At 38.6% G+C, this 143,813-nt stretch overlaps 4 protein-coding genes across 9 annotated transcripts; 2 read left to right on the forward strand and 2 right to left on the reverse strand.

The window, feature by feature from the left end:
* Nucleotides 1–1,155: 1,155 nt before the first annotated feature.
* ATP5MJ (ATP synthase membrane subunit j) lies at nucleotides 1,156–5,699 on the reverse strand. Of its 2 annotated transcripts, none has more exons than XM_005520088.3 (4): nucleotides 5,620–5,699; nucleotides 3,849–3,972; nucleotides 2,207–2,227; nucleotides 1,156–1,346 (listed from the first exon to the last, which is right to left on the reverse strand). In XM_005520088.3, exons 2-4 carry the CDS (start codon nucleotides 3,970–3,972, stop codon nucleotides 1,321–1,323), a joined length of 171 nt encoding a protein of 56 aa, XP_005520145.2. In that variant the 5' UTR covers nucleotides 5,620–5,699; the 3' UTR covers nucleotides 1,156–1,320. The 2 variants fall into 2 exon arrangements, with proteins under 2 accessions (XP_005520145.2, XP_014105557.2); XM_014250082.2 differs by lacking the exon at nucleotides 5,620–5,699 and adding an exon at nucleotides 5,131–5,531.
* Nucleotides 5,700–7,611: 1,912 nt separating this feature from the next.
* TDRD9 (tudor domain containing 9) lies at nucleotides 7,612–74,557 on the forward strand. Its single transcript, XM_014249678.2, has 36 exons — nucleotides 7,612–7,763; nucleotides 23,440–23,546; nucleotides 30,067–30,164; nucleotides 30,604–30,825; nucleotides 32,823–32,945; nucleotides 35,252–35,332; nucleotides 38,159–38,323; nucleotides 42,574–42,677; nucleotides 43,452–43,510; nucleotides 46,545–46,596; nucleotides 46,750–46,834; nucleotides 47,550–47,607; nucleotides 48,156–48,260; nucleotides 49,959–50,056; nucleotides 50,415–50,546; nucleotides 51,152–51,314; nucleotides 51,398–51,461; nucleotides 51,924–51,987; nucleotides 53,510–53,554; nucleotides 54,806–54,859; nucleotides 56,368–56,484; nucleotides 57,291–57,398; nucleotides 59,352–59,452; nucleotides 60,095–60,268; nucleotides 61,566–61,677; nucleotides 63,021–63,233; nucleotides 64,173–64,262; nucleotides 65,499–65,759; nucleotides 66,194–66,343; nucleotides 67,400–67,470; nucleotides 67,821–67,930; nucleotides 68,082–68,175; nucleotides 68,812–68,950; nucleotides 70,055–70,164; nucleotides 72,484–72,556; nucleotides 73,770–74,557. Exons 1-36 carry the CDS (start codon nucleotides 7,612–7,614, stop codon nucleotides 73,863–73,865), a joined length of 4,050 nt encoding a protein of 1,349 aa, XP_014105153.2. The 3' UTR covers nucleotides 73,866–74,557.
* RD3L (RD3 like) lies at nucleotides 11,123–15,067 on the reverse strand. Of its 5 annotated transcripts, none has more exons than XM_005520087.3 (4): nucleotides 14,908–15,067; nucleotides 13,910–13,998; nucleotides 12,938–13,243; nucleotides 11,123–12,099 (listed from the first exon to the last, which is right to left on the reverse strand). In XM_005520087.3, exons 3-4 carry the CDS (start codon nucleotides 13,234–13,236, stop codon nucleotides 11,802–11,804), a joined length of 597 nt encoding a protein of 198 aa, XP_005520144.3. In that variant the 5' UTR covers nucleotides 13,237–13,243; nucleotides 13,910–13,998; nucleotides 14,908–15,067; the 3' UTR covers nucleotides 11,123–11,801. The 5 variants fall into 5 exon arrangements, with proteins under 5 accessions (XP_005520144.3, XP_087914128.1, XP_087914127.1 ...); XM_088058002.1 differs by having other exon boundaries at nucleotides 13,910–14,001; XM_088058001.1 differs by lacking the exon at nucleotides 14,908–15,067 and adding an exon at nucleotides 14,227–14,335 and having other exon boundaries at nucleotides 13,910–14,001.
* Nucleotides 74,558–89,570: 15,013 nt separating the features above from the next.
* ASPG (asparaginase) lies at nucleotides 89,571–133,934 on the forward strand. Its single transcript, XM_005520086.3, has 16 exons — nucleotides 89,571–89,738; nucleotides 94,511–94,640; nucleotides 97,215–97,326; nucleotides 100,051–100,176; nucleotides 101,636–101,719; nucleotides 102,766–102,892; nucleotides 109,025–109,137; nucleotides 110,603–110,788; nucleotides 113,737–113,850; nucleotides 116,857–116,976; nucleotides 118,063–118,158; nucleotides 119,021–119,184; nucleotides 125,538–125,624; nucleotides 131,473–131,572; nucleotides 131,862–131,920; nucleotides 133,513–133,934. Exons 1-15 carry the CDS (start codon nucleotides 89,576–89,578, stop codon nucleotides 131,913–131,915), a joined length of 1,776 nt encoding a protein of 591 aa, XP_005520143.1. The 5' UTR covers nucleotides 89,571–89,575; the 3' UTR covers nucleotides 131,916–131,920; nucleotides 133,513–133,934.
* The last annotated feature ends 9,879 nt before the right edge of the window (nucleotides 133,935–143,813 follow it).

Below are 143,813 nucleotides of genomic sequence, written 5' to 3' on the forward strand. Positions count from 1 at the left end.
ACTCTACTCAATAGGTACAAGTATTAAGCATAAGTATAAATTTAGAAGAAATTAAAGACAACAGTGTTTGAAACATTTACCATCAGCAGGTGAGGTTATCAAGTTCCTGAGTGCTCAAATACAAAACATTTAAGCTATGGCCATATACTGCAGTCAGGAGATTGAAAAGCAAAACTTTAATCAAGCTGAAAGATTTAAGATGTTTCAGCGAAGTAGTTAAAAAGATGTACGTAAGCATTAAGTCATTAAAATGACTTAAGCCTCTTAATCTTCTCAAAGGCAGATTAGGCTAAATTTAAACAAAACATGACATGAAGTCTAGTTTTGGTTTTACACATATGTATCCTTAGTACAGAATTCAATATGTGCAGTTCTGGACACTGATTTTCATAAGATAGTAGATCTACAGTCTCCAAAATACACTTGCTATGGAGTTCTAAGAGCTATCTACAAAAACCACTAATGACCCATCCTAATAATACAAATATTACTTCTACACTTTCAGGAAAAAGGAAAACTCTTTGAAGCCGGTTAAATGTTTGTGCTCATACCAACTGCTGCCAGTGCCTGATGTCACTATTCCCTTTAAATTCTGAGGTTTTCGTAAGCTCCAATGGCAAATGAAAGCCCATGTCATAACAATTTTCCTATACAATATAGGCATGTTATTACCTACTCCTTTGCAAACCTTGGGACTAAAGGAAAAGCCTTTCAGAATAATTCCTTAGCTCTACTGAATATGAAGAACAAAAAATAGTTGTGAATTATGCACTTTTAAAAAAATCTGTAAATGTTTTGCATGGTGTTTTCATAACTGTAACTTCTGCTTTTATAAACCTTGCAGAACTAAGAACTCTTTAAAAATGTAAGGTTTAAAATATAATTTTTGGTACCCTTGATTACTGCACCACAAGATAACAAAAAGCTGGGGATTAAGACCTCATACTTGGCATCCCGTATTTTAAAAATGACATTTTTAAAGTAAATAGCCAAAAAAGCTATTATTACGGGGAGGAGGGAAGGAATCTAATTCTATTAATAAGTTTAGTTATAAAGATTTGGTCCCTTTTAAAGTACTGTAGAAAAAGTTTAACATGGTACTTAGAACTGTAGAAGCTTATTCTAAAAATTAGATTAGCACTGCACTCCAGCATATATTGTCCAACATCTTTAATTACTTCTTGCTCAATGGATTTATTCTTTTTCCAATTACAGCAGATGGACCAGGTAGGGTTCTAGCATTCATTTCCCTATGGTTGTAACTTGCTTCATTTGCAGTAGAGATGATGAACCCCAAATTCATATTCCAAGAAGAGATCTTTAATGAGGGCCAGAACCAGAGGACTCTGAAACAAAGACATGATTTAGGCTGTTCAAACAGTAAAGGAAATCAATTCAGGAATGTAGTGCAGGTCCTAGAACTGACATCTGTACTTATATCTGAGCACGAGAATTGGCTATTTAAATGAAACAATACCCTCAGAACATGTACATAAGTAAACACAGCAATTATTAAAAATTCTCTTTTGCAAGTTTTAAAGCCCTATTACAGTCAAACACCTATCCTTCCTTGGTTTTGTTACAGTTCTTCCAGAACTGAAGTTTATTCTATTATTCTAAGTCTACTAGGCAGTATTTTCTCTAATTGCACATTGCAAAATATAAATAATGTTTGCATGTACAAATTCAACTGGGAGTGAATCGTTTCTCTCTCATGGTCCAGAAAGTGAAGAGCAGAGATACAGCAGGCCATAAAAATATAATTTCCAGTGTGATGTCAGAAGAAACTGTCCATAAATATCTAAACACTACTTTATACACATACAAATTCAAAATACAAAGTTTATACTTTCTAATTTCTTGACAGCTAAAATAGCAGGTACTCTTGAAATCATGCTGGTTTAAATAATCCCATTAAATGGCTGGTACTATTATTTGAAAAAATTCCTCGCCCACACAGTCAAGTTACAGAGTTTCTATTTTTCTCCTAAAACCTACACAAAAGATTATTTACGTGCAGATCCACAGATGTTTCTAGGTTATGAAATTATCAATACAATCAAAATTACTTATTTTAAAGCAGTCTTTAAACATTAGCTAAATCTGTAACTTAAGCCCCAAATTTATCTAATGTACAATATTCTGAACTGATTTTTACTGCACTTATTTAAAAATTACATCAAGGTATTAAATATTGAATACTTACTATTTCCCGATGATTTTTTGCCTGGGGAAAAAAAAAATAAGCTGAACAATGACAGTTAAAAATATATTTCCAATTTACTTTTTACAGATAAATTTTAATTATCTTATTATTAGCTTAAACAAAAATTGCAAGTGTACAACATGTACTTTCCATGGTACGTTTCTGTAAACTTTACACTGATTTTCAAAAGTTGTTTGGTTTTAATTAACCAAGACTCCATGCATTTAGAAATTACAGTCATAAAGATTGCTACTATAATTCTAAAGAAATCTTTATGGAATATTACTATTTTACATAATATATGGATATATATATATACACACAAGATATCGATGTAAACGAAACTGTTTGCTTTAAAATTTTCATTTGTATTTTACATTCCCATTGTAATTGTTCTCCTAAAATACTGGGTCACAGTGATAAAAAAAAAAATTCTTTGCAAGAAAGACAGTTATAAGAGATTGTACAATCTCCATCCTTGGAAATACTCAAATTATGAATAAGGTTATAAGCAACCTGAGCTAACTGTGATCTAAAGCATCAAGCACAGGTTTGGACCAGGTGAGCTCAAGAGGTCCCTTCCAATCTGAATTATCCTGCAACATACTCTTCTATAATTCTGTGTATTATTTGCAAAATTTTTCTCCAAAATGCAGAAAGGCCTACAGCTATTAAAAACTATTTTCAAATAAAGCTTAGCATACAGTTGCCATTTATCCAGGTGTTTTGGCCCTCGAAACTCTACACCAGGTAATCTAAGTCACAAATTAATGTAGCATGAAGACAAGTTTGAAACAGTCTGTCCATTTTGAACTCTCCTTGAAATAAAAGGTTAAAGCAAAAGTTAAACTTTTTTTTTTCTTCCTGTCTACCTCAACTACTCATATTTACTTAATAGTCATTAAGTACTCATTAAGATCAACTGCTGATATTTACTTAAACTTCTAAGTGCAGTGTATCAGTTTGGAATGCTACACATTATTTGGACAAAGCTAGATAAAAACTGAGGTAATATCTCTCAGCTGTTCCCACAGCAAGGGGTTCCTTTCTTCGTGAACTTTGTGTACAACGTACAACACTTCATTGTTCACTACAGCCAGTAAAGTGTCTGACTTGGGATTTTCTTCAGCATAGCCTAAATTGACAAACAGAACCTTTTAAGACACCATAATTTCTTGTACCCTTCTGCTTATCTGGCCCATTCAAATTTATTATTTTTACATTACATATTCTTTCTCTGAGAAAGTCATCCAGTGTCACCAAGTAACACACATTCTCATGTTCAGTGATGTAGCTCTCATTTTGAGGTGCCATCAGCCCAAAATACACTTTCACAAGTTCATGTGAGAAAACCTTTTAAAAACTATTTCTTTTCAAAATCTTGAGGGAGTAAATTAGATCTGTACTTTAAAAATCAATTCCTACATTACCTAATCTTCATAATGTAAGCACAGTTACATTGACATTTCAGTATTTTTGTTAGTGGAACCTTCTACAATCAGCATTTAAAACATCTAAATTTGTATAGCAAAGACCTGGCCCCAAGGAAGAATATTAATTTCTAATTTGCTGGCTATCTTCAATGACTGATTCCTCTTGTGGGTATTCTCTTCTATTAAAAAAACTGTAATGTGTGACTTACCCCCATATGAAATCTTGTAGTAGGCATAAGCTGTTAATGCTACACCAACCCATATTTCTTGATACACAGTAGAGAAGTAGAATTTCATGGGTCTCAATGCCTTTGGAATCATGCTCTGCACCATCTGAAATTTTAAGAAATGTTGTCATTTTAACTTTTGCAGCTGTATTCTTACTTGCTAGATTTTTAACATACATACATACATACAGACACACACACACAAATACTCTATTTTTATGTAGACACACACACATACTCCTGATGCATATCAGCAGCAGTTTACAAGTTAAAAAACAAAATCCCCAACCATACAAAAGAACTTATTCCAAAGCAAAGAAATAAAAATTCAGAGTTAAGGTTACAATTCATGGGCTAACACAAAAAAAATAATTAAAATTACAGTTGATGAAAGGGTTCAAAGATGAGTCAACAGAACATTTACAGAGCAGCAATGGCTAGACTTCTCTCTGCCTATCAGTGACAGCTTTTTCCTAATGCTTCCAGATTCCCTCAGGAGGAAATCTCATTCCAGACAAGCCAGAGAGGCTCCTTCCTTGCCCTACCAATTTAGTTTCTCTCTCTCGCAGCTGTCTATTCCAGCATGGTAATTTCTACTCAAAATAGCAACATAAATGATGTTAAGCTAATGAATTCATGCTTTATCATGACTATTTGACTTTCAAAATATGCCCCAAGAGCAAGAAGCCTGTCAGTGTTAGTGTTTTTTTTCCTTTCCTTGCAGCTTTTTAAGACAAAGAGAAAATTGTAGGAGGTTTTAAAATAAAGCTTATCCTAACTCACATAAATGTTAGTTCACTTTTGCACCACACTGCACTGAGATGTCCCATGTTCTACTGACTTACACACAGCAGTTCACCCAATAGTCACTATTCATGCTTATCACAACCCAATAAAGTCAGCTATACACACATGTAGACAGCATATGGTAAACCAGAGACCCAGGAAAGAAAAGCAGAATTTAACTTCTCTGAGGTAATGCTCACTTATCTGCCATTACTAAATGCAAAGCATCTTTTGGCAACCCTCTAAGAGGAGAGGGTACAAGGGCAGCCAGTGTCAAAATAATTGGAAAAATATAGGTGTTTTTTAAAGAATGAAAGCAACTTTGAGGCAATTCGTATATACTTAAAAAAAACCCCACATTTGCATCTGTTTATGTACAGTCAATTCAATAATTTATTTTTGTAGCCAAAGTTTCTGTAACACCTTTGTGCTTTCAGCAACACTATTTACAACACACTGCATTAAGGACACTGCTTACCTAAATTTCCAGTGTTTGTAGTTTGAGATGAACAGTGGAATACAGTCACAGAATATCATGACATACTAACAGACAAGGAGACTGAACAGAACAGGAGGGAAAGATTTCCCAACCGCTACAAAACAGGGAATAAGCAGTGCTGTTTCCACTTAACACCGCTCTAAAGCGCGCCAGAGACCTTTCCCCAGGGCCTGCGCGGACGCGATATCGTCCTGAGCATTTTTTTTTTTCTGAAATCTACCCGGAACAACGCTGTATTTGCTGTCTGCTTGACCTCCCCGCCACAACCCGCCGCTGCCCGGGGCACCTGCGGCCCGCCCCAGGCCCGACCCGACGGCGGTGGGAGGGTAACGGCAAATTCCAGCGCCGCGGGCCGCACTCCCCTTCTCCCTTCTTCCCTTCCCAGGCTGAACCAGCGCTGCCCCCACCGAGGCACCCCCGACTGGAGCCCGCCAGGACCCAGCCGGGCCTCGCCCGGCTCGGACCCACCGTGCCAAGGGAGCGGCGAAGGTCACACTCGGGAACGGGGACGGGTCCAGTGCCACCGCAGGGCGCGCCGGGAAGGGACGCGCGGCGGGCGGGGACAGCAGCGCCCCCTACGGCCGCGGAGGACCAGAGTGGCCTCGCACCGCGGCGGTGCCAGCCCCGCTTCCCTCGGCATCACGGAATGGGTCAGGCGGGAAAGGGACCGCAGTGAGACACCTGGAATAACCTCCCCGCTCAAGCAGGGTCATCCCAGAGCACGTGGCGCAGGATTGTGTCCAGACCGTTCTTTAATATCTCCAGTGAGGGAAACTCCGCACCTTCTCCGGGCAATCTATTTCCAGTGCATGATCACCGCACAGTAAAGTTCTTCGCTGATGTTCGGGTGGAACTTCCTGTGCATCACTTTCTGCCCGTTGCTTCTTGTCCTATCGCTCGGCATCACCGAGAAGAGCCTGGCTCCATCTTCTTGGCACCCTCCCTTCAGATATTTATACACACTGACGAGGTTCCCTCTCAATCATCTCTTCTCGAGGCTGGACAGGCCCAATTCCTTCAGCCTTTTCTCATAAGAGAGATTCTCGAGTCCCCCCATCATTCTCTGTTGTCTCCCACTGGACCTGCTCCAGGAGCTCCACATCCCTCTCATACGGAGGAACACAGAACTGGACACAAAACTCCACATTCACCTCCCCTAGGCTGAGCAGAGGGGCAGGATCACCTCCCTCGATCTGCTGGCAGTGCTCTTCTAACACAGATCTCACCTCAGTCCTGCTTGCCAAGAACACGCACATCAGGTGTCCCGTGCCAGGACAAAGCCAGGAAGGGGCTGTCACAGTTTGTGTAGCGTGTCCCTTAGGGAACAGCTTGTCCTGGAGGAGTGGGAGGCACCCGCTGGGCCGTATTTGTGAGGTCTGAAGCACCTACGTGCTTTTCAGGCTGTTTCCTCCAGGTGCGGGAAGGACACGGTGACTGGAATTCCAGAGCTGCGCTCGGGCATTGTTCTGAGAGGTGAGGGGGGAATGACCGCCCAGGCCTCCCGTGGCTGTGAAAGGAAAGCAGAGCTCAGATCTTTACTGTGTGTGTTAAAATGCTTTAGTGGGATCACAGACTGCATTTACTTTCCCAGTGAGTGATTTACCTAATCTGCAGATGTATAGATTTGCTACATACGAGCTTTGTCATACAGGGCAAACCAGACTTCATGGGTGTTACATGGGTGTTTTTTGCATTTAATATAGGAGCGTAGCTTTTGTCGAAATACTGCATGTATGTCACCTCCTTCATTTAATCTTGAGATTTTAGTGAGGAAAATCTCCTTCTTTCTTTAATTTAGGATTTTGAGGCTGATACATTAAGCAACCAGAGGTTGTGGTATCCTTATCTCTCAACATATACCCCAGATTTGTATTCACCTATTTGACAGTAAGAGGTCTAATGCAGCTAAATGCCTGCACTGTATCAGGTACTCAGTGTGGAGATGATAAATCCTATTGGAGAAAGTAAGGTTCTATCCTGTGTTTGTATTGGTTTTCATTATTTATCTGATTTAATAAATTACACACAGATGTATGCCGTTATTTCAGAAGAGAAGATGACAGGGTGAAAGGGAAGTTTAAGTGACGTGTTTATCTTAGTTCCTATTCTTCTTTCGAAATTTATCCAGTAGGCATGACAGGCCTTAGTGTTCGACCTTCCCGTACACTTCTGCTCTGCGTGTGTATGTCCTGCCTTTCTAAGGAAGGCTTTAATAAATTTGGGGGGTCGGTTTAAAGAATTCAGCCCGCAGCGCCAGGTGAATTGCCTGGGAAGGAAGGGCCGATCCCAGCCGGGGGCGGGCCGGGCCGGGCGGCGGGGCGGGAAAGTGCACACGTGCCGGGAAGCGGGGGATCGCGTGCGGCCGCCGCCATCCGCCGCCATCCGCCGCCATCCGCCGCCATCCGCCGCCATCCGCCGCCATCCGCCGCCATCCGCCGCCATCCGCCGCCATCCGCCGCCATGCTGCGGAAACTCAGCGAGGAGCAGAGCCGGGACTGGTTCACCATCGGCGGGGCCGTCACCGCCGTCGAGCTCCTGGGCGAGGAGGCGCGGGTCGGTCGCCGTGGCGCTTCGCCCCACAGCCCCGCACAGGAACCACTGGCGGCTGCGGGGTGAGTGCGGGGCGGCGGGCCGCTGCTCTTGATGGCGTCCCTCTCTGCTGTGTGCCCCTGGGCCTGAGTGTGCTGGGCATTCCCCAGTCAAGGCACCTCCTCTGGTGGGCCCAGGGTGTGCAGTTGTTGCATTCCAGCCTAACACCCCCGGTAGCATCTGTGGCTGATGCGTTTTTGTGCATTTAATACTTAATGTTATTTTCTGATTTGCTGCTTGGGTCTGTTGTCTCCATCATCCTGAGATGAGTTGTGTCTAGGGTTTGCTTTCTGTGAAGTGCATTAGCATTCACATGCACCTGTACCTAGTCCTGTTGAAAAACTGTAGAACTGGACTAGAAAAGACCTGTTTATTCTGATTTGGGTGCATTAATTTAAAATTTTATCAGTGGTAAGTGATAAATGAGATTCACGAGTTCATTGTTGTCATGACCTAAGGGAAGCATTTAAGAGAAAAGCAAGTTAGAGGTGTATTGACATACTGTTCCTCACACGTTATTCTCATGGCAGTGTTTACAGGCAGCGGAAGTATATGTGTGTTTGCATAGCAGCCAGGTACATTTGATTTTCACTGGAGTCTGGATATTGAAATCCAAATACTTTCCCCTGGATGGTGCCTGGACTGTGGCAGTGCATACTAATCTCGGTATTTAGACCAGGTGTGGCAGTGAATCTGTGGTTGCCATAGAAAAGTGTTTTGTATGCACTTCCATGTAGTATTTTTCAAGATGAGCTGAGCATATGCTCCAGAGTGAGTGTTTCTGGTTTGATTTTTCCTTGTGTGATGGACAGCAGTACAGGCTGCTGTACTTCAGGAAGGTGTATTTCTTGTAAAAGGTGTATGTTAGCATCTGAAAAAGAATTAACTTTTTACATAACATCTTGCTATCAGGTTGTCTGATTTCAGCAGAGACAGTTCAGGCTGTCAGTGTTTCTGTCTTGGCTTCAAGTGAAGGACAAAACTGGCACCTCAAAATACCCATTCCTTCTCTTTCAGTGTAAAGGTGCTGCCATTACCAAGCTCTGAATCACTGACCACGACCTACTGGGTTTTGTGCAAGTAGTTAAAATTTTCCAGAAGTGACCAGACAAAATGTTACAGTTCTTTTAAGTTATTTCTGTGAATGTAATGCCTCAACCCAGTATGAACAAGATGTTTGTGGTTTCTCGGTCTTTATTTAGGTGATAGCAGCGTTTCTGTAGTATTTATGAAGTGTTTGAGGAGAGATTCTTGAACCCAACTGAATACTAAGCCACAAAATCTATTTTGTGTGTTTCCTATAGACAGGAAAAAAAAGATTCATCAAGCCTTGTGTGACTAGGCAGAGGCAAATCTTTATTTTTGGTTGGACAGAAAGCTCTTTAAACTCACAAGTCTTAGCAGATAACTGTGAGTTTGACAGCTGAGTTAATAGGGAAAAATAATTTTTTACAGATTTGGTTGTTTTAATTCTTTTCCCCCATGTTCAAGAGAGACACAGGCAATATGCATCCTAAACGACCATTTGTGTAAGTGTGGACAGAATTTCTTAGCAATAGCTCCATGCTTTCTCTTTCTCCTTTCCCCCCAAAATGTGGTCACTAGAACTGGATGCAGTAGTCTGATTAAAACATGCATATAAAAGTAGGCGAACCTTTTTGTGCATTTCCCTGGCATTGTAAAGAGATTTAACATCAAATTGGCTATGATGGCTATCTATATTTTTAAATTATTATGCAGCAACTGCCTTTTAGAATATGGCATAGTTGATGATCCTTGTTTCTGAACTTGGAAAAATGCATTTGCTCATGTTAAAATGAAATTGAAGTGAAGTTTACAAACCGTGGGCAAGTTGTATCTGGGTTTATCTTGTTGTTTTTGTTTGTTTTCCCTACCCAGTTTTGGTGATTGTTAAGGTAAGTGGATCTTCCATGTAGTTACAAATGGCTTTCCATTTTCCATAAACTAAAATTTGGAAACTGCATTTTTAGAGGTTTTTTTAACCTATTTTTCAGATAGAAAGCTGTGAAGACCATTTTTAAGAAACTAACCTACATGAATTGCCATTGCAGGAATCCTGCACGTTTCAAAGCTATCTGAAACCAGCATAATGGATATTAATTCTGAGAGTAATATTAATCCTGCCAGTGCCTCTTAAATACTCAGTACCTGTTACCCTCCTTGCTGTAGGAAAGACACTTGATATTTAGGAAATTTCCTATAGGAAAGTACTTGACATTTAATACTGGTGAGAGTTTTATCACTGTGGAAAAACCTTTCTTTGAATCTCTTTCTGCCTTCACGCAGTGATTAGATTAGAACTGTAGGAGAAAAATCTCCAACTTCTTGTGCTGCATCAATAGGGGAGAGTAAATTTAGAATGGCATTTTTGTTATTAATCCTGACAAACTGACAACTGATAAGAATAAGGCAAAGAGTTTGTAGCTGTTCTGAGTGCAGATACAAGAAGTTTGCTTGTCCTTATGAAGCTTTGTATATTTAGTTTATGGGAAGTAGAGGGTCTAGTTACTTTTGGTATTGAGTTACAGCTTTTATTATTTTAAATCTGTTGGAATTTTTTTGCTCTACTACTCCAGTGCTTTGTCCTTTAGGTGGATGTAGGAGTTCTTACTGTTTTATGTTCTATGTATATTACGTTTTACTTTATTTCATGAAATGTTCTCTGTATTGTAAGCTTTACAAAGGCATTTTTAAAACAATTCTTAAAAGATTTAAAAGTGTTTAGTAAATGATTGTGCCATTTCTTCATCCAATTTATGTTGCATTATTAGTAAATTCTTTCTGGAAGGGGGGATACGGCTGTGGAGCATAAGATGCCTTGAAGTTGTGTTACCACCTTAATGAAATCTGAATGTTTTCTTCAGTATGTTTGAAGAAAATACCAGAGGAAGCAGTTTTGTTTATGAAATCGTGTATTCTGTGAATTGGGCCATGTGAATCTTGCCCATTTTTTTTCTGATCTGGCAGACAGATCAAAATGAAATAAAGAGAAGAGGTTATATAAAACATGTAAAAACTTGTTATGGTGATAGGAGCACAATTGGAAATGTAGCCAACTGAGTTCTGGCATATGTTTTCATTGATTTTCTGCTCTAATTGCCTGCTGTGACCGTGACTGCTACGTATGTGATTAATCTCGTAAAACTTTGTGAACCCACAGTGATAGATGATGATGGCTGAGAAACAAGAAATTTTGTTATGTGTTAATTCAGAGTGAACACCTTGTATGTTGGAAATGATCTGTTGACTCCTTGGCTGTTCTAGAAAGTATCACCTAATTTGGTCAAAATGTTGAAAGTTGAACGTAGAATTTGGGTTTCAGAACAGCTTTCAGTAAGTCAAATGAGAAATGGCTATTTAAAATGAAAAAATTCAATAATTTTTTTAAAGAACAGAAAGATAGTTGTTAAATGCTACTAAGTATTTAGTGGTTTTGTTTAGCTGTCCACCTTCACGTACTTCAGCATGTGCAGAGTATAGTTTAGAAAAAAATATAGGAATAGTGCATGCAGCATAAGTTCTGTCAGTGTTTTCATGTAACTTACTCTTGAAGTTAAGAAATAATTATTCAGCTCCAAAAAGTATTTACTAGTTTATTTAACTGGTGTTATATTAAACCGTTTCTTTTACACAGTATAAAGTTCCCATAGAGCCTAAAAGCTACATGACAATCACAGGATTTTTTGTCTAACACTCTGTGGATGCTGTTTCAAAATACGCAAAGCAGTCTTTTTTTTGTTGTTGAAATACTTCTAGCTATATATGGCTAAAAATTAAAATGCTTCAGAGTTTTTTTCAGAAACGCCTACATTTTTTTAATAAAAGATGGCTTCAAACACAACAGTTCTAAGAAACTATAAAGATAAAAGGTGAGTTGATACTTAAGTTACTGCATACTAGCTATTAGAAAGGATTTTAATGTCTGAACTTAGAATAAAAAGGGGAGCATGTCACATTTCTTACTCCTATGTGTCTGGATGGCAGTTACAAGAAAGGAATGTAGATGGCTGCTTAACTTTTTGAAAGCAAAACAGACCAGCTTAACTTGATGGGTAGTAATAGGGTAGATTCCAGATTCTGTGAGAGAAGGTGGGAAACATGCTTTGTGTGTTTTTGTCGACATAACTTGAAACCGTGGGGATTTCATCTTTGTCCGACTTGTTGGAGCTGTCGCCACGTGGACTAAAATGTTCAGAGCAATTTGTATTCCATGCATCTACCAGCTGCTCTGCTTGGTTTTCTCTCTCAATGGTGGTAAGAAAATCTTTTAAAACTTGCTTGAATATGTAGACTATTTCCCAGGGTAAAACATCATTTTCTGCCAAAACTTCCCGAAATCTAGAAACAAACAGAAATTGAAATCTAATCATAGGCGCTGAAAATATTTCTCTTTCCTCTCTGGACATTTGGGGGTGGGGGAGGAGGAAATGACTTGAGTTCTGGTGTCATTTTTTCCTTGCTGCCACATTTCCCCACTCGCCTTCCCCAGAAGACTGTAAGAGGAAAAGAGCTCTTAACAATGCGCTGGATGTGCTCCAGCTATTGTCGATTGAAAGCGGTTACGATTGGGTAGGCTTTTTTTTTCTTTGGCCTGTCTGGGTAACTTGATTTAAACTGACTTTGCCCTTAGGTATATTCTGGGCTTTAAAAACAAATGGACTTGTTCTGTCGTTTCTGGGTCCCTAGAAAATGTACTTAAAATGCAGGCAGAGGAGAATTTTTCTTCATAAAATGCGTGGAGGGATTTATTTATTTAGTTATTTAGTTATTTATTTAATTTACACTGATTTCCAACTTTTTAGGAGCTTTCTAGTATTGTAGACAGTAAGGCTGGATTTCTGCATAGTAGTGCATTGCATTAGTCCTTTTATTCGATTTTTAGTTACTGGGTTGCTGCTTAATAAATAGTAAGGATAGGTAACAGTAAGAATGGGAAGTATCGAAAGGTCATACGAGATTTCCTTTGTTTGGATTAGACCAGGAAAATCCTGATTTAAAACTTCCTTCTAGTGCAGTATATTAAAGTGAATATATAATTTCTAAAACAGCTGTAAAAATGTGCTCCTGTTGCTGGTCATTGCTACTTTGGAAGAACAGAGCCAAATACAAACTTTGATTAGGTAGAGAAACATCTTACTTGTGATAGAGAACTCAGAGGGAAATACGAAACAATTACCTGCTGAGAACAGTTCCTGTTTGGCAAGGCTGAATTTGTGAGCACAGAACTTCAAGCTGCCGTTGCTCAGTAGCTGGAATTGTTGCTTGTGGGTTTTGGTAGTTCTTGAGCCAGTTGTAATCCGTGCCAGTTTTCTGGACTTTTTGTTCATTTTCAATCTCTTGCACTAATCTTTCACGCTCTTTCAGGTGCCATTTCAACTCCCTCAGCAGGGTTTTTGTAACTACTTCTGATCCAGGACATCTTGTGGATTTGTAGGAATCAGTTTTTGACCATTTCATCCAGCCAAAAAGTGGCATTTTTAAGCTGGGGAGAAGAAAAAAAAAATGAAGTTTTTCTTGTGTCTGTTCAACCGATTAGTTCTTTTTACCTGTAGACTTCCTTCATAGGAACTGAATGTTTGAATGAAACTTTGTTAATGATTCTGTAATAGTATGCTGTACAAAATCACCAGGCCATAATGTAATATGACAAGCCTTTGCACCTCATATTTCCTTTCTCTTTTATGAGTTAGCATACTCTGTGAAATTTGCGGCATTTGAAAGTACGTATCTGTCATCTTGGAAATATTCCATATTTTATCCATATTTTATCCATATTTTATCCATGATTTAAAAAAACAGGTAAGAAACCCCTAAAGCCCATCACAGAAGCTAACAAAAAAACCCTCAAACCCCACAAAAAAACCCAGCTAAGTAAGAACACTCTCTCCCAACAAAACACAAAACCCCCAAACCTCCAAAATTTGACCTTACACATATATTTAGAAATGAAATTAATTAATTAGTAGTTAAGTGCTGGAACTCTGCTTGATCTGGTTTTGCAACTAATGTATCAATTTTTATTTTAAATATTTTAATTACTGTTCACATAATCTGTAAACAGAAATCTGGTAGAACAGACTTCTAAATTGCAGTTTGTAACAAATCATGCACACACAACCATGCAAATTGGAGTAAAATAACAAATTACCTTTGCAGTTGTCTGTGAACAGTGTTGTTTCAGGTAAGTTTGCTTGGAGGTCTCTTATTTTAGCATACCCCGTTTGCAGGTTGTTAGTACTGCTGGAAGAAAACAAGGGTTTTTGTCTCTTTCTCGTATTTTCTTTTTTTTTTTTCATATACTCAAACTGTGCCCAGAAAAAATGACTTTCTGAACTGAATATGACAGTTTAAGTTTTTCTGCTTTTAAGGTTCTTTTTCATCCTCTGTACTGGAGAGAAGCAGTAATCCATTTAACCTAACGTGGTCTCTCAAATACTTTCTACCAAGTCCATTAAGATCTCCTACCTTTGAATTGAGTTCTGCCGATGGCAGCAATTTGAGAAAAGATGGTAACAATTTCAAATGCTTGTTGCTAGATCCATCCAAATGTATTGTTGGTAGTGAGATGAATAATGATAGTCTGAAGCAACTACAGACGTGCTTGTAGCTAAAGTTAAGGCTGTCGTGTGATGTGATGCTTGGCTGTGCATAGCTGTAGGTCACAGTTTAGAGCTGTATTTTTATGCCCATAGAGTGCTAAAAATAACTATGTTGCTTTTATCATCAAACTAAACTTTCAGGCCATTGAGATGCTGGAAGACTTATCTCCCATTAGAGGGGGATCAGGCTGTTCTGCTGTCATTTTTAAACAGCTAAGAATAGTTTTTCTCTAGTAAAGATCATCTAAAGCTTTTGTTAAGTGAGTGTTGACAGAAAAGAGGTATTTGACAGTTGCATAGGATTTTGTCGCTACATTAAATGCTTCTTCCAGATGAATTTCATCAATCTCACGGTTCTATACATTTTCATTACTGTGCATAGCTGTTAGCATTTTTAATTAACATTTCAGATGTGTTTAAAGAAGCCAGGCTGTAACACCTACAGTGTGCCATGAAAGACACGTTAATCTAATTAAAGGAATAGGATGATAAGGAGATGCAAATTGAGGTCAAACTGATCTAAAAAGCTCAGAATTGTAAGTCTTACCAGAGCCACTGCTTCTCTCTCAACTGGCTGTCAGCTGCCTGCTCCCTGTTTCCTTGATGAATATTTTGAGCATATCCATTTTTAAGGTTCATTCGCGGGGATGGCACTGTGCACACTAAAGGTCGCTGAAGGAGCCATTTTCCATTCCAGTTATCCGGTCTCTTCCTATTAATCTAAACAGTAGCCATGGTATAAGAAACACCGTCTTTCTTCTTGCCCTTGTTCTAATGACTGTCTTTGCTCCTCTTAAGTATTTTTCATTCCTACTTTTCTCTTTCTGCTTGTGTGTTGAACGATTGGGAGAACAAAGGTTCTCTAAATTTGTTCTAGATGTCATACAACATAAAGGATGACGTGTATGGCTGTTATTAAAGCTGATTCTACTTATACATTGGAAAAATTCAAATGTCATTATTAATCCTCTTCAAATGGAAGGTTTTCACATTGCATTGTATGTGGTACTATGAAAAAGGAAGGGAGCTAGGTTTATGATGACAGAACTGTCCTGACAGATTTTCAGATGAAATTAAAATGCTCCTTGCCATCTCCTTTACAGCACAGTTAACATGTCACCATTTTTTTCCACTATATCAATCTGCAAGTAAACTGCTGTACAGTGTAAAACCATTATAGTGTCTTTGCAAATTAGAGATGCATACTGGAAGGTGTGCTGAGTAATTAAATGAGAAACCTACAACTTTTATTTTTCAGCCAAATACTTGGTTGCTTCATTGAAGATTCAAGGCAGGATCCTGAGTATCATGTTTATCTTTCCATTGGTAGGGGAGCATTGAAGCTGAAATTTTGTATTGCTTTTATTTTTGTACGCAGTTCAGGTGTGTGAAGAGATAGGTGCCTGCTTGTATGGGGCTTGCACTGGAAACTGGACCTCAAAAGTAGAGCTGTAGTTTATGCCCCCATGGTTAATCCTGGAAGCTTTGCTACGAGTCAAAATTCTACCCAGCTATCTCTAAACGAACTCATGGATCTGAAATGCTGTGTCAGGGTGGAAATTTTGGCTTGACTTAGGCTGGTAGTGGGTCTGTTCCTGAAGTCACTTTGACATTTGTTGTTATTAGTAACTGAGTTGTGTCTTAGTGGTCAGCTCTACATCCCCAGTCACAAACGAGTGTTCTCTGATGTGTGTGGCAGAACAGCTCCTGTAGTAATGTTCTGGGTTTATTCTGTTACTTTATTTTACCCTGAATATAAATTATGCACAGTTCTATTTACTTCTTGATTTTCCAAAGATTATTTAGGGAGTTCTTATTTGTCTGGGGTGAAAGGATTGTCAGTGTGGGCTTAGTACCTGTCATGTTAAAATAATTCCTTATAAGGTAACATTTGCACCCGTGGATCATTGTGTTCTGTGTATAGTTTGTACTCAAGAGCTGCAACCAAACCCAGCATTCTTGGGAGAACCTTCATTTTTGGAGTGGTTTTGTTCTGCCATGGGAGTGGCTTGGTGTGAAGGAGTGGAAGTATGGTTCATGGCTCTAACTATTAACCTGAAGATATCTGGTACTCTAAATCTTACCTGTTTGGGGAATTAATCTTTTGTCTCCTCCTGTTGGATATCACAAATGTGGGGGGGAACTTGACAATTAAGACACATAAGACTTACGACTTGACAATTAAGATGTAACTTAGAAGTACTGTTTTTAATTTTTCTTTTTTTTTTTTTTTTGACAAAGCCAGTTTGAGAAGAAGTTGGTGCTGAGCAGCAGTTTGTTCAAAATCCAGGCATGATAAATGGTGAGAATGGTTGGAGGAGAAGCTTCTTACTCTTTTCTTTGGAAAATTTTATGGTATCTGTACCATCTGAGATGCTGTTGACTCCTGTGATTGGAAGGGGCAAGAAGTACAGGTCTCTTTATGAATGAGACTCAAGGTGACATTGAGAAATTATTACCCTAATTCCTGCTTGACCAAAAGTGCTGATAGATCATACCTAGCTAATGTTTCAACACATTGGTTTAGTGTTGCATGTTCCATAATTCTTTCTCAGGATCTGTTGCTAATAATCATATACTGTGACTTGCTGCCATAGATGTTGTGTGAAGGGCTGGTGATTGTTGTCGGTTAAGCCCAGTAGACACCTAAGCAACACACAGACCTTTGCTTACTCACTATTCCCCCTGAGTGGAATAGGGAATGAGGAATGGAACAGAAAAAACAAAACAAAACAAAAACTTGGGTTCAAAATAAAAGCTGTTTTAAGAAGTGGAACAAGAGAGAAGAAAACTAAGTGATGCAGAAGCAGCCCCACGTTACCTCTCATGGGCAGACCAATGCCCAGCCAAGTTCTGAACAACAGGTGGCAAACTGAACTGAAACCCCACTCTTTTTAGTTGCTGAGCATGAAACTAAATGGCATCTCTCTGGTCTGTGTTGCCTTCCTGATGCTGCCCCTCCCAAACCCTTGTGCATCCACCAGCCTATTTATAGGGAGCAAGGATGGATGTAGTATGAGAAGCAGAAAGGTCCTGGGTGCTGTGCAAATGCTGTTCAGGAGTAACTAAAACATTTATTTTCAGAAGTACTGATTTGGTCACAATTTCAAAACAGCATCATAGCATTGCTATGAAGAAAATAACCCTATCCCGGCCAGGTCCAGAACAGTTACAATGAAAGGTTGACAGTGCTCCCATCATCTGAGCAGAGAGAGATTTCATAAAATAATTAATCCACAGCTAGCAGGTTGGATGGTCTCCTTTCATTTATAAATGCAGTGCCACTCTGGGTTTAATCAGCTTCGTAGTGTATTTTTCTTTTGATTTGACAGAACAGCTCTGGCTGTTTTGGGCAGCAGACAGATGGTGAATCTACCTCTTCTGATCACTTCAGACAGCATTTGACTACTGCTTTTGATTTTCTAACAATTACGAGCAAAATCTGCTGTGAGCCTACACAAGAGGTCTTTTGGTAAGACTCCTTGTTTGGTCTTTTGCTGTGACAGTGAACAGCAGACTGATTTTCTTTTAGCAGTGTTAAATGACAGAAGTTTGTGTAAACTATCGTTGCATCTTGGTGGTGAGATGAATAAAAAACAGGACGTGTTTGAAGCTGATTTCTTCCACTTGGACTGTCTGTAGCATTCATATCTCTGGTGCTGGTGACACTTCACTAATAGGCAGGGGAGTTACAGGCATCAATTTGAAATTGAGGCAATCCTTTTTTAATACTAATCTTCATGAGCATTCTTCTAAATTCAGAGCAGTCTCTTGCATTTTATTTTTCTCAGAGATTTATTTAATCTGGATTTTACCAAGCTGGTAACCAAATGCAGGAAGAGAAGCTCATCAGCAGCTCATCTCCTAGAAGAGTCCAGTTCTTTGAAGCCCAGTAGCTCATCCCACAGACATAAAATCCCAGAGCAGAAGACAGTAAATTGGAGGATTTGGACTGTTTTATCCTGGCTTTTGAGCTTGTCATGTTTCTTGGATTTTAACTGTGGATAAGGTGCAGAGCTATTAGTTTGACATACATGAAATATTTCTGAGTTGTTGAGTTTCCATAGTCTATCCAAATGCAAATATTAGCATTTGAGTTTTTCAGGATTTCAGAAAGATGTTTTAGTGCTCTCCCTCCTTCTTTCTCCCTTCCTCCCCAGCTAGTTAAGGTTTTAAAACAGGCTGTCTGAGTTACACTGAGGAAGAACAGTGCAAGCCTTTTAAAATGCTTAAATATGAAGATTATCACTAAATCTAGCAAATTACATTTTGGATCAGCTGTTACTGGAAGAAAAGCACGTACCTAACCGATTCTTAGATTCTTGCAATAGTATGTAGTGACTTTGGAAATCTGTATTTTAGTTTTTCATGTGATACATTTATTATGAATTCTGTTAGTAGTCTGTTTTTGCAGCTGAAATGTGGCTTTTGAATGACAGTACATGATTTCATTGAAGTTAGTGTATTTCTGCAGGTAGGACCAATCTTCTGTATAGAAAGCCAGCTTCCAGTTAAAAGGAAAGTAATTTTTAGTATGTCCTTCAGTAAACCCAGTGGAAGGTTATTTACTGTCATGGCAAATGTTCAGTTATGTAAAGTGTCACATTACTTCAGTTTCAGAAGAGAAGCTTTGAAACAGTCTGCTGTATATATCTTACTAAAATTGTGCAGCAAAATACCGCTCTGTATGTTATGGGGCTAAGTGTTTTTTTCAAGTGATTTCCCCACTCCCTAGAGATCTGTAAATAGGTGAACAGTTAGTGTGCGTGACAGAAGCCGTGACTTGGGGCAGTCCTTCTCTTGTGATCTGTGAAATGGGTGACACTAGTTTTATGTTCAACTTCTAGTCCCATGTGCACAGGATTTTTTGTGTTAAACGAGGCAGAACATAAATAAGCAGAAAGTACTTATATAGAAGTACTTATATAGAAAAATCTATAAGAATTTTCAAAAACACAGTCTGAGGAGCCTTTGATGTTTCAGTTTTGTCTCTAAGATGGACATGTTCTAGAAGTTACATGGCCTTGAATAGAAGCTTCTACCCCAAAATTAAGTGGTTAATAGAATTTTTTTTGAAGTTGGATAAGCAAGCATCTTAGTCCTTGGAATTTTATTGCATGCCTGGATATTTTCTTTATACTGTCAGGTATGCTGCATAAGCAACTTTTAAAAGTTTTTTTTCAGGGTATATAACTGCATGTATCTGTTAGTTTAATAAAACGTTTTTTAAACATTTCTTGTAGAAGCATTAACTATGTTCAGTGTAGGCATTGGCATTTTAGTTATGAAAGTTTTGAAAGGGCCAAACAAATTACCTGTCATAGCTATGGTTGAGATTGGGCAATTGATTCTATTTTTGGCAGCTAAGTGTATGCAAAAATCCTTTGGTTATTATTTCTAGTGCTCAAATACAAATATTTACTCAGTATATTCTGTTATGATGCCTTGTTGACTTATTAGAGGTCATTCTATAGCTTGCGGAAAAGAAAGACATTTCTCTAGCTCAATTTGTTTTAAGAAAGGCACTCCCAGTGTATTTGAAATCATTTACAATTGAATGTGTCAACAATTTCTGGTGTTAAACTGTGTTTCCCTTCTAGTAATTCCCCTGAAGTGGCAGCTGTATTTAATTTTATGTTTAAAAAAATACCTTGTTTTAATCTATTGCTCAAAATTAGTTTGACTGGGCTTACGTACCAAAACTGCTCACATTTCAGAAAAACTTACAGTAGTTAAACTACATAATATGGAATGGAGGAAGAACCCAGTTGCCTCATAAGACAGTGCTAATTCTTTTCCAAGAAGAGGCATATAGCTCTTTGCCTTGATGGAAGGGGTCCTGCTGCCCACTGCTCATCCTGTCTGCTGCTTCTGGGAGTGTTTCTGAATGTAAGTAGGTCTTGAAATGTACACACCTATGCGGGTTGATGTCAGGATGTAGCAAGGGTTACTTGCGGAGTGAAGTCACTGATTGATTGGGGTGTACAGAATGTCACATATTTGCAGGTTCAGCCATAGAAATATTTTAAAGATTTTGAAGATGAAATATACCCTTGATATGAATAAGATCAAGTTCACCTACTTTTTAGAATGAGGGGTAAGGAAGAAAACCCAGAATATTTAAAACCTTCTACGTTTCCTTCAGTTGGTGACTTCAAATTTTAGTGATTGTGTTAGTCAAAAAAAAATGCTTTTTACTGCTTCTTAATTTGGTAGAATTTTGTCTGTTTTGGATGTGCAGTTGAAAAGGCTGGAATCTGGAAAGGCAAAGGAATGTATACTGTAACATGGCAGGTGTACTGAAGGTGGGTTTTGACTGTCAGGAGGAATAGAAATGGGGAAGAAATAACTGGTGTATGGGACAGACGTGATTCATAAGTAGAATCCAGAAAAGTCCCTTCATTTGCTTTCATTCATATTCTTTTCTAGCCCAGAATGGATTTGAATTTCTGAATCTTGTTATTCTTCTGCTGTCAGCAAATTTTGTTGAAAATCATGAGATTTTCATCCAAGGGATATTTCTTTTTGTTTTTCCAGGTAGATAGGATGATACCTCCCACTGATGGCATATTAATGATTACATGGAAGGATTGTATCATTCTGATGATTTAGGAGAGCTCCAGCGGGGTTTATAGTAATTTATTTTCAATTTTGCTTAAAACCCCCCATTATTCTGTAAGCTTTTAATTTTATTAATGCAGAAAAGTACAGCATTAAAATGTCAATAAATGACAGCGAAGCTTATTTGTTCATTTCATATTCCCATATGTAATTTTCCAGTTGCATATGATTTTCCTCAAGACTGGAGCCTGATTTGGTACATCAAGTGCATAATGTTTATTCCTAATGACTGGCTACTAAATATTTTGTTTATTCATTGTGTCGCCTGGGGTTCATTTACTGCGTGCTGTTTTCTGAAGACAGAAAACCTAATTCTTGAAATAAAATATTCAGCTGTCCGAACAAAAAATTAATCTGTTCTCGCAAATGACTGAGGTCATGCTGTCCTCATTTTTCTCAAGCAGTACAGGCAAAGATTGAAAGCACACAGAGATATATGTATGTATGTATATATACAAATACACTTCTGGAAGCTTGTTTTGAAATGCTTAAGACTTTTAAAATGCCAAGAGATATAATAAATTAGTAAGTTTATTGATTTAGTTATTACTATTCCTTATCTGTAACTTAACTGATTTCAGCTACTGCTTAAATACTGATGCATCTGCAGGGTCTTACTGCAAGAAAGGTGCACAGTCCTGCCTTTCCCAGCCTTAGCTCCTCAGTGGGAGTTTTCTGTTTGTGATTTGCTTGCTGTTTCTCTGGGCTCTGACAGTCAAGCAATACCTGCAACTCTGTGACAGCACTGGCTGCTTACCCTTGCTTTTCTCCCCATGGAGAACCTAAGGACAAGTTCTATTTACTGCATAACCAGGTTTTATTTTCAGAATATGTGTGTCCAGTGTACTCAGTGAGGCTGAAGGTTTATGGAAGTGAAAAAATAATTGGTTATATCAGTAAAAATCTGTATAGAATGTGCATACAATGCTGCCCAAGTGAGTTTGTGCAGTCAAGCTTCATTATGGTATTTTCAGATACCAAATGCTTGACCTTTTGAATTTTGTTTTGACTCATTGAATTTTTGGGTTTTATTTGTGTTTAATATGCATTCAGTGGAATAACCAACTTTGCAAGCAGTTGGACATCCTGTGTGTGAATTTTTCTACATATTTTCACAGATCCAGACTTCTTGAGAAGTGTTTTAGAAGGGCTTGAGTGATGGAAGTTGGACATAGGCAGCTGTTGCTCATGTAGCCATTGCGCAGATGCGTGCAATCCTGCTGAACCTTGCATTAAGAAATACTTGAGGTCTGGGGGAAATTGCTGTAGCTCTACACCTAAAATTTTGTTAAAATTAAATAGAAGCTATTTCCTAGTTTGATGGTAGCAGTAGGTGATAAATACTTGGTGTTCTGTTCTGAACTGGGCTGAGTGAATTGTCTGTAGCAGAGCCAAGCTGGCACAGAGTTTGCCTTGGCAGAGAAGGTGAGTGCTCTGTGGCATCAAAATCTTGGGAACTTCCCTCTGTTGAGGGCTGTGTGGTGTAGTGCCATGTTGAAAATCCCATGCAGTTTTCAGCATTAATGTTTTTGGAGTCAGTGTTGCCTATTTTTTGGGTCAAGAAATAAACACTTCCACAGCACTATCCTTTCATAAAACACAGAAACAGTTTTGCTGTGCTTTAGTGAATTACTGCATAGGTAAGGCTTGCATAGGGCCCACAGTTGAAGTTAATGTGCAAAACTGTAGTTTCTACCTCTAGTCTGTATTTTGTTAAAAAAAAAATCATTTGATGTTTTCGAAACTCTTCTATGTTTAAGTTCACCTGTGATTTAATAACAATTTAATTTTACAATTTGTTAATTTAACAATTTAATACAATCATTGTTTACATGCTACTTTAGTCTCTAGTGAATTTCATGTGGTTTTCTTCACACTGTTCATGTAGAAGAGACTTAAAAAAATTACATTTCATTTATATCATGAATAACATTTCTGTGTGTGACAGATTTCCATAAAATTCAGTGATCAGGTGATTGTGTTAATCTTTTTTCCTGACCACCATCATTTCTTGGCTTACAGTCAAAATTTTTTTCTTAAAAGTGTTGAGTTGATTGTGTTTCCTCCTGTCCACTTCCCCTGTCTCCAGAGAATCATGCAAGATTTGCTTTCATTTTCCTAATTGTATGTGTCAAGAATTGAAGAAAAAGGGCTATTTCATCTTTGTTCAGAAGATATTGTAGTCTCTCATTAGAAGAGAAATTCTTAGGTATTGAAGCCTTGAAGGATGGTATTTTGGGAGCTCAGTCTTCTTGGGTCCAAACAAAAAGATAAAATGTGGCATTTTCCTCATTCTGGTATCTAAGTGCATAGGCTATTTTTTTTTTCTGAAGTTTGTTCATTGAAGTAGTTCCTGCATGACATGGAGAGCTTCCTGTATAATGCTGTTATTTCCAGAGATCCCAAAGAGTTGGACTAGGAGGCATTTCTTGATTTATTATTTCTTTTTCCTCTTCAGGCTGCCTATCTCAGCGAATGTTGGAATTGGATATGCTAAAAAATACAGACAAGCAGAGGAACAAGAGCTGAATGTAGCTGGAAATGATCAACTTGTCTATAAAACAGGTAAAAAAAGAAATAAAATTATTTCATTCCTATTACAAACTCAGATATACCTGTCCTTTTTCTCTCTGTTATCTTTACGTTATCTTCCTCTCTAAATTGAATGTACTTGTTTAGTTATTGATAGTTGTGTTTAGTTTGTTATATTTAAAGTGTGATATTAAAAAGTAAACTCCTTATTTTCTGAAATCCACAATGTACAATGCTGGTGCATAGATAAAGATGCATACATGTAGCTTGTTGTATTGATAAATGCAGAAATGTGATTAAAATAAATCTGCAAGGAAAATATAACACTCATTAGATTCATGCCTTTATTCTGTTTTCCCATTTTCTATTCATACTTCTCTGTGTACTTGATTGTTGCTTTGAGCTGCCTTTAGAGAGAAATTGGATTGCGCTTCTTTCCTAGGAGCTCTGGTAAAAGCACTGTGAGGCTGACTCACTTGTCAGGACAGCTCAGCTTCAAGCTCTTACTGTGCCTCTTAATTTCCAGATTTGTTAATGTAGCTGATTTCCTGAGAAAAGGACATTTATGTTTTATCTGTTCTGTCATTCTCTTAATATTTTCTGTATACCTTTCCTGGCATATCAAAATGTGACAAATTGAGATATTTTCTAGAAATTATTGTCCTTCATTGCATCTGCAAATTCTCTGGCCTCTGGAATTCAGGCTGATGAAGCCACTTGAGGGATTTGTCATCAACTGAGATGCGGTAGTGGCATTTGGCACTTGCACCTCGTCTTCTGTCCTAACCGCAAAATTCTATCTCTACTTCCCTTGACACTGTATAAAATTTGAGGGAGAGAAAGTATTAAAAGGTGGAAATGGGTGAATAAAGAGACTGGAATGAGCTTCTAGTGTTGTCATTCAGGAATGACATTTTCCTAGTTCTTCATGTGCTTTCCTAACAAAGGAGCAACGTGTTAAGTAAGATTAAGTTCTGTAGATGTTTCTTTAATAATATAGTGGTACTGATTACTTCAGGGAAATACCATAGCTCATTCAGTATCTTTTACCTATTAAGTCAGAATCTTGTATAAAATAGAGTAGCAACTTTAGCAGCACTAAACTAACAGTGGCCTGCACGACTTGAATAGGAGTGATGCTAGCAGTTTTCCTTCTGTAAAAGAAACAGGATTATAACTTAGGCTTTTTATGAAATACTTCTGTGTAGTCATCCTGGTACTTTATTTTATAAGTACCTATTTTCTCTTGGTCTACACTAAAATATTTGTCCTTGAAAATTTACCTTGTAATATTTACTCTTGCTTTCCAGTTGTAACTTACTGAAACAGCATCTAGTTAGCAAACAACCATAAATAATTACTAAAGTGTTGACATATTACATAATCTCTTATTATTAATCCATTGCATATTTTCCTCAGTTCCTTTCCCCCCCTTCCCCCTGTTCTGTTCTTTGTCTGTCTCATTGTCTGGAGTCTCAGTTGCTTCAGGAGCTGTTCTGTGCAGTGTTGATGCCTGCCTGCTCGCATCAGTGCTCTGCTCCCAGCGGTGTGTGATCTAGTGACAGAGTCCAAGCAAACTGGATAGTGACAGGACTCAAACATTCCTACGGCATTCTGAGACTGAGCTGCCAAATCCCACCTAGATGTAAATAAGATAAAAGCTTCAGAAAATCCTTGTTCTTACTGCTCTTAGCTTCGAGTTATAGACAGAAATACTGTGTTGGGACAGTAGAATAAAAAAGCTCAGTAAGTCAGCATAAGAATTGTATGGTTAATTTTATAGCTTATAAATGTGTATGTTGTTCTACATTTGAGACTGCTTTTCTCTAATACAGTGTGCTTATCATTCAAATTTCAAGAGCTTCAAGATGTATTTGTAACTATCAGCTATATTGATCTGAAAGTGAATGTTTTCCTCAAGAACATGGAAACTGTCATAATTGATCAAGGATTTAGCTAGACTAGGACCTATGAGTTGACCTGTATTGAATACAAATGTAGTCAAGAAATAACCTTCATAACATGGAAATGAGAAAATAATTTTTTCTGGAGGTTCTGAATTGGTACCCCTTCTGTAGCTTCTTTCTCTGAGTTGCTGTTCTAACTTACAGGCAATATTTTCTGTGCAAATTGATAGCCTGTTTTAAATCTTGCAGTTGTTGAAACTGCTTGTGCCTTGTTATTTGATGAAATTCTATTGAGTTTAAGTGCTGTGCTTTCCAATTTATTTGAAACTTTCATACTGAGAGGACAAACAAAAATGCCTGATCTGCTTCTATGTTGGGGAAAGAGATCACCAGGGAACTTCAGAGTTCTGGCTTCTACAGAGCATTGTAGAAATGATACTGCTGTGCAAAGTTGAAGTGATTAAATAAAAGCAGAAGAAAAGTCTTTGTCATAACTGTTAGACAAAATGAGTAGAGCATTAGCAATTCTTCTTGTCTCGCCAGGCTTGTTTCACATTTGGATCTTCCTGGCTTCACACACTTTGGATTCAGTGAGGTCGTGGGGTGTTGTGCAGAGGGAAACCTTCCAGAGCTGTGTGTATGGGACACTTACCTTGTAGAAAATACTTTTTTAAATATTTTTTTTCCAAATTTTGGAATTCTGAACTATACAGACTAGAGCTTTGCGCTTCTAAATTCTAAAGCTTCTAAATTCTAAAATCCTTAGTTCTCTCTTTTTTTTTTTTTTTTTTTTTTCTTTAAAGGACACATAGAATTATTTTCATGAAGCTTTGTGGATGGCAGCTTTTTTTTTTTCCTGTCTTCATGATTTTCATGCCATTAAATGGATATCTTCTGGAGGTCTTCTAGGTCCCACCTGAAGTAACTGCTTTCAGAGAAAAAGAAATTTAAACATTGTTTCTGATATATAAGAAACTGAATTTTTAAGTATCTTACACATTTTGTACTCAGAACAGATGATGCATGCCAGGAAAATTAATCATAGTGCAGATCCTCACCCCAAAACCTTTTGTATATAAGGTATGTACAGGTTGAAGAGGATTGCAGTAGAGAAGTCTCACCAGACAGGTATTTCCTTAGGATTTCTCTGAATTAAGCTCATCAGGGATCAGTCAGCAGCACCTTCATGTACTTGGTGTTTGACTGCTGTAGCACCATGTTCTGGGAAGTCCTGCTTTTTGGCTCAGTGTAGGAGCCAGTTGTTACCTGTGGCTTTTCTGTCCTGTGAGCTTCCATTGAAACTGTAATCACTGTGTAGCTCAGCAGAAGCATGATCAGTGATTTAACAAGCATCTCATTTGATTCATCTAACCAGTACATTGAAGTATATGTTTTTTTAAGCATCTCATTTTAATTGCTTAGTGGCATATAGAAAGATACAGCTGTACAAACTCTTCTTCCAGAACTGGTGAATATAAAAATCTAATCTTATGTTAAAGGATATCTTCAAATTTGATTCAGACATCTGCTGTATGGGCTATTATAACTGAGATACTGGAAAATTGCTCTTTCCATGGGCATTGGGCAGTTTTAGTCATTGACATCTTTAGAGGACTTTCATAATAATCAAAAAGGAGGTTAGCAGGCAAATTCTTCTTTCCCATAACTGAGTTTTCAGTTTCTTTTTTGCACCAATTCTGAAAAGAGAAATTAGTATTATTTATTCTGGACTATTAACTCTTTACTAATGCTTCTTATGCACTGAAATATTTTGCTTGTCCTAAACCAGCATGGGGAGCAGTTGCCTGCTTCCTCAATTTACTATTTTCAGGTTGGAATCATCCTGCGTTTTATGTCAAAATCCAAGGTGCAGCTTAGAGCACAGTGCCTTACCAAGGTGTGCACTGGTTGTGTCAGTTGTCCTGCTCCTAATAGTGTTTTTCAGAAAGTATAAGCAATTGAAAAAGGAAAAAGTTCATACCTTCCTTGCTGATAATTCCATAGATCTGTAGCTGAATTTTTAGATGCGTCTTTATTGGCCGGATTGACAACTTTTCTGAAGACCAGTTCTCATTGGGGGATTTGTTGCATATTAGATAAGAAAAATAGAAAAACCCCAAGCAAACCTAAACATTTAAAGGTAATTACATTGTATGGTATAGAATCCACAGCTGAATGGTTATTTAAATCAGTAGAATAAACTTTCATCAGAGTGTACATTCAAATGTTCTCCTCTGCAGCAGGTCTTCCTGGTTCAACTTTCACGTTTAAAAAATAAAGGTGTAAGTGTTAAGGTCTTTTAAGATGGTTGTTCAAGTTCCCCATCTCAATTTAATTCTGTTTTTTACTAAGGAACATAATAGATTTCAGGTGGTATTTGTCCTGAGTTTGTTAGGGTGAGACATTTTCGTTGCTGTTTGCGTCATGTCAGTGTTATCTCAAGTTGCCAGTTTGCTGAGGTTAGAACTGTTCTGTCTTTGCAGACAGAAGTCTTAGAGCTGTTGTGGTATTAATTCCCCAAGCAAACCCAGTATAATATTTCTCAGTTTAAGTACAGAAGACATGTCTTGAAAAGAAAAAGACCCAATCCATACAGTGTTTAGTACTTGCAGCATCTGCTAAATGGTTGTATGGCTGTCAATTCTTAAACTCTGCATGGTGATTGTGGCTAACATTGGATCACTATTTACTTCTGTTATCATTTTTTTTCCAGACTCCTGTGCTTAGGAGATAGTAAGATGTTGCTGTCTTAGAAATGTTATATAAAAAGCAGTATTAAAAAAATGTTATGTTTCATCAGTGAAAAAAAATGATACATACAAAATTAATTCAATTGTTTTTCAGCAGGTATGTGAATACTGGTGGCTCTTTCTTTGCTTCTGGTTTGTTCCATTGTGTTTTTTAAATAAAATTCTTAATTAAATTTGAGATTAATGATTTCTTACTAGTATACTGAGGTTTGTACTGAATTACAGAGGGTTATTATATGAATCCTACCTTTTGAATTTTGTGTGCATCCCTCCTTATTTATTAAAAAATATTACTATTAAAAAGTTGCTTTCTTCTTGTAACATTTTATCTTTCCAAAATTACAGCTGTTTCTTTGAAAACCTGATAGAGGTGGGAAGGTTATGTTGCTTTAGCAGGAATCTGCTGACACTGGGATCTGTTCCCTAGCAGCTTGAGGTTTCTTCCAGCATTGGTCAAATCACACACAGCTATGGATGTCTCAGTTGTGACATGTTTGTGCCAGAGGGAAGCCACTCAGCCTTCGTGCAGCGTTGCTGTGGCAGAATGCTATATATATGAATTTTTAGGGGCAACATATTTAGAAACTTGACCAAAAGTATTTTAAAAAGGACAATTAATACTTTGAAGGGGTGCTGCTATCAAGTTCTGGTTTTGTGTTTAGCGGTGCTAAGTAGATCCTTGTGCAGTGATCACCTTTCACTATTGCCTTACAAGAGTCCAAGTTAAAGAATTTTTCCTGTTGCAGAATATGGCTTTAGGAGAACTCTTTTAGTGAGCTATCCAGCTATTGAGGCCTTTGTTTTAGTGTTAGAATAACTTAATTTGTATTCCTTGATACTTGGAGACAGTTCAGGGGCAAGGAACACTTAGAGGTATGGCATGGAACTATATGATGCTACTCTGCCTGCTTCTGCTTCACTGCTGTCTGAGATGGTTACAATTTTCCAAAGAAAGGGAGCTGTAACAGCAGTCAAGCATTTAGGCTGTAGCCTTTATTTTAAAGTAATTATTGTCTTCGTAAAAAGAATAATAGAATTCTGTCTCACTACTCTATTTCTTAGACAAATAATGACATAAAAAGAGCTATAGGGTTTTATTACCTCCATGAAAGTATCCATTTCACCATAATACCTGGTGAAACCTATTTGAAATGGAAATAATTTCACTTCTTGATTTTGTTATGCTCTGGGTATTTTAGCGAAATTGTTTAATTGTAACCTGCAGAATTGTTGTTTGCCACAGTCTTGTCCAGGCTTTCCCCTTCTGCACCTTCTCACCTGTTTTTTGTTTTCATGGTCAAAGAGACTGCAGACTTCTGAGCAGAAACTCATGCTTGCACTGAAAGATTTTTGTCCTGTATTACCCAGTAATTATCAGTGTAGTATCACACTGAAAGGTCATTATGGTGCTTAACAGATTTTAATGGCCAAGTGTTAGAAATAGAACGGTTTTCCTGTCAAATTGTGGGTGATTTTGTACCGTGGATCCAGTAGACTTCAGGGAAAAAACACGTGTACAGGAATAAGGCATATTTTTTTCAGTATTGTAAAGTATTCTGGGATATACAGGTAGAATTTGCAGTTGTAATGCAAACTGAAAAAATCCAGTTTTTAAAATTAAGAGAAAAGCATAGGGAGTTGTATACATCTTTCCACTGATGGTGGTTTACACATACAAGCAGTGTTTATTTGGAGTTGCTTCCAGTAAAACAGTAGTTGCATAAACACAGAAAATCTCTTCAATCTACTAATATTAAAAAGTGCTAATTCTATTAATACTTAAAGTATGCAATTCAACTTTTAGAGAAGTTAGGTTTCCAAATACTGTTGTTGCAGTCTCCTGGTGTTTCTGTTTCTGTATTGGAGAAAGTGACTCTTGGTTATTTTTGTGCCTAGGTACTTCATTGTCGCAGTGTGAATCAAGTGATTCAAGTTCTATAGCAATAAGTAAGTGTAAATACTTGGATATGCCTACAGCCAAACACAGGGAAAAGGTAATGTCATTGTACTTTTTCCCATGAACTAAAGCTGAAAATAATGTTTTGTTGTGGCTTTGGGGTGTGTTTTTGTTCATTTGTTTCTGTTGTTGGTTTTTAAGAGGAAATTCTGTTCCTGCTTTAAACACTGTACAAAATTATCAGATTTTTTACAAAACAATTGCGTAAAATTTCTTAAGAGGAAAAGCGTTGGTGTTACACTTTCTGCTTATAGTATTCATGTAAAATATGTACATGAGTGTGTGCCCATATTCTTTTCTGTGATCTTCTAATGCACTTTAGGATTGCATTTATCTCCAGATGCCTACAAGATGATAGAAAAGATGGCACAGTGTTTTGCAGAGCCTTGCTTTATGGCTTGGAAGCTGTTGATATTTGAAATCTGAAACCTGTTTTGTTTTGTAGACTTACGAGTTTTCTTGAAAAATTGTTTCAGATAGTGTCTCTGATACAAAACAATTCAGTTGTGATTGTAGAAGGAGCTACTGGCAGTGGAAAGAGCACACAGATTCCACAATATATTTTGGATTATTGCATGAACCAGTCTGTGCCCTGCAACATTGCTGTTACCCAGCCTCGGAAAATCGGTGCCAGCAGCCTTGCTAGGTGGATTAGCAAGCAACGCTCATGGACACTAGGTGGATTTGTAGGATACCAGGTATGAGAAAACTTCAAACTGTATTTTAAAATGTATTAAAAAGTACTATGTGTTCGTTCTTGATTACTTTTAAGCATACCTAGCATACTGAAGAAACGTTAGAAAATCTTCTTTTAAAGTGGAATTGCTATTTTTTATCTGTCTCCTGCTAAATGTTTGTAATTAAATCAACTTGTAAATTTGAACAACTATGAATCCTAGTGGGACTCCTACAGAAAATATTACTCTGCATCAGATATGTCTACATTATTAATCACTGAAATTTTTGCAGGAGAACTATGTTCTGTCATTTTTTTCTTTAAATTCCATAAGTAACTTATTTTATCTGTTTTGCTTTACTACATTTACTTGTCAGCTCTGTCAAACCTTTAACACATTTATGACCAGGTTCTTTTGTGAACAATCTCGTGTTCCTTTTTAAAATGGGAAAAACTCAAACTACTTTTTCCTCTTAAATCTGTCTCCTCCTTTTGCTTTGTTCAGCTCATCTGCAAGCTCAGTTCTGTCCCTCTGTTAATGAACTAGATGCCACATTTCTTTTTCGACACAGGTCCTAGTACTTTTATGAGCTCCTTGTGTGTACCCACACTAAGCTGCTGTGATATTGGTTTCATTGTGGGTTAGGTCACAGCTATTTCTGGATGAGCTGCTCTGGTTCTTCAGGCCAGTGTTTTCACAATGCTATTGACAATGAGAGGGATGTTCACAGAGAATTGTCTGCTTCTGGAGTCCTTTGCTAGGAGGAATATTTACTGGGTTCTTCTTCCTCTCTGCTTCATTTTATTTCTTGTTCTTTCTTCCTTTCTTTCTTCCACTTAGGGTAATATGTATATGTTTGCTAGAATGCATTTAGAGGTTTCTGTTTCTTCATAGGTCTGCAGCTTCAGGTTACTTCCTAATATATTACATGTGGTGCTGTTTATGTGTGTTAGGTGTTCTTTGTTACCCTTAAATCTGGTTCTGTAAAGTTTTCAGGTCTGGAAGAGTTTGATTTTTGACTCAGAGTAACAGAGTTGTTCATAGCATGGGCTCTTACATGTCAGTCTAATGCTTCATCTGTTACCCACATCTGCTTTCCTTTGTGCCACATCATAAACATGACAGCAATAACTAAAACACCAGTGTTACCAACATTATTCTCATACTAAATCCCAAAACCACAGCACTGTACCAGCTACTAAGAAGAAATGCACTCTGTCCCACCCAAAACCAAAACAGTTGCGTATGTTGTTTGTTTCAAAGTAGGTTATGTATAAAGCCTTTGTTGCTGTTTTTGATACCTTGAATTAATTAGTCATAAAGTTGCTGAATTGATTCATTAGGCTAGTGAGTCTCAAAGACTTAAAATGATACTGTACTTCCAGACTGTCTTCAGGACAGTAGATGTGGATATACTGTGCTTGTTTCACCAGCACCTGTGTGAGCTGAGTAGAAACAGAGGGTAATGATGGAGAGCAGATGTGTCTGCTCTAGGCTGATGGAAAGCTGCACATGAAAAGATGGTCACAGCTCTGCCTGCCTGGGTGGGTTACACCTGAGATAGCTAAAGTTACCACAAGTGTGTTAGAAATCAAAAATCTGTTCGTATGGGGTTGCAGAACTTTTCTCTCAGGAGTAAGTTGCCTGGTCTTGGTGATAACTTGAACATCTTTCCTTTTCCTGTCCTATATGCAAACCACATTTTGGCAAAATCTTTTTCTTGCTCTCTATATCAGTGGAAAGAGTGATGTGTATGTACCTTTAGAAGTCTGAAGAATTCCCAGTTTAAAGTCACAGCAAGGAATTTGCATTTTACATATTTTTGAAATTTCTCCCAAAGTAAAACCAGTTAATTGGTTCTGGTAAGAACACTCCAGTATGGAGACTTGTGCAAGTTTGAGTAAATAATTTTGATGGGTTTACACTGTGTTTGATTTTGGAGTTCTTTCACATGCATGCTTCTTGTAACTACAATCAATCTGTTTTCAGCTAGTATGTCCATTTCTTACTGTTGTTAGTTGAGTTTAGAGAATGTTTGGACAAAGGAGACGAGGTTGCTGTATATGACAACAGGAGTTCTTCTTCAGAAAATAGTTTCTGCCAAGAGCCTAACTCAGTTCACGCACATTTTCATTGATGAAGTAAGTTGCTGGAAGTAAGTTTAATTTTCATATTAATAAAGACTTCTCTTTTGTCTCTTACCACACAAGAAAGGAGAAATGCAGACATCTACTTTTAAAGATGTTTTATATAAGTTATCTAAGGTAACACTTGCTGAAATAGGCTTGTCAGCATTCCTTTGAGCAACAGGTTTAGAACTGAGGGTGTGGGGAGTGCTTTTGGGAGTCCTTAACTTTTAATAGTAGAGGTACCTTGAAATGTTTTTTGGAATCCATCTTGTGGAATTCAAGAACCTGTCCATCTAGGTGTGTCATGGGGAGGCAGCTACTTTTCACTCACTTGAATATTACAAAAACTTTATTCTGCAGGGATGTCCTGAAAAATATCTCTGTGAAAGATCTGTCTCCTGGTTGTGGGTACAGTTCGTTCATGTGGATTCATTATTGCTGCCGTCACTTCACTAAAAAGCTAAAGCAAATACACTTGTAATTTGTGTATTTTTACATGTGTATATGCTTCTTTTATGTGGAAAGCGATATTTGACTTTCAATCAATAGTTAGATGTGAAATTGTGCTGTCACAAACCATGGATATAAATCACATGTAGGATGTATGATATCTTGGGATGTAGTGATACAGAAGAGGATGTAGGGGTTTGGGGGTTTTTTTGGAGAGTGGCTGGTTGGTTTGGGGGGATTTTTTGTGTTTTGTTTTAGCATGTATTTTTTTCTAAGTGCCATTTTTGATTTTTATCCTGTTACTGGTATTGTAGCTGAAAGCTACTTGAATTCTTGGATATTTGAGGATCGGGGAGACAGTACTTAGTGTTCCATTAGACTATTACAGTAACAAGGCTGTCATGACTTCACTTGAAATGGTACAGTGCAAACCTGGAAAAGATTAAGCAGGTAGTTACATTTTTTGTATGAAGAAAATTTAATACTTCATTCAAACAGAAAAAGAACAAAAACCCCCCCAAAGGCTAAGGAATTGTATCAGTGGCCTTCATGGAAAAGATTTGAGCACTCCAGTGTATTAGCAGAGTGTTGGAAGCCTTAACATTTCTTTTAATAAGGAAATGCAGGTGAAATGTAGGTAGAAAAGCTGAATCATATAAGGTGCATACATAGAAAAGTGTTATTGTTCAATTAGTTTTAAGATTTATTCATTACATATGAAAATGAATGAGTGAAGTTTTCTGGCCCCATACATAGGAGAATGGGTTTATGCAGAGGTTTTTCAAACTGTTTCTTGGGTGCTGTAATTTGAACTGTTACTAGCTTGTACCACTTCTTTGAGCAGCACCTATCTGTGTGTTTCACTTCTCCAGCCAGGATTCTGGTCCCTCCTGTTTCCCATATGCCATCTTTTCCCCTATACCTACTACAGAGATTGTGATCTTGAGCCCAGAATCACTGTTTTTAACAACTGAATATTCTCCATAACATTTTTAATTGCATCTTTGCATCTTTCAATTGAATCTCATCGTTCTCAGAGTACTGCAGACATTTAGGAGCACCCTTAAACAAAGTAGGACCAAAAATCTTGACTTCTCCCCGCAAGACTTCACTGTCAGCCTAAAACTACCTTGGCTAAATTTATTTTTGTAGTGGGACCGCATTGAATATATGTCTTATCTTTATATTATATTAGAATATGCTAATTAGCTTCCAGGACATGAATGTTGACTTGTGAAGGCTAAACTCCAGAAAAACCTGCTGCACTTAAAATATTTAAACTGTAATTCAAGAAAGGGATATGGTCATCATGGATAGTAATGGAAAGAAGTATTTGCTGATCTATAAGGAGCAGGCAGAAGGCTCAGGTGCTAGGATATATAAAGAATTGGGTGTAAACTTACGTTTTAGAAAGCAGTTGTGTATTTGGATTGTAGGTGGAAGCCATTGGGAGTGATGCACATCTATTCAATTTGTTTATTTTTCAGACAAACCAAAACAGTCCCTGGATCTTTTGGGATCTTACCAGTACAGTTGATTTATCAGCATCAGTATTATAGACTTCATCTGTTACTGTCAACTCTAGTACAACTGGTAGTTAGAGCTCGAGATTGATTTTTCTAGTCATTATTCTAGATTTGCTTAACTTCAGAGTAACATGATTTTCACAAAGGGTTTTGTAGTCATCTGAAGACTCTTGTTGGGTTTTTAAAGTGTTCTTAACATGCCTAGGCTCAAAAGCTTCCTTCTATGAAAATATATTATTTCAAGTTACAAAAATAAAGCATGAAATTGAATGGGAAAGTAAGAGGCTGTCAAAAAGAAGAGGATAGATTAATGAAAATTAAATAGTGGATAATGTCTTCTAGGTGCACGAACGTACAGAAGAAATTGATTTCTTGCTCTTGGTGACCCGTAAACTGTTGTGTACAAATTCACAGTCTGTAAAGGTAGGTTCAAACTGAATTCTGCTGTTTTTTCTTGCAAGAAAATGTTTGCATGTCTTTCATCTGTGAAGGCCCTATTTTAAAGAATTGACCATGAATTACTATGTTACTGCTTTTTATTAAATATTACTTAGTTTGCCACTCCTCATAAGTAAGCAAGCTAAGGGGCATTCTTTTCCTGGCTGCTGTAATGTGTTCTGAGAGACTTCTTTTTTTTTTCCCCTCACGTTAAAATGCATTAGTTTCTAAAGCCTGCTTAAGGCTAAAAAATGCACGATGGATATTTGACTAGAATTACGTCTTGGGTATTGAGGGCAGTGCTCATCCTTGGTTAAAATGGTAGCATTAACTCCTGGAAATACTGAGCCTTTTTGTTTAAGTGGGATGACGTATTTGAAGAAAATAGCAAAAGACCAGAACTGCTGTACTGTAATTTCTGGGCAGAACTGGTAGTAAAATGTGGCTGAGGTTTTTCTCTGCACGTTAGGCAATTCTGCTTTGTACTGAAGCAGGATTCACAGACATTTAGCATGACGTGTTTAGTCTTTGGGGTCAAAGTAATGAACTCTTGAAATGTTAGAAATTAAATACAGGTGATGGAGTTAAGCTAACAGTATCTTTCAGTGCAGCTATTTGGGACTGCAGATACTTTGTGAGACTGCATGTCTTCTCAGTGCTTCAAGTTAATGGTTTAATGTGAATTTTTCTGTTCAAAATAGAGTCTAGGTTGGCTGTTTGTGTTGCCATTGGAAGGGAATATGTGTTCTTAGATGCAGTACATTACATTGATACGAACTTGGTCTCAGGTCTCCCAAACATGCTGTCACTGAAAGTGCCTTTTCAGTTGGCGTAGGATATGTCTGTGTGCTTCCTATCTTTCACTTTTTATTCCTTTTCATGCTGATCTAGATTTTAAAGAGAACTCTTGTCTTTAAATTCAGACACAGTTATGTGAAACTATTCAGCCTTTTTTAGCACTTGGCTCTGCGTATTGAGGAGAGCAACAATTTGATCAAACTGAGTTTGTGAGAAGTTTGCCCTTTATTCTGATTGTTGGGTTGGTTTCAGTGGCAGGAATCCCTACAGGCCCTATCATCTTTTCTGTTAGAGGTTTCTGACAAATTTTTCATTTTCCCCTGTAGTTCCATTTCAGTCTCTTGAAATTGTCACGGAAAAATGTTATCCCCTTTATATCATTCTCTGGAATTGTTTCTGCAGATGAGAGTTTTTTAATATTGTACAAACCTGAGAGAGACCTTTATTTGAGGAAGTGGAGGGATGAATTGAATTTTTTTATGTTGAAGAAGGGGGAACTCTTGATCTCACTTATTGGCCTTGAGCAGAGTGGAATGGGCTATTCAGTTTGAATTTATATACAAAGCCCAGTGTCTCCTACTTAATCTCTTTTCAGTCCCTTCTGAAATACTGTAAAGGAAGGGAGCTTTGATGTAGCAAATTCATTTAGAAAATGCAAGATTCTTCTCCCATCCTCCCTGCATGCATTCAAAAGGGTGCAAAGATCCCTATTTAAGAGAGGAAACAAAGCATTTTTAACTAGAGTGGCATGAAGTACACGTGAGGTGTTTGTTTCCTAGTTTGGATGTTGGAGACCTCAGAGTAGCAGGTAATTTAACATTGCATCAACTGACAGGAGTTAGTTGAAAGATTCTGATGTTTATTCTGAGGACAAGATCTACCTGCTGAACTATTTAACTGTTAGATTGTGCTGAATTTTCTGGCAGATGGCTGCTGCAGATTATTTTTAGATCGCAGAGCAGATACTGGATTGTTGTGAGGTTGACCTTGCTGGGATTGGGTTGTTCAAAGAAAACCTTGAGACTGAGAATGGCTCTTTTGGATCAAACCAAGCAGTGCAGTTTCCATAGTGACTAGGAACAGTTCTGGGTATCATCTAGTGCATCTTTGGACATACCCATGTAGTACAAGTGGTTTTGGACTGCTTGATCTTGAACTGTCTTCTTTGATTACCCTCTGTTTTGACGTGTTCATCTGCTGTGTTGGTGATATGTGCTGGTTGAATTTTTGCTTTAAGAGTGCATTAAACTCCTGGTTCAGTTATGTGACACTTCAGGCACTCTGTTAAGAATCTGTCATTTTTTTCCACTTTGGAAGGATTCCACACAGATTAGAGTCCAGATTACAAAGATTGTCTAGGAGAAGGGGTCGTTAATATTCCTTGCCTGTAACTTCAGATTGGATTTTGTTTCCATAGCCTTTAGAGAAGGTTGCATTTAGCCTATTGCCCTGGCACAGGTGAGTCATTATCTTTTGAGCCATGAGGCAGTCCATGCTGGAGTGGGACTGATTTCATATATTTGCAGAATTATGTCCTTTCAAATTTCTCCTTTCAGGATCATGTTGGAAAACTTCATGGTTTCACCTGCCCTCTCCATGTGTTCCTTGTGCCTTCACATGGAAAGCTTCAGCTTTGGAGCTGAGCACAGTGGTACAATGCCCCCTTCATTAGTTTGCCTTCCTGTTGTTTTGTAAAGGGGATGCTTTTGTGTTTTGCAGCATTACTGCTTTGGGTGGTGAGATACCAAGAGTACTGTATGTTTTTGGTTGAATTTCCACTGTGCTTTCTGCCCTAGGCATTCTAGCCAGAGCTATTCTCTTACAGAGCCTCTCTGCACGTGCTGGTTAAGGTATCTTAAGCATTTAGCTTGATTGTCTGAAATGTACTTAGGTTACATACCTGTAGTAACCAGAATTAGATCATTTAACATGAAGAGGAAGTGGAGAGTCCCACGTAGCAGGACAATTTTTTAAAATTAATGCTTTACATTTGCTGTACATGTTTTTTAACAGATAATACTGATGTCTGCTTCCATCAACTCCAAAGAATTAGCTGATTACTTTGCGCTTCCAGTTCATAATGGCTTGAATCCAGTCTGTGTATTTAAAGTTGAAGGCAGACCTTTTGCAGTTGAAGAATATTATCTTGATGATTTGAAGGACATTTTTGATTTCCAGGTATTGTAAATATAATTTCATTTTTTGTACTTAATAAGAAATTGAAATAGTCAGTTGAAAACTGTGTAATAGAATGGCATATAGCCACTTTTATATTGCAGTTCTAGGTAAGAATTAATAGATAATGATAAATCAGGACTCTTTGTATGAGCAGACTAGTTTCGGTCATGAAACAGAAGTGTTTCAGTGGTATGAGGCATTTTGTTTGATAGTTGCATTCAAGATGAACAATGTAAAATTGAGTGTGGAAAGTAACATAAATAGATTTAAAGATCTCTTTGAATATAGCTGACAAAATCAGGGAATATTTTGTGGGTTGGTTCATGTTGTTATGTATCAAAGGCAGAAAGTGCTACAATATGAAGAGAAAACAAGCATTTTTGATTAGAACTTTGTTGGCTTCTCTATCAGCTGGGGTTTTCTTGTTTTGCTTTCCTGTTTCCTTTTTAAAATAGTGCCAGAAATGTTATGCAATGGTTTTGAGCCTATTTCTGTTGTATCCGTGTAGGCCACCATAGTAAATGTGATGGCAAATGTAAAATTGTGAGTACTGAGAACATGTTAGAATTACAGATACCTCTCAGATCCCTGGTGGGCTGTGCTGGAGAGCTGCTTCTCTGATGCCTAAGGAGGGAAGGTGCTGGCTGAAGATACCTTTGCTTTATCAATCTAGTTTATAAGCTGCATGGAATGTATTTTGTATATTTTGTTTTTAGACCTCCTGACATTATAGTAAGTATCTCTGTAGACATCAGGTAATGAAGGAATGAATGTAAATATTAATCTGTTTTCTGTGGTTTTATAATAGGAGTTTGTTTTGCATTTGAAAAACAGCTGTGTAGGAATTCACTTGAGTGAACTCTTTCAGTATTATGGTTCAAGGCAAAAAAAACAGGTTAAAGCAGAGTATAACAAATGCACTTAGGCCTATATTATGATACCCAGTCTAAAAATAACTGGGACATGGATGTAGTTATTGGTCAGTTTTGATAATTCAAAACACTATTAAAATGTTATTACAATGAAGAAGATGGGGGATGCACTTAAAAAATAGCAGTGGGGAACACACTGTTATTATTTAGCTTTCATCCATCAATTCTGCAGAAAATAACACAATAAAATAGGAAGCCCAGAAGAAAATAATTGCTTATGCAATTATGCATAGTAATAGTACACAGCTCAGACATTGGTTATGCCTCAACACAGACAAGGTAAAATGAAAGGCTGTCAACCATTGAAGTTCCAGTGCAAACAAAAAAAATAATGCTTATTGCAGTTGGCCCATCAGTATTTATACATTAGTATGGCAGCTCAGACAGATAATATGGAGGAGATTATGTAATAGATGGGGCTTTGTAAAACATTTTTGATGATGACAACAAAAAGATAACCAGGAAATTGAGTAAGAAGTCTACTTCAGTCACATTGGATTTGTCATGGCTGTACTTGGGAGCTGAATGTCAAGTTGCACACCTTTCACCTCAGAGATCACAAACAAAGGAGCTGCTTTCAGTGCTTAGCCCTTTTTAAACTTTATTTTCTCTGTGTTTTTTATTTAATGTTTTCATCCGATTCTTTATCTTGTGTTGTCCTACCTATAGCCATTCTTTTTTTCAGCAAGATGGGGAGGGTATGTTTGTCCAAGAAGCACATAAATGCTCTTTGATTTTCTTTTCTCTATATCTGTATTTAAAAAGGATGAAATTGAATTCTGAAGCACTGATTTTTGGTCTTCATCTTGTTCCTTATGTTGCTGTGTGTGAAGATTTTCTTAGAATACTAGTTGCAATTAAATATTAAAATGTGGAAGATCTAAGATGGTTTGTGTAACATCCTAATAGAATTAAAATGGAATGTATTAAGATAGTTAATGAGTTAACGCTGCCATATGGAGGCTGAGGCACATCTTTCATTATGCTCAAATCTTAATCAGTTAGATAACTGCCTGAGGTACAGGCTTCAGGCTTTAATTCTTGATGTTTTATTTTCACCTATAAAAGCCTGTAAAATTTACACAAAGGGACACAGCAATTAAAAGTAAATGCAGTCATTGCTCTTTAGGTAAACAGAATTTTTCTAAGTTTACTTCAGCTTTTAAAATTAATAACTGTGGAACTACATTACATAAATCTCAATGATTTCTTAAAGCATCTCAGTCAAAATCAGTCTAGTCCTTTGTCTCTCGGATATGAGGTGTGAATCTTTGTCCGTTTTCAAAAAATCTTAAAATAATCGGATGTTACTGTATAAATGTAGAATTCTTTTGTGAATCCTGCAGAGTTGTTGGCTTTAATATATCACTCATTTCTGCATGTGATAATGTTTTAAAACTGTGCTTGAAAATAAAATTTTTAGGGGTGGTTTTGACTTGAATAATTTGTCAGTTCATTGATGTTGTTGTGATTTGGAAGATGAATAAAAGTGCCAGTCATTATTTTTTCTTCTCTTTGACTGTTTGTAGTAAACCCTCTGCTGTGGCTAGACAGACATCTAGCTGAATCAAAGATAAAACTTTCTACTTGAATTACTTCATTTGTAGGAAAGAATAAAAATAAGGGAGAAAAAAGGGAGAAACATGTTTCAATGTAGCACTGGCTTACCCTTGCCCAAATACTGGGTCATTTATAGGTGTACTGCTTAATTTGTGAGCATAGGTTTACAAAAAGTAGTTTATTTTTCTTTTGGCATAATGGGCTTGGTAAACACATTGTCTGGATGTTTAACCAAATCATGATTTTGTTGTACCAGCAACCTCTAAGGCCCAAGGAATCACTGAAACACAGGTTTCATGAAAAATGAGAGGCTCTGTCAATTTTAAAGCTAGTTGTGTAAATTCTTGCCTTTTGTTCTGGATAGTTTTAGTGATATGAAATGCAAATTTAAACAATGAGGTAAAGTCCAAAAATGTGACCCATTTTCTGCTTGCAAAGGTAAAAACTTTGTGTTCATGGAACTAGAGTCAGAGTCCTGATGGAAGGTAGTGAGCTGCTGTCAAAAGCTGTTCTGATTATGTTGTATTATTTCAGTCAGGTCTGACTGGGGTTTGGATTTGCTGTTTGTCACATTGTTACCTTTTATTAGGAGTGATGTGGAAGCCTTGTCCTGTTAAAGAATACTAAACGTACAATCTATAGCAAAATTGAAAAGACAAATTTGACAGTTCTTTAAGCAGGGATAATATAAACCAAAAAAAATCTTACATTTGAGCAGCCCAGAAGAGATAACTTGCTTAGATTTTTTTCACATATATTGGGGCAAAAATCACTTTGAAGAAAACAGTCAAGTATTTTTAATGTTTCTCATGGTCTAATCAAGCTGAGAACTGGGATTGCAGTAGGAAATGCTAATCTAAATCAGTGTTTTCAGATTGGTGCTAGGAGCTATGCTTTTGTGATTGTTATGAGCTTCTTTACAATGGGAAATTGGTAGAAAAATCACTAATTTCATTTTAACAGTTTATATAGTTGTCTGTGATTTTAACTCTCTGAAACACTTGGTTCAGTAAAGAGTTTGCTCTAGAGTGAAGAGAAACTCAGAATGAAAAGTGAGCGGTGATCAAAAGCCAGTTTCCCTAGAAGAGAAAAATGTGTAATGCTTTAGACCTTTTTCTAAGCAGGTTTAGTTCATTAAGCATAAAACTGAAAGGAGATTAAGTTACTGTCTTTGCTCTCAAGACTTGATGGTTTGTGTTCTTAAATACTAAAGCCTTGAGTTTGAACAGGGTGCTGGAAAACAGTGTAGACAGAAACACTGTGGTTCTGTTGAGTACAGCAGAACAGTAATTGTTTTACAGGATGTGACCAAAACCACAAAACCTATTAAATGCAAAAGCATTAATCATAAAAAGAGAGGTACGTGGTTTATGCGCCGGCAGGTAGAGAGAGATGTGTGTAATAGCAGCTGTGAGAAGCACTCTACCTTCCTTACACAAATTCCTCCTTGTCATCCTGTGCCCATGGGATCTGATCAGTCCCATGTGCTTGACACTTCAGGATAAGGATCATGTCCTGCAAATGAATGGAGGCCCTGGTGCGTAGGTAGATAAATACCAGAAGTATTTCTTCAGCATTAAAATAGTAGGATGCTTGAAGAAAAATGTCTGTTTAGAAGGTCATGAATGCATCAGATGAAGTTGCTTCTTCTGCACTGGATCAGTTTTAATTGAAAGCACTTGACAAATTGAAATACGTATGTGAACTACAGTCTTTTAGCCATTATACTGTGTTAACCTCATTACCTTCTCCAAACAGCTTCATCCTCAGAGCATTGGGGAACCAAGGATAGAAAAGAAAATGTATCAAGTGGCAGTATCTCTGATTCAGTCATTTGATGAGTTGGAAAAGAGGAGCTATAGGTAAGACACAGTTCAAGATATGGAATCAGTGGCTCTTGGGGAAATGAGAAGCTAATTAAGCAACAACAGCAGTCCATAGTTATTAGTGGAAACTTTATTTTTACTTGCCTCTCTGCCTTAATTTTACATATTTGTTGGATTTGTACCCAGTGTTCCTAAGGTGCACTTCATGCCCTGGAGCGTGAGTGACTGTTCAAGGCAGCCATGTCATATTGAAAATAATTCTTCGCTGTAGACTAGAGCTGAGGGGTATTTATATCAAGAATGAAACCAGAACTACTATTTTATATTGTAATCTAAAACATATATTATTTCATGGAAAAAAAGGACAAAAACTAGGCATTCATTTCCATTGGCTGTTTAATGCCTTAGTGTCATGTGAATAAGTAAATAACTGGATTTTGCTGCTCTGTGTTCTGTAAATTGATGTTTAGTGTCTGAAAATGTAATAAAGTCGCTTCTACAACTTTGTCTAACTCTGAGTGTGTATTAACCAAATTCTGATTATTTTCATTGCGGAATGAGAATGTTTCTGTTTTGTCAGAGTTCTGAAGAAAAAAAACTGAAGCTAATGCTCTGGTTTCAGTGTTCATATATTGTGTTTTTCAGAAAGTGTAGTTGTAAATAATGGTTGATATTTCATTTCTTCAGGAAGTTTAAATAATGCATGTTACAAAAAGTGTGCGCTTCTGCTTGTTCTTCCAGAATAAAATAACTTGGGGTAATGAAGTAGACTAAGACTGTAAAACTAAGGAAACTGTGTTTTCTTGTTAGGGAGAAAAAGAACTTGAGTGGTACATTGGAACGTGGCAGTGTGCTTGTGTTTTTACCAGGTGAGTATATGTCTTAATAACTTTCTTTTTGTTATTTGACATCTAATGAGCTTTCGTCTGGCACTTCTTCCAGGGATTTATTAAAGACATACTTAAATGAGGTTCATTGGTCTCTTTGGGTATTTTTTTCTTGGAAACTTGTTTAATTGTGGCAATAATTGGAAAGGCTGTGAGTCAAAAATTAAGATGTTATGTATTTTAAAAATAATAAAATTAATTTTTTAGTTAATCTACAGAAATGCAGTTGCTCAATTTTTTAGTGCAATTATTAATTATTGTATGAAGCTCCTAGGATTCTTTTAGAGATGTTTCCTTATCTGCAAATGATGAGGTCTTCATTTAAATTGTTGTAAAATGTCAAACTCACGTTTTTTTTCCACGTGCATTGGTTGGTGTAGTTAGCATGCTCAAAAGCACAGATGATGACACAGTGATTATTGATCAGAAAACTGGCTATAAATGAAGTCTTTTGTGAAGAATAAAACCTAAGCTGTCTTGCACAGAAATTATTGTAGGTTTTTTTTTTGACTGTCATTCTTAATTTAATCGTTAATTTAATAATCGTTAGCTGGATTTTAGAGCCAGTGTAACTAGCCTGCAGAGTAATTCTCCTGAACGTCATAGTCTGTTACCTAGTGGTTTCAAGTATTCTTTTATTAAATGAGTGAGTATCTGTTAGTTGAAAACTTTGAAAAGATTTGGTTATGTTCAAGTGGAGAGTCAGCTTGAAGTCCAGAGCAGCTGTTCCTTGGACACAGTGAAGTCAGTCCCTACCAGGGCTTCCTAACTCTGTAAAATGTTTATGAATGTCATCTCCCTGCTGTGTTGAGCTGAGGAAGAGACATGCCAGGGCTAGGGCTGGAAGCCCAGCATACCAGTTCAAAGATACACTGCACTTGCAGAGCAGCTTTCCTTGGAGAGTGTTCCCCACTAGCTAAAAGGCATTAGAGCTGCCTTAGCTATAAAATTAGGAATTTTATTTATATTAGGAATTACCTTTGCTATAAAATTAGTGGGTAGAAAGAATTACTTCATTGTGTTAATGTAAGGCCCATTCCAGTTTGTGAGTGATGAGGTTGGGAGACCATATCTGTTGCCTCTGGCCTCTGATACTGCTGTTTGTCTGGTGTGTTTTCAGACTAACTCAGCCCCTCTGAGGCTTCATTTCAGTCTGAAACTACTTCTTAGCACTTTCAAATCCTAAATATTTATCTTTCACCTTGCGATTTTTTGTTTTGTTTTGTTTTTTAACTGTGCTGCTATCCCTGATGACTTATAACTGCAAGTAATATACTGATTTGTTTGTTTGTTTGTTTGTTTTAAATACATTTGGTAAATCTGTGGAAACCTGTGCAGTAACGCTTTCTAAATGAGCTGGTACACTTAAGTTTGTGTTTTATTTTTTCAGTGATTGACGTTGTCTGGTTTTAAACTGGATACTCAAGACTGATCCTGAACACCTGATTAGCAAACACCCCTTGAAATTTTCCTCACAAATGTTTTTATACAGAACTGGAGAAAAGTTGAGGCGAGCCATCAGTTTACAAGACTGCAGCTGAGACAGAGCTTTGGGTTATTTTTACCCATTTAACCATCCACATTTAGGATGTTGATTTGAGATGCTTAGATATTTTGAGTGCTAACGATTACATAGCATTTTGAACATCGAAAATAACACTCCCACTGACTTGTCAAGTTGAGTGTGCAGCAGCAGCATCCGGAAAGAGCAGTGCTGTAATGAGGATGCTGTTAAGTGATTTTTGCCCACTGTCTTTGTGGAACTCAGTGATGGGGCAGAATGTATTTCCGAAAGGAGCTGCAGCTGTCTCAAGTAGGATGTCATGTTTTACTTTGTAATTGTAATTACAGGGTTTTTTTTTTTTGTAATCTCGTTCACGGCTTAATTTTTTGGTAATGCTACCAAGTCTGATTCTCTATAGATAAGTATTCTTCAGTTCAGCTCTCCTTTGGTTCCAGAACTTGTCTTTCTTGTAGGTAACAGGTGATACAAAGTGCCATGTTAAACTGTAGAGTCATTTTCTTAACATACGTGCATGAGTACGTTCCCAGTGATCTAATTGTATCTGTTATACTCGTGTTGATCTCATTTTTTGTCTGTTCCATATTTTCTTTTGGACTTCCCTGTGGCCTGCTGTCTTTACTGTCCTTGTATGCTTGCCAAACAGGTTGTGTTACTAGTTCCCTTTTCATTCGGAGACCTTTGTCTCCTGGTGGGATCCTTATGTTCCATAGGTATCATGGTCAATCATCTCTTGTCATTTCTAAAACTGGTCAGCAGATACTGCCTGCTGTGTCTAGTCAGTAATTACTAGACTGATTAATAGTTACCATTAACAGTGATGATGCAGAGTCTGCTTTGCCAAACATGAATCAAACTTCTTTTAGTTGTTTCTGATTGTAAAAACAACTTTCAGGGAAGTCCAGTGTTGGACAGATTTTTGAAAATGGAGCTTTTGGAATTGAAGTCTCAATAAGAAGTAAACTAAGCTCCTCAGAAAGGTTTATGTCTGTGGAGATATTCGGGAAGATGATAAAAATCTCTTAGTCATAAGATTTCCCCTGGCAGACGTGAAATGCATGCCCCAGAAAATGGGCCCTGGAATAGCCAAAGGTGAGATGGTTAAGACAGAAATTGCTGGTTTTTTCTTCTCTTGGCCCTCCTCTTTGGAAGAACTTATTTTGGCTGAAATACCCAATTTTAGCCAAATTTAGCCAATTTAGTATGTGCTGAGCATTGTTAGTTGTACATAACTGAAACAAGGGTTATTAATGGGATGTTGTCAAATGGCCTTTATATCTTTATTAAGTGTAAAATTAATGCCAAATCGTTCTTCAAAAGATCAGCTCACTGGTTTGCAGAGACTTATTACATTTGCTGTTTAATTCTTTTGCCATTTTATTATATGGTGAAAAACAGGTAATAATGATAGGCAATTAATAATTGAAATAGATGTTTTTGAATTGTTCCTGATCACTAAAATGAAAAATAAACTCATGATTACTTTTTCCCTAGGTTTAGGTGAAATAAGATACATGCACTCATGCCTCTCAGATAAATATAAAAGGTAAGTTAGACCACATTTTTTTCAGTTCAGTCAAACCTGAGTATGAGTCTTCCAGCTGTATGAGTTTTAGGTGCTTAATAGGGTTTAGCATAGAAGTGTAATCAACTTTAATATTCTGCATCAGTAAATATTTCACTAATATATTTTCTTTAGGTGGCAAGTGTACCCACTTCATGCATGTGCAACATTGGAGGAACAAAGTAAAGTATTTTCAGCTACAGTTCCTGGCTACAGAAAAGTAAATATTTTTAAATCATGACTTTTTTAAAGAATGTGAAACCTTTTGGTAGAGTAGTAATAGCAAATAATAATGTATTTAACTAATATTAGCTGTTCTAACTCAAACCCTTTTATGAGGAAAAAGCACTTCTGTTTGGCCTGTCTTACCAAGCTGTTGTTTTAACTGGTGTTTAGACCTCAAGAGAAGTGCATTAAACTTAAGGAAGTTACCCTTAAACTATTACTGCTGCTGGTTTTATTCTTCAGAATGGTTTGTGCATGTTTAGTCTTGCACCTGCACAAGGTGAGTGCTGCTGGTGGCACTGAACAGCAAAGTAGTCTCCCAGTGTGGGAGACTCTGACCTACTTTGTCCCCCACATTTTTGCTGCTGTCTTGGTTTTCTTCATCTGCTATTGCTAAGAGAGTATTGCTGCTGATAGTGTGATGTTTCCTCATGGCAAAGGCACAAAGAAATCTTTTATTCTTCCTCTATAGTGTCCTAATGCTATACTACTTTAGTATGCTTTTTGGAGCTCAGAGCAAGAAAATACAAGGGGGTTTGTATTGTCCTTGTGTGTTATTGCTTTTTTTACTATACAGAGCAGAAATGTTGTGTTGCCGTTGCATTTATATTTCTTCATAACAAGTTGGATTTTTCAAGTAGAAACATTAATGAGAGTAAATTTTTTTGTTGTTTATGCATTCATTGCTCATTTTTTGCTTCAAAACTCAGGTTATTCTAGCTACCAACATAGCTGAGAGCTCTGTAACAGTTCCTGATGTTAAGTATGGTAAGTTGTCTAAATCTTGTAATTCTTTATAGACTGTGTAATATTTTCCATACTTGTGCTAGGTTTGGTCTTAAGGATATGTCAGTGTTCAAAGCAATGCTGTTGGAGTGTTGAATTCTTTCTTTCAAACACAGAAATCTGAATATATGAACAAATAGAGCTACTGAGTGGGAGGTTGGTTTAAATCTTCAAAAAGGGTAATTTTAAATGTAGTAACAAGCAGAGTCCTCATGTCACAAGTTAAGATTTTTAATCACATTCTGCATTCTGACTATGTTTTGAAATAATTGCATCAGTTTAAGCAAATGTTGACACTTGGTTTCTAAATGCAGAAATTATTGCTCTTTTTAATGATTGTTATCTACAATGATTTATTTTATTTATGGTAAAATCTGTTAGCAGTTTGATTAGTATTCAGAATATCTATGGGTCTGGTTGTTTGTAAATCTGATGTTCTTTTTATTGCTATTTAAGATATTCAGACTTTACTTTTCTGATTATTGTGTATTTCTTTCCACTGCCATGAGGATTTTCTTTTTTTCTTGCAGTGATAGATTTCTGCTTAACTAAAATTTTGTTTTACGATAAGGAAACTAACTACCAAAGTTTGAGGCTTTGCTGGGCATCTAAGACAAACTGTAATCAAAGAAGAGGTAAGATGACAATAGGTAATGCAAAGGAATTTTAGAAGCTGACCTTCATGAACAATTCTTTGTTGCTTTTTCTTGTATTAATAGTAAAAAGAACAGGCTATTTTGGCCATTAATACTTGAGAAGTCTTTACCATGTTACGGTATAAAAATGGGATTTAGCAACTATGCATGAATTTTTTTTTTTCTCTCAGGTATAGTTGCAGAGGAGTGTTTTATGTCTTAGTGAAAAGTATTAAAATTCATGCACCATGGATTCTTTGTTATTTAATAGCAGTTTTTTTGTCAAGGGCCATTTTTAAAAAGGGGAGATAGGTAGTGCTATGTATTTATGAGCTGCTTGTGAGTTTCAGCAGTAAAAGAAACTTTCATGCGTATATATCAACTATTAACGAGTTGAAATGTCCACAGCAGTGTTTCTAGTTTACACCAATGTTCATAGCACAAGGATAAATGAGATGCCCTATTGGCTCTTCTAGTAAGACAGACATCTTAAATATCAAAATCCTTTTAGTTTCAGTCAAAAAGAATACTAAATAAATCAATAGTGGTGATATCTTCAGATCTAAAAATACTGCAATTTTTAAGTTCTATGAGGTCTTGACAATTACAGCTGGGTGCCAGGTGCCCACCAAAGCTGCTCTGTCACTCCCCTCTCCTCAACTGGATGGGAAGAAAAACGGTGACAGAAGGCTCAGGGTTTGAGATGAAGACAGGGAGATCACTTAGCAATTACCATCACAGGCAAAACAGACTCACCTTGGGGAAATTAGTTTAATTTTATTACCAAACAAATCAGTCCCAGGTAATGAGAAATTAAGCCAAATCTTAAATAGCTTCCCCCTACTCATTCCCAGGCTTGGACTCACTCCCAGTTTCTCTACCTTCTCTTCCCTAGTGGTACGTGGGGATGGAAAACGGGGATTGTGGTCGGTTCATCACACAACCTCTCTGCTGCTGCCTCTTCCTCATGCTCTTGCACTGTCAGATATGGGGGAAGTTTCCAGCAGTTTCTCACAGAAGCCACCACTATAGCCACCCCATTTCAAGACCTCACTGTGAAACCCTGAACCCCAATATACAGATTAATTTCCATTTGGTTCAGGGTCAGCGTAAGTCACAACAACCAGCCAATGTACAACCTGTAGAAGTAGCACTTTGAGTAGAAGAAGACTTGGGCTTGTGCATGTGACTTAAAAATGTGACCTGATTCTCTAGGGGAGTCTCCCACAGAGAGGAATACCCTATAGCTGGTTGTGAATGGTGTTTGGATTTGTGAAGATAGACTTCTGAATCATTGCGTTTTCTGTAAATAGCAGATCACAAAGATGTTCTGCTGTTTATCATTGTATCTTAAAAGTTGTTTATATTGAAGGTTATTTTCTAGCTATAGAGTCAAATAGGAAATGCCTGTTCAACTGAGAAAAATGGCTGTTGATTTGAGGGCAGTTATGCGAGAAAGGTATTTGAGTGAAATACTTATGCAATTCTTTTGTTAGTTTCTGCTCCTATGAAAACAAAATTTTTTTGTCCTACCCTTATGTGTCCGCTGGGCCTGTCTGCTGCAAGAGAGCAGAACGCTGCTCAGCCTGCAGCATCAGCTGTCATGTACTGCTCAGTTGCCCAGAGGGTTTGTAGATGGATGGATTTGGAAGAAACTTGCTCGCTTTACAAATTGGTGATTTATTCTTTTATGTGAAGGTCGTGCTGGACGTGTTTCCAAAGGCTTTTGTTACAGGCTCATACGCAGGGACTTCTGGGCAGACTGTATTCCAGAGAAGTCAGAACCTGAGATGCTGGTAAGGTTTTTGGGTTTAAGATCAGGTTTCCTTTGCTGCAGGTAGTCATATCAGAAAAGCTGTGCTTCGCTTTCTCTGAAGGTGACTGGGATAGTTACTAATAACTAACATCAATGACTAGAATTCAACTTGATAACTCATTGGTAAAGATCATTTCACGTAGTTTCCTTATAGGAGATACATTATAGCCGTAAAATTGATGTGGATTAGAAATAAGCAATCTACTGAAAAGAAAAAAACCCGAGTTGTATGCAATTGATTTCAGATTTTGCGAAATTGTAAACTGACTTTTTCATATAAAACACTTCATCACACTTCCCATGAGGGAAGAGTAACAATAATCTTGTCTTCCCTTCAGCATTGTTCATTGGGAGCTACAGTATTAAAATTAAAGAAGCTTGGTATAGGGGAACCAAAAGCCTTGCTGGCAACAGCTCTTTCTCCACCCAGTGTAGGTGACATTGAACGTACAATAGTTCAGCTGAAAGAGGTAGGCTTCCTTTTAATATTGTTAAAATTAAGGTAATAGGAATGTACTGCAGAAGTGATTTTCTTTGTATTTAATGCAGTAGTAGCCTTAGTTGGAACTTCAAGTAGGAACTGTGTCTAGATTTCACACCTTGGTCTGTTCTTGGGTTACCATCCTTTTGTGCAGAATTTCTGTAGTTACATCTTTAAAACAAGATTGTAATTTCATCAGGGAGTAATGATACTCTTTGAGGACTAGCATCTGTGGTGAGAAAGAACAGAGAAATAGGCAAAAAAATAACTTAAACTCCGAAAGCGACATTGTTGAAGTAATAAATCACACTCTTACACCGTATGATTTATAGAGGTCAGCCTAAAGATACCTTTTTCATTTGTACAAGGAGGATGGTGATTTTGATTTTCAATTATAAAGTTGATATAAGGGAGACTCTTCATTGCATTAAACTTTTTTCTTTTCCAAAGTGCATAAGAAATAATACTTATATCATTTGTAGCTTGCTTTTACTTCCAGTATATGTAGTAGCTTTGGTTTCAAAAGTAGCAGGCTTTAAAACTTGTCTTAGGTTTAGTTAGCTTTTACAAGTGAATACATTTTAATTTCTCTAGCTTGGAGCACTTACAACTTGCACGCAAACCAAAGAAAATCTGCATGATGGTGAGCTGACTTTCTTAGGAATGGTACTGACACAGTTGCCAGTGGAGCTGCATCTTGGAAAATTGATAGTCCTTGGGCATGTCTTCGGTTGCTTAGAGGAATGCCTTATTATAGGTAACTGAAAGCAGAACATGCGAGAACATTTTTCTAAAACTGAATGATTTGCAGATTTTCATTTTGATTTGTTTTTATTGCAGCTGCAGCATTGTCTTCACGGAATTTTTTTGCAGTACCTTTCAAAAAGCATGTTGATGCATACAGGTAGTACCCCAGATTTTTTATAACTTGCTAACTGCATTTGAGGGCAGAGGGCAGAGTTGATTGCTCAATATAATTTTCTGTGTCATGAGTCTGATTTTTTGTTAAAATGCCAAGCAGTGCAAAAAGAAGCTTTTCCAGGTAGCTGATACAGGAATCTGTTTATTTGGGATCATAAATCACAGAGCTAACTCGCCCTTTCCTGAGCACAAGGCCTGATTCTTCAGCTTTGCCTTCCTCATGTGGCAGCGTCTATTAAAATGGTTCTTTAAATAGCAAGGACAATTAGTTACTTTTGTCCTGCTCATGCAGTGCATCTCCTTCAGTGAGGAGATGTGAATAAGAACAGGTAATTACAATATTGCTCATGTTTATTAAAGATGTGGAGGGTGTTACTGAGCTGCATAATACATGCAGTGTTTGATAAAAAATACTGTTGCTAATAGTTTTTGCTCATATTGACAGGAAAAAAATGTTTTTTGCTGGGAATAGTAGGAGTGACTGTATTGCAATTCTGAATGCATTTAGGGTAAGTCTTCTGTTACAGCTTAAATTACAGTGAACTCTGATAGGCCAGGATGGAGATTCTCACCTTTGTAGGATCAGTGCAGCATTTGTGCTTTGCAGTTGTTAAAAACTTCACATTATTGATAGCTACACGTTGATCTTTTTTGCAGTCTGTGTCCAACTGTGTAAAGTTCCAATTATCTCTACTCTAATAGCCAAAAAAAAAAAAAAAAATGCCAGACATGTGATGTTTGTAGATCATTTTTAAGCAAGGACAGTTTGGACTGGTAAATTCTAGTAAAGAATGAGTGTGATGACCTTTCTCCAGCTTCGGAGAATAGTCAGCTATTTAGCTGACTAATTAGTAGCTTGGCTTTGTGATGTTTTTGAGCAAATGCTATTTTTTGGTGCTCTTGTCTGTTCAGTGGCTCAGTACCATGGACAGGGGTCAGTTCCTCCAGGTAGAAGCAGAGCTGGTACAACACAGCAAAGGTTTCTGCTAGAGGAACTTGCTATTCAGATTCCAGCATTTATATTATGCATGCTCTGGTGTGTTTTGTAATCTTCTGGAGAGTCCAAAATCTTCAGCTGCTGATTTAATTTCTTCTTTTTTTTAATGAATGTTGCCCTTCAGTCAAAACTGACTTGTTTTTTTTTTCTACTCTGCTTTTGTGAAGCGCACATGGACATGTATGGCACATGTATCCACTAATCCTGAGGCTCAAAAATAATGTTTTATGAATTCCTCTTATCCTGTTACTTATTTCCCTCGTGTCACTTGGTTATTATCACCTGTTCATCTGAAGATGCTGTTTCTATAAACCAGTATGTTGTCCTGGAGAATAAGCGTGAACATTCAGACAGAGCTTCCAGAGGAGTATCTCTGTGTGTGAGTGGTGTGAAAGCTTTGTTTTGAATGGCTGAATATCAGAAAAGAACAAGTAAGTTCAGGAAAGTTTGTTTCCAAACTCCTTGTTTCAGGTTAGATTCCCTCTTTCCTGTCAAGGTAGGGAAATGCAGACTGGCTGTTCAAACTTGCTTGTAGTCACTGACCCCAGTAAACTGGAATATTGTATTGTGAGATGACTTGCTGTGAAACTATGAATGGATTCTCAAGGCATCTATCATAAGCTCCCTAATAATGTAGTTATTTTCATTAATATGCTGGGTATTTTAATTTCTCTTCCAGCCCTGTTTTCTGGGAGGCATTTGCATCAGGATTTACCTGAATCAGTCAGTTCACTTCCTTTTGTCCCAAAGCAAGGAGCAAGGAGGGAAAAAAAAAAGGTTTTAAAAGTAATCTGCTTTATTACAGCATCAAATTAAAGCATCCAAGTTGTTCTGATAGTTTATGGATGTTTGTATGTGCTTTAATACTCCATTTCCTCTTAAAAAGCCAGGTGGACAGCCTGTTGTTAAAAAATTACCTTCAGTGTTGATACCAAACAAAAAGTTCATAGTTTTAAATTACACATTAATATTTGTAATAATTACTACTAAAGCCCTACATTTTGTGTCTGAATACTACACCATTTTCTTCCTAGGCATGGCAGGCCTGCAAAGAAAAAGGGAAGCTGAGAAATCCCATGGTTAGTTAAAACTTTCTTCTTCTGTATTCAGGGTTGGTGACTTTAGTGCTGGAGTATTTTATTTTCATAGTAAATATGAAAAGTAAGAAGTTTTTGCTAGCAGTGTTTATTTATAATAATTATGACTTTTCGTGCATAAATAGGCTAGGTTTTGAGAGAAAATGAGCATTTGAATCCAGCACAGTTGTTTGAAGACAATCCCTTACATTAGTCCCTTTCACTGATGACTCAACAGTGGCCAGAGGGTTTGAAATCCAACCTAAAAAGGGAAATTGAGCTGTAGTTGAAAGAAATACTTCTGTTGCACATAAGTATCTGTATTTTTTTTAAACACACAGATTCCTATCCCCTCAGAAAACCCTGAAAGATGGAAGATGTTAAGATGCATCAATCACAAAAACCAGTAGTGTGCCCCCAGTAACTGCCTCCAGTCCTTCTTTTGTGTGTACAAGATAAAACCTTTTTTTATTTCCCCTGTTCTTTCAGAGTGTATCATCTTTTATGATCACCAGTGCAAACCATACACTGAGTTACAAGTAGCCAGGATGGCCAGAATCTGTCTGATAAAGATGTGCATTCAGAGAAAGAAGTTCTGAATTTTTTCTCAGTGTTCCCAGATTGCCACGAAGTCCACTGGCATCCTGGCTTCTATCAGCAGTGGTGTGGCCAGCAGGACCATTAACCAGGGCAGTTAATTTTTTTCCCCCTGTACTTGGCACTAGTGAGGCCACACCTCGAGTCCTGTGTAGAAGACATTGAGGTGCTGGATCATGTCCAGAGAAGGGCAGTAGAGCTGGTGAAGGGTCTGGAGCACAAGCCTCCAGGGTGAGGAGCAGTTGGGGGAACTGGGAGCTTTTAGTCAGGAGGAAAGGGGGCTCAGGGGAGACCATATTGTTCTGCAGCTGCCTGAAAAGTGGTTGAGTTGGCCCGTTCTCCCAAGCAATAGAAGCAGGGAAAATGGCCTCAGGTTGCACCAGGAGAGGTTTAAATTGAAATTACGAAAAATTTCTTCACTGAAAACATCACTTTTCAAAGACCTCCAAGATCCTCAAGTCCAGCTATTAACCCAGCACTGCTGTGTCCAGGACTAAACCACATCCCCAAGTGCCACACCCACTCAACTTTGGAACAAATCCACCGGTGGTGACTCCACCACTTCTCTGGGCAGTTGGTTGCAGTGTTTTCAGTGAAGAAACTTTTCCTTAAGTTTGGTAGCAGTAGAAGAAAAAAAATTCTGACTTTCTTTTTCAGGAAGAGCTTGAATGGGGTCATTCTAATTGTGTTCACATAAACAAGATCAAAGAGGTAAGATTAAATAGGTAGTAGTTTTTATAAGCAGAAGGAGTTAACTTTCCTCATTTTCTGTAAATGTTAAGATCTTGGGTAAACCTAGTGTGTTACATATCTATCAATACATATAGATGTATATTTTTTTCAAATGAAGTATGAATTTAGATAAGAGGAGTTTTCCTTTTGTTAGGCTAAACAAAGTGGTTAAATTATTAACCTATGTTCTATGTATTTTTAAGAAACCTGCAGTATAATTTCCTAATTTTGTAGGTTCCTCAGGTCACTGGTTGTGGTGTGACTACTGTCTGTTGTTAAATAACTTCTAAGCAAATACAGTTACATAGTGAGGCCTGGACTTGAGAATTTTTGGGGCTTTGTTGCTAGCATCAGTGCAGCAATTAATGAAAGCTCAGCATCACAATGGACTTCAAGATTAATTTGATATATTGAGGGGAAAATAAGTAAAATTCCTGAGTAATTGAATAGCAGAATGGCCTTGGCCATTATCTCACCAGTTCATACCTTTGGCTTGAGCAAAGCAGGGCCTAGGTTCAAAAACTGCAGGAAATAAAAATGGAATTTGATAGTGAGCAACCATCTGAATAAGAAAGGACAGTAGTTTGATGACTTTGGATATATAATGGCAACAAAAAAAAAGAAAAAAAGAAATTTTATAAAACTGGACAGTGGAATGATCAGTCTCACATGGCAGCCTCTCTTGGCTCAGTTTCAGATAATGCTGGAAGAGGTTGTACATGACATTAAATACATTAAGGAGTTCAGAATGATCACCTTCACTTAACACTTAGTAATATTTAGGGGCTTTTATTTACTGCACCTAAAGATCCTAATTTCATAATCCCTCATGTGGAAGTGAGTTTCCAGAACTGAGTCAGTCTCAGGGGTTCCTTTCTGGCACTGGTTGTTGTCTGGTAGTGTGCTAAAACTGCCAGCAGCAGAAAGGAAAGGGAAATGTGGCTACAAAAATGTTGTGTGGACAGTGTTTTGTACATTTGCTCCAGAATCATTTGTGAGAGTGAAGGCATTCACTGTGTGGTTGGAGGACCAGTGGTTGCTTGTAGGAGCTTCTTGGAAATGCTGAAGATGGAAAGCTTAATATGTTCTGCTGGAGGGCATAAGTTGGATCTCTCTCACAGTAATCACAGTTGTCTGCTAAACTGAGGGTTCAGCACAGCCACTGCTGCACTTGGGTGCGCAATTCCAGGCTGTTAGCAGTATTTTTACCTCCTAAATCACAAACCTAAAATGATTTAAATAGAGAATATAATCTTGTAAAAGGTTGTTACAGTTCTTTTCCTAATTTTGTTCTGTATCATATATGCATGATACATTTTGTGACTACAGAGTTGTTCTTTGTAAGAACATTTTGGGAAAACTAAAAACAGTCAACTGAAACCGGAAGGGAGTTCACCCAATTATTTCAGACTTTAACTGGCAGATTTTATTTCAGTTTGTAGCTGTGTTTGATCCATTTTATGTGTAACTTAGAGATCACATTTTAGGTGGCAGAGTTATTTCACAACTTGAAAAAGAGAGTCAGTGCCTTTAACATGCATGTTAAAGCTCAACCATGTGCTATGGACCAGGAATATGTGTGCAAACAACGCTTCATCTTGCAGGTAATGCTTTACTGTCATAAAGAGATGCTATTTACAAAAATTGCAGCTGATTTCTCATAAATTTTCCTGATTTTCAATTTGTATGAACTACTATTACATTAGTTTTCCAAAATTATGTGTGAGTGTTGAAATTCTGGCTAGGAAAAAAAGCCATTTTTTTGGCAGTGTATTGGCAATGTAAAAGGATGGCTAATGTAAGTTAATTGAAAATTATATTTTCCTTTGTTTGAGGTGTTTCATTTGAATACTGGCTTGGTTAGTTAGTGGGGACAGGGTGCAAGGAATTTTACAGCTTTCAGCTATTTTAACTTTGTCTCATTTCCTGTTAGATTACTTGTCTTATTTGGACTGATTAGCAGTGATTTTATTTTCACAGAACTGTTTATCATTTCAGTGGCAATTGGTTTAACTCTGTAAGCAGTGAGAATCTTGGAGTTGAATTGTTGAACATTTTAAGACTGAAAACTGAATAATTTACCTGTAGCTATTCTGTGTGAATTTGTTTAAATTCAGGCTCTTGGAATCAGAACTAGCAATTACAGTTTTCAATCAATAGAACAGAACAAGTCTGCATACAAAAGCATTAAAATGTTGTTGAATTGTTCCAGAAATTAAACTCTTTTCACAAAAACACGTTGTTAAGAATTTGTGTAAATTTGTGTTTAGTCTCCAGTTCTGGTAATTCCTGAACAGAGACAGGAAAAAATATTCATATGAAGATCTGTTGGTGTCTCTATGTGTTGCCAGTGTATCTCATTTCAAGAAACTGAATATAATATGCTGTGTTTATACTTCCTTGACTTCAGGTGGTAATAGCTGGTGCTTTCTATCCAAACTATTGTACATTTGGAAAATGTCATGAAGAAATTGCCATGAAAGACCTTGCTGGCAAGGATCCAAAAACCACTGTAATGGTATGTTAGGAAGGTGAATGACTTAATTAAGAATCAAGCAACAGAAATGTGAAGTCTTTGGGTGGTATTTTCAAGTTCTGTTCTGACTTGGGCAAGGACAAAAGTAATTTCCTGCTCTGATCTTCGCTTTGGTGAAGTCTGTCCCACCTTCCTTCCTTTCAATGCAGTAAACATCGTGTAGGTGGGCAGTTTTAGAAGAATTCCTTAGAACTGCCTCATGTATTTGATTGCTAGTCTTGCACAGGCAAACAACTTTCATCAAACTAAAAATATCTGAAAAATAGAACAGGACCATCGAGGGTACTTTTACTGAATAGTTCAGTTAATGTAGTGTTGCAACTTCAGTGTTACTTTTGTAATCTTCTGATTGTTAGTGCACGGCAGACCTGCTTGTTGCTTTAAGGTTACTCAGGTGTTGCACTGGGGTTTTTACCATCTAAAATTGCTTTTCAGCTGATTGCGTATGTACAAGTTTAAAATGTCCTTGTTGATTTTGCAATATAGTGCACTCTAAACTAAGAAAACACTTGGTGTATCTGAACTAGATATAACACTGTAAAACAGCCATGACCTGTTCTTAAAGAAACCAGATCTACCTGGTTTGAGGTAACTTGTTGGTACCTTGATTTGAAACAAGCCTCAAAGAACAGACTTTACTGCCACAAGAGAAAATAGATAAAAAGGAAGGAGTGTCAGAAAATCTTGTTGCAAGGGATTTTTTTTGTGCTCCATACTATTTAAGGATACTGAAGCAAAGGATCACACTAGACTCAGTCTTGTGGAATAAAGATTAGTCTTGCCACAGCAGCATTGACTAATACTAAATACGTAGAATTAAAAAGCTACTTATTTTAATGTATTTGACTCTTGATCTGCTCATACATCAACGACTTGTTACTTTGGTGGAAGTAGCTGCTGTGTCTTCATCAGTGTCAACGATCATCTTGGGCACAAATGCTGCAAGTGCTTCACACTCTCACTTGGAGAGATTCTTACAGCCATATGCTGCTCCTAATGGTGTGCTGAAGATAGGAAAGACAATTAAACCTCCCACTGTCTGGTCTCCCTAAGTTATCTTCCCTTGAGGCGGTTTCTGCAGTCTAACCTAGACCATGGTTTTGACCAGCAGCTGATCATAGTGCTGTATCTTCAGGTCATAGGAACAATGTGAAAAAATTATGTTTTCTCCTGTCTAAAGTTGTAGGAGCCAAAGAAAAGAATAGACAGTTGCATAGACTCTGAAGAATAGTTCAAAGTCTCAAAGTTTGAACTCGCTAATTAGGAGGTCATGATTCTGTATTAACTCAAGATCTCCTATGAGATATTCTTAAAGGGAGCAAAATGGATGTGTGACTAGAGTTGCATGTTAATAGTAGTGAAAGCTTACACTGGAGCTACTCCTCTACACAAGGAAGACTGGGAAATTTCTCTTTGGCATCCCTAAGAGGCGTTGTATCCATGTGAGAGAGCTTTCTAGTTGTGCAGGCTGTCCCACCATAGCTCAGTAATTCAATATGTGATAGTTCAGCTAGGTTATGCAGGAGCTGTAGGTCCTTCAGTTTTCCAGGCTGTGCCTGTAGAGGATTGTTGCTAATTGTGGAAAAAGAATCATGGCATTCCAGTGTTTTTCTGTTACAAGCAAAATCAAGAGACGCTACGCTAGACAGCTTTTTGGAAAAAATACCAGATTAATATGTATAATTACAAATCAGTTTGCTTCATTTAAGGTTTATCTTCTGGTTTGAAGCAGTTAGGGCATTATTAACAGCAAAATGGTGTTTTTTACTGTCTTTTGAGATTCTTGTAGTATCTAGCACTTTAGAAATTTGTTGGAGTTCAGATTGTACATAATTATTGCTGCTCAAGTGACGTGGAAAGCTAACTATTTAGGTGAACTTGAAAATGCATTAAAGCAACTGAATGTTTCCAAATTTAACGTCTTTTTCTTAACAGCTGAAGAACATTCCTCCCTTTGGATATATATACCATAAACAGTTGCAGTCACTGCTTAGACAGTGTGGGCAGGTAAAATCTATTTCCTACAATGGATCAAGGTGAGTGTAAAATAAAGTATCCTGCCTTATGTTCTCAGCTACAAAAGCAGTAATCAATTTTTTTTTTCAGTGATGTACTGACAAATTTAGTTAATTTCTTCTCTCTTTGGAATCAGTAACTTGGTTTTAATGTATTGGTTAGAGTTAACAGGTGGATTTGAAGTCTGATGTACATTGGTTGGAATAACATTGGATAAGCTAGCTGAGGTAGAGCCTTCTGGTTTGTCTCTTCTGGTCTTTAACAGTGGGGCTTAATTGCAGCTCATTTGTGTGTATTTATTTCTGTCTGTTAGACTGAATTTAACTCATTTGTACAGTCTGATGGCTTTTTTGTGCTGATAATCTAATTTCAGCCTATGGCTGCCCAAAGTTGAATTCATGCAACTCTTCTTATTTCTTTTCCAACTTTTAATGACTTCCTTATTCACATATATTTTCACATCCTATTTGCATTAAATTTGGCATGTGCTGGTGATGATGTTAGGAAATTTTCTTATCACTATCATGATAATTAAAGTTTTAAGGTACATAAAAGTAGTAGGCAGAGCCTGTGAGGAACCTAACATTTACTGTTTGCTGGCCTGCTAAGATAAACACAGGGAGGAAAAAAATGATTTTTTTTAATTTTTTTTTGGTAAACAGGGCTTTTGTGGAGTTCTCCCGTAATCCAAAGGAGGTCTTTAAGGTGCTTCCTGAAGTGTACCTGGCAGTCAAGATGTCACAGCTAAAGATTCCTTTTGAGCTGTGTGTTCACTATCCAGAGGATATCACAAGACAAGTGCAAGGTGCAGCAGCTGCAGGCTTGGAATTTGTAAGGTAATTGTATTTCTTTAAAGAAATACAGGTAATAAAGGTAATTTCTTTGCAGCAAAATGGGGTTTGCTGGATTTGGTGGGAATTTCTTTGAAAGAGTCACCAAGGAAAAAACATTACATTCAAAAAACAGACGTGAACTTTGTCTAAATGGAATGTTTTTGCAGGGCTAGAAAGAATGTGGTTGTTTTTAAAGATTTCTTTATAGTTAAAGGTATTTTGCTGTTCAAGAGAATTCCAAGTACACAGTCATCTTCCCCCCAACCCCCAAGGTTCTATTCCATTTTCCTTTGGCGCATGAAAGTATGGATGTACACAGTTATTTCTGTTTATGACAGAGACAATATGGGGATTGTGATAACCAAAATAAATAAGGAGTAGCATTTGGGACAAAACAGAAAGGGAGAGAGACAGAGCTTAACAAAAGTAACTGTGGGGAAACATAAGGACATGAGATGTAGCAACATAATAGGAAATAATGCTGAGAAATGTTGTGTTGAGTCTCTTTGGTCTGCTTTGGCTTGGAAGGTCTGGCATGTTTATCTCAGTGTTATGCTGTGATTCTGAGCTTCAGGTCCTACAAGTAACCTGATAAAATGGCATTCTGCCTAGCTCCTGATTAGTCTGCACCCGTTTCAGTATTTTAAAATAAGAAATCTAGAATAGGAGGGCAGAAATTAACTGAGAAGGTTAAAGTATAGGTGAGTATTTTACTTCTGGTTGATTGTACTTAGCTTTTAATAAAATATTTTAGCACCTTCACTCTGCCCAAAACAGCACTTAAAATCTTTGTGAAAATCTATTCATGAGGAACTCAAGTCTCTTAGGCTTGAAAGACTTAATTTCAAAGTTCTTATATTTGGTTAAATAAGAGGAATCTATTTTTATATATATATATATATATATATATAAAAATTTCTCCATTAAAATTTGCTGAATGTATGTTTGTGGTTTTGTATACTCTGTTTTTTAAAAAATAAGCTTAGAAGAAAACGCCACAATGAAAAGCCTCACTATTTAACCTTAATTTCTTCAATTTTTTATAAAGTGATGGCAGAGTTGTGTCCTGGTATGTATCTTTCTGTGTTTGGTTATATTGCAGTTGAAATAGTTACTCTGTAGTAATTTGGTTCTCTGTGGTCATTTTCCATTCTAATCAAATTAATGTATTTCTAAATAGAAGTAATTAAGTACATAAATGTGCCCTAGGGATACTTTGGGGAAGCAGATGAAAGTGAAAATTCATCTTCTTCGGTTTTCCCTGGTGAGTGAACTATTTAGCATCTTCATTCCATTTCAGAGTAAATGTGGACTGTCAGAAGCAGACAGTGGAGCCTGTGGAAATCTCATTTGGTGGTTTACAAATGTCAAAGATGATCCCAAGTCGTTACCTGTCCATCAGGGTAACAGAGGTAGGAATGTTCTATATCTGAACTAGGTCATATCTAATAATTAGTACCTAGATAGCTTAGCAGAGATTAATGTCTGAGAAGCTTATGTTAAATAATTGGGTATTGATAATGTTTTTAGTGCAGAGGTGTTTGGAAGAAGCATGGGGAATATTCTTGGTCTTATTTTTAGTAGTTCTTTGTTAAACAGCAGTCATGTGTTTTCACTTGGCAAAATTTGTGAGATTTGCTGGCAGTAAATATTAGCTGGAAGGAGACAAATGTAAAGAGGATTAATGGAAGAGGTAAAATACTTGTGTAAACTATAAAAATGAAAATCAGAAGGTATTTGGGCCATTTACCTGGTTATTAACTGCCAGTTTTCTTCAGAAAATGTACATATGAGAAATGAGATGAATTAATGGTAGTATATGCTCATTCAGAAAAATATTTTGTGCATAGACATGTATTAGGGGAAAATTCTATGTATATACAAGTATTTCTGAAATCTGAAGCTGAGATTTTTAAATCTTGTGTTAGATATCATCCTCATTAGTTGAGTAATCGCAATATATATGCTGCTGAAATAGAGATAATAAAAACATTCAAACCACTCAGCTAGGGAAAATGATAAGATAAAGTAGTAAACCAGCTCTTGTTAGTAGTGGCATATTTTACAAGTGGAGAAGAGATTTTCCTCCTTTTAGTCAGCTAAATTTCTCGGCTGAAAAATGTTAATGAGTTTGATCAGACCCATTGCAATCACTTGGCTTTCTGTGCTACTTCTGTTTTAATATAAGAGCTTTAATGACTGTAAATAAAGATTGTTTTTTATCACAAGCATTCAATAGAAAGTCTGAAATGGTTGTATGAGTTTAGACGTTTGAGAAGATGACTTACTTTATTTAAATGGCTTTAAATAGTTGTATGTTCTCGCCAGTTTCCTAAAGTATGGCTCCATCATAACAGTGACAGTGCTGATGTGCACACGTAGCTGACTGGTATTCTGTCACTAGTAAAAAAGGTGCACCAAATTTGTGTACCTGTCAACTTTGTCTACCTTGTATTTTCTGTGTGTTATCTTGGTTTAGGTAAATGGAAGCAGTCTTTTCCTAGTTTCCTGTATTCTAGTAATGCTTATATTAGAATCTGGTTATATGAAAAGTGTGTTGCAGTCATGCAGCAAATAAACATTTTCAAAAAATACTGAATTATGAGACAGAAATGCGTCACTGCATTGTTACAGTATGTGTGAACTGTTGTGTCAGGAGTAAGAAGTGTTTTCATCTATTTTGCTCAGATATGGTTTATATTTGATATAGAAGAATAATACAAAATCTGTTACTGTCTAATTTTTATACTCTCAGATAGTAGAAGTTGGACACTTCTGGGGTTACAGGACAGATGAAAAAAATACAGCTGTACTCCAGGCTCTAAGTGCTGAAATTGACTATCAGAACCTGATGGATTTAGCAGTGCCTCCACGTGTAGATGTGCTTTGTCTGGCACCATTCACTTATCTGGGGAAGAGAGGATACTACAGAGCTCATGTTCTGTATATTCATGGGGATCTTGCTGAGGTAATGTGCTGTGTCATATTGAGTTGGTAGCATGTAATTGGGTTAACAATCTTGGAGCTTTGCTGCCTGGTTTTTTTATTTATTTTTTCTATGAATCACTTTGGCCAGAACAGATTGTTTCTTTTCCAGAACACAGGAATTTTTAGTATTAAATTGAGAAGCTCTTGCAGAATGAAGTAAAATAAAGACTTAAAACCTCCAGTGAATCTGAAAAAGTGGCTTTTCTTTGGAATGGTGTTTATGCTGCTGAGTTCTATATCATCAACAAATTCATCTGAATATTTTGGCTCCTTGTGCTGAAATGAGTAATGGAAATCAGTGCCACAGTTCAAGATTGGTATTGATTTCTCAGGCCAATACTTTTCAGCAGTTTAAGGGCAGATTTTTTAAATTTTTTTTAAGACTGGCCTTTGAATTTAATTTATTTCTTAACCTGTCTGGGTGTCACTCTTATAGAGTTAATACTGAATATTGTCATGGTTTAAAGTCATGAAGAACAAGTGAACAGTAGTGCTAATCTCACCACTTTCTTATTTGAATTTATAAACAGGCACTGAATACATGTTCACATTTGCTTAGCTGAAAGCAGTTGTTGGTAGTACTGCTCACTGAAGATGTAAGGTTACACAGATCTGAGTGTGGGGAGGGAATTTAGAGTCTTTCAGAGAAACTTGACTTTTCTAGATTTAGCGGATTATTTGCATTACAAGTGGATATTTAGGCCAAGGGATCAAATAATAGATGTGATACAATTCGACATATTCTTTTTGACATGACGTCATTTGCATGCTTTCTAGTCCTTGAATTTGCTTCCTTGTAACTTGATAAGGTTTTGGTTGTACTGTAATTTTTAAAGTCAAATTGTGACTTTCCTTGCCACTAAAAGTAACACTTTTAGTGTTGTGGAATCTTTGCAAATACTGTTGATTCTTTTTCCAGGTTTTTTTTGTGGATTACGGCAATAGATCAGAAGTGCCTTTAAATAAATTAAAAGAGATTCCAAGCTGTCTTCAGGGGCTTCCTTTTCAGGTAGGGATGATGCTGTTGGCTGCAGCTTACTAGATATTTTTGTATTTGGCATGGCAAACAGGAGTGAACTTCAAGTCAGGATGCTTTTCAGAATAACACTTAAATAATATGTATTTTGCTGGTGGAGGTATCTTCAAATCACCTTCTCTAATAGGCAAATGTTTTCCAGAGGTGTGTGTATTCACAGAGCAGAAATTCATGTGTCTAATTGAACTACATTGTATTTAATTGTAGAGAAACTGAATTTTGTAAAGCTATGGTTTTTATTCATGCTGCTTTGCTGTTCTCTGAACTGCTGGCTTTCCTGGGATCTTTTCAGACAGAATTCTCTTCATGATTAAAGATGAGTATTATAGATCTAGTGAGCTTTTAACACAAATTAGAGGGATTTTATGGCTAGTTTTTCAGAAGAATAGTTCTCTTGACCTATATTTACAAATAAAGTAACTGTACTTTAATTGTAATTCAGTTTCTCAGTGCTCACTCAGATATTTTTAAGCTAATAGAAAGAGCTGTATCATATTAATTGTATTCTCTGAAGCATTTGATGATGAAAATGAGAAATGGACTAGCAGAAATAAGATTAGATCTTGACAGGGCTAATTTTGTTCGGTTTTCTTTAGTAATTGTAAAAAAATAATTTTGGCAAGAAGTGTCCTTTTTTGTATTTTCTACACACATACTGAATGGAAATTTATTTTTGCTTTAGGGCTGATCTTTTAATGACCAGTTTTAATGACTAGCTAGATAAAACCCAGGGTTTCTGCTGTAAATTCATTCAAAGACATAATTACAGATGGTGATTGTGGACTTTAGAACTTTGAGTACTCTTGCCTGCCAGCAACAGAAGAGCTGTAGTGGTCTTAACCAAGTTTCCTGTTACCTTAGTTGAAAACAGTTGTAGACTGTAAATTTTTTCCAGAGCAGACATCTCTGTGCTCCTAAGATTTCACTGTGAATAGTGAATTACTACCAAATTATCCTTTATGCGCTGTTTGCTCTGATTCCTTAGCAATTATGTACTACATTGAAGGGATATGAGCTGTCATGTGTTGGCAGTGATGGAGTAGGAATTACTCCAGTAGCTTTACAGCAGCCCTAGGAGTTAACATAAGCCACCACAATAATGATGAAATCATTTAGAGTTATTAATTCAGACAGTTTGTTGAGAAAGTGAAATATTTCCTTGCCGATTCTCTAGTCAGGCAAGCGCTGTTCCCAGTGTTTCTGCTCTAGGCTTTAGAGTTCAAGATCTGCAAGATGAGTCCCTCTGCCAGATCGCTGGTGTGTGGGGAGCGGTGGAGCTGCAGCGCCAGCCAGAGATTTTTCTCGCTGGTCAGCGGCTGCACTCTGCTCGTGGAGGTTTATTCCCTCGTGCACGGGGTCCTGCACGTGGATGTTTTCCGTCATTCGGGCAGCAAAGGCCTGCTGAACATTCGGGATGTGCTCATCGAGGAGTGTCACGCTGAGCTAGCAGAGGAGTCATACGAATCACAAGTATGTACTGACTAAGCTGCTGCTCCTTTTCTTACTCTAATTTATTTCAGTTCTGGCTGTCCTGGGAAGCTGAGCTGCAGCTTGACTAGTGGCAAGGTTAATACTTGAATAGGGCAATGTATTTTTGTTTGTGCATAATGCATATTGAGCTGTTGGCTGAAAGCATTGCTGCTTTGAGAGCCCTTCTGGAAGAGACGTTTTCTGGGAACTGATTTCCTCAATTGAAATGCTCCACTATGATTTGAAGCTCTGAAAAACTGTAACTGCTTTGTAGTTTTAACTCTCTTCCAGTCTGATGTTTTATATAACCTGAAAAGTCATCAGAACATTGCTGTTTGTCTTTGTCTGCTAATATTTCTTTGTGTAGGACATGCTTTATAAAATTTTTGAAGAAGTAATTGTTCAGTAGTTTTAACACTTCCATTGTTGTGTAGCAAAGCCATGATTTGCTCAAGGAATTATTTTCGGATGAAGCAAAGGAAAAAGAGCAAATGCCTGTATCTGCAAGACAGGAAGAAAAGCATCTCATTGAAAGATTGTTGAACTGTTTTTCTGAAAAGAAATCTGATGCACCAACCCATAAGGTAACTTGAGTGGTGGTTTTGGCCTGTCATCATGTGATCCTGCTTCTCACATTGTTAGGATGGAGATGAGGACTGAAAGTACCACGAATAACAAAGCTATGTTTGATAGGACATTCTGCTTTCTGTTGGTAGAAAGCCGTAGTGTGACCACTGTCTCAGATTGATCTGCTGCAGCTTTGAGCAGAGTTTTGAAGTACAGCCTGAGAGCTAAGTGTTCCTGCTCTTCTAATACATCTAAAGCAGCACTTTGAACTCATGCAGAACAGAGATAAAATAGAACAGCTGAATGCAATGTTTCTGTACATGGTAGTCTTCATTATATAAGCCACAGCAAAAAAAGCAAGTTTACAACCCTATCAGTTTTTCAGAAAATCTAAACATGGTTTTTACTATACATAGTATTTAATTCTTTATCAGCTAGTAATAGGTAAGCAGGTGGGATAGGTGAAGCAGTGAACGCTCCAGTTACTGATGGTAATGATGCTTTTCCTCTGCCAGTGCCAAACTCAGAAATGTGTTTTGAGGTATCCAGTCACTACTAAGTTGGAATATAGAACAGGAAAATGTGTGTCCTGTTCTACATTGTGATGACAAGTTAGGCTTCATCTACATTCTGATTATTTTCCCATTTCAGACCTGACAAAATTTCAGGTTTTCAAGCATCTAATCATACTCCATTTGTGCACAGGAGTAATCCTATTTAACTGTCCATTTCATAAATTGAGATATTTTCAGGATTAAAGACTTCATCACATAAATAAAATTACCTGATTTTCTTAAGTGATCTATGAAGTTTGAATTCGAGTTTTTTAAGCCAGAGGAAAGTCATGAATCTGCAGCACCTGTGAAAATTGATAATTTTAGTTAAAATGCCTCAACAAGCAAAGTTCACTTCAGATGAGTGAAATGGAAGTGCCATACTACCAATTTAGCAACTCAGTGTAGCTCACTACATGCTGAAATGTGTTTGGCTTTAATTTATAAAGCATTTAGATTTGAAGACATCCAGGTGCTGGCTAACTAGAATGTCATTTGTCTCTCTCCCTTTTTTTCAAGGTAAAAGTTTTTGGTCCGTTCAGTCCTTACCAGCTGAAATGCTACAGTCTGACCAGAATATCCCAATTCAGGTATGAGCAGACTTATTGTGAAGTATAGTCATGTTCTTATCTTTCATGTTCAACAAATGGGCAAAAAACACCCAATTATTCTTACAGATTTTTTCTGAATTTTTATTCATTGGAAAGACTGAAGGAGGAGTCAAGCCTGAATAGCATTAATACACACACTATTGCTATTTAAAATCTTAGAGTAGTTTTAAGGTGCATTATTGTCTTACTGAGACATTATTTATTAACCGTCATTTAAATCTATTAACAGTAAGCAGCTAGTTGGAGTTTGTGTTGGGAATGTAAATTTTTTACTTACATGTTTTTATGAGTTTTGGAGTTTTATATTGTTGAAAATATTTCTTCCCCAGAAATGTTTTCATAAGTAAGGAGAGCATAAACTCCATTGTTGTCCATGATGGTGTAGAAGATCCCTTTCAGCAGCTCTTGGTCGCCACTGATGTGTCAGTAACTGCAGCTGGTAATGCCTAATAAAAATGTTTGGATGGTTTCTCTAGACTTCTGGTTTTATATGTGTAGTTCAGTGTTACATCTTTTTGAGGTTTCATTTTCATTAAATGCTCCTTGGAGTTGTGTGATTTTTTAAATTTTTTTTTTCCTTTTGGTGCCAGGGTGTCTGATTTTAGGAGAAACATCTTTGATGCCTCCTATTCATGGCCTGCTTGCACTCCTCAGTATGCTCTTTGCTCCTGCAATAGAACTCAGGTATTTGTACATTTTAAAGTGGTGGTTTTCTTATAATTTTCATTAGGATCATCACATATTTTTGTCAGATATTATTTATTTGCTTTTGGCATTTTATATATTCTCTTCCTGGTATTTTTTTATGAGTTTTAGTATAGTATGTGGGTAAAATGTCCATGTACTTGTGAATTGGTGCTGCCGTCTCCTCTCATGATAAGGCATTACAGCTCCTGACAGTGCTGGAAGCCTGGGAAGGTGGAATATAAACTGGGAATATTAAATCTACATGAGGAGAGGAACTTCTGTAATTTTTTGTAAAAGCTGAGCTCTGGCAGTGGCATTAATGTTGTATTTTCTTGAATATCTGGTATTTGTAGACTGTCACTTCAGAATAGTGAAGCTTGCTTTCCTTTATTTTGCTTATGTATGTTTTTTGGTAAGTTTTCTGAGTATATGTTTTTATAGCCAGAACTTCAGTTTTCTTTCATCACTGTATGTTTTAAAAACTAGTATGACTGAGTGTGAATGCCTCTCAGTGGTTTCAGCTTCTTTCAAACATGTGTCTTGCTCTGCATGGCTTAGACAAATTAATTTAAGTCTGTCTTCCTAAGAGTTTCGTTTCTTCTCCTTTTGGTGAGACTATTTTCTTTCATCTAGAGTTGATAAAAGTGGGAAGTATTTTACTGGTGTTCTTTGTGGTTTGGGTTGGAGTCAGACATCTGGGACTCCACTGCTTCCAGCAAATGATATGGAGGTGACATTTGATGTGCATTTCGGAGTGGAAGACATAAGAGAGGTAAGACTTGTGTAAGAATTTTCACTGCAGTAGGAATTCAGTAGAAGTCAGTGCATCTGAGCTTGTTAACTCTTAGTTGACATAGAAAAGCTTGTTTGGACTGTGGGGTTTGAGTTTTTTGTAGTTTTGTTTGTTTGTTGGGGTTTTCTTAGGTTTTGTTTAGGTTTTTTAATGTACTCCCTTTTTATAATCTCGGATTTTTATCAGGAGAAGCAGTTGCCCCCTCCCTACACTTGGAACAAATAAGTTACTATAGAATGTTACACACTTTACAAAACATAATCATCAATTTTGCACTAACCAGAAGTCAAGACTTAGTAGTTTTTTTCTTAGGATTGTTACATTTTTTACTGACAAGCAGAACACTGCTGCTTTACAGGCTGCAGTTTGATTTTACAGCTCTTTTAAGTCATATGTATTGAGCTACATCTCAGAGCAGCTCAGCTAAACAAACAGTAAAGCCCCTGCATTCCTCATTACTGCATTTTGCTGCTCAGAGAGTGAGGTCTGTCAGAGTGAAGCATGTACATAACGTGTGCAGGACAGTGGCTGCATTTGAGATGTGCCTGGGACAGTGAAGGACATGCCCTGGTTAGGTGTGTGTGCGAAGCAGGTGCTTGGGGTGCTTCCTGGAGGTGTTCCAAGGATGCAGTGGAAATGCTGGTGTTCATATCTGTGAGCTGTTATTTTCTGAAAGCACAGACGTGGCGTGATGGCTGTGTTCGTGATGCCTTAGCCAGAATGGTAACAGCAAGCTGTTGTACATGTGAAAAATTAGGGACAGAGAGAGAAAATGCTTGAAACTTTCACAGAAGGAATTGTGTGTTGGAAAAAGTCCAGGCAAGTGGTAGCCTGTATGTTTTATGGCATTTCTGAGCAACCTTAAAAACTCTGATATCAGGAGACTGAAATACTAACATCACTGACCACCAGAGGTGCAACTGCAGGAAGAAGCATTTTTGAAGCTTCAGATGTTTTTACTTACGCAAATAATATTCTATTTGAAGTTCAGTGACGTGGATGCCACCACCACCATGTCAGTATAATTCGATACAGACCTTGTGCTGGTTTAGTGTTTTATGTTCTGTAACTGGTGTTTTACAGATAAACAGTCTGAGGACAGCCATGAATAAGCTGCTCTGTGAGCAAGCAGTGTATTCTGGACAAGAGCAAGTGGCACAGCTGCAGGAGAATATTCGTCAGAAGCTTCTATGGTAATAATTTTGTAGAAATAAGATCTTCTATTTCACAGTCACAGCAGAAATGAGTGATTGCTTGAAGCATAGCTCAGATTAGGCTTTGGAAAAATAATATATGCTCTCATTTAATAATGTATTTAATTTACTTTGTTTATTTATGAAACAGTATACTAAACAACCTTAGACTTCTTGTGGAAGCACTGGTTCTTCAGGGAAGCCAAATCACTTAGGAGTCATAAAACCTAGACTGTAAAACCTGTTGTACAGGATATCAGCTCTTATGTATTCTTGTTTTTTTCACCCAAGACAGAGCTAATGGAGTCCTAAGGTATAACAGTGCAGAAAGATTTAGAATTCTTTCTTCCTGTACATTAAATTTGAATCATGTGTACTGCCTTTCCTCACTCAGTAGACCTGTGCAGAATAGGTGCTGGCTAAGTGAATTTAAGTCCCAGGCAAATTCAGGAACTGAAGTAAGGCTACACCTGCCTTGTTTTCCCAGCAAGCCTCCCTCCTTCTGAGTGAAGCAGTGCTTCTGAAAAGACCATCGTGATTCAGTGCAGCCAACCTGGAGAATTTTTCAGCTTGTAGTTTGGGAGGAGTGCAGTGAGCTAGCCCAGGAACAGCTCCTTCTGTCTGTCCCTGCTGAGCATAATGTGAAAAATCTTCACTTGTTTGTACACTCAGCATGAATTTTAGTGCTGTCTGTGTCATCAGGAGAATTTTCTCATCCTGACCTGGACCTCTACTAAACTGTCCTTAAAAGAGCTCTAGTCCAGAGTCCATAACATACTTTTACCAGCCTCATCTCTAAGAAATATGACCCTTTTTTTGCCAGTTGAGCTTTGCTGAAGTAACTGCATGATGTCAGAGTTAGGCACTTCATTGTGCTGACAAAGATCAGAACCCTGCTCTTACCGAGGGTTATCAGAATGATTATCAGAGCAGCTGTTCATGCTGATTTTAAAAGTGTTCCTTGGTTTTGAAAGTACCTGCTCTCTTATCTGTGGGGAAAAAAACCTATTCAATTGCCTTAAGTTAAAAGCAAGCATCCTTAGTTCATATTTCCAAAACTCCAAATAAAATTTGGGTGTGTTCCATAGTAAATTAGCAAGTCAGCCTTACCTTTCAAGGTGCTAGAAATGAAATTAGAAGAGCACAAGCAAGGGAGAAGTCGAGGAGTGTGGATAGGCAGAAAGAGGCAAAGCCACAACCCCTGTCTGGAGGTGACTGTAACAGTAACAGTTAATGCTGGGACATCAACACGTACATGCTAAATTGAGGAGTCACTGCTATTTGTTCAGACATGTGAATACTTGCTACAATTTCAGTACCGATTTTGGGCTGATTGTTCAGACATCTCCAGCCAGCTGGAGGGGAAGGGTCAGACCTTGGCACAGGTCCTGGGCACTGACGTGTTCCCAGCTCAGTCAGCTCAGACAACCTGACTCGGTCACTCTCATCAGCCCCGGGCTTTTTTGTCTTCAGGATTTTATACCTTTCTGTGGTAGCCTTTTCTCCCCTGGATTTTGCTGTACATTTATTGGTTGTCTTCCAGTCATCCCACAGAGATTTTTATTTAAATTTTTAGTTTATATTATTTTTGTATGTTTTTATTTGAAGGAATAAACAGTCTGATTATTGTAATGATTTCTTCTTTTCCCTTGTGTAAAATCTTACTTGGTTTTGAATATTTTTTCCCAGTTGTACTTCCTGTGTTTTGGAAAAACCATTTATTAATTCAAGTACATAGGTAAAAATTTAGCCTGAACAGTCTTTCATAACTGTTTTCCATTTTTCAAAAGCTAATTGTATTTACAACATGTCACCACTACTTAAGACTAAAATCAGTTTTTGAAAAACACATCTAGACAGAATTAATTAATGTCTACTACTGTTGTACTTTGCACAGCTTGAGGAAATAACTGGAGCAGACAGACAATCTATAGTAATTGAGTTGTCATGCAAAACAAAATACCCTAAAAATAGCTATATTATACATTCTAGTGAGTAAGCATACATAAAATGTAAGGAATAAATTACAGTTGCAAATTCTAGTGCTTTGTAAAAAAAGAATCTCATTATTTTCTTTAGAAGAAACTACATTCTGATACATGATACATCCTTGTGAAAAATTGTGTTTTGACTTATTCCACTGGACAGGCAAAGTACAGAGAAGTGAACAAATCAGACTAGATTAAGAGAGAAATTTAAGATTCCTTTCAGCACAGACACCTTGTAAATACCTGGTTGTATCTCATGTAAAAAATCCTTTGTCTTTATAATTAACCAAATACAAGTATATTTCTTCAGGCTGTATTTATATAATTTCAGTTTAATCTGCAAATCAAAGCCTCGAAGCATAATTGATCCTACCTGGTATGAGAAGCCATATGCATGGAATCAGGTAAGGCTATACATTTTAAAGGTTTTTTTTTTGTTTTGGTTTTTTATTTTTTTTGAGGAGTTTGAGTACTCCAGGGCAGTTAATTAAGAGTGTTGAAAGTGAGAACTTCTGTGATTATTGAATTAGAAAATACCAAAAGCACTGCAGGGTTAAATTTAAAGCACAAGAACTTTTATTTATGTAATCACTTACGACTGTTCATACTCTGTTTTTGTAGAGTCTGTTTAGTTGTTGGATGGCTTGTTTTTAATTTTGTGTATATAAATATTTAATGTTTTTAAGCAGAACTCTCCATGGTTTAGGCTGAGAGAGATTGTAAAGGCAACTTCACATTTGTTGTTAAAGTTTTCTGTTTCTGTCAAGCAGCTGTAGCTACATTTTTCTGAATGCAGCACATTTTAGTTTTGTTTCGGGATGCTGTGGTTTGAGGTGGATTTTCCTTTCTAGGCAGACAGAAATGTGGCTTATTTTGGAACAGATGGGGTGGGGTCAGGCAGGAGGGCAGTTTTTCCAAGACCCAGGAGGGTTTCATAGGAAAACTCTCCTAGCTTCCTATTCTGTTAGAAATCTTACCTTTCTTTCTGTAAGGGCCTCTGCAGGCCACTGGATTTCCTGAAGAACAAGTAGGGTTCCTTAATTAAAAAGGGGGTGAGGAATTAGTGGGTGCAGGAGTAAAAGTGCTACACACACCCTCCCTGTGCCTCTCCCACCAGCAGCCCATAAAGGAGGGGTTTGGGTCACCCTTGAAAAGAGGGACAACAAAGAACACCAAGGGCACTTACTTTTAAAAGGCATTTTTTAGAGTGTGTTGTGATACACTGCCTTAAACCAAAGTGTTTCTATTTCTGTATTTCAAATTCAGTTGTCCTTGGATTTAGGAAGATAATATACTCATTGCTGCTGGTGTTTACACTAATGTGTAGGCCTTGAATCAGGATTTTTCCCACTGCATCTGAAAAATCACAGGACATCTTAGATCATAAAATACTGCCTGTAATGCTTTGGAATTGCTTGTGGAACAGTGTTCTGAAATCATGGCAAACCACGAGATAAAGCATTTTGTAGCCCTGACTCTTTTGTTGCAGTATGTGGCAGGGAACTGAAATTCCTGTATGATTTAAAACTCAGAACTCCTCAAGACTTTTTCTCAGCTGTGTTATATAGGAAAACATTAGGAATGCATTCTGACTTTCATCTTGCTTCTTTTGACTAGGTGAATTCTCAGCGTATTATTGACGAGTCTGAAAAGCAGCATGAAGGAGGAAATTTTGTTTATCAGCTCCACAAGCTTGTTTTGTTGAATGATTAAGTATTTCTAGAAATGTTTCAGAGGATGAGGTATTATTAGTCTAAAAATTACTTCTGCCTTGTATGCATGTTTTGCAAGACTGTTCCTTAAGATGAGTACAAGTGTACTGAAATACAGTTTGGGAAATGTTTCTGTGTTTCTGAAAAAGTTGATGTTTGCTGGCTTAGAGCAGACAAGTTTAGTCATAAAAGAAACTGATGTAAATCAGGATGCAATTTTCATTTTAGTAATACTTCTGAACAGGTTTATCACAAAGTACATGAAAGATGAAGCAAATCCAGGCTGTTGTTCATTTTCTGTCTGAAATCTCATAAATTAAGGGGCATGACTTCTTTTGTCTGTAATTGCAAGTTGCATTTTCCTGTTTTCTTTTTTACTAGTTTAAAAATATATGCAGCAAAGGGGGTTGGGGTTTTCCTTAACCAATAAATAAAAGTCAGAAGAAACTGATGATCTAAATGATGTTCTGCTCCAAGCTGTATCTTCATATACTGGACACAATTTTTTTGTACAGCAAAACATAACATGATTTATTTTCTTGTATGACAGAAGAATGCTTTTGAATTACTGATTCATGGCACTTTGTTTCATCCTTTTGTCTTATTTTTACCTGGGAGATCTTTAGCCCTAAGAATGAGGTCAGTGGTTTCAGACTACAATGCAGAAATTAAATAAAATGGTTTTGTCTCTTCCCTTGTGTGGTCATGCTTAATAAAAGCTAAATTTAGTCATTAATGATATGTGATTGCATTCATGAAGTACATGAATTCAGTATACAGAAGAGACGTGTACCGAATCTGCACTGTTCAGTCAGTGATTTGAAGGTCATGTAATATCCAGTCATCCTCTGGAGGACAGAGAATCAGTGGTCACCATAAAGAAGTGGCAGATCTTTGGAAAGTAAGGAGGTGCTTAAAATAAGTAATTATTTTAAGGTGTAATTAAACAGAGGGATGACTGTGTAACTGGCAGTTTCAGTGGTTTATTACAGCATTACCTTCTTAGGGCCATTTTACTAATTCTTGGAAATTAGAATAGTTCGTGAGAGAGGTCTAACAGAAAAATTGCATCTCAAGTGGCTTAGACAAGAGTATTTCTCAGCCAAGTGTTGTACACCAATTAAGTGTTCCTGTTAAACACCTTCAGGGGCAAGTGGAACAGACAGGATTTCAAATCTTGCTTTGTCTATTTATGATGGGAGTTTCCATAGGAAAAGGAAATCTGGCCATGCACAAAGGCACGAGAAAAAGGAATTAATCCACATAAGCAACAAGCAATTTTTTTTTTTTTCATTTTTTTATTTTTTAAAATTGTTAAACTCTGTTTCTCCCAAGTGTGGTTCTGTTTGTGTGACTGTGCTGCCACCAGGTGGGGGCTGCTGTGATACGGGATAGAACAGGCCTGAAGGAAACTCAGCATCCTTCAAGTCAGCCTTGCCTGGATGATGTTTATTTGCCGATGAAAATATACAGTGTAACATTTCAGAAGGAGCTGTTGTATTTTATTGTTTGATTTAGGCTTCAACAGCATTGCAAAATAACTTGAACTAGGTTAAGCTAAATAGATTCAGGATTTCCCTGTTCAGAGAGTAATTGTGTATCACACTGGAGAAAGAAGTATTGTAAAGTAGCAGTGTCTGTGTGGCTGTGAACCTGATCCCACTCAATTTTGTGGCTTTTGGGGGCTAATTCCATAAGAAAAAAAGGCCATGACTACTTGTCAATACTCACTTCATCTCCAGATGTTCATCAACACTGAGCAGAATGAGACTTCACTTGTCATAATTAATAAATGATTTATGTAATTCTTCATTGAGCTCAACGTGAAAGTATTTCAATCTGTAAATGGTCAGATTAATACTCTTGCATGTCTTCAGTAATAATGATAAAGTGACAAACTCATCTGATAGGTGCTTCTAGAATCTTAAACAATGTGCATTGACTATTATTCGTAATTTGTCCCACAGCTACAGTGACACCTGATAGCAGTTTTAAATCAAAATGAGATTTTTTTTTTGCCATTCCATGTAATTAATTTTGGAATTTACTGCCATGGGCTCTGATGGAAATCAAATATATAAAGAAATAGAAAAATAAACTGGAACTCCAGGGAAGGCAGATCCTTCAATAACTGTTAAAATTTGAGGAACTGAACTCCCTACCATCCTGAATTCCAGAACCTCAGAAAATGTACTGAAAGCATGTCTATTTTTATCCTTGCCTCAGTGTTTCCTTATGACAGGTATATAGGTGGAAAAAAGTTGGTTACAAATCCTTTTACAGAGAAGTCACCTGTGGTTCCTCAACTGATTGTTGGTAGTGCTGCAGAGCACTTGCTCTGTTTTTTCAGGAGAATCATTGTCAGGATGAGCAGCGAAAGGGAAAAGGATGTAACACAGTTGGGAATTTCCTAATTCCTTCCCCCAAAAAGGATGTGTGTAGGGATTTAGGGGGCTTTGAATGAGCCCAGCTGAGTCCTGCTGCAGACACAATTGCACCATGACACCATGGCAGGTGCTGTGTAGTAACTCCAGCTGCTGGAGTACACTGTGTTTGTTGACACATCCACAACTAAATTTTCTATGTAAACAAACATTATGCATCTGCTGGAAGGAAATACTTTTTTCAAAAGAATTTAAAAATTGCATCTAATTCCTGTTGTGTATCAAAGAAATGCATTCCACTTCATATATTTCTTGCACAGATCTCAAAGCATCTTTATTCATTGTACTCATTTCACTGTACTACTCAGAGTCAAAAAAAGTAATCAAGATCACATGAAATGAATGTGATGATGACTTTTAAACTCTACAGAAAGTTCATTTTAGGTTCCTCCAGAAAGAACAAAACTGAAGTTCCATTTGAGCAGGATTACTAGCATTGGTCAGAAATTCAACACTCTCTTTCACAGAATAAGCAGCTTTTGGAAATGTTTCTGGGGAAAAAAAAAAAAAAAGTTATTTTCCTGTTTTTTTAACATTAGTGTTTATTTATTTTGTTTTTTCAATAAAAATATTTTTCATTTTAAAAAATCAAAACTGTGTGCTATTAACTGTGTACACCTGATAATCACTTTGTATATTTGAATACAGAATTCTGAATGGCATCCTTAGATCAGAGAAGTGATCCCAAGTAAATTACACAATGATGTCCAGTAATGACTCATTGCACAAAGAGAAGGGTGAAGGACAGAAGACCAGGTGGTACCACTTCCAGAGAAACCATCAGCAGAATTCATAGGAACACCCTATTCATAGGAACACCCAAATAAGAGATACTGAAATAGAAAAAGAAACACAGTAGAGATGCTCAGAGAGCTGAAGCACATGCATTCCTCTGGAATGATGCAACAGGCAACATATAACCTAAGGGCACAGAACTCAAGCTTAGCACTTGCATTTCCAGGGAAGCACTGATTGCAGCATTTCTAATAGCTCAACAACAGACCCAGGCTGTGCATCTCAGAACATAAGCTTGGAAGCAACAAAAGTGCCTCTGAAAACTTAATGGGCAAAGCTACGTGCAAATAAGTGATTTACTTGGGAGCAGAGAAGAATGATGGCCTTGGGTGACTTAATGGACATGAGTTCTGGACTTGCTGCAATTTTAAAGCAGGCAGTTTTGGAACCAGAATAGCAAAGAGGCATTTAACAGAGGAAGGTGGTATTTAGCATTCTGTACCTCACAGCATCCCACACATGAGAAGGAACATTGATGACACTTGTTAGAAAGAGTTTCTGCCCTCACAGCTGGTGTGTTCAGGTCTCCAACAGCTGGATACCAACCCTACAGTCTGTCAGCGTGACCTTTCTGATGTATTTAACTGGTGTTCATGAGGGCAATAGACTCTCCGTATCTGCTGAATGAGCTTAGGCCTCCTTTGAAGAATTCAGTGTTCTTTTCTGGAACAGTGGAAAGAGAAAGCAGCAGGAAAGTAAAAGAGCAAGCCACAAGAAAACTTACTCCCTCTTTTCCTCTGCCTGCTGCAGGTAGAAGAATTCTGCGTTTAAGCAAGATAAATCCTGCACGTGTATCAAGATGGGAGGGAATATCATCTACCTGGGAGGAGTTTTGGGAGCTGGATGGGTAGATGGTGGCAGAAGATAATGTTTGAAGACAGAGGAGTGTTGAAGACAGGGACAATTGGGAAAAACAAAGCAAGCAGCAAGAAAGTATCACTTTGTTCCTGAGCTGGTGCTTGAAACAGGTGAAAAGCAGAGGAAGGTCAGGATTGGGCAGAGACTGACCAAGGAGCAAAGCTCCGAGGCTCTGCTTAGGACTTTCATCATTAAGGGCCACCCATAAAGTGTTTTGGATGAGGCGGAAAGAGGAGGTGGAGAACAGAAATGAAACTGCTGTGGGTCTCAGGAGAGGGAAACTGTTCCAAGGCAGGTGGTGCCTGGAGTGCCCAGACTCCTTCCCAGCTTCAGTCTCCATCTTTCCTCCTTCTCAAAGTGCCAGTGACCTACACCCTGCATCTGTGAGCTGCGCCAGCCGATACCCCCAGTGCACAGAGGTTGCCAAAAGATGAAGGGAATGTCACCTTTGGTTCCTCGACTGATTCTTGATAGTGCTGCAGAGCACTTGCTCTGTTCTTTCAGGAGAATCATTGTCAGGACGAACAGCAAAAGGGAAAAGGATGTAACACAGTTGGGGAATTTCCTAATTCCTTCCCCCAAAAAGGATGTGTGTAAGGATTAGGGGGCTTTAAATGAACCCAGCTGAGTCCTGCTGAGCCTGTGACCATTTGCACCATGGCAGCTGTGCTCTCTGCAGGGAGGGGGACTGAGAACATCAGGGTGAGAGTGGATGTCAGTGTGAAGTGATCCATTTCCAGAGAAAACAGGACTGTCCTCTTTTAGTTGTATGGAATTTTGGGAGCTACGGGTGAGTGCATGTAGATCCTGGAGAAGCTTTGACCTTTACTAGCACCGTTGTACTGCTGTTGAACTACCTATTCTAAAAGCTTGCCCATGGATTTTACAGTGCAAAGAGAAATTTGAGTTACCAGGAAAAGGAAGGCCAGAGATGGAATTTGAGTAATAAAGGGATGGTGACTTCATAGGGCATAATTTGTGCAGCCTCTATAGGTTAAATTTAATGCCAGTCTTCATGGGAGTGTTAGAAAAAGACATATAAATTATGATTAATTATGGAATAATGGTTTAAACCAGGATACAAGTGTTGGCCTAGACTCCAGAAGTTACACTGACCTTGGAATGTCATTAACATGTTTTTCAGAGACCAGATTAACAGCGGTGTTTGTCTACCTCATAGAAAGGGATAGAACTGAACAGTGAAATAAAAACCCACCATCAGTGTATAGTTCGATGTGGAGTTCCTTTCTGTAGAAGAAGCTTGAGAAAAGCAGATGAACCTCCAAAGAGGTTAATAAATGAAAGAAACCTGAGGCAAAGATGGTATTATGTTTGAGGTATATATTAATCCTCTGAAGGAGTGTTGAGGGAAGAGGCAAGCTCTGAGCTGATCTGGTGAATCCGTAGGAAGATAGATTGCTCTTTTCTTAGTCACTGCGCTGCATGGGTAGGTGTATTTGTCATCCCTGTGTGATGCTCCTGTATTTAGCTTTCACTCAGGCTCTAGGAGTGTTTAATCTGCCAGATCTATGACTTAAATTCCTTGGGGAAACAGAGGTGGCTGCTCCCTCTGCTGAGAGAGCTCTTCCATCCTGCAAGACAAGGACAGGACCTTCCCAGAGGTCCCCCCCTTCAAGGGAGGGTATTCCCCCGCTTTGCATTGCTGTGAGTGATGGGGAAATCCTGGCAGTTGTTTCTTGGCACAGGGATGAGTTTGTGGATGTTTCTCGATCCCAGGGCAAGGACCCAGAGGGCTGAGCTTGGGTGCTGGAGCTCAGTGAGGGGTACTGATGCTCACTGCTGATTTTGCCATTAGACTGGTGAGAGGGCAGTGGGTTGAGGCGAGTTGGGCAGGGTGAGCTGCACACACCATGAACCTTCCTGAGGGGTCATGGCCTTCACTCCTTCACCCCAGCAATTCCCTCCCTCCCAGGGAGCCACCCTGGGGAAAGAGAGAAGTGGGTTTGCCATGTGATTCAGGAGAAAGAGAGTGGTGAAGAGTGGGGCTGAAATGCTGGCACTCATTTCCTCCTTCTGTGCTCCAAAAACTGCAGAGGCTGCTTTTTGCTCTGAAAAACTGCAATCAAAACTTACTCACTCATGGTGAGATGAGTTGACGACTTTTTCATGTTATGCTTTTGAAATTTGTCTTCTCTCTGCATAAGTCAGAGTGATGAGCCTCAGGTACTCCACAAACACACCAGTGTGAGGGTTTTCTTTTCCCCTCTTGTATTTGTTCATGCTGTGTGGAGAAGCATGGAGGAGTTTTAAATATTTCCCTTCTTTCATTTTGTTTTCTTCCTAAACAGAGCATACAACACCCAGGGGTACCTTTCTCCATGTGCTTGAAGAACAAAGTGTACAGGAGAACAAAGTGTTGGCAGTATTTCAGCGTTCATGAAGCTCTTAGTTCTCTTTTTGGTGTGTTAATAACAAAAAATCTAGAGTGCATAATCAAGAAATGACCAGTGCAGAGGATGCATATGTATCTCTGGGGTTTTCTTTGTCTTTAATAAGGGCAAAAAGGCCACATTTAAAAGATAGGAAAGTAGGAAAGATTTTTATTAAAATTCGTAATACAGACTGTATCTTCCACAGCACATATTTCAAGAGATCACAGAACACTGCTGCAGGGAGTTCCTCTCTAGTTGAAGATGTTAGCTCTGTCTTGAACTAGTTTTACTTGGTCTTGACAGCAGCTGTGCAAACACTTTCCTCCTACCCAACTGCCAGGTAAGATGGGAACTGAACAGGCACACTTTGCATCTGATTATTTTACATGTTCTCTAAGGAATAAATACTGCTTGAATTTTATTTATAAAGGAGAAGGAGGTAGGAAATGTGCTGGGAAGAACACAAAGTGATTGCTGCTGATAGCAGTTTCTAAAATTAGGATAGTTTCTGAAGCTAATACATTTGTAGTGATGCTCCGTAGGATGTCAGTGCTGCAGGATGAGGAATCTACACAGGGAAACACAGTCCATGATAACTTGAGAGCTTCCAGAGGATATATGAGTGCTTCTGGAATGAACATTTCACACCTCCCAAATGGATGTTTTCAGCTGAAGGACAGGAACAACAGCAGAATGATGCAGCTAGAGATGGATGTAGGGTAACAATGTTGTAAAGCATCATACCACAGACTGGAATCAGAATGGAGAGGACTTCTTTCTTGTATACTTTCTCTGTGTTATGTGTGAGAAAGCATTCCCTGATGTTATTATCTTTGTTTTCATATTAAAATGCAAATTTTTGTCTTAATTTTACTGCGGTCAGTTTTCAAGTTACTCTTTTTCAATTTATTTGAATTGAGACAGTTCTTAATTTTTTCCCTCTGTTTTTCTGCTATAACAATAGTCTCATGTAATGTTTGACAACTATAAATCCACTCACATTTAATTGAGATTTAGAGCAGTTTCACACAACTGTATTTATCTTATGCTAAGTATTGACCTACAGTCAACTTGAGTTGGCTCCCTTTTGATAAAAGCTTTCCCAGGTCAGGATTGTTTCAATAACTAGTGTTAATATAATCTGAACTAGTTTTTGTCTGAAGTAAATGAAAAAGCTATCACAAATTTTTCTGAAACATAGGGAGATAATGATTTAGGGTCACATAATCTGCTCCACAAAGCAGTTAAATGTCTATAAGAGTTAGCAGTAAAATATTTCTATTATATAATTTTTTCCTTACAGTGTCTCTAAACATAAGAAGGATTATCTGTGCAATCCCAGTACAAGCATTACTGCTTGATGCATGTGATGTGATAGTAGACGACTTGGCCAGAATAGTCAAGTATTTGAGGTATTGGACATGGTCTTCAGTTCTCTTGTTCTTTTTGTACATAGTGCTGGAGATTAAAAGGAGATACGTTGTGATATGTTAGTTTTTCTGGATTAGTAATTTATGGGATTGGAATAAAAAGGAATCTTTGGGCTGGAGGGGCTGTTGGCACTAGCAGGCATTTACAGAAAAATTACCTTTGACTTGTTTAGTTTTCTCACAGATATTTAAAGAATGTTAGAGGCTGAGGGAAATTTGTCTAGAACCACACTACAAAGGTGGCTGCCATGTGATTTTCTACCATTTAGTGTCAGGAAAAATTGATTCAAGGTAGGAGAGAACTTGAAATTAGCAATTCTTCTTTCATTGCGGTTCAGAGGAAGGATATTATTCCCTTGGATACATTTGACAATGGACCCCTTCTGTTTCAGAGAATTCTGAGATACAAGATGGTTGAAAAATTACTTGTTAAACAAGATCTTAGAGCAGCAAAGCAACTTTTGTCTCCCTGCCCACTCCCAGTTCTTACCAACTTGGTGTGATTGCTGTCATACTGTTCTAACAATTGTTATTGTAACTTAAGCTCAGCCAATACATTGAGTTATTTAGGTTGGTATTTTGACTGAGTTCAAACAGAATGAGGAATTGATGAGCTAAGAAACTCATGAACCAGCATAGTGAACACCACATAGGGAAAAATAAGAAGTGTGATTAAGACAGCTATTCATAGAAGAAAACACTTCTTCCTAGTCTGTTCCTTGGAAGTGATTTCTCCAGGGTGAGATCACTGTGCCCAAGGGCACAGCAGCCAGGCATTTCTGGAGTTGAGTGAAGCATGAGCTAAGCAGGCTGTAGAACCAGAAGCCAGAGGCTACAGCATTTTTATTTTTGGGGTGAGGGGTGGATAAAAGACAATCCAAATAATTATCTGAGTGGGGTCAGCAGAATTGGACCAGTGATGTAGACTTAAGTGGATGGAAACACTCTCCTATGGAGAGCAGTGTCTTCTCCACCTCAGTGCAGGTTGGCTTGCTAGTGCAGCTTGGCCAACAGACTGCTAGGAAAACTCTTAAGAGATCTGCTGTTCAAAATCTATTAAAAGTTCCATACATCCAGACCTTCCTCTTGTGCTAGAAGTACTGCAGGTGGACTGTTTTGACCTCATCAGTCTGCAGGTTTCTGTCCTCCACTTCCTGCTGATAAGCTGGTGTGGGTCAGAAATCTCGTGTCCTCCCTGAGGCTGATCACAGCATGTGCTTTAGTAACTTAAACTCCTGGCACTTGTTCCCTTTTCCTACTTGTATGTCAGAATGGGTTTTATAAGTTTTGTTTCATTTCCTACAGCCTTAAAAAGCATTCCAAGTTTATCTTGCTTGAAGTCTCTGTGTGGCCTGAGGCTGGTGCTTGTACCTCTTTGCTCATGTACCCTGCCTGCCTTCTTCCAGTGGTATTTTCCCTCTTGATGCCAAATCACTTCTCTTTGCCTAAGGCCATTTTCTGCCTGCCCTTGCCAGTGCCTACAGCTTGGTGCCAGACTGCTCCCGAGCACCAGGTGCAGGATCTGTTGCCAGCTCACACCCCAGAGGTGAAGGAGAGGTAACTGCGGAAATTTCTCCTTGCTGAGTCACCTCACTGCTGCTCTTGGCTTGCCAGGTCTGGAGTGGCACATTTTGTGTCATCTGCAGTAGCATGTTTTGTGTTATGGGTGGTTCTTCTAGGGCTACAATTCCAAGGCTGAGATAGGATCATTTTTTGGTCAAATGGTCACAAGGCCTTCCCAGTGCCTCCCCAGCCAACACGGCCAGCTTTGAGATGTGATTTCTCTGCTCCCAGAATGGTCTTCAGGGCTGCACAGAGCCCAGCCCTCAGTTTTCTGGCAGAACTAAAAAAAGGCAAGGATTAACAATCTGAATCATGAAGAAAATTAGGGGTGGCCAGCCTCTCTTGCAAAGTGGTCCATCTCTTCATTCTGATACCACCTAATGTCCTGTCAGGATTTGTCTCAGCATTTGCACTGGTGTTTTAATGATTGAGTGTTTCTGTGAGACTTGACACCTATGTCAGAAATGCAATTCCAGTGGATTCTCCACCTTTTGACACAGAGGTGCCATTGTCATCTCATTGGGCCCTCAGCTGGACAGAAAAGTTTTGGTCCCATTTACCCCTCAAAGAAAGGGGAGTTAAACTTGTGCAGCCCAGTGTAAAAGTTTAACAGCATCTGCTTCCCATCCTCGTGTCCCTTGTTACTGTAATGCTTGAGTCATGGGGCTGCAGGCTGAGAACTTACGGCACAGCATGGACCTTGACCTGGATATTCTCTGTCAGCAGATCAACACAGGAGAACCAAAAAAAACAAAATTAAACAAAAACCTAAGTATGTTTTCAGCTCACGGTCAACTATTAATGCTGGATGTGCCTCTCAGAAAACTCTGTTACTATATTATTATTAACAACTAATTACTAAACTAAATTGTTGCAACTAGATGCCTGTCTTCTAGATAACTGAATTCAGTAAAAATATTAATCTTTCCTCTGAGATACATTGACATATAACTGTCAAAAAAAAAAAAAAATTACAAATTAGTGATTTAGTTGAGTATTTCAAGTAGAATGCTGCTTGGGTATTTTTCCAGTCCAAAGACTTAATATCTTGATTAGATATTAACACTGCTCTCTCCTCACCACCGAGCCAGGTGCGTAGTCAGAGAAGGCTGTCAGGTTGATCAAGTGTGGTAAATCTGTGGTGACTACTCCTGACTGCCTGTGTGACCTTCCTATGTCTGGAAATAGCTTCCAGATCAATTTGTTCCACCACTTCCAGGGACTAAGGTAAGGCTGACCAGCCTCTACTTTTCCATCTCCTCTTCCTTCTCATTCTTGAAGTGACATTTGCTTGCTTCCTCTCTTCAAGAACCTTCCCCTGATTGCCATGACCTTTCGAAGATCATCAAGTGTCCTCAAATTCCATCAACCAGTTCCCTCAGCTCTTGTGAGTGCAACCCATCAGGTTTCAGGGAACTTGTCAGAGTCTGATTTATTTAGATATTCTGTAACCTGATCCTCCAGTGACAGGCAGTCATCCTTGCCCTGCATCTTAGGATGGCCTCAAGTGCCTGGGATTCCTAAAGGCAAATACAACATGTCAAGACTGAGACAAAGGTGGCATTGTCAGCTTTCCCATGTTCTTTGTCACCAAGTATCCTGCCTTGGGCCCATCTTTTCCCTAGTCATCCTTTGGATTCTTATTTACCTTAGAAACCTTTCTTGTTGAATCTTCATATCCCTTTGTAAATTCGATTTCAGGTGGACCTTGCCATTCATAACAACATACCTCTATGTTCTGATAGTATCTCTAAATTCCTCCTGGAACACCTGTCCCATATTCCACCTCTTGAACACTTTTCATGCTTAATTCTTACCTGGAGTTCCTTGTTCATCCATGCAGACCTGCTTTTACCTCTGCTTGATCTCTTCCTTGTTGGAAGGGACAGTTCTTGAGATCAGAGAAGATGATCCTCAAAAATGGGTCAAATATATGGAGGTTTCTTAAAAGATTCATTATTTTTGATGGGTGATCTAGCTAGGCAGTCAGCTTGGCTGTTGTGAAGCAACATAAATAAAGGTTCACCAGAGCTTCCAGAATGCCTGCAGGAAGACTATGTGCTGGACTTGATTTTGAGACAGCAGTTAGTTGAGAGAGATCTCAGAGTTGGTCTGGAGATCAAGACAACAGTGTTTTCCTTTCTCAAGATCAAACAAGTTCCACAAATATTGGTTTTAGAGAAGAGGATCTTGCCTTTTGTTAGCAAGCTGCAGCTTTGCTGTAGTTTCTCCAAGACAGTTCTGTTCACAAAGGCCATCGTCTGTGTGACTCTTTAACAGCTCTTTGTCTCACACAGTTCTCACTCTGGATGTGTCAGAGTTCTGCAGCAGGAGGTGGTCAGTGTAAATAAACCTGGGACACTGGTCCAGTAAGGCAGAGTCTGTTGGAACTGCACTCACTATGGCCTGTAAAGCCACCATCCCTTCATTACTCAAATTCCATCTCTGGCCTTCCTTTTCCTGGTAACTCAAATTTCTCTTTGCACTGTAAACAAAAGCTCTTGTAAAATCCATAGACAAGCTTCTGGAATCAATGCCAACAGCAGCACAATGGTGCTAGTAAAGGTCAAAGCTTCTCCAGGATCTACATGCACTCACCTGTAGCTCCCAAAATTCCATACAGCTAAAAGAGGACAGTCCTGTTTTCTCTGGAAATGGATCACTTCACACTGACATCCACTCTCACCCTGATGTTCTCAGTCCCCCTCCCTGCAGAGAGCACAGCTGCCATGGTGCAAATGGTCACAGGCTCAGCAGGACTCAGCTGGGTTCATTTAAAGCCCCCTAATCCTTACACACCCTTTGGGGGAAGGAATTAGGAAATTCCCCAACTGTGTTACATCCTTTTCCCTTTTGCTGTTCGTCCTGACAATGATTCTCCTGAAAGAACAGAGCAAGTGCTCTGCAGCACTATCAAGAATCAGTCGAGGAACCAAAGGTGACATTCCCTTCATCTTTTGGCAACCTCTGTGCACTGGGGGTATCGGCTGGCGCAGCTCACAGATGCAGGGTGTAGGTCACTGGCACTTTGAGAAGGAGGAAAGATGGAGACTGAAGCTGGGAAGGAGTCTGGGCACTCCAGGCACCACCTGCCTTGGAACAGTTTCCCTCTCCTGAGACCCACAGCAGTTTCATTTCTGTTCTCCACCTCCTCTTTCCGCCTCATCCAAAACACTTTATGGGTGGCCCTTAATGATGAAAGTCCTAAGCAGAGCCTCGGAGCTTTGCTCCTTGGTCAGTCTCTGCCCAATCCTGACCTTCCTCTGCTTTTCACCTGTTTCAAGCACCAGCTCAGGAACAAAGTGATACTTTCTTGCTGCTTGCTTTGTTTTTCCCAATTGTCCCTGTCTTCAACACTCCTCTGTCTTCAAACATTATCTTCTGCCACCATCTACCCATCCAGCTCCCAAAACTCCTCCCAGGTAGATGATATTCCCTCCCATCTTGATACACGTGCAGGATTTATCTTGCTTAAACGCAGAATTCTTCTACCTGCAGCAGGCAGAGGAAAAGAGGGAGTAAGTTTTCTTGTGGCTTGCTCTTTTACTTTCCTGCTGCTTTCTCTTTCCACTGTTCCAGAAAAGAACACTGAATTCTTCAAAGGAGGCCTAAGCTCATTCAGCAGATATGGAGAGTCTATTGCCCTCATGAACACCAGTTAAATACATCAGAAAGGTCACGCTGACAGACTGTAGGGTTGGTATCCAGCTGTTGGAGACCTGAACACACCAGCTGTGAGGGCAGAAACTCTTTCTAACAAGTGTCATCAATGTTCCTTCTCATGTGTGGGATGCTGTGAGGTACAGAATGCTAAATACCACCTTCCTCTGTTAAATGCCTCTTTGCTATTCTGGTTCCAAAACTGCCTGCTTTAAAATTGCAGCAAGTCCAGAACTCATGTCCATTAAGTCACCCAAGGCCATCATTCTTCTCTGCTCCCAAGTAAATCACTTATTTGCACGTAGCTTTGCCCATTAAGTTTTCAGAGGCACTTTTGTTGCTTCCAAGCTTATGTTCTGAGATGCACAGCCTGGGTCTGTTGTTGAGCTATTAGAAATGCTGCAATCAGTGCTTCCCTGGAAATGCAAGTGCTAAGCTTGAGTTCTGTGCCCTTAGGTTATATGTTGCCTGTTGCATCATTCCAGAGGAATGCATGTGCTTCAGCTCTCTGAGCATCTCTACTGTGTTTCTTTTTCTATTTCAGTATCTCTTATTTAGGTGTTCCTATGAATAGGGTGTTCCTATGAATTCTGCTGATGGTTTCTCTGGAAGTGGTACCACCTGGTCTTCTGTCCTTCACCCTTCTCTTTGTGCAATGAGTCATTACTGGACATCATTGTGTAATTTACTTGGGATCACTTCTCTGATCTAAGGATGCCATTCAGAATTCTGTATTCAAATATACAAAGTGATTATCAGGTGTACACAGTTAATAGCACACAGTTTTGATTTTTTAAAATGAAAAATATTTTTATTGAAAAAACAAAATAAATAAACACTAATGTTAAAAAAACAGGAAAATAACTTTTTTTTTTTTTTTCCCCCAGAAACATTTCCAAAAGCTGCTTATTCTGTGAAAGAGAGTGTTGAATTTCTGACCAATGCTAGTAATCCTGCTCAAATGGAACTTCAGTTTTGTTCTTTCTGGAGGAACCTAAAATGAACTTTCTGTAGAGTTTAAAAGTCATCATCACATTCATTTCATGTGATCTTGATTACTTTTTTTGACTCTGAGTAGTACAGTGAAATGAGTACAATGAATAAAGATGCTTTGAGATCTGTGCAAGAAATATATGAAGTGGAATGCATTTCTTTGATACACAACAGGAATTAGATGCAATTTTTAAATTCTTTTGAAAAAAGTATTTCCTTCCAGCAGATGCATAATGTTTGTTTACATAGAAAATTTAGTTGTGGATGTGTCAACAAACACAGTGTACTCCAGCAGCTGGAGTTACTACACAGTTTGTTTCTACCTTCAGACACTGCTGGGTTTTGTTCAATAACCTACAGTATAGATAAAAATGGTATGTAGCAGCTGTGCAAAAAGGCCTTGGGGGTCCTGTGGACAAGTCATGTATGAAGCAGCAAAGGGTCCTTGCAGTGATGAAAGTGAAGGCTCGGCTGCACTAGCAGACAATTACAGCCAGCAGCCATAGGGGAATGATTACTGCCTTCTACTCGGTACTTGTGAGACCACATCTGGAATTCTGTGCCACGTTTTGGGCCACTCAGACTAAGAGAGAGGTTGATAATTTGGGAGGAGAACATAAAATTTATTTCTGTTGGACTGCACAGTTGTGGAAATTGGAAGTGTAAGAAATTGCTTGGACTATTCCACAATCCGTATTTTTACCTTGAAACTGAATTGCATTTCTTTTAGAAGGTGCAGTGCAGGGTATAAATTACGTTCATATGACCAGGAGCCAAAAAAATCCCTACCAGGTTCCTACAGGAAGTGTGTTCTTCCTTTGAGGTACTGAGTAACTGAGGCACTTAAGTGACATGTTTAGCCTCAAGGTACTTGTGCAGCAGCTGCTTCTCAGCTCATGCAGATCATGCTTCTCAGCACTTACTGTCCCCAGTAACTGGCTCACTGGGTTTTGGCCAGTTGCTTTGGTGATTCTGCTGATATTTAGCCAGTAATAACAAACAGACCTAAAGATTTATCAGATTTCATTGAAAAGAACTTTGGCCTTCTCACAGCTGATCTCGTACCCGATCCTCAAAAGAATCCCTCTGGATGGAAGCCGAGGGTGCAAATTAGGACGCTGGAATGGAGGGGACAGCGTGTGTGACAATGGGGTGCTGCCCGTGCCACGCTGCCCGTTTTGTGAGACGCTGAGTAGGCAGGAGTCGCCTCTGAGGCCATGTAAGCAGGTGCAGTTCCCACCTTCTTCCCCATGAAGGAAAAAGGGAACGACGCAGGTGCTCTTACCGGGCTGACCCTGAGCCCTGTGTCCCCTCTCTCCTCCCCGGGCCCAGAACGCGCCGCTGCTCTCGGCTTCTCCTTCAAGCATGAAAGGCTTTGATGTCTGCCCGGGCCGGCGCTGCCCGCAGCGCAAAGTGCGGGGGGCGGTGCCCCTCACGGGCACTGATGGGCGGGCGGGCACGGCGGCTCTCCCCGCCCCCGGGGCAGCGGGAAGGGGCGGCCCCGCCTCCGCCCTCCCGCCCCTACAAATCCCCGTTGTCCGGGCGGCCGGGAGGTAGCGGATACTGAGCTGTGGGATGGAGGCGGCGGTGGGACAGCCGCGCTCCCTGCTCAGAGCCCTGGCCGGGCCCCGGCCCCAGGAGCGCCCCGGCTGCCCCCCGGCCCCCTCCGCCACGGTCGAGGCGCGGGTGCTCGTCATCAACACGGGCGGCACCATCGGCATGGTGCCTGACCCCAAGGGTGAGGGGGCGGCCGCGGGGGTGCCGGGGGTGGCCGCGGGGAGCGGGGCTGGCCGTGAGGCTGGGGCCGGGGCTGCCTTGGCACGGCGCGGTCGCGGGGACCCGGCGCGGTTTGCGGTGCGGCATCGCTCCCTCTAATCCCCTGCTCCCGTGAGCTGGTTCACACGGTAGCTCAGCTGATGGGCATCCTTGTGAGCGTCACAGCGAGCAGCAGCGGCTTTTGGCAGAGGACAACGTATTTCCTGCAGCGTGAGTCCTTTCTGCCCTACCTCGCGCACTGAAAATGAAACCAACGTAATCGCACTAGTCATGCAGACTGTATTTAGCCCTAAATGAGCTCCTGTCAGCGGCCACCCAGAGAGCGTGTGCCTGGCATTCCTGCTGGGAAGAGCGTGGGCCGCTGGAGCTGGTGGCCGTGACAAGGATTTTCCAGTGGTGACCTGGTAGCGGATGCAAATGTGGCAGCTCACGTGTGTCAGGATAAGCGAGATCGGATGCAGTGTCAGTCACCTGCCTTGGGATAGGTTTCTGCTGCTCTCCCACCGGCTCTTGGCTTCCCTCTTGAAATCACTGTAGAGTTCTGCCTTGCTTTGCCTTACCTTACCGAGGGAGGGGGAGATTTTTGATGAAAGGACTAGATATGTCAAACTCTCTCCCAGCAGCTGGAAAATGTTTACATCCAAAACTGAACACTGAGATGTGTCAGTATAATGCCCGCATTTTATCTGAAGCCTTCTTAGGTACCTACAGGTATATGCTGTGTGTTTTTAGGTGCCCCTAAATGTCAGCACATAGGAGCCCAAACTCACCTGACCCCTCCACAGGCCCCCAGTCCAGCAGCTGATTGGAGTGGCACCTAAGCATCCCTCGATCATCACTCAATAGGCACAGATCCCGAGGGATATCAGAAACATCAACCCACTGATGTGTCTGGGAAAAAAACGGATTTCAGTCAGGTCTGACTTGCAGCAGGGCTGTGTGCTTGCCAGTGTTGGATTAAAGGGAAACAAGATATAAAGAGTGGGAGTGAGAGGGAAAGTCCTGTTTTGAAGAATATCTATTTAGTTTCTTCCTTCGTTTACTTGGAAGGCAGTGGAGCATCCCAGGGCTTCCACAGCTTGTGTCTGTCTACAGATTCAAAAGCATAGGTGCTTGTGATCCCTTCTACAGAGTGTTGTGTCCCTGGCTGAAATACTGTCTCTGCTTCTTATTTGTAGGATTAAAACACTGGGGGCTTCACCTTGGAGCTTCCTAGACTTGATTTTTTTCAAATACATGTCCTTTATTCTCAGGAAACAGTGATTGGCTGATCCTTATTATTGTAATAAAGATGCTATAAGGTGTTCTTTGTTTTTTATGTCTGTCATCTTTGTTTTTAATCTGTCAAAGTTGTAAAAAATAAGTCCATATTTTAATGCCGTGTGCTGACTTGCCTTTCTCAGTTTGCATTGTTTATACTAAAACAATTTCCTACTTTTATTGCCTCAGCCTTCTAAATGCCTTTTTCAAGCAAATAAATTATAATCACATGTCCTTTAATGAATGAACTTTATAACCTCTTCTCATCTTGTATGCTTTTCTTTCCCTTTTGCTTAACAAGTGTCAATCATTAAAGCATGTGCAAACACTCTGACAGTTATGATCCAATGATACTGATTTTCTGCATCCTGGGTGGGGCTGACCTGCTTTTCATACCTACATCTAGCTGCAGAGCAGCCAGAGTACCTCTTTCAGAATATTTGGCAGTCTTAGTGTTCAGACAGAAGTTAGTGAAAGGGCATGGGAAAGGCAGCATGCTTCAAGGGAAGATACAATAGATGCTCATTTATTTTGTTTATCAGTGGATGGAAAGTGCCTGTTTACAACCCTTCCTAGAACTACAAGTGTTTTACTTCAAGCATAGTGAAGAGAAGTAATTAATCTGGCAACTCCAGAATGTCTTGGAAATTCTTGTTGGAATTTCTGCACACCTACATTACCTGTGCAGGAGTCATGTTCATGGGATGAATAGTCTGTTTCAGTTTATGTGACTAGGATGACAAACAGACTCAGGTGCAGACTCTCTCAGTATTCATGTTTTTGCTGTCAAGCCACTTCAGTGCAATTTTAAAGTTTCTTACTCCTACTTATTTCCTCCTACATTAGTTTCTTTTGGCTTATCAGTAGCTCATTTCAGAAAGAGAACCTTACAGCACTCCAGAATGAGGTTACTGTGATAGTGATCTTTCCATCAAGTTTGTGCTGGTGCCTTCAGGAAGATCTTTTCCTTGTGCATGTGGGCTAGCTTTTACCTGTCAAAGGTAAAAAACCACAAAAAAATCCAAACAGATCTAAGGTAAATACCCTTAGAAATACTGGAATAGTCTACTTAGGTAGCTTGGTTATTTGTGTGTGGTTTTTAGACATACTAGATTACCGAAGGACTAGCTACCATAGTCCAAACCTTTTTCTGTTTGAAAACTGTGTACTTCACTTCTGAAAGCTCCAAGTAATGTAACTGCTGCAATTATTATATTCTTCCTGTTCTCTGCTGCAGCACAGGTTGTAGGGGTATTTTGTTTGGCATGTAGCTATAAGTGGTTAGTTATCTATAGCACCAGAGTGAAATCAGAGTCCTGGACTATAGGTGAGACAAAACCATGATTGTACTCCTTGGCCACAGGTGCCTGTTTGCCATTCTGCTTTTGTCCACCTGCTCTGTGATGCCAGGGCTGGCCAGCTGACAAGAGACAGGACAGAAGTTGATGAGAGCTATTTGGTCAAGTCACACAGCCTGCCTCTTCTCTGCAGGGGTGAAGTTGCTTCAAATACTTGGTCAATAAGCTTGGCTCACAAAAGCTGTTTTCCATGCATAATAAAGTAGAAGTGTTCTTAAAACCGTTGCACTTGAGTTCCCCCGTGTTTGCTTCTTCAAGCTGTAAAGCAGAAATCACTGCTAGATGTGGATGCATGTGAAGGGCTGTCTAGCTGTTAAGTGGGTCGTCTTGGATACATCTGCAGAATGCCTTAAAAAAAAGGTTTACATTCAGTGCAAGCAATTATGAAAAAATCCTGACAGATTTGTGATTAAGAGATGAAGAACTGCTGTTTATAGAGAAGGGATTAAAGAATATTAACATACATCAGGTTTCCAGTTTCTGTGGCAAATACAAAAAATAAACAGTCTAATCCATTGTCAATATTCAGAACAAGATGAACACTGGACAGAAGAATAATCAGAAAACACCCAGGAAACACTTGAAACTGGGCTGCATTTCTGAGCCAAAATGATTCAATGCCCAAGAACAGCAGAAATGGCCATTTGTGACTAAGCTAGGAACATCCTTAATAGGAAAAGCAGGGATTATAGCTGAATGAATGAAACATCCAAGGCTTGAAAGTTTTAAGTATATTTTGTAAAACAAAGTATTCTGGCAGAAATCCATTCAAATGCTGATGCTGTCCTGTGAGGAAGTTGGCTATGAAGAGGTCTCCCTCTTAATTTAAGGCAAGCCAGGAGGGAGATCAGGGAGTTCTTAAGGAGTTTTCCATCAGCTTGGAAAGTAAATGGGAAAAGCTAGAAATACTATTGAAAATATTCTCTGTGTTTAAATATTTGAAATACACCTTGCAGTTTGAAGGTGAACCAAAAATAATTGGAGGTGCGAACTTGGATGAGAATCATGTTTAAATAAAAAGAACTAGGAAATAGGAGAGAATTCCCTGGCTTCAAATTAGAAATAACTAGAACTAATAGAAGTAGAATAATGAGGTTTAATAGTTTGTTCACCACGTAAACAGGTGATATGAAACTCAGATTAAACTGAACTTGACAGTAAAATCTTGAAGTCCAGAAGGAAGTACCTCTGTTGGAAGTTCCTTGAAAGAAAACTGTCTCAGGGAGTCAGACTTCAGAAAAACAGGGTGGCCTCTGATTCTGGAGGCCGGGACTGTTGCTGTCTTTCCTGAAATAGGGTACTGGAGGGTGAGTTGCAGGTTAGGTTCCCAGGTGAACTCAGTTCTGTGATGCTGAGGACCGTAACATCACAACGTTAGGTGCCTTTCTTGCTAGCAGCGAACAACATGCGGATTCCCACTGTAATCCTGGATACAACCAGGACACCTACAGGTCCACCAAAAACTAAATGTGTTCTTAGGCTAGGTTTAACAGCAGCTGTTTTAGGGTCCCTGCCACAGACAGACCCCATCATGGGCAGGAAGAGGGAGAGCAGAGTTTGAGATGCATCCCCACTTTTAACTTTTTTCTTTTCACAGGTTTATGTACCTTTTTACCTTTTGTTAGTTCAGAGGTTTAGTTCTAAACCTGCAAGTGGAAAGTACCTAGTATGTACCACAACTTGATAGTACAGAACAATGCTGGGTGCTTTTTAAGTCTTCTACTACTAACTACTGGTAGTAGTAATAGCTATGGAAAATGTGAAAGAGAATGGTAGGTTTCTGCTACAGTTACAAAAATTGGCTTCCTGTCCTTGCTTCTGATAAGTATTTGCAGACAAGCAACAATGAAAAACAGGTAAAAGCATAACTGTTTACTGTGTAGGAGATTTGAAACATCATTTCTCTTAAATAAAGGATTTATCTATTTCCAGTCAATAAAAGAATAACTGCATGAGTATTTATTAATGTTCATTTTTCATGGTTTTAAACTGGCAATAGACTGTTTAATTTGGAAAGATGGGAAAACTGCTGTGTGACTTGTCTTCTTCCCTCCTTACCGTGCCACTCCTTCCATCCCTGCTCCTTTATTTACAGCCTTTATTCTTCGCTTTTAAGGGCTTGCTCCTGAGGCCAATAAATTAGTAAACAGCTTGAAAACAATGCCGATGCTGCACGATGAGGCGTATGCCCGGGAAAGAAAACTGGACAGCTCTCATGAATTCCCAGAGAATACGTTGGTGCTCCCGTAAGTTCAACTTCATTGGGCAGAGGAAGGGTTAGGATGTATCTTGTTATTTTTCAGGTAATTACCTCTCTAGACATGAAGAATCTATAATGAGGTTAGCAAAAATGCTTATATTAGTTTAAAAGAAAAAAGTCCACCATATTTGATGTGATAGAAAATATGTGTTTGGATAGATTTGCAATGAAGTGCCTAGAACTGCCTGAGAAATAACTTGAATTAGGCAACAAGTAACCATTCTGGGAAGTCTATTCCTGTTTTTTTTTTCTTTTTTGTATATTAATTTGCTGCTGTGCAAACATACAAGTATTCTACATAAACTAAGCAAACTGTATATACAGCTCCATGTGAATTATCTTCAGCATATGTCTGAAAAAGCGGCATGTAATTAATACATCTGTGAGTAGGCCTCATGCTATAATTCTGCAGGCCTTCTGTTTTTAAAAGCCTTAAAAGCTGATTGTTTTTCCCAAATTTATACAACATTATGATAATAAGCAATGGGTTTATAATTAATCTGCAGTGATTCTTAACTGTTGGGCAATGATTAATAAGCTTACAGGTTTTATTTAGAGGGCAGTATGCTAATTTGAAATATTCCCTAGCTGTGATGAATGACTGTGCCCCTGTAAAAGTGCTAACTTTGCACGAAGGATGATTTTACACAGTTTCTCAAAAATAAATGGGATCATAGCTGGTTTTCTATAAGAGTAAAAATGGATATTCAGTAATCTTTAAGGAGAAAACCAGGATATTCAAAGAAAATAAAAGGTTTATGAATTTTTTCTACTTTGTATTAAGGTCTCACTATAAAGCTAAAAGTAACCACTTAAAACGCAGATAGCAGGAAAAGGAGTAAAGGAAAAAAACTAATGGACACCTGGTGCAGTAGTATTTATATGAATATGCAGTTTGTGTTAAAGATGATGCTTACACTAAGAAAAATGGAGCTCTATTATGACACTGTGTCTGAATAACTTTTAAATACTTAAGGGATTAGAAACATAGCAAAACTACACTAATATACCCATATGAGTCCTAAATATACTTCTCCTGGCACATCTTTTCCTAAAAACCAGAAAAACTTAAAACAATCATTCATATAAAAACCCCCGAGGTTTAAAAACTAATCTTGTCTTGTTTTTCTGGCACTGCTGAGTGCTGTTTCTGGAGGCTAGTTATGGCAATTTGCCATGTTGTCTTTTATGCTAACCAAGTGATATTTTAACTAGGTGGTTGAGAAATATTGTGAGTTCCTGAGGGGAGAAGATTTTGTTAACTTTGTATATCAGTATGTAACATTAATATAAGAGGAATGAAATTATCTTTTTAGAGAGAGGTATCAGAAGTTGAAGACAGGGCTGGTTTCTGGTATCAGGATGTCATGTTTTATTTAAACAGCATATTCTCAGGAGAGCTTTCTTGTCACTGATTTTCAGGAACAGACTTCCGAAGTTACTCTTAGCATGTGTAAATATGATATCCTGCAAGGCAGTTTTTCATGTGAAGTCTGACTTCTTAGGTACAGGATGTCAGTTTAAACAAATTGTTTAAATGCTCTCTCTGCTGTATGCAACAGTCTTACAGGCTTCATAGGGGGAATGAGTCTGCAGATTTTATTGGAAGTCTCAGGTGACTCAAAAAAGGGAAATACTGTACCCAACTCCAAAAAGGATAGAAAGGAAGATCATGGAACCCACTGACCTGTCAGCCTCCCCTCTGTGCCTGGGAAAGTCATGAAACAGATCTTTTTAAAAGCTCTTCTAATGCACATGGAGGACAGGAAGGAGATTTTAGCTATCACAGCTTTACCTGGACTTCTGTAAAACCTTTGATATGGTCCCCTACAACATTCTTTTCTCTAAATTGGAGAGAGATGGATTTGATGGGTGGACTGTTCAGCAGATGAGGAATTGATTGGATGGTTACAGCCAGAAAGTGGTGGTGAATGACTCAGAGTCATGGTGGACATCAGTGACAAGTGGTATTTCTCATTGTGACCAGTGTTATTTAATATCTCCATTAATGACATGGATGGAGGGATTGAGGGCAGCCTCAGCAAACTTGTAGATGACACCAAGCTGAGTGGTGCTGTTGACACACCTGAAGGGTGGGATGCCATCCAGACAGACCTGAACAAGCTCAAGAACTGGACCCATGTGAATATAATGAGATTTAACAAGACCAAGTGCTGGTGCTGCACCTGGGCCAGGGCAACCCTGGTATCCATCCAGGCTGGGAACGAACAGATTGAGAGCAGCCCTGCCCAGAAGGACTTTGGTGGTGGATGAGAGGTTGGATATGACCCAACAATGTGCACTCACAGCCCAGAAACCACCTGCATCTGCCTCCCAAGTTGTATTTATTATTAAATTAAATTTAGGTATTTATGCTTTAAACTACATCAAGCCATGAACTTCTAAACTTGGAATTAAATTTCCAGATTTAAGACATTTTTCACCTAGACTGGGAGATGGGGAGGAAAAGTGTGAAAACTGCTGATTTAAATAAAAAATCAGAAGTGATGAGATGATATTAATGCTAAGATATTTTTTTCCCAATTCTCTTTCTTCATAGTGTCTCTAAGCAAAACAAGAGAATTTTTTACACAATCCTTGAGCTCTCGCCACTGCTTGATTCTTCCAACATGACACCAGATGACTGGGCCAAAATTGCAAAGAAACTTGAGGTACAGTGATGTGGGATAAGAATTCATTTTTCACTTAAAAAAAACCCAGCAGTATATTTAGTATATTTAGGAAGATAAAACACTTCAGTAGTGCTATACGTATATATTTGTTTCTTTAAATGTAAAGTACCTTAATTAGTGACCTGCAAAGTAAGAAGTACTGTGCTTGCAAAGTTTGCAGAATTTTTATTTCATTTGAAAATGTTGTAAACTCCTTAAAGTTATATCATTCTTCCAAGGATGAGCCATGCCATAATTCCAAACAATAAAATAAAAAGAAAAATTGCAGCTGTGATTGAATAAGGTATGTAATACATAGGTCAATGTGTCCTAAAATATTTACTTGAATTCACTGTCCAAAAATGTTGAATAAAATCCTGTTGTGTGGGTAAATTAGCTGAAGGTTATGTAGTTACACATCATTTGAGTTTTCAAGTAACTTAATAGTTGGCTATTTACATAGAAAATAATTTAATGTCTTTATGCCTTTCTTGCTCTGGGTACACATAGACTAGACTAGCTTTGGCTTTACAACCAGTAGAAAAAATTGCTACTATGGTTAGGTTTTCCACAGTGGAAAATGTTTAAAGCCCTAGGTACTTCTGCATATATAGATGAACTCATTACATCCTTCTCTAGAATAAAAAAAAAAAAAATCAGCATTTCTGTGTTCCTGTCCCTTGTTTAAACTTAGCTGTGTGCTTTTAACAAATGCAAAACTTCAAAACACTTCAAATGCTTCACACTAGGAATTCATACATAGCTGACAGAAATAAATAACTGTGGGGCTAGGAAGATACTGCTCTTCCCCTCTGTGACAGTGGGCTTTATAGTGTAAATTCTCTTCTTCTACCACGCTGTAGTGATGCATGTGAACAGTTCAATAATGCAGGGAATGATGCTGAAGATTCCAGGTCTTTCACCTTCAGGCTCTCTCATCCTGAAACCACCAAACTTGGGAGGTTGCTTGTCCTATCAAATGCATCTTGCCCAGGCAAAGCAGAGATGGAGCTGGTATGTACATGGAAAGTCTCTAGGATGGAGCAGGGGTGCAGCTGGGAAAAGCCCAGGGCCAAGAGAAGGCAGCAATCCATGCTGAAGAGGAGAGAATTTATCTTTTTTTCTTACTGGCATATTAGTTTCTATTATAGAAGAAAGTGGGTTTTTTTTGTTTCTTGTACACAGGTTCTCTGTATGTCCAGTTTGTGTAATCCAAGTGAGTGGAGAAAGCAAGAGAGTGCTGAGAAGGCAAAAAAAAGAAACCTTTTCAATTCTCCAGGTTGTGTACAGACGCTGCCACTTTGTGTTCATCTTGGACATGTGTCTGCCACAAGTGTAACATGCTGATGATTTTCTAGACTTAAACATTCTAAGATGTCTCTGTGGAATATCTCCTTAATTGACACCCTGATCTTTTCCCTTATCAAGCTTAAACTAGTTCTGTTATTTTCTTTTGCATCTAATAAGGCTGAAAGTACTTGTGAATGTGCTAATTTAGAGAGGATAGGTGGTTATTTCTATGATCTGGGCCCTTCTTGAAACCTCCTTACCTTGTTGGTGCCTTGGTGAATGGCTGTGGTATGGTTTTTGCATCACATAGTAGTTTGGCCTGTAGAAAGACCTTGCAACACTGGCAGATGTTGTGTTGGCTCAGTTAATTAGAGATAAGCAGAAACCCTCTGAAACTTCCAGTAGATAGCATCAGGTAGACAGACATAAGTGAACAAATAGCATAAGGACAAGCAGGAACCTACAAATGAGTTTGGAGGTGACCTTATTATCATTAGGTGCCAAGTGCGTGTGCCTAGTGTAACATGAGGAGTCTAATTAAAAAGAAATGTTGTTTAAACCTCTTTTTCCTCCCCATGCTGGCACTTCATATATCAGTTTAGAGTTCTGTGTAATCCTTTCCATGTTACCAAGTTACATCAGAGACATCAGTGAGATGAACCCTGCAGTGTTTGCTATATCCATTGTTCTTAAAGTAGCTGAACCAATTCCTTTTTCTTCCAGAAGCCAGCAGATAACTATTCTCACAGGATGAGCAGTATGATTCATGCCTTTGCATTAAAAAAAAAAACCTCACCTCTTGTGTGGAATTGTATGCAGATTAAAAGTTTTCTAAAATTAGTTTTGTTAGTGTATGTGTCTGATAAAGGGCCTTCTCAAAAACCAGCAGGTGAATCTCCATTAATAAACAAGAAGCCTCTCCCCCAGGTTCTGCTATGGAAAGGATGGCTTTTCATCAGAAGAGGGCACTCTGACACTGGTAGTTTGTCTGTCTGCCGTGGATTAAATGGACTGTTTTTTCCCCTATATTATGAGAGCCCTGGTTTGCCTAATCTGCTCCTGTAAATGGTGTAATCCCTAAAGTAAAAGCGGCAACAAGAAATCAGACTATACGACTAATTTGCATATGTTAACATTCCTGTTTAAAGCCATTGCTAAGCTTTTCTTAATTAGGAGTCTTCTGGTTTAAAAACGCTGCATTAATATGTATACACAGAAGAATCTCTTTGACTGTTCCGTAATCAGAATTACTGGCTCTAGTGCTTAGTGTCCGATTAACCCTTATTTGTATTTAAACTGGAAACAGGGCAAGTTTAGGAGGAGTTGTGTGTGCAGTACCCTATAAGGCATTGTGCTGTTACCTGCATCAGTGGAAGTAATGCCTTGTGTACCTCACTTGCTTTAACAGTGTGAAAATTGTCTCTCCACCTCTAGGAGCACTACGAGAAATACGATGGTTTTGTGATCCTGCATGGTACTGATACTATGGCCTACACAGCTTCAGCCCTGTCCTTCATGTGTGAAAACTTGGGAAAAACTATTGTTCTGACAGGATCTCAGGTAATGGAATTATTTTGAAGTTGAAGCAGGAATCCTCACTTTTGGTTCTTTTATGCAGAACTTGCCTGTATCATGATTATCACTGTTCAGCTTAGCAGTACAGGCCAGGCCCCTGGCCAGGGTGAATGGTCATAGTGCTGACAGAAATGAGTGAGAAATGATGGGCAGCTGAGGATCTGCCCGATAATTTTATCATTAATGACTTCACAACTCTGTACCAAATCAGTCCAGGGGTTCATTATGGCTGGGGCCAGATGCTTCAGAGAAAGACATAAGAGCCTGTCATTGGCCATTGTGTATTAATCGGTTTATGTGAGAAGCATTTTTCCAGCCTCAGGTGGCCACTGGTTGTCATCTGTCTTTTCTTTAAAAGCCCTGAAGCTTAGTATTTTTTACTTCATCAGCTGTTATCTCAACTTATGTTACTAATTGTTGCATTCTTTATAATTTTAAAAAATAAACTTAAAGCATTAGATGCATTTTTGATCATTTCTGTTCCACAGAGCATCTAATATGGTCTGTTTCCTTTCCTCTAAAGACTACATTTATTAATTTTTATTCTCTTAGCTGGAGATCACCCCTTGGCATAGTGTTTGAGGGGGAGGGGTTGTCTTACTAGAATAGCTTGCTTGAGTGTAAAATACTGCTCTAATCACAAAGGAAAGATGAAACATCACATTGTAAAATTCCCCTCCCCAATCTCATAACTTCCCTTTCACATGTGGTCTATTTGAAGTCAAAATACAAGTCTAGGAAGGAGTAGGCTCCCGCTTGCTGTCTTGACATGGAGCAACCTAGTCATGATACATCTGTCAAGGTTTTGCTTTCTTTTTGGTTTTATTGCTTGGAGATCTAGCTGACTTATTATCCAGCAAGGAAGCATGTGATTTTCTTTTTTAATAATTGCTGAAAGAAGCACTCTCTTTTAGTAAAGAGGCAGTCTGAAAATGCATGGAAATCATCACTCAGCAGACTAAATTTCTGTTTTTAATCTTGCCCTTTTCTGTCAGTAATAACCTGCTGGCTCAGTTTTACTATGCTATGAGGAAAGATGGTGCAAGAGAGCTGTTGTGAAGTCCATAATCACAGTTCTGTGTGTTCTGGGGGTGTTGCTTTTTCTCTCTATCATCACTTCTCCTATGCTCAGTCACTTTTAACTTTGCCTACTTGTTAGTTTTGATATTTTTCTTGAAGCAGTGTTAATATTCTTAATCACATTAGAAAAATCTCTGTATTAGTTATTAAGTACTTAAATTACAAAATTATGTTAAACAGAGAGAGAAGTCTTGCCATCTGCTGCAGTCTAAAATAGTTTGGGTGAAGAAGGAAAACTTTTTTTGTCATAAGTCATTGTTACATAAATTATTCATGTATTTGTATTGCATAAGTTGGACTAATTTTTTATGCTGTGTAGGCTTTACATAAGGGCCAGGGTGTAATTCCAGTCTCTGCTCTTCAGGTGCCCATTTATGAGCTGCAGAATGACGGCCGAGACAACCTTCTGGGGGCACTGCTGATGGCTGGGCAATTTGTGATTCCTGAGGTCTGTTTACCTGGGAAGACCATCTAAGAAGCTGTATTTCTCCCTCTAGCCAGGACACAAATACTCACTAAATATCCAGTAGATAGTAAGGAATTGCATTTAAGCAGGAAGATAAACAGATTCCAACTGAGGTAGTTGCATGGCAAAGCACTTGCTGTTCTCACATTGGTCATATTCCATTTGCCCATACACAATCTAGAAAGACTCTCAAGTCTGAAATGTATGATGCAGAAGACTTGAAACTAGAGGTTCTCTTGCAAATGTGTGGGATCTGAAACACTTGTAAGTCAGTTTTTTAACTGAATGTTACTTTGACGTTCTGTAGTCGCTGTAGAATGGTAGGAATGTCTTCTTGCTCTGTTCCTGAAGACTGAAGTGTTGAGGGTGATACACCTGATGAACATGGAGGTACCTCCATAGTCTCAGCACCTTGCTGTTTGCGCTGCGCAGACCAAAACACAGAGAGAAAATGGGTCAGGTTATACCTTATTTTACTTCTGCCATGCTCCCAAAGCCAGTTCTTGTAAGACAATAGCAACAGCTGACTGGCCAAGATCTTAATAACTGATAACAGCTTTGAGGTATCTCTTTTCCTTCAAGTTGACAAACTTTAATAGACTTGAGAAGGAACATACTTATTTATGTGGGGTAACTCTAGGAAGTTATCCTCTTTTTCACCAGGCCTTTTGTTATGTTTTGGATTCTGAATTTATACATAACTGATGAATTTATTAAAAAGTTCACACGGTTTCTTTCCTCAGTCTCTGAAATGGACTCAGGCAAATTTGCTGTCTCCTAGAGTAAGCCTCATGAGAGGATTATGAAACTAGTTAGCTCTTAACTTGTTTTGTTCTTAAATTCTTAAACCAATGTGTGACAGATGTGCCAACACTTTTTGAGCGGGTTAGACTTGTAAACATCTACTAGCCTCTGAGTTGCTTTAAATATTTAGAAAACACTTTATAAAGGACAGACTACAGTATTTATCTACTGCATCTTTTAATTACTGGCTTATTCATAGACCTGTTTCTTTACTTGTCTTGCAGGTGTGCCTGTATTTTTATAATAAACTGTACAGGGGAAATAGGGTGACTAAGGTGGATGCTGGGAGTTTCAATGCCTTTTCCTCACCTAACCTGCCTCCACTTGCAAATGCTGAGGTTGATATTACAAGTAAGCAACATCATCTCTTAAGCTGTGTAATTTATGCCGCATGCAATAGAACTGTAGCTGAAAAGAACCTGTGCTTATGTAGTTGAAATGCCATTTTTAAAGTCAAATATCTTTGAAAGTCCTGTAGTTTGACTTCACTTCCTCTGCTCTGAATCTGTTTAAATATTAGTAAGGCTAAGGCTTTGTGACTCAACTGCATTTATCTATTTATCCATTATATATGGATGTAAGCTAGACTGACTGACTAAAGATCCAGACTAACCAGAGGGAATGTTGCCCCTGTGTCAGGAAAACACTTGGTCTAAAGATAAAATGAGGGAGTTAGGACTGAAAGAGCAAAGAGTTTCATCTCATTAATGACCATGCTGGGCTCTGAAATCAGGGGAAAAAGTCATTGCAGCTTCAACAGATTCTCTGTTGAATGTCATTGTGTAAGATGTTTTACTGGATATTTAGGACCTGCCTGAACTGCAAAGACACTGACAACAGCAGACCTAAAATATGTGAAGTTTTTTTCCCCCGAACTTACTCAGACTCCCTGTAATTTTTCTGTGGCTGTTTCTTAAGGATGGCAAAAACTACCTGAAGGTTTCAGTACCCATTTACAAAGTCATTAGATGATTGTTCATGGATAAATGGCACCCTTTCTTTGGAGAGGGGAGAAGAGAGACACATTTGGAATCTAGCCAAATGAGGAGTTTCCAGAAAACATACTAAAGGGCAGTTTTAAAATGGTGAGCTGCTTTTGTATAGACTAGGTTTTAAAAAGGAGTAGGACTTGGTGACAGATTCCATTATTGGAAAAAAAAAATGGGAACAGGAGGTGTGTTCTGAATTCTTCAGTTAAATGCCATTAGTGGCAGTAGGAGACCTAGCACTGTGCCATGCAACATGCCATTCTGAATAGATTCTACTGCTACAGAAAGATATTCTGCAATCTGGAAAAATAAACTTCTCCCACCTTTTGAGTGGGAGTCACTTAACAAAGTTTCAGGATCAAAGTTGGTAGCAGCCAGATACAAACTGAGGAAGCCCATGAAATACTGTAGCTGTAAGACATCTCTCAGGTAGAGCCTCTGCCACTGTTGAGCTGTGTCAAATAGGACGTCTATGAAATCAGCGGAAATGCTCACAGCTGATTGTTGTAGTAAATTGGGGAGAATCTTCCTTCTCGGGGTTTTATGAACTGCATCAAACAGGGTATGAATAAATTCCGTTTACTGGCTTATCAATAATGAAATCAAGCTGCAAATTGCATGCTATTCCTCTCTTGGATTTGAATGAACTGTTTTGTGATTCCTTGCCTAGAGTAGAAAAATGAGAAAGTTATTAAGCACTTCCCTTGGCCCATATTGGGACCCATTATCTTTTCAGTAAATGCCTCATTGGGATCAGTGGGGATTTCTGATTTTAAAACTGATGGTGTGATAGGCTCAATTTTTATTTGCTTCAGTTGATTACCCAGTTTGGGTAGCATCATTTATCCAAGATGACGGTGTCACTATTGAAGGATTGTTTCATTTTGAAAGAACATAGTTTATAGTAAGGGCAATCTACTGGTGCTGCTTTATTTTGTCCAAAGTAATTGTTTGAAAAATTGCTGTCTCCCTTGAGTTCGCTTGTACAGGCCTTGTATGAAGCTTTCATGGAGACAAGGAGCCACTTGGGCTTTTAAAAACAAACCAAACAAATCTAGCATCTTTTAACTTTATTTTTTTCAAATGACTTTATATAATATGTCTTAATCCTCCCGTAGACAGGGCTGACTCTGGCTGTTTCAGCATTATGAAGAGCAGCCTGAGGATGCCGGGAGGAGTAGGCCATGTGCAGATACTCTTCCTGTGGTTCTTTGGTTCTAATAAGGCTGGGAATGAAAATGCTTCCAGGGAAGCAGAAGGGGAGAGGTGGCAGGATGGAGGAAGTGGGAAACATAGTGGGATCACAGGTTGGTGCACAGGAATGCAGACTTGCTGTTCATGGCTCAGCAGAGCATATAAAGGCAACAGTCTTACTTCTGAGCTAGTGGGGAGAAGGAGAAGCTTAGTCCTGTTTCCTCCCTTACCCTTTCAGCTCTCTTCTTCATTTATGATACCCATTTCTTATCCTGTTCCCTTTTTAGATGAGGCTCCCAGTGGATTTCTAATCATGTAACTGGCTGTGTTCTCAGCCAGATCCTTAGCTGTGTTAGCAATGCCTAGGAGTTGTGTTACCCAGTTCTAGATGAGTAAGTGTATCAACTTCCTCAGGCTCTTCAGCTTAGCACATGAAAATCAAGAAATGAAAAAATTCTAGCCCAGTCCTGAGCTAAGAAACCCAGTGCTGATGGGAGATACTTTTGCAGCAGAACCAGAAATTTCTGTATGAAATGGACAGTGTAGGAATAATAAAAAATATTTCTAAAATCTCAAAGCTTATCAGATAAAACACATTACTTGATTTCTGCCATATTTTGAAAACAGGAGAGACAGGGAAGACTATGTCTCTTAAAATCTGTAAAAATTCTCAATACAATTTGTAATTGATTGCTTTATTCTTGATTGTTCTGGTGAAGCACACATGGAACTTACTTTGTTACTGTGGCTGGACTTTCTTCATCACACATGCATGTAACCTCTGGGAATGGTGCACAGGTACAGGACCATATGATGAGAGACAGCCTGTTCAGGGGCCAGAGCCTGTGTGATTGTGCGTGCAGATGTGGCACAGCAGCAGACAGTTAGAAGGCCCTTATGGGCTCATCTACCCATAAATCTTATTAGAGAGAAGCTATTAGTCACTGGCCAAGTGTGCATCTTGGTTGGTTATTTATATAGAAAGCCCAGGTCATTTATGTATGAAGGCATATACCAGCTCTCTTCACTGGGGTGCTTTTGGTCCTCATCCCTGCTCCCTTCTAAGCAGGAATCTTGGTTGTTGCAATGACACCAGTCAGTTTAAATAGTCATTCCCAAAGATGTAAGTTGATTGTTTTATAAAAAACTGCCAAGAAAGGGGGTCTGTGCTCGTTTGCCTCCTGCAGGAGTTTGCAGCCATAGGTTGGCCCGTGCTCCCCACCCCTCGGCTGCTGCCGTGAATCGCAATGAACGCTGGGGCAGTTTATATAATGGTAGGGCTCGCCCGTAACCCTGCAGAGAAAGATGAGAAGAGAGCACTGCTGTTTGTATGCAGCTCTGCAATCAAGAAAAGCTGTATTTCTTGTTTGATTTCATAACTTGGAATTCAGTCACCACTCCTAAGGGAGGTGTCGTTCTGAGTTGCTACTCTCCTGTTATAAGTTGAAACCTGCACTGTGGCATATGCTCTGTTTAACAGCAGGGGGGTTTGCTGCTTTCTGGTCTGTGTAGAGTTACTTTTATTTTAAGTCAGGTTTGGGTTTTTTTGCACTAACCCATCACCATATTTTGTGTATGTGTGTGAATAAAGCTGCATAAGATAAGAATGTAATTTTTTGACAGTAATTTTAGAGGCTATAGTGTTTGATATGGAGGAGGAGATTGGAAATATCAGACTATTGTTTATGTGATGTTTTGGTTTGGAAGAATAAACTGAAGGCCTTAATATCTTGAATGCAGTCTCCTTAAATAAAGCAATCTTTCCCAAGCCATTATGAGTATAGAATGTAAAGAGCCATTACTTCTTTATTTTATGTACACTGCTTTAGAAACGTTCCTTCTTCTGTGCCACACCAGTATCTAGCTTGTGTTTGTTCCTCACTTCTGTATCCACATTTATATGATGCATTGTGTTGTATCAATTAAACTCTTCACAAGCACAGGCCGCCCAAATCAGACCAGGTTACCATTTCCTGTGCTGTGCTAAAACTGAATATCCCTAATTAATCACTCTTATCCATAAGATAAAAAAGAGTTGGGAACACCAAGAGATGCAGTTTTTTGTACTTCATTTGCTTATATATGGGTTTCTTACTTAAGAACTGTTAGTTATTCTTATGTTCTTGGGTTTTTTAACTTAACAAAAATGATGATTGCTATGTGCTAAGACACAGCACGACAGCTGGTGTATTCAGTACAATGAAGATGCTTGAACTTACCTATGTGACATAAATACTGTTCCTTTTTGGGGATGTAAAATTTGAGATGGAGGATGCAAAAGGTGTGTTGTAATTTCTTTTTTCCCCTCTATGGTGTCCTGCCTCACAACAGTTTTGAGTAAATCTGAGATTAACTTGGTCTTCTATGTATATTTGTTTGTCTTTGGCTCTTGCACCACATTTGCCTTTTGTTCTGTTGTTTGGCAAATGGAAAATTGACATCTGTGGAGTCTGCAGCACCAAACACGTTATGTAGGCTGATGAGGTTCATGACCAAGCGTATGTTAACTCAGGGGCAGGGCAATCTTTATCTTCTTTTTAATATAATTTGGAATTACATCACCATACTATGTCTGCATGCATTAAATTTATCTTGGAGATGTTATTTGGTAGAGCGTACTCCAAGAGTACAGGTATAGGCCTGGTGTAGGTCTGACTTCTGAACCTGTCCTCTGATCTCTTTCCTTGGTCTTCTGCTTCTGGCAGTGTTTTAGTGCTCCATGCCAAGGCAAGTTTCCTCAGTTCATTCTTCAAGTTGGTTACAGGCATCAGGGATGCTCACAGTTGCCAAACGTAGTAGAATGCATTTGTGAAGTTTTGGCAGGGACTCCTACCTTATGGAGGATAAAAGAAAAGCAAGCTGTGATACAATTTTATTGCCATGCCTTCTTATAGAGGAGGCTGCTTTTAAAGAGTTAACCTATTTTTTAGAAGGCTTAGAGGAATGGATTTATTGCTAAACAGTGCTGCTTATGCATAGTGCTTATGTTGAATGTGGTTAGCCAGCCCCATGAACCTCAGGCAGAACAAATGCACAGGCTCTGCACTTCCCTGGGTTTCTCTTGCAGGTCTCTAAATGGCTCTGGAAAGCTCTTGGAGGCCTTTGAGAGCCACTTGGATAACTACTGAGTCCAGCCAGGTGGTTTCAGAATCATGCTGCATGGCTTATCAGAAAGAAAGAAGCTGCAGAAATGGTCTATATTTCTATTCTCCCACTCCTAGGACAGTAGGAATCCATGTGCTGAAGTGTGACTGGATGGACAAAAAAATGCCAAACCAATTGCTTGTGTCCAGGTTAATGGCATGTGGCAGTGTTTAGAAAGAACAGACACTGTAGTTGCTGACAGGGAAGAAAAATTCATAGTCTTATAGGAGAACACTATTTTTTGTCCTGACTTAATGGATTGTGTATTTTTTAGTATCTCTGGTAATGTGACAATACAGCAGGCTTCAGTGGAGGCTTTTAAATTTATTATAGTTTTTTTTGGTTTTTGGTTTTGTTTTTTTTTTTGCAAGCGGCTGTCTGTTGATTGCAAGAAATTGCAACAGTAATTGGTGTGAGTAACTCTCCTCATGGCTGAGAACAAGTCAGTATTTTGCACACAGATCTTTTATCTGTCTTGCTGCTTGGAAGTTTCTCCAAAATCTCAAAAGTTTAACTCATGAAGGGGAAGCAGGCAGCTTTACAGCATGGTCTATTTTTATGGAGGCACGATGCTCTGAGCTGTTGGTTGCTGTTTGTTAAACCTCTTTCACTGCCCTGTAGGAGCTGTCAGCGTTACCAATGCTGTGCTCCTACACTGAAGTAGTAAAATTTTGAAATCAATAATGCATGACTTGGCTTCTAATAATGCAACACAAACAAACTATTAGTTAAACAGCTGGCTTCTGGCTCTAAATGTATAATTGGAGTTAATTGAATCCTTGCTATTTTATTTAATCGTTAATAACTACCTAATAAACTCTGGAGGTGATTAGCAGCAACAGTAACTGCATTTGTCATCTCTTATATCTGAGAACATCAAGGTCTGTTTTCCAAACATGAATCCAGGCTTATATCAGGCCAACTACATAACAGTGAAGTTCAGGTCAGTGTATGACAAGTCAATATCTCACCTGTGCCAGACCAGCTGCTAATTCTTCTGTCTTATTAAATGAGCCTTCATTTCCACTTTAAAAAGTGCATTGTCTTTCCCCTGCCTAAGAACAATTTTAGAAACAGAGTTGTAAGCATGAAGTAGTACAAGTGTAATCAATAGCATGTCTTAATATTAAATTAAAAAGGCCATTTCTCTTAATAGTAAACTGGGAAACGGTTTGGAGAGCCAATACCAAAAAGAAATTTCAAGTTCACACCAATATGAACAGGAATGTTGGACTTCTGCGGATCTTCCCAGGAATCACTGCTGCTGCTGTAAGTGTCACCACTTCATCTTGGAAATGGGTGAAGTGATGCTCAATACTTGTAGGAAAGCTGCATTGTTTGGAGAGAAGGGGAAGGTTCTGTCTTCTTCTGATAAACATTTTTTTTGAACTGTCAGGGCATTCAAAGACTATTTTCATATGCCATAAACGATTGATAAAAGCTTTTCAAATATCTTTTATATAAACTGCCTGGGCTCTGGAACTTACAATTAATTTTGTATCAGGACTCATAAATAGGTCAAGTGTGGTTTTCTGGACAGGTGCAAGCTGCAGTGACTAGGGAAATATTCTCCTGCTGCATATTGAGGCATATTAATAGATATCTTGTCATAGACAATATGGTGGGTGGAGTGTGATTATTTCTACAACTCATGCTTCTTTTTTAAGGTTCATTTTGTCTCACTCTGATGGTTAACATGACCCTCAGCATTCATACAGAGCTGAAAATGAAAAGTGGGATTTTGCTGCTGAAAATGAGAAGACAGATTTATTTTTGCCTTTAGTAATTATATTTCAGACTGTGATTTTAAGTAAATTAGTCTTTAATTTTTTGTCTAATATTAGTTCCATTAAATTGACAGGTCTTCTGTGGCTCTTGCCTTCTTAAATTGAATCCAGTAGTTTAAACAGCACTCCCCAATTATATCATTATTTTTTTAGGTGAATATGAACAGATGGAAAGACAGAGGGGTGGTATATTTGCAATAAAACTCCAACTGCATAGTTAGCCTCATGGGGGTTTACAGTGTATTGCATTTAGCATATGTGATGAGCAAGGAAATGTCTGGATTGTTGAAAGTACATCTTTCTAGGAAGAGAACTTTACTAGGCATTCTCTTACAGTGAGTGAGGCACAATATCTGCTTCAATATCAAATAGCCCAGAATACATAAGTGCCTCTAAGTTAAATCAATTTGGTTTTGGGTTAAAAAATTTCATGCTTTCGTTAGAATGTTCTTTCCTGAAAGGTGAAACACTCTGTCTCTTGGGCAGACACTGGTTAGTGAAACCCTTTGCTAAAGCTAAAATATCTGGCTGGGGTGTGGAGTTCTAATCTCAGTTAATAATTCAACATTTATTTAATAAGTGTAAATGTACCTTTTTGTTGCACCAAAGAGTGGTGCAACGGTACAGCCTGTTACAGGCACTTGAACAATAGCATCCTTTTTCACATCAGCTAATGACTGTAGAAAACAGTTTATTTTTAAATCTAACCCTCTAGAAATTTTAAAGGAAGCCAGAGAGAGAAAGTCCCATTTTCTTAAAGCTCATTCTACAGCCTCAGTTATTGCAAAAGGGAAGCGCAGAAGGGTGTAAGAGTACTGTAAGGCATGAGACCCTGTAAGACTATAGCAGGAATAGACCACTTTTAAAAATGCTATGCCATGTGTGAAAATTTTAAGGATAACCTAACCATACCTTTTGTCTCTGTTCCCTGTCTTGTTTTTAACCAGGTAAAAGCATTTCTTCAGCCTCCGATTGAGGGCATAGTACTGGAAACTTATGGAAGTGGCAATGCCCCAGACAACAGAAAAGATTTGCTGGAAGAACTGAGGAAAGCAGCTGAACGTCAAGTGGTGATTCTGAACTGCACCCAGTGCTTACGTGGGGCTGTTAAAATAGTCTATGCAACAGGGAAGGTGAGAGGGCACCCACTTCATTCCCCACTGCTGTGTAAAAGAAACATCTCACTGATACAACTTGCGTTAATCTTCCAATAGTCCCAACATATAAAACCAGGCTTATTACCTGTAAAGTTGTTGCTCATAAAAGAACTACATCTGAAAAATCTTAAGTTTAAAGCATTTAAACACATCTCTACAAACAAGATCCTGTTACTCCTGGTCTGAATGGTTGAAACAGGCAGCTCAAATCCCAAATTAGTGATTGCTCACTCCTGTCATGTGCAGCACTCCAGGATGCGCTTTGCATTAGATCCATAGTATCTCTCTCAGAGGGATTTCATTGAACTAAAAGCTATCTTAGGGGTCAGGTGATCAAATAAAGTAATATTTGATAGGATAACAGTTGCTTAGCTACAATGTAAGAGCATGAAGAAAGCCTGTAGATGCAAGCAATATTCCAAATCCCAGTTCTTATTTGACTGGAAGTACTACTGAATTCAGGACGATATTGGAAAGCAGTATCTAAGGAATTGTCTGTATTGAAGAATGGAAATCAATTTAGTTTAACCCATGAGGGTTGGCTTAAAGCAGGTTTTGTGTACATATTATTAATATTCAGGGTATTTTGTAGTGTGTTTCTCAGTTGTGTACCGAAACACAACATCACCGGGACTAATAAGAGCACAAAGCCATATAAGAATATGAGCTGCATGTATTAGCGTGAGGGAAGCTGGTTTAACTGGCCTTTAGAAAAGAACCAGACAATAAATAGCCAAGAAGCACTACCAGAGAGTGACTCATCCCTCTGCCTTGGACACCTGGTTTTGTTGGGAGCAACCCCTGTCTGGCAGAGCCAGCCTCTTCTTTGACTGCATGGCAAACCTAAATAGCCCGGTCTAGTGCTGAAACCTGCCTCTTTTAGCTTTGGTTTTGACACAGCTTTAGGTAATATTTGCATAAAGTCTGTTTTGAGGAGAAAGAAAAGGAGATTGTAAGATTTTCTTTATACCTCCTTATATCCAAACTTGGTATTTTCTGTTATGGGAAATTATTTGGATATTGGTAAAACTTTTGTATAACTTAATGGAGATGTTTTAAAGAATTAGTGACTTTTGCAAAGATCCCATGCTTTGAAGCAAATACTGTAGGAATATGCAGATTATATATAACAGCTCACTCAGAAAGGAAAAAGCAGTTAAGTCAATAAAATACACCAAATTTATACTTGGAAAACAAGATGAAAATGAACCCTTGATTTTGTGTGATCTTCTGCTTGAAATGAACTGCTAAAATGTGTGGAAAGAAGAACAAAACCCCTTTCCTATGCTGTGGTTAAAAGATTCTCCAAGTAGACACCTAAAATGGCTTTTTGCACTCTGATCCAGACTGTTGATATGCTGAATTGAAAGATTCTGCTCAGGTCTTACTGAACCACTTTAAGGTTGTGTGGAAATGTGTTCCCTTCTGGCTTCTATTTTTTATACGGGGGTTTTGTACTATGTTGCTTCAGCATCAGTTGTTGGAGGCTGCCCTGTTTTCTTGGCATCTTTTGAGGAAAACACTGACCAAGGCAAGTCCTGCTAAATTACTTGTTCTTTCAATGCCTTTTCCTTTTCACGAGGAACTGCTCAGTGGAGAAAGTATCATGAGTGAATGCTGTAAAGTTGCTGTTATGTTAATTTTACTTTGATTTTTCTTTAAATGAAATATTTCAAAGGTCTTTGCACATGGCTGGGCCAGTTTTTACTCATTCAAGCTAGTCAGGTAGGTCAGCTGAGTCCCTGGCTTCCCTTGAAGTGTTTGTTTTAATTAACTGGATATCTGGCCTCTGATCCATCCACACAGTAGAAACTTAGAATTGAGGGGACTTTAGGAAGGAAGCTGGGAAATCCCTTCCTCCTCATCTTTCACAAACCCTCTGTAAAAGCCCTAGCTGTTCTTTGGTTAGCTCTGCAGTACAGAAAGTATTTCTCACCTTCTCTGTATACGGTTTCCCATGGGACTTGAAAACAATGTTACTCTGGGTCTCCCAGAGGTGGTTAATGAGCTAATTAAGGCTCTGTATCTTGCTGAAAATATTAGTTAAGCCACAACAAGTTTTGAAGCTGAAGCTTGTATACAAGGTACTTAAAAGTAAAATGCAGTGCAAAGAATCTAGTTCAAGATGCTTTCCTGTGAGGCATCACATTATGGCAAAGAAGGCAATCTGTGATTTGCCCAGGTACAGTTTAATGACAAGAGATTCGAAATCTCCTTTGTCTTTGCTGTCTTGTACACTTAGAAGGCTTGCTGATCATAGCAAAGATCCTTCTTCTTTTTGCTTTTGTTCAGACATTTTATTTTTTTAACTACCAGAAAGATAAGTTAAAAAGGTCATCTTTTTCAGTTGTTCTTGTCAGAACTGTGTAAATTACATATTTTAGTTGTATCTTCTAAATCATACACTGCTCGTGCAGCCTGCAAGGATCTGAAAGCACTCCCGCTGTGAGCACACTGTAGTGCTGGAATTCATCCAAAGCAATGCCCCATAAAAGAATGGTAAATATGTCTGTGTGAGAACAGCCTACTTGGCAATGTTCAAAATGCCACTGGGTTAAAACAGAGTAACTGCAGCTTTTCAATAAAGGGAATCTGACAACTCTGCAGATAGCTGATAAGGACCTGTAACCTTTCCCTTTTAGCATAGTAAGGGACCACGGTAAGCATTTGGTGGAATTCCTCAGTGTTATTGCAGGAAAAGGAATTTAAAGTAAAAGTCATCTTTATTCAGATTGCTCTAGTATTTGCTTGGTATTTGATAACTAAAAGTACAAAAATTACAGTGGCAGTAGGAGGAGCAAGAGAGTGGAGGCCTGGCTGCACATTGTCTTCTGTGTTGCTACTCATCTTCCAAACACTTTTTCTGTATGTGCAGGTATTTCTGAATGCTATGCTAATTAGAATCATTATTCCTTTTTATTCAGATTCTTGCTGATGCTGGAGTAATTCCTGGAGGTGATATGACACCAGAGGCAGCCCTAACTAAACTGTCTTACACACTCAGCAAGAGAAAGCTTAGCTGGGAGGAGAAGAGGCAGGTAAATATTTCAGTGTGACCTTGAAAGACTTTAAGTTTCGCATCTACTGTGCTAACATCTGCTTAGCTTCATGCCTTGAGCTTCTCTCTTGCATTTAAAAGCAGTTGGTTCCAGAACCGTAATGTGAACAGCTCGTGGGTTTTTTTTCTTATGGAAAATACCATTAAGCAAACAAATGTATGAAGATAGGGAGAGAAAAGAATTCTCTGCATAAGTCAGGTGAAGACCATGACTGAGCCATAAAAATGCCATCTTTAAATGGTAGTAGTCTAGCTTGGACACTTCTGTACTGAAAACTCTATGTGGAAATTCTTATGGGAGACAGAATCTCAACCCTATTGAAGTCAGCAAAGATCTTGTCACTGATGCTAGTGTGGTGAAGATTTCATCCCAGACTCATTCACACAAAGCTTCTTCCGAAAATAAATATTGCCTACAGCCTCTTCCTTTACAGCATTACTCATAACAGTATTAGATTTTATTTCTCTAAGAGGAGGAGATACACTTTATAATACATAAAAAGTAGAGGATTATTCTAGAGCCAGTTGTAACTCTTTTTAAAGACAGAGTCCCTTTAACAATGTTCTTACTGTTCATTGGTTGCTTAATCAAGGCTTTTTTCCCTGCAGGTTACATAGCTGTTTATCATGCTCCTTTTATACGAGGAACATATAGCTATGAATTAGATAGGGGAGCAGCAGTCTGCAGGAATGCATGAATTTCTGTGCTTGTATGTAGTGAAATCTCAATCCTGACACTTTGGGAGATGACATCATGATGAGTCACTCTCCAGACTTAACACTGTAGGCACATGTGTATCTCATGTGCTTTTTTTTTTATTAAAACCATAACAAACCTGATCATTATTTAATGCTCCACATTTTCCAACCAGTAGCAGTTCTGGAGACAAACATATTTGGATATCTATGATGCTGAGGGTAGTTGCTGGAAGTATCACTTACTGTGCTTAGACACAGTTTCAGCCTCTAAGCCTGCAGTTGTTTGCTAAAGCTGAGAAACAGGAAGAGGAGGAGCTGTGTGTGTTTTTAGTGAGGATGCCAGAACATGCCTTATGCAAGGACATACCTGGCAGGTGACACGGTGCTGTCCAGGAGCAGGGGTATTAGATGTGTTTGTGCATTTGTACTTCAGAAACCTCAGTGCTTCACTGATATCCCTTTGGCATACTCACTGACCCTGGAACACACACACACACACTAGCTTGTTTTTTTTTTAATGTGGTTTTTAATCTTGCACAGCAGATTATTTGACCTGGGACAGGAGAAATCTTCCCAGCTGGTGCCTTGACTGGGTTTGTGAGTTAAAACTTAATTTGAGATCCAGGTTGCTGAGGTGAGATAGCTGACTTAGGTGAGGATTTGATTATAAGGTGTTTTAGGTACCATGTCCCAAGATAATTCTGCATTTTCATGTGCTGCCTTTTGGATTGTGCTACACAGTTTTTGTGTGGTGGTGTGCTGGACCTCCTTTATATGGTTTGAAAAACAAAATAACTTTTGCAATTTCTTTGAGTTATGCAGGATTGGTTTCCTCATTTGACTCATTGTACAGACCCACAAACAATTGTGCTGGCACAACTAAGGGAACAGCATGCTGCATTGCCTGGGCAGGAAGGAGTTATAGAGACCAGGAGAAGAAGAAAGCCTGGAAATATGTTGTCTGTGGCAATATCTTCAGCTAAACATATCACCAAACAATAGTCTCCCAAGAGACAGAAGCTCTCCTGAAGCTGGCATGGTTATTTTAGGATTCTTTTTCAGCATGAAGAGCAAGGAATTTGCCCCCAGACACATACAAATGTCTGAAGTGCCAGTAGGACTGAATAAGGCACACAGGGTTTTGCACTGGGCGCATTTAACACAGGTGCCAATTGCTAAGGTTACCTGTGTAAAGCAATGATCTCAACCTGTCAAATTCTAAAAGTGTGCCAAAGCAGTTGGTATCCTCTGAGTTACATATATATGGGACTCTTCCAGCAGACAGCTATGGTGTTGTCAGCTCTTGGAGGGTTTTTTTAATAAAGGGCATGCCGAGACATAAGTAAACCTGGGGCATTCCTCCTGCCAACATCACATCTGTTTCTTGCAAACTTTCACAATCCTGCTTTTTAAAATTCTAATTGAAATTACTATGTGCTTTATAGCTGCATCAGCAACCTCTCCTGAAAGAGTGCCAGTGTGTAAAATTGTCAGAATTGAGGAAACTAGTTGCTTTTTCTTGATGACTGGCTTCTTTCTGTGTTCTCCAAGTTTCCCAGAATCTGTCGTTTAGAGTATTTTCATTTCTTTATTGCCCTATTCAAGTACTTTTTACACATTAATTGGCTGACCTTCTTACATTTTGATTTGGTTTTTTTTCCCATTATATTGGAGGCACCCAATAACTGTTACATGCCTGTTTGGATACTGAATGACCGGTGCTACTGTAGATTTTCTGCATTCAAAGCTGGGTCTGTGTCCAAATTTTAACAAAATCAGGGCTAATGGACCTGTTTGAAAACCCATGGAAATACATGACAGTCTACAGGCAGCACTGGTCTTTGTTTTGAGGTCTATATACACAGTCTGTAGGAGTCCTGAGGTTTGTGAATGCTGGCAAGAGGCAGCATTTCAGAATATTCTGGTCTTAAGCCTCACTCTGCTCATTACTCATTATCTTTGTGTTTTTAAGTAGGCTGCAGCTTCCTCCACTAGGGAACTTTTGTCTGCATATTCTAAAATTTGGGGTGTTTTGTTATGTGCTTATTTTGGTTTTCTTTGCTTTGGAAGAAAGTTTTGTTTGCCTGTCTCTCTCCCTCCTTTGTCTTTTTAAACGTGCAGTCTGCATGTGACAGTAACTATTTCTTTAATCTTTTGTCTGCATTCAATTAGTTTCCATAATTCCTCCAAACAATTTTCTAACTTTATTCTAAGTTGTTTTTTTTTTTATTAGACTACCACAATATTTTTCCTCTGCTAACAAAGGGTTTGATTGCTTGCTTTTCAGATGCTGAGTGAGAATCTAAGAGGAGAAATGACTGTTGTACCCACAGGAGCCAAGATCTCTTTGAGAGATAGCAAGTTTATTCAAGTGATTGCCAAATCTCTAAGTATCAGCAGCAAGGAGGTATATACTTAAATATTTAAAATTAATATCATCTAAAGCTGTAAACTGAGTTAAATGAGCATAGATTAAAGATGAACAGCAAAGCTGAAAGGAAATTTGAATATGGAGTTAGGGAGAAAGGACACAATGACAATTCTATAACTAAAATGTTTTTAATTAAAAACATATTAACTTTTCTCCCCCCTCTTTGTAGCCCCATTTTGGGATTATTTTCTTGGCTGGCTGGTTGCAATAACAAGCCTCAGACAGATGCTGTAATTCAGGGTATCAATGATATGAAGAAGTGCTTTATATCTTTGTGGTCAAATGTATTGACAGTTCAGAGCAATCAAAATAATAATGAGTAAAACAGCTTAATTGTACATGCAGTCATAGAAGGCTGATACTAAGGAAGCATTACACAAGTGTAATTTGTGGTGTTTAGTCTGTCCCAATTAGAAGTTATAATATAAACATAAATTAGATAATATAGTAATGGTTGTACAAATACTCACTTTTCTCTTGACTTGGGTTTAGGGAAGATGGGATTTTTATTAACTAATGAATACTGAATGTATTCTTTAGTTCTTCTTTAGTAAGCATGAGAAATGGGAGAATATTCAGGGAGCCTAGGAGGCTTGTCAGTATAGGTTTGAAAGTACAGGTGGAGGTTCTCTCCCAGATTTGCCCTAAACTAGGACAACAGGTTACACATTATCTGAGGAATAACATTAATAAAATTGATCCAGTCTTGAGGATATGTTTTTTCCAACTCCCACCAGCACTGTTTCTCTTACTGTACTGATGTGTAGCTGTGGCAGTACAGAGATGGTAATTAGTGTGTGCACCTTAAATGGTTTGTAAAGCTATCAGGTACTTGTAGTGTTGCCAGGGAGGAATACAAATCGTATGGATGTAAGGCTGACAAAATGTAAAATAAATATGAGACTTCTTTCCTTCCAAGAACTAAATGCTACCATTTCTAAATATCCAGATGACTAATTTAGAAACTTTATATGAAAGTAAAACTTCGGTTTTTACAACTTGGGTGTCAATCACATCAGAGGTGAGGCCGATATTAAATGTTTAATTTTATTTGTTTGTCAGGAGTTAGAAGCCGTACGAGATGCATTAATTCCACCTTTGGCTTGTGCTGCAGCTAAACTGGGTGACATAGATGCACTAAGAGCCATAGCAGAAATGGTAATGTAAAATCAACAGTGTGTACAAAACATTAATTTTTAAATAGAACTGTAATTGATGATATGAAGCCATACTCCTGGAAAGTGGCAACCTAAGTTTTAGACTCAAGGTGCTATGATGGTTACAAGTGGTTTCTAGACTTCTTGGTCTTTGCCTTTCAGAACTGGTATGTTCTTGTCCCTCTCTGGTTTTCAGCTGTTTACATTTTCTTTTGAACAGTGAAAATACAGGTAGATTAAAATGTAAGTTCTTATCTGCCAACTTTGGAACATTTTAAAATGATTTGTGCTGCTTTCTTTTTGCTTAACTTTCTTTATACATATTCATAGTATCCACCTTTTGCATGTAAATCTGTCAAGAATAAAAAAAAGAACTTGAAAATTATATTTAAGCAAAACACAGTGCAGTGTTAATTCAGGATTTCTGGCTCTCCCCAAAACTCTGACTTGGGTTATACCCAAAGAAGAAACAGGCATTTCCCTGTAATCTCTTTTCTTTTTTTCCCTCTTTGCCTTGGTTTACCCTACTATTGAGATTTTGGTAATGGATCTCAAGAAACAATAAATATATCTTGAAAGTAAGAATTAACTAAGACAAGAACAATTAGCAGTCTATGGGCACAAAGCTGCTGTATGGTATGCTGTAATAAAGAATATATCTCAGCAGAAAACATGCAGGAGGTGGAATAAATATCTTTATTGGCACTAAAACAACACTGAAAGATAAACTTTTAAGTGTGACAGGCTTAACAATTTGGCGGCAGAATTAAAAAGCGATGTGTACATCCTACTGTGTGACGCTTGCAACAGCATAATGTGCAGCCATTATCTTTTTGGCATGTGAAGGATATGTCCTTTTGTAGGGTGGAAATCTGAGCTGTGGAGACTACGATGGCCGAACTCCACTTCACATTGCAGCCTCTGAAGGGCATTTGCCCTTAGTCGAGTATTTGTTGATGTCTGGCGCGACTGTTTATGCCAGAGACAGATACGGATCTACCCCACTGATGAATGCGATCAAGTTCAGGTAACAATTTATGTACTGCTCTATATAAAGTTTATAAACCTTTTGCCAGTTTGGATTTCAACTCCATCCATCCTGTGTTCTGGTCTTGTCTGGTCTCAGCAGTCATGTGTAAATGACAGCATTTACAGAAAATATCAGCTTATTTCAAAGGATGTGACTAGCCTAAATGAAAAGATTTAAAAAAATAATATGAAATGAAAGCAAATGATGGTTTGCATTGATACACATGCAGAATTTTAGCATAAGGTAATTATTGCTGTCCTCCTGCCAAGACTTTGTCCATAATTTCAGGGCTCCACTCTTTATTTTGAAGCTTCCTTATCAAACAGAGCCAAACTGATCATTCCTTTTGATTGTCAGAAGTGAGAGTGCAGGACCATGGGCTGTCTGTTCTCTTTCTGCCTTTCCCTTTCTCATCAAGACCAGACTGTTTCAGTTAGCATAAAATAAACTCGTAGGTTGACACGTTTTAATCTTCCCCTTCCACCAGTGCTTTCCTGAGTCTCTTGCTGAATGACTGGTTTTTTGATTTTTCCCTTCCACCCACTCATAATTATATGGGATGGTTGCATGGCTCTGCCTGCTTTGTGGATTTCCTCTTCCTGCTGTTATGAGTGTCAGCAGTTCTTGAATGGTAGTCATGGGCTTGCACTTTACTGGTCTCTTCCATGTTGTATAGTCCTAAGGAATGGCCATATCACAGAATATAAAAGTTACCAGTCATCAGAATTTAATTTTCCAAGATTTAGTTTGTATAGCCTGGGGATTCATAGAGCCATTGGTCTTCCAGCATGTTAGAAGCTGCACACCATCTCTCCTTGTCTTTGATCCACTTTCAGCTCCTTATCTCATATTCACACTGTGCTGTGGCAGGAGAAAAGCCATTTTTTTTTTGTAAAAGAGCTCAGAGTGATTGAATTTTCATGGTCTTCGTGGGTGAATGTCCCCAAACATTCCTACAGCTTTCTAATGCTGACAGGTTCACCTGGTCTGTCAAGCTGTAGTTAGCTCCCTGGGGGGTCTGACAGTCCTGGATTATTACCATGGGCTGCAGGAGTAACTTGAAGGCTTCTTCTGTTTCAAAAAGACCAGATGTAGAAAACTCACCAGGCTCTCTGACTGTGAGATCTGGAGTCCAGTGTGGCTGCGCTGTGCTATTGCCATTCCTCCTGCATGGTCCCAAACAGCTTTGTGGCTGTTGCTTTACCTCATGAATATATAAGCTTTGCAGTCTTAAAGCAAAAACAAGCCCAACAGCAAATCAAACAAATAACCTCGGAGTTGAATAGAGGTGGCTGTAGTCCAATGTGAGAAAATGCTAAAGCATTAGATATTATTAGATGTTCCTGCAAATCAGGCACCTACTTTTTTTACCACACCCATCTACCGCCTGAGGAATTTCACATGAGCTTGTTGTTTGGATTCCTCAGAATTGCCACTCCTATATTAGACTCCTGCTATGACTCTTAAGCTCTTCAAAACTGCACACCCATTTTGATGCAGGGAATTGTAAAAGGAAACTACACCATAACCATTTTCAGTTTCTCTTTTTGTTTCTACTGTTGGAATGAGAGGAAGAATTGACTTAGAACTAACCTCATAAATGTGTATTTATGATCTGCTATGTACTCACACTGCATTTCACACTGGTAAGCATATAAAGGAGAATGCTAAAGAGCAGACAGCTGTATATGTATATAATTAGATACCCACTAAAAAGATTTCTGCTACAGAAGTATTTAAATTCTATTTATTAAACACTTGCAAGCTGAAAGTAGAAAGATTATCCTGATAGAAAGTGGCAGAGAGGAAAGGGGTGTGTGGGGAAAACTGATGATAATGAGTACTCAATGCTTTAAACTGTTTAATATTGTAACTTTCTCAATTTTACTGAACATTGCATCAACTTAATCCCATTTTCTGAGAATTAATATTTGTTTAATTGGCATTTAACTGCAATACAGTATCCACTCATCATAAAAATAGCTTTCTTCTAGTCTTTTATATACCATTTCTCAGTATCTTGCCTTTTAACCAGCATGCAACCTGTATAACGATGACTGATTTCTCTCTTCCCTTTATTAATTTGTAAAGATGATCAGGAGTTATGTCTCTTCTTAAAAGCTTCTTAACATAGCACTGTCAGCTGATAGACCAGTGACTTGATTTATGTCAATGATAGTCTCTTAAATTTTTTGACTTTAAGTGACTCTTCCTTTGTTTCTTTCTAAATAAGAAATAAACTACTGCATTTCCGCTTTTTCATTTGTAACTCTACAATTTGCCTGTTGTCTCACCCACTTTATGCATGAAGCTAAACAGACCACTGTTAATTTAGGCCAGTTGTTTGACATATCAAAATAAGTAGCATTCCTTTAATTTCTTACAGCACCCTCAAGGGGTAATTAATTTTCAAAACAATAGAATAATATTTTTTTAATAACAGAAACTCTCTAAGTAGGAAAACATCTTGAATAAAAATTGTTTATATTTTAAGTAGTAAAAGTGCTTCCATTTACTTGTAGAGCAGTGGTAAAAGGTTGAAAATGGGGAGTTGCTCATACAGTGCTGTGAGAACATCTGATTAGAGGTAGTAAAATTACCTCCCACGTAAATATGAATTTAAATACTTGATATTTTGCAAGGTTACATTTACATTACTTCAGGAAATCTAAGAGAGAAAATCTAACCACCACTGACTCCTAGAAGCACACTGAAGCCTGTCCTTATGAGCACAAAATTCCCAGTGATACTGTGCAGAAAACTGAACAAGTGAAACTAAGCTGATCCTGCCATAACCATTCGGGTTGCTAAGGGAGCAAGCATGAAAAAGAATGAAGCCAGTCAAGTTTGGATATACATTACACCTGCATTTCTTTAATGAGAGTTGGTGGAAGGTGTGCACCCTAAGGCCCCAATCCTGCAAACTCTTACATGTGTGTTAATTTCACATGTATGATTCATCCTTTTTGAAGTTGATTCACTTTTAATAAGTGTCTGCCAGGTGAGGGCCTGGGATGATAGGTACTGTACAGAACCTGGATTCCTGTGAATCCAGAGCACTCATGAACTGGTGAGAGTTTGGATGTCTTTACCTGGAACTCAAACTTTGCTCATAGTGCTGAATGTTGAAGACTGCACTAAATCAGATATTCTGCTATTAAATTATTAAGTATTATATTAATATTTTAAAAAAATAAAATTATATTAATACTAATATTAAAATGTTAGTATACACTCAAGTTTTTATGTCCAGTTATCAACAATGGAACCTAGCAGGTAGGAGACATTAGAAACACCTTTTGTCTATTTTTTTTTTCCTTCAGAGAGGGGTGAATAACTAATACTACTAAAAAGCTATCTCAAGTAACATATGCAGAATGATGTTGTTTCTACAGCCTGTGTCTGACAAAGAGCCATGGTTTGATAGGAAAAGGGAGGGTCAGGAACAGCTCAGAGGTGACAGTGGCTTATCAGGTGGGGCTAAAATGAGCATGGAGCTGTGCAAGCCAAGGCTGACATGGGGCTGTTGCCATCTCTCTGCACCTTGAGCTTTGACTGTCCAGCAGTTCTGCTCTTGGTTTTGTGCTGTCACCTTAGAACAGGAATTACATTTGAACTGCTCCCAAGAAGTTTGTGGCTCATGACATCACCTGAACTTCAGATCAGCCCAACTGTGATGCTTGTTAAGCTTTTGTAAAGTCACAGGAGACCAGCACTTAAAGAAACAGTTTCTAAAGACAAATACCTCTCATGCACCTAAGACATAACAGTATCAGAAAATTCACAGCCAGCCTCTTGAGATATGAATAATGCCCTTGTGGTAGGTACAAGACAGCAGAAGTGGTGCTCTGGAGAGGGCTTAAGTTTGTTCAGAATGTAGATAGTGTTTGGGTGCAAGTAGGAACAAGCTGCAGTGCGCCCTGCCTCCCGCATAGTTTTCATGTTGAGTGGTGGGAATGTCAGAGGTGGTCTGTTTGCTTTCTTGGACCGACCTGCATTTCACAGCCACGGTACTAAATCTGACACTTTTAAACTTTGCATTACTGTTTGTCCCTACTCTTCCTCTCCCTTGCACTGTCTTAAACAAGCAGTAGTGCACAGCACTTCTTCCCACTTTACCAAGAAATTGACTTTGAATGACTCATCAGGACATTGCAGTTGTGTTTAGAAATGCTTTATTGTAAGCAGTCAGTTACAATGCTTACAAATTTAATTTCTTTCAAGACACTTTTTTTCTTTCCTTGTTTAAATTTTCTGTATTAAATGAGTGGGGTAAATGATGCCAAATCTGTCTGTAACAAATATCTACATAGCTTCACTCAGAGCAGTAATGGCTGTGTGGTGTGAATGGGATGTGAAGGGCTTTCTGGAGAGATTCTTCCTACCACTAAGGAATGAATAGTTACAACAGGAAGAGAAAACCTGTCTTTTTGCTGGTATCCAAAGATACAGACCTCATAGGTGGAGCACATTGAGGGGTGATACCACACATTACATGCTTTGCAGCCTTTTATCTTTTAGTGCTGTCCCATAGCAAAGCTTTTGTTTTAAAAAATGCTCATTTCACGCTGAGATTTCCTGTATAAGGTGGGAGGGAAATGAGGAACACTTGGAGAGTAAACAGACACTCCCCATGTTCTGTTCAATAGCCAATGAGAGCCTGAGTGAACAGACATGTCCTACTTTAATCTAGTTCAGGTCAAATTTCATTTCAGATAATTACTATTTGTATTAAGACTAAAAAGTTAAAAATTCATACATGTCGAATTTATGCTTCACCATGGATTGAAAAGTAGGAGACTATATTTGCTGGCTCGAGGAGATGCTTGTGGATGACAAGCCATGTTGCAAGGGTCCCACCTGAGAAAATATTTTAGATAACTGAACAAACTTGAGACATGTGCTGTTCTAGAAATGCTTTGCTATGAAGCAAAGGAAGATTTTTTTTTGTTGTTTTTGTTTGTTGGTTTGGTTTTTGTTTGTGGGGTTTTTTTTTGGGTTTTTTTGGCTTTTTTTTGCTGTCAACTGGAACAAAGTACAATTTAAAAAAAAAATAAATCTGTCTCCTAGAGTTAATAACCTGTGTTTGGAAAAGCAAGATGATTCCTATAGCATATGTACAGTTCTTTAGGTAGTTTAGAAACTAAAGATCTTATATGAAGTATATAAGCATATTGAAGATGGAGTTTCCTAAAAACAGGCAGAGGGATTAGGTAAGTAGTTTAGTCCAATTCAAAAATGGAAAGGCCCATGGCTACGACCAAGTGATTAAGCAGAAAGTGTAGGTCAGCTTATATTTTTAATTACTACAGATGATCTTTAAGGTAATTGGTTGGAAAAACTCACATATTTCCTATTAAATGATAAGCCTACCTCATTATTTTGAAATATTATATTATATTATATTATATTATAACAACTTACTTAAAATAGGAACTATAAAACTATTCCTGGTCTGCTAGGTCATCATACTCTTTCTGGAGAAAAAAAACTGTATTTTGATTTGTAAATTAGGTCAGTTGTTTAACAGAGGAGCATTCTGTCATCTCCTTTTCAAACCTAGTTCTGAACCTTCCATAGGTTAGCTATGAAAAATGTATTTTGCAGATTTTTTACTTGTCATGTTATTTTGTACCCACAATAGTAACTTTAGAGAGCAGTCTTTCCACAGAGTTTCTTAAACATCTACCTAAGGTGTAGGTGTTGGCTGGTAGTGCCATTTTCCCCTTTATATCAAAGGAAAGGACAAGAAAGACCTCCTAAAGTCTCCAGGTAGAAATGAATAATAAAGGTATTGGGAGGAGGAAGTTAGGAAAATACGTGCTTTTGACAGAGGTTCATAAGAATACTTACCATCATTTTGAAGCCCTAAAAATCTGACTACCTTCTCCATTAATGTAAAGATTCATTGCTTATCTGCAAGACACAATGTTTTATTTAAGACTGATATATATGTGCATTGTTTTCTTTAAAATACAGGAATTATGCTATGTGATAAATATTCTCCCTGTTTGCATGTATTTCAGTTACTAATATTTCTACTGTTAAATTAAACTAGTACTAAGACTAAGATATTAAGAATTCTTGGAAGAGAAGGGTACATATCTCTTTTTAGAGCTGAACTTAACACTTTCTTGAGCTTAGTGTGTGAATAAGTTTTTGAGAGGAAAGGAAGCTCTGTTTACTGCATCTGTCACCTTGGAAAACATTCATTGGTTCTATGATTGTGGAAAAGAGAATGCAAGAACTTTCACTGACTGTTTGTGTATATGACAATGTTGGATTCAGGGGGGAAAAAAGCCCCTCCAGGTCCAGTCACTTTCTCATTTATTTTTATTCCTCTCATAAAGGCATATACCAGTGATTAACTTGTTACGAGAAACAGGAGCACACCTTTCAAGCCATGACTTGGAGGATGTTGGAACAATACTCTGCAGGTAAACGTGATATATGAGGTGGTCCTAAAATGGGTGTGAAGTGGGATGTTTTTTTTAGAGGAGACTCAAAAAAGGAGCACTTTCAATAAACAGTTGGGTCCCTGGCACATGAAGGGGCTCTTTCTGTGATAGATGGCAAGAAAACAAGAAAGGCAAGAAGTTGAAGTGATGAAATTAAGAATCAACTGTTTCAAAGCACCAATAACCAAGAGAGTTCCAAAGCAGAGAGAGCTGTGGGGATAAGTGAGCTGGAAGGAAATAAATACCCCATTTCTCCCCAAGGTCTCTTACTGAGGAATGGTGAAAAGAAGCTGTTCAAGGTATGATTTTGTAGCATCTCTCTTAAAAATAAAGCTGCACAAAATGTATCATTTTCATTGTCTTAAAGTCCACTTTTCAGTTATATTGGAATGGCTTCTAACTAGTATGTAGTATTGTTCTTAAAAATAACTAAATCAAATAGACAAATAGGTTTAACCCCAAAACTTGTGAACTGCTGCTCACCATCACTGTATTTAATTTTAAGAGGATATAATTATCTTAGAGATGGCTTTCCATACAGTTACTTTCAATATATAACAAAGTGGATATGTGTTATAAAAAGAAATAGATGTTTGATTTCATTTTTCCAGTACTGGTTGTGAATTACAAATTACTCTGAAAAATGTGAGAAGGTTCCATGTATTTCCAGATATTACTTGTAATTTTTACTTCATTTCCTTTTCTCTTTTCTTCTGAAAAATGAACAAAAAACCCCTGAGCACTGGCCTTAATATCAGAACTTGGCAGGAAATCGTGAGACTTGCAGGGACCAGCCAGTGCTGTATAATGTCTACAAAACAAGGTCAAGGCAAAGCTTATGTGTATTCTGTGTAGAGACTGGACTCTGTCCTTGGAGTAATTCTGGAATTAAGGAACACTGTCTGGAGTGTTTCCATTGTCATAACATGCTCTGAGGAGATTGGTTAATAAGGCTTTTACCATGGAGTAATATGCATTTCCCGGGGCACTGCAGGTGATAGGACAGAACTAAACCCTCGATTTGTGCAGTTTGCCTCTACCAAAAGGTTTAGGGAATGACATTCCTCTGCAAATAAATTGGCCCCTTGCTCAGTCCTGGTGGCACGTGCAGAACCAGTTTGGCTGGCTGACCTGGCAGTAATATGTTCAAAACCAAAAAGCCAAGAAGAGGAAAATGGTTCACACAAAATAACAAAACGGGGTTCTTATGCAGCTTGTTATAGCTTTTTAGGGATCACTGTGCACCTGGATCTGTATGGCCTCTACCAGGAGCAGAGCCAGGCAGTGGTCAGGCTTCAAGGCAGTGCTGAAGCGGCTGCTCCTACCCTCCTCCTCTGCTGTTTTAGAGGGCCTGGCATACTCATTTCTAATAAAGCGGACTGTTTCCACAGAGCATTACTCAGCTACCTATAAGATACTAAATCTGAGGTGCTGGTGTTTGTCCTCTTGCCAAAATTTCTCTGATACTTCTGCAGTGTCCTCAGATGAACTTGCTGATACACTCATTGTTCCAGCATGCTCACTTCTCTGTCCTCTCTCTTGTTTTAAGCCCCCTCTTTGCAGGCACTGGCACCTTCATGGCAGTCAACATGGCCACATGGTCAAGCTGCTTATAGAACAAGCTGTTCATAACATCTCCCCTCTGTCTAATTTGAAGTATTTTCCTACATTTCTTCTATCTTGTAATGTGCCTTAAGCTGCAATTTCTACCAGTCTGAATTTTTCACCAAGGAAATATGTCAAGTTCTTGGGGTTTAGAAAGATAAAGCTGCTTGCTTTCTGATAAGCATTGTGTTTCTGCACTTATCTAACTTAACTTTTTCCCCCATGCACTTCTCTCTGAATTAAACTATAAGCATGTTTTCCTTCTTTGCTACCTACCAATCCTCAGACTGTTATGAAAGACAATAAGTAGTGATTTTAATGTTCTAATAGTCTCTTTGCCTCCTTCTGTTTAGACTAGTGATTTTAGAATAGAATAGAATAGTTCACTTGGAAGATTATGGAGATAAAATAAAAATAAATATGTTCCTTTGACATTGGTGATGTTTGAGAGGGAAAGGAGTACCAGCCAGAACTGAAGGTTGGACAGTATCAGTGGGAACTCTTGTGTAGGAAGTAGAGATGCACATAGTTATTAAATCTTTCATGGTTTCATTTGCTGGTGTCTTTTTTAAAGTGAGAGGTGTTAGTCTGGTTTTAGAATTACTTTGTTGATGTTTGGTATCTGGTTCATGGCTTTGTTTCGAAATGAGATCTCAGTGTTAGTAATCTGTTAAAAATGTCAAGAGTATCTTCTCATATTGCAGTAGTATTGTCATCTGTCTGAAAAACCAAACCATGATGAGATAAATTGGGACACTCAGACTTATTCTAAAAGCTTCTGGACTTCTGGAATTGGTAAACAGTTGATTTGTGTTTGTTTTTTAAAGGAAAACGAGGCTGTATAGAATGGAGGCACTTCAAGTCTGTACTTCACAAAATTAAACAGAGGCATAAAGCCAAATCAGCTTTCTCATATTCTTAGATTTCATAAAATTATATGATATGGTATGATATATACAAGGATGCAGCCTTTCAAAATCACTGCCTTTCAGAATAAGATGCCTCTTCAATTTCACATAAAGAGAGGGTAAGACTGGGGAAGGAGGGTAAATATGCCTCTGCAGGAACAAGGACCAAGCTTCTACTGCTTGCTGTCTTTCAAAAAGTCTGTCTGAGCTGAGAGAGATGTGGAGACACAAGCTAAGAACAGCACTCCCAAATGTGTTCAGGACAGAGCAATCCATGCCTTGTGCTGGACTTCTTTTTTTTCCCCTTTGGATGTTCATCTTAAAAAAAATAAAAATATTTTTTCTCTTCTGTCAAGGTGATGATACACCAGAAAAAAAGAAAGTCTGCCCTCATTACTTTATATAGACACAGAAAAAAGACAATTGCTGATAAAGCACAGTTTTGTGTCCAAGGGAAAGATGAAATCCTAGTACATGAAGAGGCAGGAGGGAACCCCAAGATGTCATTTCACTGTACTTTTTACTTCCCAAATCTTCAACTGCATTGGCCCTTGTCCTTATAAACCTTCTGAGACCTGACAAGCTTTGTCCCCTGGCAATAACAGAGCACCCCTTAAACTGCAGCTTGATGTTGGTGTGATTGGAGGCACAGACAGCACTGCCACTATTCTTGATATCTTAGCTTTGTCATCATCATGGCTACATTAGCCCTGCTGAAACTGTGAACTGGATACATAGTATTTTTTCTGAATGCAAGAGTACTGATAGGCAGGATGCCTGTGATTATCTGCTGTCAAAGGTATCAGTCAGAGTTTAGTGAACTGTGGTAGACAGTTCTTTATCAACAAAGCAGGCTTTAAATATCCAGGTAAGTGTATGTTGAAGATATCTTTATTCCATTTCATTATATAACAGTAATGGACTTGCTGCTTAGAGGTTGCACTTGTAGTAAGAATTGCTGGCATAAATATCTTTGAGACAAATACAGAGCCAGGGTTCCTGTGGTGTAAATTGAGAAGTCCTCTGTATATATTTTAGTATATGAAGTACACTTACTGTGTATAAAGGAAATCCAGCTGTGTATGGCTTGACTGTAGAAATCTGTATTTGGAGAAAATGTTTTGTGGTGCTCCTGATGATAATCAATCTAGTAAATAGTAGATATCTTCTATTTGGACTGGTATATAAATTTTCTCACAAGCTATATCACCTTTTGATCTCATCATGGTCCCTGCAGAATAAAGTTCTCACTGGATCAGTAAATGGCTGCTACAAAATTGAAGATGCTTCTGTGTATTTGGATTGCTCTAATGTCACGGAAGGAGATCACAGTTTTGACCTCTGCAGCGAGGGTTAAAATTGCTCTTTCTGAATAGGTCCTGCTAATGGGCAGTAATTTTCCAGTAAGTGCAGGCATCCTTGTTTGTTGCTTACAGAGATATAGCTGAGGTGCCCTGGTTATGTAGGTTGGTAATATTTCTGGAAGTCTGAAACCAAAGTGGTTTCCTTGTTGCACGTGGCTGAACGATGCCATTCTGTTTGGCAAATACAATGTGCTCTCCTGTCCAGTGTTGGTGATGCTCAATAACCCTCTAGGTAGGCTTTTTGTTTCCTCCTTAGCCTGTGATCTTACAGTGTTAACAGCAAGAGACTGGTCTTTGTAAATAAAGATAGTTAATGTGTTTCAGAAGTGGCTGCTAAGTGATTTCTTTGCTTTACTAATGCTTTCACTTTTTCTTTACTAATGCTCACCTGTTTCCTGCAGATTCCTTACCAACCTCCCTATGAGCTTCCTGTTGGACCTCCTTTGCTTTTCTCTGTTTCCTTATTGCTTCTGATGGGCCTTTTCTTTTGTTATGGCAATTTTCATTAATGATTTATTGATCCTTTCCTTCAAGATTCCAGACTGAAGCACTGTTAAACCTCTTAGTACTCACTACCACTTCCCTCTCTCCCAATGGCCTCAGCTGTAGGTCACCTGAGGGTTGCATGGAGGAACACAGATGGAGACCATTTGCTTTCCCTTTTCATGCCCAGCCTCTGGGACTGTTGCAATTAGAGGTGTCCACTCCCCTGAAAACATATTTTCAGATCCTTAAGTGATCTAATCAACAACTTAGTGATTTCAACTTAGCAGAGAAGTGAATGTTGCAGCCCTGCTTTCATGGTTTCTTCCATTACTGCCCCTTGTATCTTGAGTCTTCTCGTCTGCCTGGCCTGGTCATCACCCCCAGGAGCTGATCACCATCTCCATCCCTGCTGCCAGCACAGTGCTTGTCAGCCACAGCAAGCTCTGGTTAAGGCAGAAAACTCTGAACTTAATAATGCTGGGGAGGTTTCCCCTCTCTTAGTGAGATTCAACCTCAATGATTATCAGCAGGGTTCTGCTGAAACTGTCTGCAAGCTCCTGGCAAGCTCAGGTCTGAAGCCTCACAGATGCTGCTAACCTGAAAAGACTGAAGGTCATCCTCCCAACCTTCCCATCAGTTCAGCCTGTCTTCAGGCTTGGTACAGACTGGCATGATTTTACATGTGTACAGGCTCTTAGCTGTTTTACCAAAATGAGAGTTAAAAATAAACTTTAAGTATTGTGGATGGGACTACCAGCAGATGTGCAAAGAAATAACCCAGTGTGCATTCCTCTGAAAACTTTAACTTATTTGTATAGGATTCATTCTGATCCTTTCTATTACTTGTTATATGTGGCAGGCAGAGGTTGAAAAGCTTTGAAAAAGCTTTTTTCTTTTTTTTTTGTTTGCTGCCCATTTAAATTCTACAAATTGTTTTGTGAAACTCAAATATAGCTTTGTTACTGTCCAAATAATATCACATAAATGTACTTAATATCACAACTACTGATAGCAAACACAGTTATGCAAGCTTGTGAAGGGGGTTTCTTAGGGATTTTAAATAAGTCCTGTGGTTTGGTAGCACATCGGCTTGTGCTCTCACTCAGCTGCATCTTGATTTAGCCATTTCCCTCCCCCCAACTCATTTCATGAGATAAATATTGTGTTGTGAAATATGAAACTGCCTGACTTTTTTTTCCCCTTTGGTCATAGTCACACCCACAATGTGAAACTAGCCTGTTGTAAGTACTTATAGCACAGCCCTAAATTTAAGGAACTGATTCATCAAGCTGTGTTGCTTGCTCAGCTGTTCAACGCTGTTGTAATAGTGTTCCTTACCTTTCTACCCTGGCAGCCATGTTGAGCCTGGTTCAGCCTTCACCTGCTGAGCTCACTGACAGGACCTCGGAGCTCACTGAAATTAACTGAAAAATTGAGAAACAATATTAATTATTCTTTTTTCAGCCTTGCAGCTAAAGGTGATACGGATGGGCTGCATGCCTGGTACCTGGCTGGTGCAGACCTGGAGCAAACCGGTTATGATGGCAGGAATCCCCTACAAGTAGTAAGTGTCCATATGGCTGTGCTGCCTTGGTGTGCTAGCTGAGTAATAACACATGCTTTTGGATAATATTAATTTGGGAAAAATTTATGTTGGACTATAAACTGGATTAGAATTTGTTGCAAACTCAAATCTGGTGCTGTTGTGAGAATTTTCTCATCTATGTCAGATGAATTAAAATTTAAATTGGATTTTAATTATTTTGTGGTAATGTAGTCTTAATTCCCACAAGTGAGTATTTGCATATCCTGGTACACAGGATGACAGAATTTACTCATGTTTCTACTTACAGGCAGAGGCTACAGGACAGAAGGAGGTTCTTGACTTCCTTAGACAAAAGCAATAAGAAAGGTAAGATTTTGTTCTCAGGTGCTGGAGTTCTGAAATGTATCATCAGCACAAGTATGAAGAGGGATGTTGTATTTAAGCCCTAGTACACCCTGGGACAACTGGGTTCATCTGCTGTCCCTGTCTTGGTTTCTCATTTGACTCTGAGTACTTAAATCCTTCTTTGTAGAGTGAAGCTAATATTTATTATTCTTTCTGCCTGAACCTGGAAATGCTTTTTTGTGCGTTCCACAGGGTAGTTCTGAACTTGGTTGGGAATGTAAAAGCTACTAAAATAAAACCAGAGGGCAACAATGTGATGTTCCATCAGCCTGTTGCAATAAAAGGCTCCTATGTCTTGCCTGCATTGGAGAGGAAATGCCTTTTCTCAGGCACATTGGCCAGGTCTGGCTCTCAGGGTGCTGTGCCCCAGCACAGGAGCATTCCCTTCCTCAGGACAGCTGCATAGCCACCACAGCCATTCAGGAGGGGCCACTGTGCCACCTGCAGCATCTCCACTTGGCCTCTCCTTGTGGCTTTTAATAGAGCACCCTAAACCAGACAATCTCCTGGTGTTACATCGTCAACCACATGGGAAACATGTGCCAGACCTGCCACAGACCGGAGTTAGCTGTACTCCACATGTGGACTGCAGAAAGCTCTGTCACAGAGAGCTGTGCCCAGGGGCTGCTCCTGCTCTGGACACAGGACATGACAGTGCCACAGCCTCCCTCTTCCTCAGGCCGCAGAGGCAGCTGCGCAGTTGTGCCTGACATGAATCCCTTCTGTGCTGCCATCATCCAAGGTGTGTTTCCCTGGCCCTGTGTGTGTGTGCCTCATGTTCAGAGCATCAGATCTGACAAGTCTCTCTACAGGGAACTTGTTGGGGCATTTGACCTTCTCCACTGCTGTGCTGTAACTGGAAGCATTTAAAACACGCATCTTTCATTTCTCAGAGCTCTTTTCTGATGCAATACATTGTTGATCTAGTTTTCTCCAATATATTGGCAAGTCTAATCCAAATTTAAATATTGGGAGGAGACGATCTCCTTTATTTATTAAAATTAGCACAAAATATAGTTAAAGGTTCTGCTGCATTGATGGTTATCTGGCCACTTGTGCATCCCGTTTGAGAGATGTTAGTGGGGACTGCAACTGTAATTTTTTATTTTCTCTGTACTGGTTTAAATTAATGAAGGACACAATCAGGCAGATTTCTTTACTTTTCTTTAAAGTTTTGGGGTTTTCTTTGATTCTACCCGATATAGAAGGATTAGATACAATCACAATGTAAATGGAAGTTTCCCAGCAGTCAGGATAGCAATGCTAAAATACTTTTAGAATGTGAGTTATGCTTCAAAGGCATTTCCATTTTCATTGAAATACATCTGCAAGAATCATTTTTCCTTTGTAAGTGGGTAGTGAATGTGTTAAATCCTCAACTCCTCCATGGATCACCTCATAATTCCTTTGGACTGAGACACCAGTAGTGTAGGCGGTCTGAAGGAAGTCTTCAGCACTGCGTGAGAACTGGCTTGGCAGGCTACAGGGTAAGCTGTTCTCAGGAAGGCTTTGGATACTGCCTAGTTCTAAACATCCATTCTCTCTTTCTACAGGGGCTGTAGAAGATGGTCACTCCTCATCAGGAATACCAGCTTGAAGCATTAATGGTGTTAAGCCATTATGGGAGGAAAAGAGGAAAGGAACAATGGTAGCGCTGCTTGGGGCATACAGGAAAGCTACAGCTTAGAAAAATTCTTTATTTAGGATTGCACTGATTGTCTAAAAATAATTTGCTGCCTTTATTTTTTAATCACTTTTCTGGAAAGAATTTTTTTTAGGCAAGTGAGGTTGGAATGCATGGCTGTTCCTGTTACAAGTTCTGATTTTAAAGAGGCCTTTTGAATGTTCTTACGTTAAACCTCTGAGGACAGTATTGCAGGCATAGCAAATGGAAATACTGTGGTGAATTCATACCAAGGAAAAACAGTGGATTGTGCATTTCTGGGTTTCAACTAATAAAATCTCTGAGGAACAATGTTGATTTCACTTTGTCTGTTTTTTTGCAATGACTTTTATCACTCCAGCTGCAATTACAGCAATTGTGAGTGTCAGTGCAAACAATTGAATCAGTCATGGGCATCTGCCTGCAGTTGTGTACTGATCTTCACCAATGTGTCACTATAAACCCTCACTTGAAATGAGTAGGAGGCAGATGCCATAAAGCATGTTTGTGGGACTGCCTGAGTGAATTGATTGTTTTGTTTCTAATAGCATCTTTCCCACATCCTGACCGGAATATAATCAAGATTGCTACATGCTGGACTCATAATTCTTTGGACTGTAAATGGGATCTCAGTATTAACAGACCCCAAGTTAAAAGTCCCAACACTTTCAGACTAAATAAAGAAGGTGATATGTATGTTCACAGCTGTGTCTGCCCTAGAATATATAAACATAGGGAATACTTCAGGCAAATGCATATATTGGAGATGGCAACTTTTACTTTCACCTACAGCTTCTGCAGTAATCTGTGTGGATTTTCTATCTGCTGCATCTGAAGGGAATCTTTGAAGTGCAGATAGTTTTTTCTTTTTCCTCTTTACACTACTCAACCTTCCCACAGCTATTCTTATCATGGAGAAAAGCTGCAAGGACTACTTGCTGAGCCTGTATTAAAAGATTCCCAAGGTATACTGCATGTCAGATCACACCAAAACAAGGGAACTGTGCATGCAGTCTGAGACAATGCTATATACACTCCAGTTAAAAACAAAACCACAAAAATACTTGATTAATGTGAAGAGTAGTGCACATCTTCACTATGGTCACAAAAATCGCAACTAAGCTGTCTCGTTATTATATAATTGATATTGCATAGCAATTAACATGTTTTAGATTGAATAAAATGAATACAAAATTAAATAAATAAGATTAACATCAAAAATCAGGCATCAAATTTGTCATATTTTTTGGTGTCTTATCTGTAAATGCATTAAGTTGATGTATGTAGCAAAGTAATGTTTGTGAATTTTTTTTGATCAGGAGTAAAATCATGCACAGATTCTTCTTTCTGTGGTGTTCAGAACTATTATCTTGCCTCATCAATAGTCCTGATGCACTGAACCAGACAATCCTTTAATAAAGTTCTCCACAAGTGACTTTCTTGGTATTAGGATATTTTATATTTTTTAATTATTCTCAGATGCCATCATTTTTTCACAAGAGCATCCATTTTTTATTTCTGTACCAAAATGACTGCAGCACAGACAGAAGCACCAATATTTTCTTCATACTTTTCAATAAAGGCTCATCTGATCTACAGAAAACTTTCTAAACAGTAATATATTTCCAAAATATCCATCTATAGTACAAAAAATACTTTTGAATAAAAAATTATATTCTGGTGTGAACTACTGAAATAATAGGTCTCAACAGTAAAACTGAAGGAGAGGGAAGAAAACAGCCAACCATTTTGGTCCTGCATATAAGCCAGGTAAAGACATTAAGTACAACATTTTGTGATGTGATCCAGTAAGAAGACTTTTAATTAGAAGCTCATAAAACTAAAATTAAATGGTTTAGGTCATGTTTAAAGTAAGAATAAAGCAGTATTAGCTACTTTACAGAAATACATATCTTATTAATATGTCATCTTGCCTAAGAGTGTTCCTGCCACTTTCTAGAAAATTTATGACTTGCTTTATAAATAAACCGGTGGATTTTAATGGCAGACATATGAATGCAAATTTAATGTTTATCTGAGAAAGAGCTGGACCTTTTTTATATATGTCAGAATTTCATCCAGGAACTGTTAACAGTCTACAAGTGTTAAGAGAAACTTAGCATAACTTAAACGTACAGGATGCTGTGACAAGAATCACCCAATCAAGGCCAGAAGCTTCAGCTCTTGACTCAATGTTGGAGATGAACTTCAGTAACATTTTGGAGATTCTGTGTTGTCTTGTTCATCTACTACACCCTTTTGCTTCATGCTGGTGATTTAATAATCATAATTATACTCTCTGTGATAACTCCCAGTCTTATGATGAATCTATTTGTGTGTAGTAACCCTTAAGTTTTGCATAGTTATTGCTCAAAAGTAAAATCTAAATATTAGTAAGGAATAAAATTGTTCCTATTTGTTTCTACCTATTTGTTTCAGTTACTGTAAGCAGCAGAGTGTCTTTTATTAGTTAAAGTATGCTAGACATCCCAGAGGCAGCTTAGTTGTTTTAAACATCCTAGTTTTTCTCCTTCAGCTCATTCCTGAAAAGATCCAATACACTCTTCTTTTTATCCAGCAATCTTCTCAGGAAAGGGCTGCAGATTAAACAGCCATACAAGGCTATGGGTATTCCAAACACACTCATTCCATTGCCAGGACTAACTGTGGGTCCATTTCATAACTCTTCAAACAGTTCAGTTCCAGATACCCATGATGTGCATGTACCCTTCCATAGCGATATCCAGCTGCAGTTTGGGAGATCATCTGCACTGTGAGGATCATCTGTAGATCTGTGTTTGGTGTACACATTGAAATGACATGGTGGAAGCTGGATAAAGTTACATTTGGGGGTTTGGATTTGGCTTAGTTTTTTGGTTTTGTTTTTTTTTTTTTTTTTGTGTAGAAAAGCTTGTGATATTATTTACTATCAGTTTCTAATTGGAATATAAAGTGGCATTTTAGTTTCTGCTAGGAAATGGCAGTGGCTCCCATTCTTTTCCAGCCTCAGTGTAATAATGCAAGTGGTCAGGCTGTAGTTTTCCTTGCCCTGCAGAATCACCACTGGGTCAAATGCCACAGTAGGAAACTGCACAAGCTCCCAGCCTGCACCTGTGTCAGTGTCAGAGAAGCTCCTGAGGGTCTGGACCACACTGTTGCACAAAGTTCCACCAGTGACTATAGAACAGCATAAAGGTGTAATCAATAATGTGACACTTGTAACTGCTGCACAAATGTTGGACTTATTTCCAGTGCTGAATGTTTTAAGTTGCAGTGATGTTCTGGGAATGAATGCTGGTGCTGGAACCTCTGTTGCCTCTCCACAGAGGAGACGCTATGAATGCCTCCTCTAAAAGTCAAACATTACATCAATTCTACAGCTTTCTTCACTTGAAAGACAACACCCAGCTTCCACTTTGTTTCTTTTTCCTAATGATCCAGCTAATACTGCCAAGGGATAGGGACTACTTGGCCTATGTCAGCACTTCTCTTAACACTGCAGAAAGCAGAGATTTGCACAACTAACATGTCCAAGTTCCTGTCTGATTTGAGCTACAGCTTTTCTTTCCTGAATGCAACCACTTTCTTTTCTACTGATGGCTGAAAATATTAAGTTTCTGTTTGGAGATTCTCTTATAAAACTTCTGTCATGGAAGAGCACTCTTAATTATTTGAAAAATCAGCATGTGCTTGCTCTCCTATTGAATGTTGACATGGTAAACTGTTTACATCTCACAAGGTTGGCTGACCCCCGGACAGATTGACTGTGTCTGATCAGTGCTTGCTGAATTAAATGATGTTCAACAAGGCTTCAGTATCTGCTCCTTCTGCTTAAATAGCTAAATATCCCCAGTTTTGCACATCTTAACTTAGAATTACTATACTGTAGCATGTCTCATTTGTCTCATAAAGGGATTTTGCTGTTCAACAGTGAGTGATAAAGAAATCTCTCATCTGGAACTAAACCCCTCCTTGAATCAGAGTTTCTTTATTTGCAGTCTTCTGAATAGGGTGATCAACTGGAATTCTTCCAAAAGGACTGTGATCTAGTTGGAAGATTCCTCCATTTTTAAGGCTTGTTCAAGTAGTGTGATGAGTAGAGAGGGAATTGTGTCCCTGGTGCATAGAAGACAAAGTGAGCCCAATTCCACTTGCACAAAGCACTAAGGGACCCAAAGAGCGATCAAATGCAGACATAGGGGTAATCCCCTTCTCCAGGTACCTATGCTCATCCCTCCATAGCACCTATTACAGCAGTTAAGAAACAAAATCCTTTTAGTTCCCAACAACACAATTTGTTAGATTACTGAGATAAACTTGAAGTAATTGCATGGTGGGTGAAAACAAGTGATTTATAAAGAACTGATTAAATGTGTGCAGCATACATTATCAGAAGCACAGATGATATGTTTGTGTCATTTCCAAGAGGTCTCTATTAGCAGTATAATCATCTTCCAGACTAGTAAGACTGGTCTTCCCATGATTCTTTAACAATATTTTATGACATGGTGGTGTTTGATTACATGTTTCTAACAGCACTTTAGTTTTAGTAACTCTTTTAGAAAAGCTACTAATGTAGAAAGCTTGTAAGACATGTAAAGTACTCTACTGAACCATACAAATGAATCTGTGGGACTCAAATGTTGCTATCTTAGATAGTCCATGAGTCAGAATAAAATCTTGTACTACCAGATTTATTATTTTGCAAAGTGTCTATCTGAAAATTACTTTAGAGACTTCATTATACGTACATTTGTTTACCTGTGATCAGCTGAATGAGAAGAGGCAGAAGCCTGTGTCTCAAAAGTGTAGCTGAGACAAGAGTCCTGAATCATGGCAGCAAAATGTCTGGTATGAACCACACTAAACAGCACTACTTAACATGGCTCCATTTGGGAAAAGTTGATTCAAATCTCAGGGTGAAAAGATTTGGTCCTTGATGTCCAGATTTCCCACCGATGTCCCAGGAGGTTATAACAAGTGGGGCCCACGCTCCTCACAGGCTGGCAGGGCAGAGGCTGTGCCCCTTTCCCCCTCAGCCTGCCCTGCCAGGTCTCTCCTGTTGGGACACGCTCAGCCAGTGCATATCTTGTGCATTCCCACTGGCGTTCTGAGCTTCACACCAGCACCTCCCTCCCACTCCAGGATGCTGCACATCACAGGGAATCCATGGGAAGGTGCCAACCAACAACATCCTGCAGCTTTGCTCCGCAGCCTCCTCCGTACGCAGGCCCTGCCAGGCCTCGGCATTGCGCGACCTGATGTGTGGCACGTTGCACAAGGCAGGAAAAGGCTGAGATATCATTCCCTGTCTTGCAGCAGCAGTAAATACTACAGCAATAAATAACCACTCTCTTGAGCCACAGTATTCCTTCACATCTCCTCAGCTTCCACATGGGATCAGAAGAATGGCGGCCAGGGGAGATATTGCCTGGCCAAAGCTGCCTGCTAATATCCTGTTAGTATCCTCTGCAGCACTTCTGAGTACAGATAAGCCTCATTATTACATGTTTATGTGCATAATTAATGTGTTTCTCCTCTAGTGCCACTGTTGTAGATCCCATTAGGCTCTTGTGCTTGGTGTTTGACAGTCCTAAATCCTGGTTGTGAGGGCTTAAAAGTGAAATTAGATGAGACTCCACACAGTAAAAAGTGCTAAGAAAGGGTCAAGAGAATGACAATTATGTTTGTTTACACCAGCTGATTATTTCTACATGAAATGATTAATTATTAGCATAGAAGGGAAATGACAATCCTAGCAATTCAGTAGAAAGAAAAGGATTTCAGGGAGAGAAGAAAGGAATCTTAATGGCAATCATTTACTGAGAGATATGAAGTTATCACAATTAGAACAGACAGTTGTCAATTAATCCTGTCACATGCAAGAAGCTGCTGTGCTGGGGAGATTCTCTGCTGCTGATTGTCTGTGCATGAATAATTACACTTGCAACTTCCAGGGTGTGTGGCTTCCTTCCTGGGTATGTTTTGCTGTGGATCTTTGTGACCAAGGCCCAGTAAAGTTGGGATTTCAATGCATCAAATTCTTTCTGTGGCACATCTGAATTGCTTGTTCCCACTGAAGGGTCAGATTGGGATGACATGATTCCAGCACCCTTGAGTCATCCAGCAAAGATCTTTGCTGAATCCTGTAGAGCTCCAGGGCTTCAGGTCAAAAACAACTGGCCTGTTATCTCTACTGTCTGACAAGAGTGTGATGTGAAATAAGTCAGTTTATTTACTTGGACCACTTTGACCAAGATCTCTGCCCACAACTATGTCACCATTCACCACTGTTGTTTGGAGAGTTCTATATTCCAAGGACAGAAAACCAGAAATATGAGCTGTTGCTAAAAATTACCATGTTACATCAGTGCAAATTCACACTCAGTATGTTCATTAGCTTGAACCAGCAAAATCCTAGGAAATCTTGATAGATGGTCAAATAATTAGTAATTACTTCCTTTCTCATGGCAGGACACGTAATCCTGCCAACTCTGAAAAAGCATATGGTTGGTGAACATGAAAAATCAAGTTGCTACAAGGTTAGTGATGGCTATCACAATTAAGCATTGTAATCAATTATGAAGTTATTGAAGCAGACTTAATGCATAGCAGCTAATCTTAAATATTAATTGCTTGGCTGAAAAACACTTCAGAAAAAGTGTTTTCAAGTGTTAGCTTCCAGGGTTTAGCCTGAAACTTCATGGTAGAGTAAAAGGTGGCTGGAATTTAATGAAAGTCAGCTTTTCTTATGGTCTATACAGTAAGTCCTCTGGGAAGTGAGGCATTCAACATTTGTCATGTCAGAATTGTGTTCACTAGCTATTTAATTTCTATTTTTATTTAAAAAAAAAAAAAAAAAAAAAGAGTAAGGGAGAGAGAGAGAGAGAAAGGATAACTGATTGTGAGGAGATAAAAAAGTAACCATGAGACCAGGCTCTCCTGAAATTTGAAATACTACAGGGAGAGTTGATTGCAAAAGAGGACTCAGTAGATTCAGTGGATTCATTTCCCATGCACACATCTCTGTGTCCAGCTCTGGACTCTGCAGTACAAGACAGACAAGCAGCTACTGCAGAGAGTCCAGAAGAGGCCACATCAGAAGACTGGAGCATCTCTTTTATGAGGAGACTGAGGAAACTGGGCCTATTCAGTCTAGAGAAAACTCAGAGGAGATCTCATTAATCCACACCAATGTCTCAAGGGTGGGTGTCAGAGGATGGTGGCAGACTCTCTTCAGTGGTACCCAGCAACAGGAGCAAAGGCCATAAACTAAAACACAGAAATTTTCACCTCAACATGAGGAAGAACTTTATGTTGAGGGTGGCAGAGCACTGGAACAGCTGCCCAGAGAGGTCTCCCTCTCTGGAGACATTCAAAACCCATCTGGATATGTCCCAATGCCACCTGCTCCAGATGACCCTGCCTTGGTAGGGGGGTTGGACTGGATGATCTCCAGATGTCCCTTCCAACCCTGACTATTCTGTGATTATGTGATCTCCAGCTGTCATCTCAACACACTGCTGGGACTCCTGAAATTACAGTGGAAAGTCATGGCAAAGTATAATCTACATCAGGGCCGCAGAAGTACCTCCTTGTTGTTTGCAATGTGCTTTTCCTGATGTTTTTTTAGGGCCAGAGTTGAAGCTTCTCCTTACTATCAGGGTCTCAGTGCAGGGATAGATGGATCTCCCAGGACACATCTGCTTGACAGCTCACACACCATCTCTGCAGCACAAGCATTGCTCTTCACACGTTTTTCTTTTTGCAGCTGCTGATGCACAGGAAATTGTACCCACTGAACCATCCTGGAAGTGTGCAGAGCCCTGAGGTCTCCTTATTCTAGACTGATTAGAAGAACTGATGTGTTTAACAATTAAACTGAAAATTTGAAATAAAAACCAGAAAATTTATAATCTGCTGCTTTCTATTGTGCTACTGAACACAAACAGAGCTTGACTTGAAAAATTCTCCCAAAAAGGGAAAAACTACATTAATTTGTATAATGTAATTTACACACTTAGCTATTGGAATGAACAAGATGTTAAGTCAAAACAAGGCAAATGGTGAAAAGCAGTATTACACATTAAATTGGTATGTAACCTCTGTAGTGCTCAGAGACATTCAACTGCATGCTTAGATAAAGCATTTGAGATACAAATCTCTCTCCTGATAAACTGATAATTTTGGATTTAATCAAAACTTTGTGCACACAATAGTAGCATTTCCAATAAAATGTGAATTCTTGGCTTTGAAAGAAGCTGCTAGCCATATTTTAATTTCTAGCACTTCTTTATTAATCTACCTACTGAATGGCAAACCCACAATCTTTCTAAAAGTTCTTGGTTGGAAAAACATCCCACCTCATCCATTTATCTATAAGTTACTTGATGTTATTTAGGCAGTAATCTCAAAAGACTTCCTATTTACATGAGGAAGCATTAGGCCATCTCTCAGGGTGTTTATTACTGCAAATCAAGTTAGTATCAAGCTATTATTATGCTCACATGTGACACATAGTGGGTTGCTGTATTGACAAATGAATTTAAGCCAACTAAAGTAAACATGGAGTTGCCCCATCACTGTTTGCTATGAACATATGGAATGCTGATTTTCCAGGGAGGTAGAAAATCCACTTGCAGAGATTTTTTTGTTTGTTTGTTATTCTGTTTACCAGACCCAAGAATACTAAAAATACTTTACAGTACATGTCAGATTCCGGGTCTTTAAGAAACTTCCAGTCTAATTTTAGGTGAGCATTAATGAGCAAAAGTAGGAAATCAGTAAGTAATAACGAGGAATGTAAAAACTATAAACAAAGAAATGGTAAGTTCCATGTCCATGCTTAGTTTGAGTGCTGGATTTAAGTCCAAAATTGTCAGATAAACCATGTCATACAAGGAATAGTACTTTGGGTTGTTCTATGCCCATCCATAATGTTACCTGTGGAATAAGGAAGTAGCAGGAAAGTGTTGGGAGTTTTTGCCAAAGAAGTGTGGGGACACTGATTGCTAATAATGACAGCACCTCCCAGTCATTTTTCATAACTTCAGTTTTTCAAAGCAGAACTTCCCTCAGTTATAATCCTCCTCTCATTACCAGGCATTCATGATCTCCCATATTCTGCCATGCAAACAGTACAGCCTTTTATGTCCTCCCACAACCTTGCCCTTCTTTTTCACTTCCTCCCAGACCAGCTCTTTGTCTCCTACAACCACCCCTGGCATTGTCTCCTTTTGTGCTGCCCTCTTTGTTTGACACTGTCAGGTGACTGGTATTTGCTTTCCCCATCCAAGAAAACTCTGCCTGCTGTACCAGGGGCTCAAGCCATCATGTTCCACGTTACAGTGTGCTGCTCCTCCAGGTTTCAGGAGTGTTGGTGCAGTCAGAGAGCTCTCAGCATCCAGTGTGATGATGCCATGCTGGGGGGTACCATAGTCCTTTTCATTTGGGTCCCGCTGATACAAACAATACTTAGTTTAACCCTCAACAGAAACAATGGACTAATTACTATTCCTTCTAATACTCTTCGTTTCTCCCCCCATATAATTTCAGAACCAATTCTATTATTTTAATGACTCAATCACCTTTCATAGTTGCACAGAGGAAGAACAATACATCGCTCATCCCTTGGATGGTGCTGCCTGTCCATTTCCACTTTTGGGCGCCTCTACTCTTCTACCTTTCAAAGCCTTTAGCCTGCTCTCTGAGACTCTTCCTAGTGAAGGGAGGAAAAATGATGTTAACCCTCTTACTTTCATAATTGAGGGTATATGGGTAAGAAACAGAACCTACTAAATACTTCTATAATTAAATGAAAGGTATGTTTACCCGTTCACTGTAAAACCACTGGCACTTATTAAAAAGAAGTCCAAAGCAGGAGATGGTTCATCCTGTCTCAACAGACAGGTTTTGATACCTCAGGCAGGTCCCCACTCAGTGCCCAGAGTCCTTTAGGGGCCATCTGCCATGTGTGTCTGACCAGGACCAGAACAGCAATGGGATCCCTGGGGATTACATATCTCACCAGTGCAGCAGCAGGTTTGGCTGGAAAGGACTCTTGAACCCAGTTAGAATGGACAGTCAGGTTATTATTTAGCTGGGTGGTATTTGTGAAGCTGTGGGTGTGGGTGTGAGTTTGTGTTTGTCCGAGGCAGGTGACAGTTGCCAGTATAGTCAGTGAAGGATTAT

This window comes from Pseudopodoces humilis, chromosome 7 (assembly GCF_049639895.1).
Source record: "Pseudopodoces humilis isolate 2021_Gansu_Grassland_sample_001 chromosome 7, ASM4963989v1, whole genome shotgun sequence".
Taxonomy (NCBI): domain Eukaryota; kingdom Metazoa; phylum Chordata; class Aves; order Passeriformes; family Paridae; genus Pseudopodoces; species Pseudopodoces humilis.

Coding starts and splice junctions, on each gene's coding strand:
- ATP5MJ (XM_005520088.3), bottom strand. CDS start 3,972: ATGGTGCAGAGCATGATTCCAAAGGCATTGAGACCCATGAAATTCTAC. Junction 2,228..3,848: donor CTACAAGATTTCATATGGGG/GTAAGTCACACA, acceptor TTTTTTCCCCAG/GCAAAAAATCATCGGGAAAT. Junction 1,347..2,206: donor CAAAAAATCATCGGGAAATA/GTAAGTATTCAA, acceptor TCTTTGTTTCAG/AGTCCTCTGGTTCTGGCCCT.
- TDRD9 (XM_014249678.2), top strand. CDS start 7,612: ATGCTGCGGAAACTCAGCGAGGAGCAGAGCCGGGACTGGTTCACCATC. Junction 59,453..60,094: donor ATTTCCTACAATGGATCAAG/GTGAGTGTAAAA, acceptor TTTGGTAAACAG/GGCTTTTGTGGAGTTCTCCC. Junction 60,269..61,565: donor GCAGGCTTGGAATTTGTAAG/GTAATTGTATTT, acceptor ATTCCATTTCAG/AGTAAATGTGGACTGTCAGA.
- RD3L (XM_005520087.3), bottom strand. CDS start 13,236: ATGCCACTTTTTGGCTGGATGAAATGGTCAAAAACTGATTCCTACAAA. Junction 12,100..12,937: donor ACAGGAACTGTTCTCAGCAG/GTAATTGTTTCG, acceptor GTTTGTTTCTAG/ATTTCGGGAAGTTTTGGCAG.
- ASPG (XM_005520086.3), top strand. CDS start 89,576: ATGGAGGCGGCGGTGGGACAGCCGCGCTCCCTGCTCAGAGCCCTGGCC. Junction 97,327..100,050: donor AAATTGCAAAGAAACTTGAG/GTACAGTGATGT, acceptor CTCCACCTCTAG/GAGCACTACGAGAAATACGA. Junction 109,138..110,602: donor CAGGAATCACTGCTGCTGCT/GTAAGTGTCACC, acceptor GTTTTTAACCAG/GTAAAAGCATTTCTTCAGCC.